General features: G+C 37.8%; 2 protein-coding genes across 3 annotated transcripts; both read left to right on the top strand.

The window, feature by feature from the left end:
• Positions 1–3,019: 3,019 nt before the first annotated feature.
• On the top strand, positions 3,020–71,970 carry timeless (timeless circadian clock; the record flags this gene model as incomplete). Its single annotated transcript, XM_052610364.1, is given in 26 exon segments — positions 3,020–3,082; positions 3,166–3,267; positions 17,922–18,077; positions 22,630–22,763; positions 28,809–28,896; positions 29,016–29,192; positions 29,281–29,498; positions 29,801–29,904; positions 30,088–30,257; positions 34,853–34,972; positions 43,617–43,768; positions 45,341–45,438; positions 52,987–53,107; positions 53,956–54,157; positions 54,431–54,570; positions 54,693–54,772; positions 54,867–54,987; positions 56,316–56,398; positions 56,955–57,103; positions 58,911–59,127; positions 59,205–59,273; positions 61,949–62,067; positions 68,171–68,384; positions 68,769–68,811; positions 69,169–69,254; positions 71,494–71,970. Coding segments are annotated over 26 exon segments (3,357 nt in total), but the record flags the coding sequence as incomplete, so codon positions are not given.
• A 9,676-nt stretch (positions 71,971–81,646) lies between these two features.
• On the top strand, positions 81,647–94,652 carry LOC128022641 (melanocyte protein PMEL-like). Of its 2 annotated transcripts, none has more exons than XM_052610382.1 (12): positions 81,647–81,768; positions 85,988–86,083; positions 86,248–86,394; positions 86,739–86,879; positions 87,494–87,655; positions 87,878–88,198; positions 88,313–88,852; positions 88,951–89,127; positions 93,501–93,603; positions 93,772–93,980; positions 94,089–94,176; positions 94,311–94,652. In XM_052610382.1, the coding sequence occupies exons 1-12, from the start codon at positions 81,699–81,701 to the stop codon at positions 94,447–94,449; spliced, it is 2,193 nt and encodes a 730-aa protein (XP_052466342.1). In that variant the 5' UTR covers positions 81,647–81,698; the 3' UTR covers positions 94,450–94,652. The 2 variants fall into 2 exon arrangements, with proteins under 2 accessions (XP_052466342.1, XP_052466343.1); XM_052610383.1 differs by having other exon boundaries at positions 88,316–88,852.
• The last annotated feature ends 31,148 nt before the right edge of the window (positions 94,653–125,800 follow it).

Below are 125,800 nucleotides of genomic sequence, written 5' to 3' on the forward strand. Positions count from 1 at the left end.
ACAGAAGGTTCCAGCACCTATAAGCTTCCTGAATTTCTGAAATGTTCTATTTCTAAATTGTTTCTAAATATGCTATTGCTACACTTCATGGCAAAAATTGCACTTGTCTGCTAAACTTGGGTGAACAATAATAAACAATATTTTGTTGCTTAAGCTTATGTATTCAGTCATTATTCAATGGTATACTATAAATCCATGTGAAAAAAAATGACTTCTCACTGTTCTCAGGTCAAATATTTATATGCGATTAAAATGCGATTAATTTCGATTAATTAATTACAAAGCCTCTAATTAATTAGATTAATTTTTTTAATCGAGTCCCGGCCCTATTTTAAACAATTACTGTCCTTTCTAGACTTGGATGGTTTGCAATAAATTTATCAATCTGGTTTTAAATCACTTCACAGCACAGAAACGGCCCTGTTAAAAATGTATAATTATTTATTATTGGCCACTGACACAGGTAACTATGCTGTTAGATCTTACTGCTGCTTTTGACACCATAGATCACAATATACTGATCTCTCGTCTTGAGCATTGTGTTGGTGTAAAGGGTGCCGCGTAACAAAGGTTTAGATCTTATCTGGGTGAAAGAACTTTCTCTGTACGTCTTGGGGAATTTGTGTATTCTACTGCATCTCTTGTATGTGGAGTCCCTCAGGGTTCCATTCTTGGACCAATTTTATTTTCTTTATATATATTATCTTTAGGGTCCATATTTACGAAACATGGCATCTCGTTTCACTGTTATGCAGATGACTCGCAACTCTATCTGCCTTTGAAACGAAACAATACAAACTCTATAGCCCCTTTGTTGAGATGTCTTGATTATTGAGATGTTGAGAAGCCTAGATTGCCTCCAATTTCTTAAAGTTCAATGAAGATAAAACTGAAATCATTTTGTTTCGACCTGGTGGTACCATCAATAGTGTTTTTATCAGTTTAGGCAATTATCTAAAGTCAGTGTCATTTGTATCTTTTACTGATTTTGAGAAGGTCATCCATGCTTTTATATCAACCCGCCTAGACTATTGTAATAGTCTCTATGTAGTCATTTGTGAGGCATCTCTAACACGTTTGAAGAGGGTACAAAACGCGGCTGCAAGTTTATTAACAGGGACACGCAAACAAGACCACATTACACCTATATTAGCTTCCCTTCACTAGTTACCAGTTCGTTTTAAAATTGATTTCAAGATTTTACTTTTAGTTTATAATTCATTTAAATAACACTGCTCCTAAATACCTCTCAGATCTATTACAGCCATATGCTCCATTCAGAGCACTTAGGTCTGCTTGGCAACTGCTTTTAGTCTCCCCCAATGCAAGATTAAAGCGCAGAGGTGACCGTGCCTTTGCAGTAGCGGCCCTGAAACTCTGGAATAATTTACCTTTGTACATTAGGCTGGCACCTTCACTTGCTGTTTTTAAATTACATTTAAAAACATATTTGTATAGTACAGCATATAACAAAGTATGAGAGTTACCTGTTAGGAGTTCTCTTTAAGTGTGTGTTATAAATCATTATTGTATGTATTGCATATTTTATTGTGGTGTGATTTTTTTTTTTAAGATTTACTGTTTATTTTATATTGTATGTGCATCACTTTGGTGAACACCTGCTGTTTTAAAAAGGTGCTCTATAAATAAACTTTGACTTGACTTGAATATATTGATTTAAATGTTCTAAGACACTTTTTGTTGGTAAAAGTCATATGCGAGTAGGCGTCAACTATCATGAATAAAGGCCTGCATAATGAGCTGCATAATGAGCCTTTAAGTCAGCTTGTGTCACTGAGAGGGAAGAGTTGTCATTCATTCGCTGTAAAAGAATTGACCTCAACTAAGCAAGCCAGAGGCGACAGCGGCAAGGAACCAGAACCTCATCTGTGACAGAATGGAGAAAAAAACCTTGGGAGAAACCAGGCTCAGTCGGGGGGCAAGTTCTCCTCTGACCAGGCAAAATCAGCAGTTCAATTTCAGGCTGCAGCAAAGTCAGATTGTGCAGAAGAATCGTCTGTTTCCTGTGGTCGTCTGAGACAAGGTCTTTACAGGGGATCTGTATCTGGGGCTCTAGTTGTCCTGGTCTATCTGTCTGTCTTTCAGGGCTGTAGAGGTCCTTGCAATATTTTGTAACAAGAGCTCATTCAAATACTGAGGTGCTAAACCATTCAGGGCTTCATAAGTAATAGCAAAATTTTAAAATCTGTACGATGTTTGATAGGGAGTTAGTGCAGTGTTGAAAGGACCGGGCTAATATGGTCATACTTTCTGGTTCTAGTAACAACTCTTGCTGCTGCATTTTGGACTAGCTGTAGTTTTTTTTATTAAGCATGCAGAACAACCACCCAATTAAGCATTACAGTAATCTAACCTTGAGGTCATAAATGCATGGATTAACATTTCTGCATTCGACATGGCCGTAATTTAGATATATTTTTGAGATGTAAAAATGCAGTTTTACAAATGCTAGAAACGTGGCTTTCTAAGGAAAGATTGCAATCAAATAGCACACCTAGGTTCCTAACTGATGATGAAGAATTGACAGAGCAGCCATCACGTCTTAGACCGTGTTCTAGGTTATTACAAGCAGAGTTTTTAGGTCCTATAATTAACACCTGTTTTTTTCCAGAATTTGGCAGTAAGAAATTACTCCTCATCCAGTTTTTTTATATTGACTATGCGTTCCATTTCATCAAATTGGTGTGTTTCACTGAGCCGCAAAGAAATGGAGATAATGCACTTCCATTAATACCAACAAAGTGTTCAAGTCTATGCAAAAGAATGCTGTGGTCAATCGTGTCAAACGCAGCACTAAGATCCAATAGAACTAATATAGAGATACAACCACGATCAGATGATAAGAGCAGGTCATTTGTAACTCTAAGGAGGGCAGTCTCAGTACTATGATACGGTCCAAATCCTGACTGGAAATCCTCACATATACCAATATATATATATTTTTTTACTGTGTTTACCCTATATATTTTTAAACATCAAAGTTATTTTGTGTTTTCAGGCATTTGCAGATGAGAAGATCTTTACTGTGCTGAGTGAAACGCTCTACAACCTTCTACAGCTGGTGAGGATCAAATCTATGTGAGATGGTATGATTTATTAGAAATATGTTTTGAGATTCTTCCTGTTTTTTTTTTTCTTTCTTAGGACTGGGAGCAAAGAGCCGAGGAGGATAATTTACTGATCGAGAGAATTTTGCTGCTGGTCAGAAATGTGTTGCATGTCCCTGCAGACCCATATGAGGAAAAGGTAAGAGTTTTAAGACTAAAATATTCATGGGTAGGCATGGGCCAGTTACCGGTTTCAAGGCATATCGCAATTTGAAAATTTTGCGGTTTCAAAACCACTAATATTTTCCATTTGTACCATTCCTGCGGTAGGGTTCTGCCAATAGGGCGATAGAATCGTGTATCGACGATAGGCAGAGATATCGACGATAGCAGATGTCTCTGTTGATAGTCAAGGTGATATTAGGCTCATTCTCCTATTAATATACTCAATTATGATAATACCTATTTTTTTTTTTTTTTATTAGGCAACCTATTATAATTCGGCTATCAAACTGCCCAACTATTTCACTTCAGCACTGCATTTCACACACACACACACACACACACACACACACACACACACACACACACACACACACACACACACACACAAAAGAGGATTAGAGCCTGTAGTTGTAATTGATAGACAAGGGTCAATTTTCACAAAATCAGAACCCCGAAGGAATTTTGTGATTATTTATATTGTACAACATTTCTAGGGGTATTAAGGTGTGCTGAATCCAAATCTGCTGTATATGAAGCTCAAAAGTGTCCCAAAATACCTCAAAATTAAGAAATTCAAAATGGCCGCCACCACCAGGCTGAAGTCTATGTTTCTGTGTATCTTTTTGACTAAACAAGGTACAAACATGAAATAAATGTGCTTTTGTAAGTTTTCCTACATGGGCAATTCAATGCCATATTCAGATTTAAGATAACTTAGCAGATTTAACTGCTTAGATATTGCAAAAATGTTTGTTTTTAACTATGGACTATTATTAACTAATTCATAATTAAGTTATTATTATTATTATTATTATTATTATTACTATTATTGTTGATATTACCAGGCTACATTTACTTTGTATTTTGTTTTCAGGTCAAAAGTACAAACAAATAAAGTTACAAAAATTTACAACCTTTAATTAAATGTTCATAGGTTTTCACACATGGGGAATTTAACATCCTGTCCTGATCAAGATCAAGTATCAATAATCAGCTTGAAAATCACACAAGTATAGAGAAAAAGGTGGTCATTAGTGATGAAGTTGTCGACCAAATAAGATAGAAAAGCAGGAAGATCCATGGGTCATGGTGATATTTATTGACCTATATGCCAGTAGAAGTTACAGTGACAGCTTATTCGCAGTCCTCTTCAATGTTCTGGCAAGTGTTGTCAAGTTTTCTGCAGTTACATGTGTCTATACATTCCAAGCGACTCTTTTTGAATAATAGAAGATTAGAATGGATAGATTACAACCAGTACAAGAACAGGTAAATTGGAATACTCTACCAGTCTATCATATTTGTACATTCTTGTACACAATTATCAACATTAGCCAATTCCCTATACACATACCTGCAGCTGCAGCGTTGGCTGAGGCATCTCTTGGTACACCCACATGAAGTGAACTCCCTGCAGGCTTTAGGCATAGGTGGCAGAGACATTAGCTGTGGCACTAATTGACCTTCCTTGTGCATCCATCCCATTTCATCCACTGGAGGAAGATCAGGATGTGGCAGAAGAGCTTGGTTCCAGATAGTCGCTTGATAGTGTGAACGCATGATATGACCTTTGCAAAACAACTTCACTCTTGCTTTGTTGCATGTATCAACCTCGGGCACACCATACATCTTACAGATTAATTTCTCTGTTGAATTCAGAATATCTTCTGTGAGAGGGCCATTCCCAAGGCCAGTAAGATCTGTGTGATATTGCTCAAACACCTGCCAGGCTGTTTTCTTTCCATGACCGCTAAACTGAGACACACTATCACAGCCAGTGATGGCATGGAAGGCAATGCGTGTGTCCAATTGATCATCACAAAGTAACTTGCGAATGTCATGTACTGGAAAATACTTTGGATCCTTTGATGTCCCAGCTTTCATGTAGAGATGGGTACATCAAATTCTGTCATGATGTGCTAGAAGTAGAAGACGCTCGTCTGTGTCATGCACTGACTCCACTATTGTGTCCATTGGAGCCTGAATGCAGTGCAAAATCAGTCGTGTATCAGCCTCCTCATGGTCAGCACTCAGAGAGGAGATTTCAAGTTCTGGATCTGATGACTTGACAGTGGTTGCTTCAGCAAACCCACCTGATACTACAACCACTGGCTCATATTCTGGGCTGTGTTCTATCAGATGGTTTGAGAGTAGTTGAGCGAGATCTGCTTTGTTCTCTTCCAGTGCCATGAAGCTTGACCAGTCTGCTGGAAGTGGAACAGAGTAATTCACTATCTCGCTGTATACTGGTCGGTGGCGCTGTTTACGTTTCTTTCTTGTGCCTGTTTTGATGGATTCGTCATGGTACCTGTCGAAGACTACATCAACCCTATTGTACTTCTCCACCATCTTCAACACTGTGTCAGCAAACCTGTTGGTATAGTGGCCGAATGTTGTGATGTTAGGTGGCTTCCCAAGTCCCATTACAAGTGCTTGGCCATCAATAATAAAGCAGCTGGGTTCCTGAAGGGGCACATCTGCAGGGGTTTGGATATGTTTTGTCAGTATATTTGCTAAAACAGATTTGTTGGTGGAATGTAGACTGCTGTTAGTTGCAGCCAGAGATGGCGGGATGGGCATGAGTTCATGCTGGAGAATATTTTCCAGGTCTACCTTTCGACCTGCTCTGTAAAGCTGTGATGAGCCTTTGTAGAATCTGCCTGTCCACTTTGATGGTTTTGCTTGTTCTTGGAAAGTTGCACGCCTTCATACAAAGAGGCAAACGTTTTGGCTTTGTTCTTTCGAATGGGTGACTTCAGATCCAAGTGCTGGTCACTATCTGGAGTATCACACAGACGTTTGTCCACAAACACTTTCATTTGTGCCTGTCCAAGGTGTTCTGCACCAAGCAGAGATTGTTGAATCTGGGGTGTGACCATGTCCTTGTTGATTATGTTCTTGAGTGTGTCACCACCATCTTGAAATACACTGTGCTCTTTTAATGATTGACATATTCAGCTTTCATCCAAATCATCTCTTTCCATTCTACTCTTTGTGCACTCTGTGTGTGTGTACTCATAGTCTTCATCATCTGTTGTCAGTCTCAGCATCACTGTTGTCTGAGAAGCTATGACTGTTCTCAGATTATACGACAGTGTCCATCTACTGAGGGATGTTGGTATCCTGGTGATACCTTCTAGGCCTGCACTCTTTTTTCCTGTAGCGTTTAGCCACTCTGTACTTTGATCCGCTGAAACCTGATTGAAGCGTCGATCACTGCGTTTTACTACAAAGTTGCCTGCCTTAAACTCAAGGAGGATTTCCTTTGGGAGAGCAGACATCTCAGCCAGGTACACAGTACCCCATCTGGCGTAGTTGATATGATTGTACCTGAAGAAGAAGGGCAGCATACGTTTGAAAGCATACTGGTGGAGTTCCAACAATCCATCACGTTGCGCTCTTGTGAAACAGAGTAGGATGCTGACCATAGTCATATAGTCCCACCAGAATGCAGCATTCGGGTCATCTACTCCAAGTGGTGCAGAAAACTCTTTCATGGGCTGCTGGAATCGGTCTTTGGTCAGTTTGTTGACCATTTGTGGGATGTGATCAGCATCTATGGACTGGCAGAGATCTGCGAGTTCAACTCTGTTTAACATCAACCTCATCCAGATATGTGTAAAGCTGTGGGAGTAGTAGTTGCCAAAGAGCCTGCAGGGTAAGCTTGTGGGTCCTCATAGAACGTGCATACCCCTTTCCTGCCATGACATGCTGAGCAGCATTTGCTCCCAGAAGATCACACTTGACCAATAGCGCCCTCAGGCCAGAATCAACCATGTGTTGTCCTATCACACCCAGGGAGTTCATGGCAATGTGAAGGCCTCCAAGGCAAGGTATAAGCACGTCCTTGTATTCTTCTACTGACCACTTCAGTTCTAGCAACTTCGGAAAAAAAGCCTCATCCACTGTCAGAATGACATGCTGTTGTTCCATTGATTTGGAGACATGGAGCTCTTGCTTGATGACTGTGTTCAGTGTATAAAGTTCAGATGCAGAAGCCTGGATGATAGGTAGGTACCCTACTGTAGTTTTCTTTGGGTTGACTGTACTTGCCTTTTGATTATACAATGTCCAGGAAGACTTTGTTTTTGAGATGTCCTGGACATGAAAAAGGCCATATCTGTAGCTTGTGCTTTCTGTGCTGCGGGACATTATTCAGATGACTGTGTGAAACAGTCTTCTGCTAATACACCACTGATTGGCGGCTCTGTAATTCCTCTCTTTGGTGCAGGTATGATATCAGTCATTGCCTTGGAAATGTTGAGAGTGTCTGACCTGGAGTAAAGATCAACTCCTTCAAGGAGATCCCCTTCAGGTAGACACGTTGCCAGGCAGCCACTTGAGTGGCATGGAATGTCCCTTTTCCATCCAGAGTGTATTCGTTGATGTCAAGAAGCCTGGATGATAGGTAGGTACCCTACTGTAGTTTTCTTTGGGTTGACTGTACTTGCCTTTTGATTATACAATGTCCAGGAAGACTTTGTTTTTGATATGTCCTGGACATGAAAAAGGCCATATCTGTAGCTTGTGCTTTCTGTGCTGCGGGACATTATTCAGATGACTGTGTGAAACAGTCTTCTGCTAATACACCACTGATTGGCGGCTCTGTAATTCCTCTCTTTGGTGCAGGTATGATATCAGTCATTGCCTTGGAAATGTTGAGAGTGTCTGACCTGGAGTAAAGATCAACTCCTTCAAGGAGATCCCCTTCAGGTAGACCACGTTGCCAGGCAGCCACTTGAGTGGCATGGAATGTCCCTTTTCCATCCAGAGTGTATTCGTTGATGTCAACATTGTCCGCTGAAAAATGAACAAAGCGACCCTTTACCAGATTTTGTAGAACAACGGCACCATCATCCCCCATGGTCTCCAAGGTCGTCTTAGTTCAGTGTCAAGTTTTATTACCTCACGGTAACTCGTAACATGACCTGCCTGGTGAAACATGTTCACCAACTCCTTCGAACGTGTAGCTTGATGAAGGGTACAGGCCAGTCCAATGTGCTTCGGAGTGAGGAACTTGTCTCCACTAGCTGTGTACATAAGATCCTTTGCAATGCTGAGGACTCTAAGCTGTTGTTTGGCTGTGTTCTTATCATAATCTTCAATGTCATCCTCCAGCAGGCACTGACCACCTAGTAACCATTCTAATCACACCGGTGTGATCGTACACTCCAGGGACCAGCCTAGACTGATCACACCGGTGTGATCGTACGTGCGAAAGGGTTAAATTAAATAAATTTTAAGTCTTTCCTCCAATCAGTCAGTGTAAAAGCAAGTGTGTTAAGTTTACTGACTTTTACCTCAAAACAAAATACAAACTAAGTAAAAGTAGCCTGATAATATTAATAATAATAAATTAATAGTTCATAGTTAAAACAACAATTTTTGCAATATCTAAGCCGTTTCTTCACATGACACCTCCAATCTGAATATGGCATTGAATTGCCCATGTAGGAAACTTACAAAAACACATTTATTTCATGTTTGTACCTTGTTTAGTCAAAAAGTACAATGAAAAATAAATTTCAGCCTGGTGGCGGCGGCCATTTTGAATTTCTTAATTTTGAGGCATTTTGGGACACTTTTGAGCTTCATATACAGCAGATTTGGATTCAGCACCCCTTAATACTCCTAGAAATGTTGTATAATATAAATAATCACAAAATGCCTCCAGCACTTTAAATAAGCACTTTTTCAGAAATTCTGCCTAGACTATGAGAAAGGAATAGATTTTACCTGAGCCTGTTCCTCCATTAATTTCTTTAGTTCGTCTGAAAAGTCATGATTATCAAAACGTGAAAAAAAGGTGATCAATGCTTCAGATAACTCACTATCATTTGTATACATTGGCAATTGGACTGATTTTTTTGTGTTTTTTGCAACCCTATGATTCTTTTCACCCCATCACATGCTACCTTCAGGTTGTTACTGCCCAGTCTTTCCTCTATCTTATTTTTATATTGCAATTTAGCCTTCTTGATTTCTGCTCGGACCTCCTTTGTTGCCTCCCTAATTTCATGCTCATTCCCGTTATGAAAGCACTATGATTTTTCATTAATACTTGTTTCAATGAGCTAGTGACCCATGGCTTATTATTTGCATACACTTTGACAAGTTTTTTGGGAATAATAGAATCCACACAAAAAGAAATATAGCAACATACAGCATCAACAACCTCATCAATATCCGAAGCAGAGTCAATGAAAACAGACCAATCGATGCAGTCAAAACAACCTTGTAATTTCAGAACAGACTCTTCGTCCCAGATCTCAATCTCTCTAGTTTTAACTTCCCCCCTTTTGAGTATAGGTCTGTACACCGGGATGAGATTTAATAGTACAGTGATCCGAAGATCCTATGGGAGCCAGAGGGGAGACCTTGTATGCCTCCTTAATTGAACCATAGCATTTGTCCAGTTTTATTTTTTCTAGTTGAACATGTGACATATTGATAAAAATTGAGGGATTTACTCAGTTTGCATTTATTAAAATCCCCCATAAGCAGACATGGGGCATCCGGGGAAAGAGATTGAAGTCTTTGAGTCACTTTACGAATTATATCGGCAGCAGTTTGTGTTTTTGTTTGGGGTGAATATATATTACAGTCACAGATATCTGGGGAAATTCTCTCGTGAGATAGAACAGACGAACGGAGATGGAAAGCAGTTCGATGTCAGGAGTGCATATCTTTTCCCTGACGGTGATGTTGCTACGCCACCGCTGGTTTATATACACACTCCCCCCCCACCCTGAGATTTCCCCGTAACTTCAGAGTCTCTATCTATCCTAACAGGCGCCCCAAAGCCGCCGATCGATAAGTCCGTGTCGCTGTCTTTAGACGACAGCCACGTCTCACTGAAGGCCATAATACAGGCATTCCTGTATTCCTGTAGATAGTTGGAATTTGCTTGTAGTTCATCGATCTTATTTCTGAGTGACTGAGCATTTGCAAATATTATTGAAGGGAGAGGAATACGTCGTATTTTTTGTTGTTTTAACCGGAGTCGTACGCCACCTCTCTTTCCTCGCTTCCTCTCTTTATGAGAGTTTTTGCAACCATTTCCAGGAGACCTACGCCTAGAGATCTTGGCTAGAATATCTTCAGATACAAGCGGGTCCCAGTATATATGTCCCATAAGCGGATTGTCCCATCGCATCAAACATTCCCGAGAGTATGTCCTTACCGGCTCACGTTGCTGGCTGTGTTCGCCTTGGACATAATAAATCCATAAAGTCCATAAGATGACAACGTAGTATATCTCCATGGCGACTGCTTAAATGAACAATCGTATCTAGTCCATTTCCATCAAACAACGTCAAAAACAGAAAACTTGAGCACTTTTTGACAAACAAACGCAGACAACAACACACCTGCTGCTGGTCGCTACAAGAGCAGCGCCCCCTCCTCCAGATAGAAACACAGATGATACATGGCTGTGGATACACAGTCCAGGAAGATGCAGGTGAGTGAAGGATCCGAAGTGCGTGATGAGTTGCCAGCAGGAGAGGGTGACACAGGAACTGAGGTAGAGCGAGCCGAGAGGTAAGTGATGATCCGATTGTGATATGCGATTAATGGACGGGGTTCCGGGGAGACACGGACATCCAAAACGCAGAAACACACAAGAGAGCAAAACATCAGACGAGTAAAAGGAAACAACGCTCTGACAAACTCAAGACCCTAGACAGGATTAATGAGTGACAGCTATTGCTGATGACAATTAGCGGTGACACCCACAAGAAACAATCAGTGCTGACGAGTAACACCGACTTCACCCACATAGTGAAAAACCCCGAGATCACGGTTTACCAGCCGTGACAGTACCCCCCCCCCCCCCTTCCTAGGAACGCCTCCTGGAGTTCCCAGAAGGGCCTACCTGCTGATTGTAATCATCATTAAGGGAGTGATCCAGTATGTCCCTAGCAGGTACCAACTCCTCTCCTCCGGACCTTAACCTTCCCAGTCCACCGAGTACTGGAATCCTTGTCCCCTCTGTCTCGAGTCCAGAATCTGATTTACCGAATAAGTTGGCTCCCTATCTACGAGATGTGGTGGTGGGGGAACTGGGGTAGGCGGATTAATATGTGAATAAAACACGGGTGTAATTTTGGACACATGGAAGGCGGGATGAATCCTCCTGTACGCAGGAGGTAGTTTGAGGTGGACTGTCACCGGACTGATGATCTTGGTTACAGGAAACGAGCAAAAACATTTTGGAGCTAATTTATTAGAAACGGAGCGGAGCGGAAGGATGTCAGTAGATAGCCACACTTTTTGACCCACGACGTATACGGGAGGCTTTGACCTGTGGCCATCAGCCTTGGCCTTATTGCGCTCCCTCATCTGGAGCAGAGTCTCACGGGCTCTGTTCCTGGTGCGGTGTCACCTCTGGACAAATGTGTGATTGGAGAAGACCGCGCCTTCAGACTCCAGACTAGGAAAAACATGTGGCTGGTAACCTGAGCTACACTGAAACGGAGAGAGGCCTGTGGCTGACACTGGTAATGAGCTGTGAGCGTACTCCACCATAGAGAGTTGTTGGCTCCAGGAAGAAGGATTCTTAGAGACTAAACATCGCAATGTTCTCTTTAAATCCTGGTTGGCTCGCTCAGATTGCCCGTTACTCTGAGGGTGATAACCCAAAGACAAAAATTTGGATTCAAATTGGGATCCCCTGTCAGAAACCACGTCTACCTGGAGGCCAGTACAAACATCACAAGGGATTTATCATTAACATTTGTTTCTCTGGATAATGTTCTATGAAGTACCATTACTTCAAACGAGTTATACTTGAAGCCTGCCTTCTGAGAAATCCTGAGAACGTTGTTATAAATTGAAGCAACACCAGCTTTGGATTTTGGACACTGCTCATGATTATAACAGTAATCTTGGGGGGTAGACACATTTAAAATAATGTAATCATCAGGTTTTAGCCAGGTTTCTTTCGTAGAAAGGGACCTGATATTTAATAAGCCAAGCTTTATCATTTGTTTATCCGTATTGCATCTGTTTTTTATTTTTTGAACCTCAATTAAATTGTTACTCTTAAATTGGTTTGGATATTTTTTTGTGTTTTCTAGTTTGGGGAACAGACACTGTTCTCTATAGTGTGATATCTAGATTAAAGATTCTCCATGTGCTGGAAATTAACTTATGTGACGTGAGGCGTCTAGCAGCTGGTCGGTTTAGCCAGTCTGTCTGCTTCCTGACCTGGGCCCCAGTTATTCAAGTATAAACTCTAAGACTACGTGCCAGATTTCTAGAGAGTAGAGTGGCACCAGCCCAGGAGGGATGAAGACCATCTCTTTTCAACAGGTCAGGTCTGCCCCAAAAGCTCATCCAATTGTCTATGAAACCTATGTTATTCTTCGGGGACCACTTAGACATCCAGCCACTGAGTAATGACAATCTGCTATGTAGGGCTGAAACGATTCCTCGAGTAACTCGATTACAAAAAATCATCGAGGCAAATTCCTCTGCCTCGAAGCCTCTTTTAATTTATTTTAAATCTCAAATCAGGTTCTTTGGCAATGATTTTTTTAATGTGACAACGCGTTTAAGTCACCCACAAAGCAGAAGGAGACACAAGCTCTGCGTCCGAAGTCGCATACTTCAAGGAGTCAGCAGTGTTTTGATTTGAGGGCGCGGGCAAACGTAAAGAGAACGTCGTGGCATGTGTCCATTGCAAGATAGAGCTGGCATACCACAACTAGGGCCCTATGATTTCCGCGATGCAGAAAACACGGAGGGAATCGCGGAATCTAGTCATAAAAACGGAATTTACAGTTTAACGCGGAATGGCAAGGAATTTGCCAAATTTTAAATGAATTCATCAAAAATAGCTCATTGCACTTACATCAAATCACGATATGGACCGGTTAAAGACTGTTGTTCAGCAGAATGTACATAGACTACTACTAAAAAAAAAATCTTACTTTTTTTTTTTTAAGCTTTAATCACGCAACATTTCTTCCATGTTTTATTTTTTATAGTAAATCCCCTTTGTTTACCAAAAAGTTAAGTATATTTTAAATAATTAAAAGATAAATTAATGTTTTATGTGTTTAATGTGCATCTCAGAAAATGCTTTATTTAAAACCCCAACTGAATGGCACTTAAATGTACTTAATTCATCTGTCAACTTTATTGTCATTGTTCACAGTACAAGTAAAGACAGAGAAACAATGGTTAATAATTAAATGCTTATTTTTGATAATTTAAAATTAAAAAAATAAAAAATAAAATAAAAAATCTAAAAGAGGAAACTTAGTTGTTCATTTTAAGAGACCCAGGAATCTTATTTTCTCTTGCATAATTAATATTGCACTTTAAGCAAAAACAAATTTTATCTGATTACTCGATTAATCGATGGAGTTTTTGGTAGAATACTCGATTACTAAAATATTCGGTAGCTACAGCCCTACTGCTATGCATCTCGTCACCACGGTAAGCAGGGAGGGGACCAGAGCATATTACAGTGTCTGACATCATGCTTGCAAGTTCACACACCTCTTTAATATTATTTTTAGTGATCTCCGACTGGCGAAGTCGAACATCATTAGCACCGGCATGAATAACAATCTTACTGTATATACGTTTAGAGTTAGCCAGCACTTTTACATTTGCCAAGATGTCAAGCACTCTGGCTCCCATCAAACATTTGTATATGGTGGCTGGTGTCTCTATATTCATGTTCCATACAATAGAATCGCCAATAACTAAAGCACTTTCATCAGGTTTCTCAGTGGGTGCATCACTGTGTGGGGAGAACCTGTTTAATGTTTTGATCGGAACAGAAGAGTGGTGTTTTGACCCATGACTATGCTGGCTCACTGTCACCCAGCTGCCCTGCTGCAGGGGCTCTGTTGCCGGAACCATGTACAGGAATCCCTGAGCTACACGCATCCAAAGCCGTATCTAGAGCCCTCACATTCTTACTGTCCTCAATTAAAGTTTGGATGCGTGTCTCTAATTCTGAAATCTTCTCTGTCAACCTATTTCCCTGCATTTATCACATGTGAATCCCTCATCACCGAAAGAGATAGATAAACTATACATGTGGCAAGCGGTGCAAATAACAATAGCAGGAGAAGTCACAGTTCTTGTTGAAATATTCTTACCACAGTTGTTTGATGAACTTGTGAAAAACCGGAGAGCGAGAGAGTAGCGAGAGAGAGTGCAGAGGAGAAAAGAAAACCGCTATAGGCACGAATGGAAATGCTACTGACAAGCTAACAAGTGCTAGTACGATGCAATAAAATAAAAGTGAATAATAAAATTAATCGGATTAGATTGATTAATAATATCAGAAATATGGTAGGAATTAAGTTATTGAAACAATTTAAGTTAAGTTATATTTTATCACTAAATAACAGAGAGTGATAAACATTCTACAAAAAAAAGCTACACGGAGCTACAATTACAAAAAAACGATTGTACGATCACAGGAGTGCGAAAGCCACGCATCAGCTGCTAATAGACTTATTGTAGTTTTTTCCTATTCCTTGTAATTATTATTATTATTTTTTTCATCACTGACTGTATGTACCTCCAGTGATTATATTTTCTTGTATTAGTTTGATATTGGAATTGGTGAAAAGCATTATGAAAATTCTATGGTATCATATTTTAATATCAGAAAAAAAACTGACTATCAAGAAATATTACGTTATTGAGATATAAAATTTATTTATATCGTGATAAGATTTTGGTCCTATCGCCCACCCCTACGTTCATGTAAACACTACATTCAGATTCATCAATCTGAATGAATTCAGTCCGACTGAACCAAAAATTGTGCATGTAAATGTTTCCTTTGCCACCTTTCTCTCAAGTAGGCCACTGACACTCCTAATTGAGATTGTAGATGGTGTTAATGGTCAGTTTGAGAGATAAGGTAATGCACTTATAAGTCTGTGATTTGCCTTAAATCATAATTTGTGTCTTTACACATCAATGTATCATCAAGAGCCGTAGGGTTTAATTTGGTTTTGTTTGTTCATTTTAGACATGATTCCCAACCACTTGCATTATTTGACTAACAGATGGTTTGTGTTCTACTGAAGAAAGTCACCTACATCTTGGATGCCCTTAGAGTAAACATCAACATAAAACTTATTTTTTTGAGTGAACTATTCCTTTAACTGCAGTTTGTGTACTGTAAATACGTGTAAATTCATCTGTTTGGTAACTTTTTTCAGGTGTTCTCCGATGATCACTGTCTGTCATGTGCTGTGATTTTGATGTGCAGCATAGTCATAGGAAAACTGTTGGGGGATTGCTTTTATGACAACAGATATAGAAATACTTATCATTACAAATCTAGTGAAATTCTGTATTATTATTCCTTCATTTAACCAGGGGAAATCATATTGAGACGATAGTCTTTTTTTCAAATGGTCCCTGGCCAAGAAAGGCAGCACTTAAAAATGTAAAAAGAAGAAAAAAAAAAAAAAAAAAAAAAAAAACTCATCAAAAACAAAGCATACCAAATTACACAATAACATATCAACACCACAACACATCCTACTACACGGAGTATGACAGCTACATGAAGCTCCATACAAGAATCCAAACAGAACAGCAGTCTATATACAATCACACTTATAGCTGAAGGTTTCTGTGACATATAATTTTAAATCATTAAGTGGGATAATAGTGCTTATCTTCAACTGTTTCTGCAAAGCGTTCCATGTTGAAGGAGCATTGTAACGGATTTTACCAAATTCAGATTTTACAGCAGGTGTAGTAAAAAGAATGCTATTATTAGACCTAAGATTGTATCTATTGTTTTCTACAAAATAGAAAACTGATCAATAAGAAGGCAATAGTCCTAACACTGCTTTATAAATAAAAATAAGCCAGTGATGCTGTCTACGGATTGAGAGTGGAGGCCAACCTGATAAACTATACAAACTACAATGATGTGTAAAATACTCTGCTTCAGTGACAAAGCGTGGAGCAGAATGGTATACAGAATCCAATGACCGTAAAACAGACTTTGCTGCATGCATGTAAAGAACATCTCCATAGTCTATAACAGATAAAAAGGTAGCAGCAACAAGTTCCTTTCTTGCATTTAAATTAAAACAAGCCTTATTTCCATAAAAAAATCTTTATTTAAAATCTAAATTTAACTCTCAGCTTTTTTACCAATTTATCTACATGGGGATTAAAAGTGAGCTTTTCATCTAATAAAAAACCCAGATAATTATAACATGACACACTTTCAATTTTCTGGTCATATAGAGTAATAATTTGAGGCAAATCCTGTACATTCCTAGAATGAGTAAATAACATAAATTTGGTCTTTTAGAGTTTAGTACCAATTTTAATTTAAGTAGATTTTTTTGTAAAACTGTAAAAGCATCCAGCAATTTATTTAATGCCTCATACGGAGATCTAGCAGTACTGTATATAATAGTATCGTCCGCATAGAGATGTGCAGCTACATCTACATTTGTACAAATATCATTTATGTAGATCGTAAACAACAAATGCCCTAATGGTATGGAACCTTGAGGGACTCCAACCATTAATTCTGCCTCCCCTGATATAATGCCTTCACAAGTGACACACTGATATCTACTAGACCAATAGTTTTTAAACCATTCAATAGCATTATCAGACATCCCAATTTTAGACAGACGTTTTAACAAAATAGCATGATCAACCGTATCAAAAGCTTTTGAAAGCTCAATAAATAATGCTGCACAAGATTCTTTACAGTCAATAGCACTAACAATATCATCAACTACCTTTGTGGCTGCTGTGATGGTGCTATACCCTTTCCTAAAACCTGATTGAAAAGGAATAAGAATATTATTTACTATTAAGAAGTCCTTCAACTGATCACTAACCAACGACTCAAAAATTTTAGCTAAAACTGAGAGTTTTGAAATAGGACGATAATTGTCCGTAATAGTTGAATCCCCATTTTTTAAAAGTGGTCTTACATGCGCTGTCTTCCAAGACTGGGGTATAATGTTTTGTTCCAAAGATAAATTAAAAATATAAGTTATTGGTTCAACAATAATATTAGCCACTGTAAACATCTGTTCAACGCATACAGTTGGAGATGGAATTGTTTATGCAGATGAAATTTCTGATGCAGATGGTGTTTGCTGCATTAACTGCTAACTGAGCTGGAAAAGCTTCAGCCTGAGCCAATTTTAATTTTGTAGTAAAATGCTGTATCCAGTGCTTGAAAAGTTGAAAAATGTAGGAGCTGGATATATATTAGGCATGTGACAATATACATTTTTCAAATCATGATAATTGCTGTATCTTTTATCATGGTATTATCACATTGATTTAGGTTAGGGGAAAAAAGTGTTGTCCTGGTAAAAGGTTTAATAAATTTTTTCTTAAAACAAAAATATTGACCTCAGGTCCTTCAACATTTATGTCATCTAAATTTAAATGTGTGTTGCTGTAACCTGTTTTCGTTAAGTATTTGAAATACAATATATTAAAAAAAAGCAAGACAAGTATACTACTGTACATGTAGTAATGGTATAATTACTATATTAATTTTTATTGGGTTTATTGTTATTATTGTATAAAAATAGTTTAATATTAAATTTAAATTTAATGTAAAAAAATGTTTGTTGAATTCTTTGTTTGCAGAATGTGGATGATGATGCCAGTATTCACGATAAACTGCTGTGGGCCATTCACATGAGTGGGCTGGATGATCTGCTGAAGTTTCTGGCGTGTGCTCAGAGTGAACAGCAATGGAGCTTCCACATCTTGGAAATCATCTCCCTAATGTTTCGAGATCAGGTGACATATATTTGAATAATATTTGACACACAAAGTCTTTGCTTTTTAAAAGAGTAGTTCAACACACAGAAAATCTATCTGCACTGTTGATCCATGTAATGCGAGCTTTAAAAAGAAAAAAAAGAGGCAACTGAAATACATAAAGGGTTCGTACAAAGGGCCGGTTGCACCAGCTAGATGTAAAAAAGCTGGGTGAAAGCCCTATGCTGGGCTTTTCAACTTCCAGCTTTACGATAAATTAGTGCTGGGTGGTTTGACCACTGATAGTCGAACATTTGAATATTCATTCTGCTCTAATTATTCAATTAATAAAAATGATATTCAAATTTCGCTATATTTTTGCTTGCCATAAAAAAAAAAAAAATAAATATCCACAATAAACCCTAATTCGGTAACTTTCTGTGATTCTTCACGGCATATTTGAAGATGTATGCAAGCAAAATATTATTGATGAATGAATAAGAAAGGTCCCCAACCTTTTTAGCACCTTTTTAGGTTTAATGTCAGACAATATTTTCACGGACCGGGCTTTAAGGTGTGACAGATAAATACAACAAAATAAAATGATACGACTGGCATAAAAACTGTGATATATTATAAATATAGTAATAAACATGAATCCATTGTGTATTCTTATGCAACTTTATTAGCAGCGTCCTCATAACATCACACCAACATAACATGAATAACATCCTCTCTGCCCCTAACGCTCACTGACTGACATTTAAACATGCCTTAAAAATATAATCCACCGCGCCCGGCTCTACTGGTCCAATCAGCGCAGGGTTGTGCCAGTGTTGTTTTGTGTCGAAAATGTAAAAAATATATATAATGAGCGAGTACATCATGAATCTATTTTCCCAAACCGTGTTTTTGTATTTTCCTGAATCACTACGGTACCCTTATAATAAGTGTTTATATTCGGACTATTTTAGTCTGGTTGTGGTTGGCAACGCTGCAGAGTAGCACAGTACCTGCTTGACTCGCCATAGATGTAAACGGAGAGAAGTAGCTCCAGCTACAATGTTCTTCTGCCAGTTACTGACTGCAGCTTTAATTTAAGTTATTTATTCTTTCTTGTGTGGCCTGGTACCAAATGACGCACGGACCGGTACCGGTCCGCTGCCCGGGGGTTGGGGACCGCTGTTCTACAGTACTTCAAATATGCCATGGAGAATCACAGAAAGTGACTGAATTCAAGAACATTGTTGCAGCATTTCTCAAGCAATGAATAAACGGCGCTAACTTAGAGAATGCTGTGAAAACTCCTCTTCTCGCATCCGCCCTAGGCCCTCAGCCCAAACATCTAAGGTTTCTCGATGAAAACATGAGAAGAAAAAAAAACGCATTGAACATTATCAGAACATTTTCCTCGATGCTAGTGGTGCAGATGCAGCTAAGTCAAGTCACCTTTATTTATATAGCGCTTTAAACAAAATACATTGCGTCAAAGCAACTGAACAACATTCATTAGGAAAACAGTGTTTCAATGATGCGAAATGATAGTTAAAGGCAGTTCATCATTGAATTCAGTGATGTCATTTCTGTTCAGTTAAATAGTGTCTGTGCTTTTATTTGCAATCAAGTCAACGATATCGCTGTAGATGAAGTGACCCTAACAAAGCAAGCCAGAGGCGACAGCGGCAAGGAACTGAAGCTCCATCGGTGACAGAATGGAGAAAAAAACCTTGGGAGAAACCAGGCTCAGTTGGGGGGCCAGTTCTCCTCTGACCAGAAGAAACCAGTAGTTCAATTCCAGGCTTCAATTACCAGATTTCAGAATAAAAAGTTCAAACCCAATTTTAGAGTATGCATGTGGCCAAATATTTAAAATTACATTGATTTAAATGTTGCATCACCAGGCCGTCGGCGTTGTCTGCAGATATTTGTTGTAATGCATAATGTACATAAGGAGGTTATGTTTATAATATTTTTTTATATGCATATTACAAATTTTAACAGTGATGTTCAATATAACGCCTGTTTTTTACTTTGATGTATTTTTATTAATAAAAAGAAAAATCACATTACTCTGTCAAAAATTATCAGCAGATTTTGATTTCTTGATAATCATTAGTTACAGCTCTAAATAAGGTAAATGTTTCAAGATACAACTACATTGTTTTGCTTTTTGCAATTAAAAGACAAATTTTGTCATTGAAAATTTTTTTAAAATAATATTAAGATATTAAGTGGTAGGCAACGTCCGTCCTGGATTGCCGATGTCTTGCAGAGTTTAGCTCCAACCCTGAAAAAAACTCACTTGTCTGTAGCCTTAGTAATTCTGAAGGCCTTGATTAGCTTGTTCAGGTCTGTTTGATTAGGGTTAGAACCTAAACTCTACAGGACAGCAGCACTCCAGGACCGACGTTGCCTATACTCGTTCTACTGAAGCAATTATCTGTATTTTGTCTCATCTCATGAGCTAAGTATATTGTCACACCCCTAGTTCTACGCTCATGATATAGCTCATAATTTTCCAAAGCCCCTTTCACACTGCCATTCTGGCAAATACACAGGTAAAGTGTTCCTGCAATTGTTCCCTGGTCGCTAGATTTTGCACTTTCACACTGCTAGTGATGACCCAGTATATGTGCGTGCTTTCACACACAACCCTTGAAGATCCTGTAACGACACGTGACATCAGCGCGTGATGTGTAATGTACGAGTCGAAAACGCTAGGGGTAACACTTTAGAATAAGGTTCCATTAGTTAATGTTAGTTAACTACTTTTCTTAACATGAACTAAGCAAGAACAATCCTTCTACAGCATTTATAAGTCTTAGTTCATGTTAATTTCAACATTTACTAATGCATTATTTAAATCAAAAGTTGTGCTTGTTAACATTAGTTAATGCACTGTGAATTACCATGAACGAACAATGAATAACTGTATTTTCATTAACTAACATTAACGAAGATGAATAAATACAGTAATAAATGTGTTATTCATTGTTTGTTCATGTTAATTAATACATTAACTAACATTAACTAATGGAACCTTATTCTAAAGTGTTACCACGCTAGGCACGTTATACTTTCACTGAAGCAAGCAAACGATCTCTGCGTCAGTGCGGAAAGTGAGGAACTAACTGATCTCTGCTTCATTACAGTTTGCACATATGTTTGATATATATATGTTGATCTTCCTTCAAAACAGCCGGTAAATTAGTTGCGCAATAACGTGCGTCATCACTTCGACACTGAATTAGATCTGGCTTTTGTTCTCACAGCTCTCGTCCCGGGTCAAGCCCCGCAATGTTACTGGGTCCCCGACGCGGGTTCAATGCGGTAATCAATCCCGGGACATGGTTGCTTTCACACAGAAGGCGACCCGGCAATGTTCCAGAAATATTGCGGGTCCGACCGGCAGTGTGAAAGTGGCTCAAGTGTATGATGAAGCTTTTACTCTTCAGTTCATTATATTTATTTAAACAATCACTTTGAATAAGGAAAGCGATAACTTTGCCATAGTTTCAAGATACCACAACCATTACATGCTTTGCTTGTGCTGCACTTCATTTGTACCATTTAGTTTTATTAATTTATTAGAATTTTAAAGATAATAACTATATTGTGATCTCTGAAAAAGTAGTGCTTAACCTGTTACTTTTTATCAACCAGATTTGATAATACTCAAAAATATTAAAAGTTATAGACCCTGAAGTGCCTTGAACTTTTTTTTTTACCACACTTACATATAATTAATACATATTACAACGTTATTGCTTCGTTGGACCAAACGTGCTCCATGAGATCTCATTCAGTGGACCCTTACCTTTCTAACTAAACCGGGATTTACAGCTGTGAATGTTTATGATTCATTATTACGACGAATCTGGTATGTAATGCGTTTCCATTATTCATGTTTTGATGTGTACTGCTTACACAAATGTAGCAAATAAAGTCTTTATAAGCTTTCCATTGAAAAACAGTGATCTGTCGTCGATGCTTGAGGCTTCGATCTTTATAGTGATATATAGTTTGTCAAGATTAAATTTGTCCCGTTTCAAATAATCTATTCGTAAACACTGACACATGCGAGTTGAGGGGTGTTGAGGACGCGGGCATTCTGGTGCAGGCTAACAGGTTAAAGTCCTAAAGTCCTGAAATTAAATTTTGCTGTTTCTGTACGAACCCTGTACATACGACTCAAGTGGCTTCTGAAGAACTCCTTTTTCACTGTAGCTCCTTTTTCTTTTTTTCGGTGTATCCTTTATGCACAGTGATTTCAAAATACACATTCTAGGGTTTGACTCGTGCAGATGGTGCTAGGAAGTGTTTTTTAGGAAAGGTTGGTAACCATTCACTTGCATTTTATGGACCTACAAAGCTGAAATATTATTCTAAAAATGTGTGTTGCTGAAGAAAGTCAGTGATAAAGTCATCTGTGTTGGGATGAGAGTGAATAAATTTAAATTTTTGGGTGAACTGTTCCTTTATGATTGCAAGTTTAATACATTTTAAAGAATTACAAAAAAAAAAAATCAGGAAGTGTGAAACTTTTCATCTGATAATCAACTGTATGTTGTTTTTGACATGACTCTTTCAGACTTCTGAGCTTTTGGTGAATGCAGGACAGATGCGTTCAGCCCAGGAGAAACAGAAAGACGTTCAGGAGCTGGAGTTACTTAGACAGAAAGAACTGGCAGAAAAACGCAGCCGCACGCTATTGAGAGGTGCCAGGTGAGAGTAATCATGTAATCAAAAATGTAATCATGTTGGGTATGGTTCAAGATCGTGGATTAAGTTACATATCAGTTGCTACTAGGGATGCAACGATACCACTTTTTCCAGTGCTCACCCAGACTGATTCTTTTATTTTATTGGTACTTGCCGATACGGAGTACCGATACCTATATTTTTATTGCATTTTTTATATTGGGAAAAGTAACCAAAAGAGTATGTATAATTTTAGCTGGTTGACTTCATTTATTAAATCGATACAAACAAACCAAAATTTATTCAGACACCTTCAACTAGTGTTGTCACGATACTGGAATTTCAAACTTTGATACGATACCTCGAAAGATATCGATTTTCGATACCACAGAGAAAAAAAAACTGCCACAATATATATATTTTTTAAGATATATATATATATATATATATATATATATAACAACATATAAATATATAGTATAAATGTTTTTAAAATGGCACAGCTTTTTAAATACCTGAAAGTACACTGTTGACATCAGTCAGTCAAGCATTATAATATGATATCTGGTTAATCAAGTATTACTTAATGATAGAACTTTAGTAATTATAATTGCAAATTGGTAACCATGCATAGACATTTTAACTGAATTAGGACTGGTGGTGATACTTTGTTGATCATTCAGTGTTTCTGTAAAAAAAAAGGGAAAAACTAACATTAATACCGTTTGATGATGATGATATAATAATAATAATAATAACAGTAATAATAATACGAATTCTACTAATAAGAAAAGTAATGGATTAAAGAATATTAATCAGGTTGTTTGCGTTCGGTCAAACTGATTAGCTCAGTAGCTGAGTACCAGCCAAGGAGATTGCCGTTTGCACATTAGTTCCGCCCACTACTAAGGAACTCCGTCATTACGGGAAAATAAGGAAAATACAACAAAGGATATCATTTAGCGCGTACATGTAGCGTGTCAATTGTGCATGTACACTCACCTAAAGGATTATTAGGAACACCTGTTCAATTTCTCATTAATGCAATTATCTAATCAACCAATCACATGGCAGTTGCTTCAAAGGGAAAAACATCCAGTATGCGGCAGTCCTGTGGGCGAAAATGCCTTGTTGATGCTAGAGGTCAGAGGAGAATGGGCCGACTGATTCAAGCTGTTGGAAGAGCAACGTGACTGAAATAACCACTCGTTACAACCAAGGTATGCAGCAAAGCATTTGTGAAGCCACAACACGCCCAACCTTGAAGCGGATGGGCTACAAAAGCAGAAGACCCCACTGGGTACCACTCATCTCCACTACAAATAGGAAAAAGAGGCTACAATGCCTTGTTACCACTGTGCAGGCTGGTGGTGTAATGGTGTGGGGGATGTTTTCTTGGCACACTTTAGGCCCGTTCGTTACCAAATGGGCATAGTTTAAATGCCACGGCCTACCTGAGCATTGTTTCTGACCATGCCCTTCCCTTTATGACCACCATGTACTCATCCTCTGATGGCTACTTCCAGCAGGATAAAGCACCATGTCACAAAGCTCAAATCATTTCAAATTGGTTTCTTGAACATGACAATGAGTTCACTGAATTAAAATGGCCCCCACAGTCATCAGATCTCAACCCAATAGAGCATCTTTGGGATGTGGTGGAACGGGAGCTTCGTGCCCTGGATGTGCATCGCACAAATGTCCATTAACTGCAAGATGCTATCCTATCAATATGGACCAACATTTCTAAAGAATGCTTTCAGCACCTTGTTGAATCAATGCCACATAGAAGGCAGTTCTGAAGGCAAAAGGGGGTCAAACACAGTATTAGTATGGTGTTCCTAATAATCCTTTAGGTGAGTGTGTATTAGGCTCGCTCGCTCTCTTTCTCTCTCACTCTCTCATACTTTGCGCGTGTGAGAGAAAGTGACAGCGAGTCGTGCGCCTTCACACTAGAGCTCACGGTACATCAAGCACAGGTGCACTGCGCGTCCATTGAGAACTGCTTTGTTCTTTATCAACCAAAGCTGGTCACGGGAGTGATGCACTCACTATCTTTCTATTCACTTTTGCTGTTAAACCAGCGCAAATGAGGAGGAGACAGGCACTGCGGGCACGTGTGGTGTTTGTCAAGGCGCCTTTGGAAAGAAGTGAAAGTGACAGCTCGGCTAGAATCGATACTTAGAGAAATTAGTATTGATATTGTTCAGATATTTGAGTATCGATATTTTTGACCAGTACCTTCAACACTTCACATTATCACTGTATATTCTGTATACCATATTTTCTGCACTATAAGAGGCACGGGATTATAAGGCGCACCTTCAGTGAATGGCCTATTTTAGAACTGTTTTCATATATAGGGCATACCGGAATATAAGGTGTATAGAATAGAAGATATTGCTGTCAAACGTTTGACTGTGTTTGCGTTATGCATCCAATAGAAGGAGCTGTGCTAAAGGGAATGTCAACATTTTGACAGAGCGCCTTGATCCATATATAAGGATTATAAGGCGCACTGTCTTTTTTTGAGAAAATTAAAGGCTTTTAAGTGTGCCTTATAGTGCGGAAAATACGGTAGTTTAGAAGATGGTAATAAAATATAACAAGAGCAAATTAATATTGATAATGTTAGATAACTTTGATAGAAAGGTATGTAATGGATTACAATTAACCAAAAATTATTCAGACAGCTAGTAGTTTGACAGTATTTACTATCAATAACTATCAATACTTAATCGGGCAACCCTTAGCCTTAATGACTGCCTGTAGTCCTCCTAGGCATGCTGTCTTCCAGGTTCATGCAAACCTGAACTTCAATTTATTCCCCAGACTTGGTCTAAATAATCTTTGGTCCCAAATTTGTATCAGTTTTACTGATAGTCTAGAGTTTGAAAAATTGTGTGGTATAATTTGTCATAGTTTACTTTATTTTGCTATTCTCACTTACGTAAATGAACTATAGTGTCCTGCAGTCAGTGAAAAAAGTAAAAAAAAAAAAAAAAAAGATATATATTTGCAACAATATTACTCCATAATCATCAGGAAGAAGGAGGCGGGAACCGGCGCACAATCAAAACATAATTTTAATATTCAAAATAAACACAAAACAGCGCACCAGCCCCTCGCGGACGACTGGTGCGCGCAAATAAAAACCAAAACATAAAATAATGTCCCAGGCCTGGTCCTCTCTCGTCCTTCACGGTCGTCGCTCCAGTTTTATATCCTTCCATCTCCTACGTGGGACTCGATACTGGCGGTGGGGCGCAGGTGTAGCTCATCTCCAATCACTACACCTGGCCTCACTCCTCGTTCCCACACCTCTCGGCCCCGCCCCACTCGCCACAATATAAAAAAAAAAACATATCTGGTCTTTGAATAATTGTTGGTTTAACTGTATATCCTTATTTTCACACTAAATTATGCCCATTAACATATATTTTACAAGTTTTTGTTACTTTGTTCGTGTGTTTGCTCTATGGTTCATAATCTTAATTTAATAGCATTAGAGCTGGTCCATTGCAGCAACTTAGTACTGTAATGATGTGCTGTGCGTTCTAAGATTTCTATTCAAAAGCCACTCATATAATGCAGAAACACTCAAGCAAGCAAAACACGTGCAACGCATCCATGTGTTTTTATGGTCACTGTGATTTTGCTAAGTAAGACATGTTCCTTGATCAACATCATCTGATGATCCTCGATCAACATTAATGTTAAAAAATATAGACTTAACCCAATCCCTAAAGCTAAACCTAACCTTACCCATAATTTATTCCTAAAATCACTGGAAAATTAAAGCTGATTAACAAGGGTTTAGAAGCAACTAACTCCGATTGTAAGCCTAAAACGGATATTTTCTGAAAATCTCAATTCTGATTGGTTGAATGGAATGTTGTTCCAGGATCAACAAGGATGTTGATCCAGGAACATGTTGTACTTGGTGAAATCAAACTCGCCTTGTTTTTACTGGTGTAGAACGAGAGGGTCAGTAGTAACGTACTGCCTAGTGCATTTCACACAGGCTGCTAGATTCACTTTCTCCAGAAAGTCATGTATAACTAAGGTTGAAAGTAAATATTTTTTAGTGAATGCCGCTATAATTTTTTTTTACGATTTAGTTTTAATACAAATGTGTGTTCTAAGTGAGAAAACATCAAATATCAAACAACCGAAGTGTGTGAGCGTGCTCCCTCTCCCTCCCTCCCTCCCTTCTTACCATTAAGTAACTTGTGCATTGTTTTACTTTTTGACATCCGACGAACTACAAACTACAGACATTAAAATTAATGTTCAAATTAGTGTTTAAGCATGTAATGTGTTTTAAGCCTAATATTCATGTCTGAATTAATCTGTTATAATCTTAATCTATAAACTTAAAAAAAAAAGTTATGAATGTTCATGCTCATTTTAAAAATAGAAATGTCATAGGCTCCTACAGCCTTGTGAGCAGTTGATAATAGATGGACTGTTGATAAATGTCATCATTCGGTTATGTTATATTAATGTTTAATCAATCAAACAACCATCAATTAGCTTGGGTTTCTCTAATATATTAAACAGTTTATTGTTATACAGATTGAAAGCCTGAATAGTCTCTCTTCCTCTCTCTCTTTTTATGGGTATGTGTTTATGCGTGTGTGAGTGCGGAGGCTCAGCATTGTGTTAGCAATGCAGAAGGTTATGGGTTTGATTCCCAGGGAACACGTTAGGTAAGAAAAAAAAAAAAAAATGAATGCACAAGAAGTCGCCAAGTGTCTGCTAAAAGCATATATATATAAATGGTGCTTAAATTATAAATTTAGCATGCAATATTTTACTTGAAAATGGTAATGCTAGTAAACATTTGTTCGATCTCGGAGAGTCTAAAATAGATGTTGCTCAAGCATGGCATTAAAAATGTGCATATCATAATTTATTCAGAGAAAGAACTGAATACATACAGTATGGACATTAATCTTTATTTCAAGATGGTAAGTTAAGCTTTTCATTTCAGTATAGAGCAGTATACTAATAGAGGACATTGTGTACATAATTATTTTGAAATTAGTAAACAAATATATAACTGTCAAAAATTGATTTGAATATACAATGAATACAGAAAAATAGGTTTTATTTTGTTGGATCAGTTACTGGTGTTGGAAATGCACAGCAGACACACCCATCCACCTAAATATTTTAAATGTATCACTGCCCAAAAAGCCCATAAACATTAGAGATGACATCCAGAGTAAAAATTGATTTACTTACACATAACATAAACTAATCCCATTTTGACTGATTTGGGTGATCGGGTGATGACAGCAGATTCCTGGTGATTCAGCGGTGCTCTCTGCCGGTAGGGAATAGTAGGATGGCAGATCAAATACTTCTGGTGGCTTCACTGCCTGTTGGCAGTTTAGAACCCAATGAGTGATAGTCAAATATAGATCAGTTATTGCATGTGCATGAATGGTCATGTGACCTGCATTTTCAGGTTTGTAGTGTGGACTGAGAACGTTTCTGAAATGCAGTAAAAATTAATGTGTAGATAAAAATCATTTTCATTTTAAAATGAAAATACAGCAGCAACCATTTTTTTTTTTCATCAATTAGAGATATCATCCTGAAAAGCTTTCATCAGTCATTATCGGGATTTGATTTCTTATTTTTGCAATGGCTAATTTTATTTTCATTTGATGTTATTTCTACATCACATAAAATTCAGTTTTAGCAAATCAATGATTGTTGCTAGTTTTTTACAATGTTTCCATGGGTCCTTAAAAAGTCTTTTTAAGCTGTATTAAGGCCATAAAAAGTTTTAATGATACAAGTCTTGATTATGATTTCAAGAGATTGTAAATTTGTGGACAGAATGACTAGAATTGCTATACAGCTTTATTATTAAACTTCAGAGGGCATTGATTTCATTAAATAAACCTTGAGCACAACACTTTTTAAGAAAGATGCGTTCCATTCGATCGTAAGTAGATTGCGAATTTGACTTCACAGGCTATTCAGCCATCTTTAGAGCTGGCTATAGTTCCACACATAAACCAACTAGACAATAATTTTGTCTCTTGTTGCCAGGCACTCTCGTTTCCGTGGCTCTTATGTCATTCAAGGACTGAAGGCCATTGGGGAGAAAGATGTGATTTTTCACCAAGGACTTCACAATGTAAGTATCACTTTAAAACTTGAAAACTTTTTCAAATTATAATGTTCTTAAATTTTTTTTTTTTTTTTTTACCACAGTTTTATTAACATGTTTTTTTTTTTAATATCCTGAATCTGAAGTTTAAGAACTATTCTCATGATGTGGGTAAGCCCGTGAGGCGTGTACCTAAACGCAAACAGATGGCTCAAGACTCCGAGAACCAACGACGCTCAGCATTGAACGTACGGCTCTTCCTGCGTGAATTTTGTATCGACTTTTTGGAGAACTGCTATAATCGACTTATGTACCTTGTGAAGGTGAATAAGACCACATCTATATCACTGAAACTCAAATATATCTGTCTGGAAGAGTTTTCTCCATCATATACCTTGTTTTTTTGAGCAGGAGGGGTTGATCCGTGAACGGGCCCAGCAGCATGATGAGACATACTATCTGTGGGCTATAACATTCTTCATGGCCTTTAATCGTCATCAGAACTTCAGACCAGATGTGGTGTCTGAGACGATATCCACCCGTACCTTTCATTTCATTGAGAAGAACATCACCAACTACTATGAGATGATGCTCACTGACCGGAAAGATGCCACATCATGGTCTCGCAGGTTGGATTTGTAATTTATGTTGGTTAAAGCTTTTTCGGAGAACTGTCAACTCTTGTTGCTTACATTTAAAAAAGTGAACTGAACTGAGCAATAGGAAACTGTCATTTGCAATTTAAAAAGTACTTTAAAAAAAATGTTCTTCCTTTTTTTTTTTTTTTTTTTTTTACATAATTTCCGTGTAAGAAACTTAAGTCTTGTTGAACCATAAGAACCAAAATCTGCATATGACCATTTAAAAAAAGTAAATATAGCTTAGTGAAGCAAAGCCCACTTAATATTAATTGGTTATTTTCTGTCTCCAGGATGCACTTGGCTCTGAAGGCATATCAGGAACTGCTGCTGACAGTAAATGAAATGGATCACTCAAAGGATGTAAACATCAAACACAGTTCCAATGTCATAAAGAGTACGTTTTTTTTTCCCACTTTCTTATTTTTAACTTATCTCTCTCTGCTTATTTTAAAATAATAGATTTGATCATTGACAGTTAGAAATGTTTATTTTTCCTCTAAGTTTCATTTTAATATTAAGGTAGTACACCCATATTTCTGTTCCTCATCTGTCACTTGTTTGCTTTTGGTTGGTGCAGGTAATATCTTTTATCTGATGGAGTTCAGGGAGATTTTTCTGACTCTCCTACGTAAATATGATGAGCGAATGCAGCCTCGCTCATTTCTGAGAGATCTAGTGGAGTCCACACATCTGTTTTTGAAGATGCTGGAGAGGTTCTGCAAGGGTCGAAACAGTCTGGTAGTACAGGTGAGAACTGCGACTGATTTAGAAAAGAAGAAACAAAGTACATTGTGACATTTGCCAAGTATGTTAAACCCATCCAAGTGCATACAAACAGCAGTGAGCAGGGAAAACACACCATGAACACACACTCGGAGGTTTGGGCAGCCATCTTGCTCCAGTGACCGGGGAGGAATTGGGGGTTCTTTGTCCTGCTCAAGGAAGAGAGTGCTGTTCATTCACTTTCCTCACTGTTCTCCAGTACAACTCCTGCCTAGACTGAGACTCGAACCTACGACCTTCGGGTTACAAGTCTGACTCTCTAACCATTAGGCTACATATGAATGTACATAAAAATGTACATATATTGACATTTATGACAAAACGGCTCGCAAATTGCCCCGTCAGGTGCTCGTGACAGAAAGGCTGCATGTGAGGCTGACAAAGATTTGCTGTTTAATGTGTTTGAGATGTGCTGTTTTCCTTCATGCATAACTTACATTTCACAGATATATTCTCTATCTGTAAATGTTAAAAAGCCATGGAAAATTTAAATTTTGCTGTCAGAAGTGCATGAGCTTTTGCTTTGCTTTTCTCCACTAAACTCCACAGACTTCATTCAGAATGTGCGCCGCTGCACACATATGAAATAGGAGCGCAAGAATTTTATACCTACAAATAAGTGTATTTGTATGATAGCACTTAATGTAAAGTGTAATGTGGTATTAAAAATAGTTTAGTAACTTCAACTTCTGTTTTAAATAAATACATTGTTTTTTTTTGCACTTTATTTGTTTAATCCAAATACATGATACAGAGATATAGGCTACAGTATAATGCAAATCAACCCAAAAATACTGTGTCCTCAATGGAATATAAACAATTGCAAGAAAAAGCGCATATGAAACCGTATATTGGATCTGGACTTCAGTCTTAAAGGGGAAGTGGTCTAATATTTGTCCTATCTGTCATTCATATAAAGAACAGTGGTTGAAATTCTCCCACTGCTCTTGACTAAATCACTTTTGTAACTAGAGTAAGAAGAAAATAAATAATGATAGTGCTAATGATATGTGTTTAGGTAGGTAGATAGATAGATAGATAGATAGATAGATAGACATAGATAGATAGATAGATAGATAGATAGATAGATAGATAGATAGATATCTTACACAGGGAAGACTTCTTGTAGTTTTGTCCTAAAGCTTGTAATTAATTTCATCACTGACACAAACTTTATTGCCACTTAGTTTTTTTTTTCTTTTCTTGTTTTAGTTTAATATAGGGCTGTGCGATATGGACAAAAAAAACATATGACAACTTTTTGATCAATTTTGCGATTTCGATTTTGCAGTCATAAATGCATTCAGTATAAATTTGAAACCTATTTTCAAAAGAAAACCAATGAGAGCTTTATCAGAACAGACTTATGTCAAAATAATCACTAAGTTAAGATGTAAAACAAAATCTAGACATATGGCAAAAAATTATAATAAAAAATGAAATCCTGTATTCAGGGATGTGGTTTTGGCCATGCATTGGTCATAAAGCTCACTGTAGCGCTGCCTCAGGTGTTGTATGTTTTGCCCAATATATTTATTGGCCAAGGTTCACACGTACTCAGTCTGCAGTGCGTATACAGTAAGTTACGTGTTTGTGGTTCAGAAGCAGTAACGATAGCGCATTATTGTAACGCGAAAGCACATTAAAATAATGCACGAGCACGAATCTACCCGCTCGCATGCAGCTTTCCTTTGCTCTGTTAACAGATTTTCTTCCAATGGTTTGTGAATCATGAACAGTGATCTGCCTGCTACAGTATTTTTCTCTGTGCATCTGTTTTCAGCGTTTCTGGCCCGTGTTAACAGGCATTAACAGACTTCATATTTTCACATAAATTACATTTGTGGAAGTCCAGAACGTAGAGTTGCAATAAGGCAAAAAACGGCCGGTTGTCGATCGCATAAAGGCCAAAGTATTTTCGTCATTAAGAGTGCTTGCGCGAGACTGAAAAGAACGCTGATTGTGCAGTGTATCCGGGCCTTAAGTTCAGTCATCCAACATACACGTGAGTGACCACTCGCTCTAACCAAAAGAAGGAGGAGGGGTCAGGGTTACTCTCTACACTGCACTCAGTCTGAGGGATTTCTACTATTTCAGTCTTTGAGGAGACATGTATAGGGAGCATGTCAATGGGAACAGTTCATGCACAGAGCTCACTTCTAACGACATGATGATCTAAATCAGGTGTGTTATTATTGTTACATTATAACAATACCACGATAATACTGATAACTGTAATAATATTGGTCACTATAATTGTGATAAGAAATTTTCATAACGTTACATCCCTAATTGAGAGACTGTGCAGAGGAACTAATTTATGTCTTCACAGACATTTTCAATATCACGCTTAGTCAGGCTGTTGTTCCAACATGCTTCAAAGTTACCACCATCATTCCAATCCTGAAGAAGCCGTCTCCATCCTGCTTTAATGACTACCATCCAGTTGCACTTACCTTTATTCTCATGAAGTTCTTTGAATGGCTAGTCATGCACCACATCATGTCTGTCCCCCTCCCTGGACCCGTTCCAGTTTGCCTATCGATCCAACCTCTCAACTGATGATGCCATCAGTCTTCCCTCCACTCAGCACTCGCTCATCTGGACAAATAAAAGACTCGTACATCAGAATGCGGTTCATCGACTTCAATTCAGTATTTAACACAATCATCCCTCAACAGCTCATTTACAAACTGGTCCAGCTGGTGCTCAACAATTCGCTGTGCGGCTGTTGGACTTTCTGATCAGAAGACCTCAGGCAGTACGGGTTGGCAGCAACACATCCAGCACCATCACACTGAACACTGGGGCCTCACAAGGATGTGTGTCAGCCATATATCTTAAAACTGCATATTCATTTGCTGAAGGAATTAATGAATTAATTGTCCAGCGTACACAGCACCATACACAGCGTTTCCTTTAGATTGGCAGGTTTCAGCGCAGGAAAATCTTTTATATATCGCTGTCTGGCCAAATACAAAAGAGACAGCGATATATAAAAGATGTTAATTAGAAATACAGCAATGATTCCTATTTCAAAGAGAGCATGCAGATGAGAAGTTAATGAGCTTGCTTGGTGGGGGAAAAATAAACCATACACAACACCGCCGCATTGCAACCGGTTTAGTCTGTCTAGTGTCTACACAGGACATTTGAACTCTGTGTCAATACCTCATAGACTGGACGGGGGATTTATCATGTCGTGTCATGCTGCATCCAGTGTAGAATCACTGATTACCGAATTTTCTGGACTATAAGTCACTTTTTTCATAGTTTGGCTGGTCCTGCGACTTATAGTTAGGTGCAACGTATTTATCAAAATTAATTTGACATGAACCAAGTGAAAACATTATCGTCTACAGTCGCAAGAGGGCTCTCTATGCTGCTCAGTTCTCCTGTAGCCTCTCCCTGAAAACATAGAGCGCCCTCTCGCGGTTGTAGATGGTAATGTTTTCTTATTGGTTCTTGGTTCTAAATAAATCCGACTTATAGTCCAGTGTGACTTATATATGTTTTTTTCCTCATCATGACGTATTTTTGGACTGATGCGACTTGTACTTAGGTGCGACTTAGTCCAAAAAATAAGGTATAATGAATATTTTGTCGTACTGCGTCGCTCGCATATGTTAGACAGGGTGTATTTAACTTCCTTATTTAGGCTACTGTCTTGTTTAACTGTATTATTTATTTGATATTTTAGTCTTTTGGAGGTGGCGTTCACTGACGGAAGTGCTGAAATAAACACAGGCTGATTTCAGAGACATGTGTTTAAACATATATATATATGTTTACATGCATGCACCCTTTAAGTCAGCTTTAATCACCTTTTTGGTAGTTCCATGACTTAACTGTCCATAACACCATGGTTCGATATGAAATATGCACAAAGGAAGCGCGCACCAGCGCCTTTGAGCACAGGATCGTTTCCACGCTCGCTTAACTTGCACCTAGCGCTAAAGTGAAGTGTTCTCAGTCATTCTGTGACTGAATAAATTCACTTTGTTTTGTCTTACTCATTTAAGATTTTAGTTTTGTTTTGTTTGACATATTTGTTCCACAAAGAAGTGTGCTTCATTTTGGCCAAGTAATAATAAAAGGAAACCTTTCATTTCAAATTTGTATTGAATATAATTTTGTAAAAAAATAAAACAAAAAAACTGTGAAATCAGTATAATGAACATAGGAATAGTATAGATAGGAGGCATGGGTGCAAATATGGAGGAAATGCCAGTTGGTTTAACCCAATTGTGATCATAATTAGTCCCAATTAGCTTGATGTTGAGAAAGGTAAAAAATAGTTTTGATGTCATTTTAGCTGTGAATAGCTAAGGTTAATGATCCAATACAAAGCCATTTGGTTTTTATGAGAGGGTGAAGGCAGATTAGTAGAAAAATTCCTGCAACAACCATAGTACTTGAGTGAATTGTTAAAAAACAACAACAATAGATGCTTACATATCTCTCTATCTGTTATTTATTTATTGTTTTGGTAGTAGTGTTGAAATTTGAAATTTTACTTTCAAGGATCGTACAAATAAATTTGTTTTTGTGATGTATAGAAAAAAAGAGTGAAAAGAAGGAAACGTAACCAGAAGACCCTTCACACAGAACCCACAGCTGAAGACCTGGAACAGACATGGCAGATAGTGTCTCAAGAACTCAGAGCATCTGGCTTTCAGGTAAGTGATAGAAAATCAGTAACAGAAAGAAACAGAATGAGATTTAAAGTTTTAGTTAAGTAAAATCAAACATACACACACACACACACACACAATCAGAATCTTTCAGGCCTGTGGGTGTGGGAAGCTGATTATCCTCTCCAGTACCAATTATCCCAAAACACCCTATAAATGTATTATACATTAAAAGACTGCTGATTCTTGTGCCCCCTTCAATTACTTACTCTTTATCTGCATATGCGGTGAGCAAGGCTGGGGAGTAACGAAATATATGTAACGGCGTAATGTATTTTAAAAACAAAATATGAGTGACCGTATTTCATTATAATAACATTTGAAATAAGGGGTAATCAGCTTACAGTTACATCTGAAAAGTATTTTACATTACCAGTGATTACTTTTAATTTTGATGTCGTACATTAATATTAAAGTAAACAGTTTGGGGATTTTAAGCAATACAGATTCTGCGTTGAAACAAAAAAAACTGCGTGCAGCTATCTTGTTTATTTAGTAACTCGTAAACGTGCATATATGCTCATCACGAAACAAAAAAATCTCCTAGAGGTCACACTTTGCATTCAGTTAACACATCCATATGAATCGTGCATGAAATAAAGGTTTATAAAGTCAAACGATAGCTTTGTGCTTTACAGATTAACTTGAAGTCTTTATTCATTCAAAATTTTCAATAAATAGATCATATTTGCTCAGTAATGCAAGTTCATGATCCGATTCATGAATAGATGAATCTTTTGATTCAATCTTTTAAAATAATATATATATTTTTTTTAACGAAGCAAGTGTGGAAACCAGTGGTTCACAAACTGGATAGATCTTAGGTGCAGGGCTTACAAAATCGCTATCCCAACGTCCCGGGGCTATTGTGTTTTCCAGTCGGGGTCCAAAATTTATATCCGCCCTGACCAACAGGCTATCTTGAACACTGATGTAAAATTCCTAACTCGATTTGCGTTGTTCACTCACCTGAAGTGGTGAAAATGATGGTAGTTGATCGTTTGCCGATTCAAGGATTTTGTGCGCATTAGGAGGTTGAGCGCACTAATTCAAAGCATGCGCTTAGAGCAGCGTTTCAGACAGTGTGCTTTAAACAGAACTGATTCCTCTTTCACGTATCCTTGCTTCTGAATGAACACATAGACACAAAATTATTTCAAAGTAATTGTCTCTTGCAAGTGAACGTATACAGTGGAGAAAGAAATTTCCTGTGCATTATTATACTGGATCCGTGCACTCGATCTTAAAGGGGCAGTAGCCTTTAAATACCAGGCATTCCATTAGTGGCACCTGCTGTCACAGAGTGACATTTGAGTCTCATTCACAAAGGTAAAATCGGACCAATTTTTTTTAAATTATACAATCCAAATAACATGTATTTAGTGTCTATTTTGGATCATAATTCAAATGGTTTCTTCTGATTTAAAATAGAGAAGATACAAATTTTGTTTAAATTTGGATATTTCTTTTAGTTGTATGATTATTATTTTATTTTATTTATTTTTTAGGATTTGTTTTAAAATAACAATACCATAATATATATATATATATATATATATATATATATATATATATATATATATATATATATAGTAAGAAAATTGTATGGTGTAATCTGTATTGCGAATGTTTTTGCATCGATAAGTTTATTGAATCTTTACATCACTACCAGGGATTTTGAAGTATTGCGAGCCCTGAGGTATGTTTCTCAAAAGCATCATTAATTATGACATTGCTTGCGACCATATGAAACGAGGCCTGTCAGTTTCTTTTGTGCCAATCGCTTCTCCATAGGTAGGATTATCTTATATATTACTTAAAGTTTGGTCCATTCATTAAACAAATCTGTTGTATAACTTAGACAACTGTGACAGTTGTTTTGGCTACTTTTAGTATGTGTTTGGTTTGTCTGGGTTGGTTTTGAAGCTTGGAATGCAGCATGAAACGGGACAGAATCCCATTGATTATATTCAAATTGAATTTATATTAATTGGAAGATTTAAATTACATTAATTTTTTTTGTTGTTCATAGAAATTCTGTGGAAAATTTATTAAAAATAAAATGCAAAGAAAACAAAAATCTTATAGCTAGTAGATATTGGAAAACTTAAAAACAAGACATCAAGTTAATATGTTCCTTTGTGTTACAAAGCTTAAGTATTTCAAAGTAGGGCTGGACGATTAATTGAAAAGTAATCAAAACCGAAATTCAGAACCTCTAACAGACATGATTTTCCCATGTCGGTTATTTAGTTTTTTTAATCTTGTTAATACTTCCCCCTGAAAAGCATACTACCGTGTGTGTAGCCACATGACTCTGCCCAGTCCAGTCAGTGGCATAAAAGCAAAACACTGAGGTGAATGCTGGTTCAACAAGCAACTAGATGCAGCGCTGCTATGATGTTCATTCAAAATATCGAGAATGTGGAGAAGATCTTGTTTACGTCAAAACTGAAACCAAGCCATTCACACAGAACACATTTCACGCATTTTCTAGAGAGGGATGTCTTCTATTACCCTTGCACTTGCGTCTCACACAATAGAGCCGCATGTTTAGAAAGCCATGTAAAATGAAGGTGGGTTCAGTTTTTTTCAAAAACATATCTTGAGACTATGGGTTTTCCCCATCCTACTTAAATCTTGTGTTTATTGGCTTTCACCCCTTTGAATTAAACTATGAATGCACACATGGTGCTGTTTTGTTTATAGTTCTTCAAGCTACTTAATTATAATTGGTTTATAAACATTATTTTAAATATTATGCACTTTTTTCAGAGTCATATTTTCTTATGCTTTAAATAAACGTTAGTAATATTAGTAATATTTTGCCCAATGTGCTCTCTTGTGGCGTAAGAAGCCAAAAGCTTTTCTTCACCCTAACTAAAATTATGCATTTTAGATAATATTTAATTGCAAATTTGAAATTAGTTTTTCAGCCATTTTGACAGCCCTATTTCGCGCAGCTGCATTTAGGGATGGGCATTTTGGGAAATTTCTCATTTCGATCATCGATAGGTTTCAAAAACGATTAATCGATTAATCGGGGGTGGGGCTTAATGTGGGGGGTGGGGCATGGCCATAATGTATATAATGAAAACATCTGAAGATTGTTATGAAAATGAAAAAATAAAAAAATAAAAATCTGACATGAAAATCTGTCTATGAAAACATGAACACATGATTAGTACAGGTTAGATTATGATTATGATGAAGCAATGTTATTAATAAAGGAGCACGAAATATCTGCCTGAGGTGAAGAGTATACCAATAAACGGAAGCTAATTCTGTGACACATTCATAAATCAGATAACTGAGATACATATCAGACGTAACATTACAACTTGTATCAGCCCAATAGGATGCTAAGTAATGCGTTAGACAGAGAGAGAGAGAGAGAGAGCGCGCTAGCTCCCGCTGATGCGTTTTCATGACAGCGCGGTGAAAGATGGGCAAGGACGGATTTTACTATAGATTCCTATAAAGTTCTCATTATAAATGTATGGCAGTTTTGTGCTATATTTTCATCTACGTTATTAAGTGTAATAGTTGTAATAAAGCTGTATTTTTAAGTTAAGTTTTATTTTCCATAAACCACCTGCGCGTTTTCGAAGACATACAGTATTGTTCAAAATAATAGCAGTACAATGTGACTAACCAGAATAATCAAGGTTTTTAGTATATTTTTTATTGCTACGTGGCAAACAAGTTACCAGTAGGTTCAGTAGATTGTCAGAAAACAAACAAGACCCAGCATTCATGATATGCACGCTCTTAAGGCTGTGCAATTGGGCAATTAGTTGAAAGGGGTGTGTTCAAAAAAATAGCAGTGTCTACCTTTGACTGTACAAACTCAAAACTATTTTGTACAAACATTTTTTTTTTTCTGGGATTTAGCAATCCTGTGAATCACTAAACTAATATTTAGTTGTATGACCACAGTTTTTTAAAACTGCTTGACATCTGTGTGGCATGGAGTCAACCAACTTGTGACACCTCTCAGCTGTTATTCCACTCCATGATTCTTTAACAACATTCCACAATTCATTCACATTTCTTGGTTTTGCTTCAGAAACAGCATTTTTGATATCACCCCACAAGTTCTCAATTGGATTAAGGTCTGGAGATTGGGCTGGCCACTCCATAACATTAATTTTGTTGGTTTGGAACCAAGACTTTGCCCGTTTACTAGTGTGTTTTGGGTCATTGTCTTGTTGAAACAACCATTTCAAGGGCATGTCCTCTTCAGCATAGGGCAACATGACCTCTTCAAGTATTTTAACATATGCAAACTGATCCATGATCCCTGGTATGCGATAAATAGGCCCAACACCATAGTAGGAGAAACATGCCCATATCATGATGCTTGCACCTCCATGCTTCACTGTCTTCACTGTGTACTGTGGCTTGAATTCAGAGTTTGGGGGTCGTCTCACAAACTGCCTGTGGCCCTTGGACCCAAAAAGAAAAATTTTACTCTCATCAGTCCACAAAATGTTCCTCCATTTCTCTTTAGGCCAGTTGATGTGTTCTTTGGCAAATTGTAACCTCTTCTGCACATGCCTTTTTTTTAACAGAGGGACTTTGCGGGGGATTCTTGAAAATAGATTAGCTTCACACAGACGTCTTCTAACTGTCACAGTACTTACAGGTAACTCCAGACTGTCTTTGATCATCCTGGAGGTGATCATTGGCTGAGCCTTTGCCATTCTGGTTATTCTTCTATCCATTTTGATGGTTGTCTTCCGTTTTCTTCCACGTCTCTCTGGTTTTGCTCTCCATTTTAAGGCATTGGAGATCATTTTAGCTGAACAGCCTATCATTTTTTGCACCTCTTTATAGGTTTTCCCCTCTCTAATCAACTTTTTAATCAAAGTACGCTGTTCTTCTGAACAATGTCTTGAACGACCCATTTTCCTCAGCTTTCAAATGCATGTTCAACAAGTGTTGGCTTCATCCTTAAATAGGGGCCACCTGATTCACACCTGTTTCTTCACAAAATTGATGACCTCAGTGATTGAATGCCACACTACTATTTTTTTTAACACACCCCTTTCAACTAATTCAACTAATTGCCCAATTGCACAGCCTTAAGAGCGTGCATATCATGAATGCTGGGTCTCATTTGTTTTCTGAGAATCTACTGAACCTACTGGTAACTTGTTTGCCACGTAGCAATAAAAAAATATACGAAAAACCTTGATTATTCTGGTTAGTCACATTGTACTGCTATTATTTTGAACAATACTGTATGAATTTAATTATACCCAGAAATATGACGGGAAAAAAGCTTGGCTGCATTATCACATCAGTAATAAAATAATAACAGTAATAATAGAAAAATAAAACATTTAAGAGCAATATCATTATCGTGCATTGCTTATATGAGCATGAAACGAATCGATGATATGCATCGATTTCAGCATAATTGTTCATGTTAATTAATCAGATATAGACTAGCTCTTGCAACTTTTATCTGGAAAAAATAAAAATAAAAAAAATTAAAAATCGCCGATGCAGATGTGAAATTGACCGAAAGTGTAACTCGGATTGCGCTTTACAAACACGAAAGTACAATAAATTCACATTAGTGTCACTATCGTTATTTCTTATGTAGTATTCTAATATTAATATTTTGTATTAAATTTGCACTTTCTGATCAACCAAAATATTATTTAAATATTATTTAACAGCATGGAAATCACTGATTATTGCTAAATAATTGAATAAGATTTAAAATATATTTAAGATAAAAACTATTACAAACAAATAATTTTCGTCATCTCTACGAATGTTTAATAGGCTACAAATATATCCAGTGCATTTTTATTTTATAAAGACCATTTCATTATTTGTCTGCGATTTTAAAAATTAACACACAAAGATACTTTTTCTTTTTTTGCTACTTTATTCAACTGCATTTTTTTTACAAAACATTCTCTTCCAGTATAACTTTGGCAGCATATTTGATCCAGCGGTGAAACGTAGTTTTTAAAAAATAAAGAAAAAAGTTCACAAAGTTTAACCAAACAATTATTATAAGGTATAAAACAGAGACCAATAGCGTAGATATTTTAACTATGGCTAAAGCTCAAAACTAAAATAAAAATATTATTTAAAAAAATGGATATTATATTTACCACGACCGGTCAAACATTCAAATGTCTATTCAAAAAGAAAAGTCGGTCTACGTGCTCAGATGAGAGCCGCGTGCGCAGCCTGTTCACATTTAGAGGAATAAATTCGCTCCGCTGGAACAGATGTTGCAGGAACAGCCAGGTACCACTGGACAAGTAACACTTCTCTGTCTGTCCCTGAAACTAATGGGCAGCAAATCTTTCACCACCATTTCAGCGAACAGCTTTGTCGTCTTCTCGGTTCTGCCTGCAATGCACTTAGGTCTTACGGCAAGTGATTCAGTGCTCGTCTGAGTTGCCGCTCTGTTATCGCCAAATATTTAATGTACACATTTTAGATGATAGCGCATTGTATTTGTTGTAGATTTGTGTGACAGCTTGGCGCTGCACAGCTTACCCTGAACTGTATTTTCATCATTCTTCTCAAAGGGAAACCAGCCATCACTTACGTGACTTTGACACCATGATTATCTGTCTTCTAACGTCTTTTGAGGTATCAAGTGGGAAGCTAACCAATCAGAGATCAGGGTGCCGCCCAACGTGCTGCCATAACCAATAAAAAAAAAATAATAATAATTTCGATTATCGTTTACTCGATCGATCATCGCTGTCGCGGTCGAGTACTCGAGTACTCGATCACTGTTGCACATCCCTAGCTGCATTGTGGCACGAACATTCATATAAACAGTAGCTGTGAAGATCGCGGACACGGAGGAACGCAGAAACTAGTTGTCAGCGCTGTCCTGTGATTTATCACTAAAGTAACTTAGAATCTCAAAATTGTATAGTTTTATAGCATAATTTTCTACTTTTGAAGGAACTACGCTATTTACAACCCACAGCTTCTAAAATAATATAGAGACGGTATGACTAATTAACACACGCAATCACTCGTACTGGTACTTTGCTATTTTATCTTTATCTGATCTTTATTTATCTCTTACACTGAGCAATAATCTTTAAGAAATGTTACGAACATAGATAAAAAAACTGCTTATAGTGATGTATGATGTCAGATCGCTCTTTCAATAGGATAAAATATCTCACCTTTAATAGTCAATCATATTTACAATGTACAAACCTTGTCAGTGAACTATGAGTGCCAAAAAACAAAACAAACAAAATAATCGTTCATTAATCATAATCAAGGTAAAATGTTCAATTAATCGAGGTTTTGATTTTAGGTCATAATCGTCCAGCCATATTTCAAAGTATTCTAAAGAATTTAGATTGTTACTAAACTTGAGTATTCTAACAAAATGCGTAATTGATTACTTTCTAAAGCATGTATTTTGTAATCTGTAGTGAAATACATTTTAAAAGTAACCTTCCTGATAAAATTTAAAAAAAAACTTATTTTCCCCTTAAAACTATACATTTTCTCAGTTTAAACATTTGATGTTATCTATGTTGTATTCTGAATAAAATATTGAAATTTGAACTTCCACATCATTGCATTCTGTTTTTTATTCACAATTTGTACATTGTCCCAACTTTTTTGGAATCGGGTTTGTATACAAAACACTATATTCTTGCACATCTGGTTAAATGTTAACTGCATTTCATTAGCTCTGTACTTGTACTCTGTACTCTTGTACTTAGGTCACCAAAGGCTAAAAGTGGGTTGCCATCCTAAGTAAAAAAAAAAAAAGGTGCTTAAATAATTCCTAAAGAACCAAATCAATTGTAAAACAATAAAATAAATATAGATGTCGAACCTACCCGCTTGGATTTCACAGGTTTTTAATTTTGTTTTTATGTTCTGTGTGGAATTGCTGAAACGCGACGCAAGCACCACCCCATAAATGAGACAAAGCTGCAGCAGCGCTGCAAACCCTACTGCCCACCTAGGCCCGCCCGGCGCAAGTCCCTCTTCACAAGGAACACGGGGGGGACCGAGGCATTGCCCTTGCCACGGTACCACGGTGGACGTTACCACAAAAGGCCAAAAAATGGCACACTTCAGCTTTGTACACCAAACTAGGAACAGGGAAAATTCTTTCATCCTCCATTAATAGTAGCGAATAGTGATATTAATACTAACATTAGTGGCGTGCCCAAATGCTAGTATTACATGTTACTCTCACTATCGTTCAGAGATGAAGACTGCCATCTGGCGGTCAGGATGTTAACTCAAAACTAAACAATTTGCATGAACCTTTTTTGAGAATCGATACAGTATGGCCAAACAAAATATTGCAATACTCACATTAATCGATATTGTCTTAAACCATTGATTTTTTTTTTGTTTGAACTTTTTGTTCTTCACTAAAAAAAAAAAAAAAAAATGCATTGCAGTATCAATTTTTGCATTTTATTTTAGGCCGAAATTCAAAATGGTTTTGTATTAAAACTATTAATATTTCAATTGGAAACTTTTCTTACACAATTTTGTTAATAAAAATTTATGAAGATCAAAGTGATTCTTAAATAGTGTGTTATATGCAAAACAAGCAAAGACTAGGTTGTGTGATGCTTTTCTTGTTGGCTTGCAGTTGTCAGAGAGTTTGACAGAGGGTGCTGTGCCCTTTGATGCCACGTCTGAGACTCCAGTAGATGAGCAGAAGACAGAAGCATTGGGCAGGATTCAAGACTGTATTATGTCTTGCACAGGACCTGAAGCTTTGAGTTTACTTCGTGCTGCACGGTAAGGGAACCAAACTAAAACACATGGTATAGTTTGTTTCACCCCATTTTTTTTAAACACCTAACTCTGGCACATCATCACTGTTCTCCACACAGATTTTTGATGAACTGATTGATTCACCTGGTCTCTGAAAGATGTAAATTATTACCAGTTTATTAAAGGGTTCAGAATAGATCTGTCATTAAATTAAAGTTATAACAATTAATATAATTAACATTTTAATGTAATAAATTCAAAGAAAACCAAATATTTGTTATGGAGGACCGATTTAGGCATCCATACTTGTTTCGCCGATATATAAAAAAGAGAGAGAGGTTCACTATTTTTCCTAAATGCATTAAAACTTTGTATTGGAAATGTACACACTATTATATTAAATATAACTGGGGTTGGAGAAATTATTATTTTTTGATTCTCTGATGTATTATTGCCTTTTGAGATTAAATTGATTCTGAAAATTGCAATGGTAAGGTCTGTGTGGGAGCAAATTTGATGGTAGTCAGATTCCCTATGATGAACCTAGTCCACAATTGAAAGCCCTAGAATGGGTGTGCAGGTGACAGAACTGGACCTTGTCTGTAAATTCCATAAACTAATTAAGAAAAATGTAGCTCAGGAAACATTTTTTTTAATCTGATTGGGATTCTGAGAATCTAAGTTAGATCACTTAAAGGAATATTGTGTAGGTTTTGAAATTTCTAACCGTTAGAGGAACTGCAGCCAGTCTCATGCTCGTTCTCAGTGCGCACGCTCATACGAGCATGACCACATCAACCACTTTTTTACTTACGAGGAGTGTCCGTGGGTGTCTGAATTGTGCTGCCGGAGGCTGGTCGCTTCTTTTCATCCACAGAGTCCATCTGAAAACACTATTGCCGCTGCTTACTATAATGGCTGGCGTGCCATACGGTTGTAAGCCCAAGTAGAAGAGAATGCGCATGACGTCACATTTTGTGAATTTTCGCGCCAATTTGGGCCCGACTCCTCCACACACAATTGAGCCTACAGGCTGATAAAGGTAACAGTGGTGGACAGTCGAGGTGTCATTCTTTTTTGTACATCATGGTTGGCTCATACATGTACAAATGAAAACTCTATCTTAAAGATTTTTTTTAAGTAAAAACCTCCACATAGCTCCTTTAATAATGTGAGTTGCCTAAATATTCCCACCCGTAATTATAAGTATATTAAAACTTTCTTGACACATGGTGTTAATCATATGTATAAAGATGCTTCTTATTTCTACATTTCTATTTCTATCTCTTATACAAAGCATGCAAGTAACTTTAGTTAAACATGCTATCTGGGTTTTATTTTTTAGAAATGACTTATTTTAAGATGATTTTCTCCATTTATTGATGAGCTGTATCGACTGTATATGTGTCTAGTGGTGGGCGTAATAAACAAAATCTTATCTTGTGGTGTGACCAGGTTTATTTCATGATAATGATTGTGAGTCTGTATAACTTACAGAATTCAGTAAACGAGTACCAAACTTGCATTATGATTGTTTTTTGAATTGTAGAAAGAAAATGTTACTCATTCTCTTGCAAAACTGTTGTTTTAAATCAGGGCAGTGTGGCCTGAAGGAGACACATTTGGATCTATTGAGGTGGAACCTGAGGAGGAGCTTGAGCTTCTGAAGCAGATACTTTTCACTAAACTCCCTAGTAAGCTCACATTACATATATATCTGTACCTGATACTGTCACACATTACATTATACTTCTTTACTAGGGCTGTGAAAAAAACAAAGGCGATTATCATGCGCAAGAGAAAACTACAGTATACTTCCATTTAGGGCTGGATGATTAATCGAAAAGTAATCGAAACCGAAATTCAGAACCCGTATTAATTTTCCCATGTCGGTTATTTAGTTTTTTTTAATCCTGTTAATACTTCCCCCTTAAAAAAAAGCTTAGAATCTCAAAACTTATCATAGCATATTTTTCTACTTTTGAAGGATTTCTAAGGAAATATTGCGATCAAGTAGCACACCTAGGTTCCTAACTGATGATGAAGAATTGACAGAGCAACCATCAAGTCTTAGACAGTGTTCTAGGTTATTACAAGCAGAGTTTTTAGGCCTTATAATTAACACCTCTGTTTTTTCTGAATTTAGCAGTAAGAAATTACTCATCATCCAATTTTTTATATCGACTATGCATTCCATTAGTTTTTCAAATTGGTGTGTTTCACCGGGCTGCGAGGAAATATAGAGCTGAGTATCATCAGCATAACAGTGAAAGCTAACACCATGTTTCCTGATGATATCTCCCAAGGGTAACATATAAAGCGTGAAGAGTAGCGGCCCTAGTACTGAGCCTTGAGTTAGTCCATACTGCACTTGTGATCGATACGATACATCTTTATTCACTGCTACGAACTGATGGCGGTCATATAAGTATGATTTAAACCATGCTAATGCACTTCAACTGATGCCAAAAAAGTGTTCAAGTCTATGCAAAAGAATGATGTGGTCAATTGTGTCAAACACAGCACTAAGATCCAATAAAACTAATAGAGAGATACATCTACGATCAGATGATAAGAGCAGATCATTTGTAACTCTAAGGAGAGCAGTCTCAGTACTATGATACGGTCTAAATCCTGACTGGAAATCCTCACATATACCATTTTTCTCTAAGAAGGAATATAATTGTGAGGATACCACCTTTTCTAGTATCTTGGACAGAAAAGGGAGATTCGAGATTGGTCTATAATTAACAAGTTCTTTGGGGTCAAGTTGTGTTTTTTTTATGAGAGGCTTAATAACAGCCAGTTTGACGTTTTTGGGGACATATCCTAATGTCAATGATAAATTAATAAAAGTCAGAAGAGGACTTCTGGAAGCACCTCTTTTAGGAGCTTAGATGGTATAGGGTCTAACAAACATTTTGTTGGTTTAGATGATTTAACAAGTTTATACAATTCTTCCTCTCCTATAGTAGAGAATGAGTGGAACTGTTTTAATTGAATTAATTGATCGTTCATTTAAACGACGATAGATCATGGAAATTACTGAATATTGACATCCCTAAATGCAAATGAGTTAAATGGAAACCTGGCTATTGTCTGAATCAAACCATGCTTCTGAACAAATGTGATTCATGGTTCTGGGCAGCTCCAGGACAGCTGTCTCTCCGAGCACAGTGCTGTCTGTGAGCGGGGTGGAGTAACGTAGCCCTCAATCACACTGCAGTGTTTGTGAGAGCTGACAAATTCTCCACCCCATTTACAGAGTGAAATTCTCTGACTAGCTTTATCTGCCAGGACTGTTGTTGAATCTTCCAAAAGTTTTGGCTTGGGGTCCTTCACATGCGGCAGCAGCACTTTCCACCGCTTCAATAAGGGCCTGCCCGCCGACGTGCCTGACTTTAAATCGGCGCTAATAAACACGGATATCGGCCGATGCCGATATATTAAAAAAATTAAATATATCGGCCCACTGATATATCGGTTGACCTATAGCTGTGGTCATACAGTAATAGCAAGCTGAATTGGGCTGATTTGCACTCAAACAGATGGGAATCTTGCAGATACATTCACATTCACTCTCACATAAATAAAAACAAATAACGAAAAAGGCGATCGCTATAAGTTCCACCTCCATCAGCTGAAAGGTGCGTCAGAGAGCGTCATGAGTCTTCACGAGGGAGTGCCAAAATTCAAATATACTATCACCTTTTAATCATTATTTTTTCCGGTGGATCGTCTCATTCTGTTTGTGACACTGTAAGCTGCAAAACCTTGCAGTTTCTTTACTACCAAGACCCAGTTTTCGACCGTGAGTTATTCCATAACGGAGGCAAACAGTTCTGTCAATGAAGAACTGAAACGTGAACAAAGGAATAATGATCCATATTACAACCTTATTGCTTCGTTGGAATAAACGTGCTTCATGAGATGTCGTTCAGTGGACCCTTACCTTCCTAATAGTGCTGCAACAACGCGTCGATGTCATCGATTACGTCGACTACAAAAATACGTTGACGTGCGTGAAATGCGTCAACGCATCACACTGTTTGTTTTCATCTCACGTAATGGCATACTGGGAATGGAGAAAGTTGCATTCTATCACAAAAACAGAGACCATTGTTATCAAAAGTATGTGAATACTTTAAACACAGGACAAATAAAATGGCCCTTTGTTGCCTTTGTAAAACCGATATGGTGAACCACGGCAGCACAACTGCGATGTGCGAGCACCTCAGAGGAAAACATCTTGGCGCTCTCCGGTGTTACGGTTTAACTGGTTACCGTGTGATCTGGTGACCAACTTCCTGGTTCAGGTCTGATATTCTTGCTCTTGCGGCATTCTGAAAAGTTGAGATGTTTTTAACTCAATGCGGTGCGGACGCGCCTGGAAAAAACAAGCGCGTCGCACCCCGTGCGCGTCGCGACCGGGTCGCTTCCATTATGAGCGCACTTATCGCGCGCCTACACTGGAAATTACGAACTTGAGCGCGCAATAGATGTGATATGCGAACGGCCCCTTAAAAGACAGCGCGACAGTCACAAACCACCGAGCTACCCCGAATCAGCTCCAGATCTCTGGAAACCATGCTAAACCATAGCAGAACCCTGACTACATTTTATGGTTTGTGATGCTAAAGAACATTTCATGACATCTCAGACTGTAAATTTATGGCTACTGTGGTTTAATTATAAATGCTATCATAAGCTCATATTTACCATAATAAAATAATTTTCTTTGCCTCTTATTTATTTTATACTGTAAAAACTTCAAAAACATAAGTTGAAAATGAATAAAGGTTGAAATATTATATTAGAAGTTATACTTATATTTTTTTTTTTGGTAAAGTTATCCAAAGGATTCATTAGCTAATTAAAAAAAGAACATTAGATTAATTATTTATTGTAATAAAAATAATCGTTAGATTAGTCGACTAATCGAAAAAAATAATCGTTAGATTAGTCGACAGAAAAAATAGTTGTAGTTAGTTGCAGCTCTACTTCCTAACTAAACCGGGATTTACAGCTGTGGATGTGTTTATGACTCATTATTACGACGGATCTGGTATGTACAGCGTTTTCATTGCTTATGTTTTTATTTGTACTGCTTAAATGTAGCAAATACAGTCTTTATAAGCTTTCTATTGAAAAACAGCAATCTGTCGTCGATGCTTGAGGCTTAGATCTTTATAATTATACATAGTTTGTCAAGATTAAAATTGTCCCGTTTCATTTAATCTATTCATAAACACTGACACCTGCAAGATGAGGGCCGTTCAGGACGAGGGCGTCGGGGTGCAGGCTAAGAGGTTAAGGCGGTCTTTGCGGTAAATTGACAAAATTACCAAGAAAAGATTTACAAGGTTTTCACTGACCAACCTAAAATGTATTTTGAAAATATTAAAGGGGGGGTGAAATGCTATTTCATGCATACCGAGTTTTTTACACTGTTAAAGAGTTGGATTCCCATGCTAAACATGGACAAAGTTTCAAAAATTAAGTTGTACGTTTGAATGAGTATTTCTGTTCCAAAAATACTCCTTCCGGTTTGTCACAAGTTTCGGAAAGTTTTTTTTCGAGTATGCCTCTGTGTGACGTTAGATGGCTTCCACAGCTTCCAAACGCGCTCAACGCAAAAGCCTACTCGCGCTCGTGATTCTTTAGCTCCGCCTCCAGGCGCTCGTGTTTTTCCGTGAAAAATCGGTACAGACTATCTTTCTCTTATGAATATAATAAAACTAAATACTTTTTGGAGTTATGAAGGATGCAGTACTACTCTATAGGTACTCAAGATTAACAGGATGTTGAGTGAAAACGAGCATTTCACCCCCCCTTTAAGGAATATGTTAAGGAATAAATAATAGAATATGCCAGTTAAACTCTTGAAAACATCCACAAAAAATGTGTGAATTGGTAATAGGTTTAACAAGGTTTCCGCAGGGCCATGAAAAGTGATACATTTAACAATAAGAATTTAAGGCCATAAAAAGTCATAAAAACTTCCAGATTTTCCATACAAAGTCATAAAAAAAACATTTACATTTAAATATGCTTGTCCATTAATTTGTTCTTCCATCAAAATGCGCTCGCAGCAGCAAATGTCATTCATTTGTTTTGCCTGTTGTAGTTCTGTATGAGGAATCTGGGTGGTATCACACTGGTATCACAGCGTTCCAGAACTACAATGTCCATGCGGCAGCATACAGACTTGTCAGAAGGACTTTCTCAGAAACCCGCGCGAACTCAAAACATACTGTATCATACTGAGTCACTGCTTAGCTTAATTGAAATCATCCTGGCTATCACAATGGGAAAATGTACCTTTAACGATCTATAGCTCGAAGATGGTGCGTTTAGTAGCTGGCTCAAGCCCTTCGCTAACAATCGGTATCAAGCATCCGAACTCAAGAGGCGAAAAAACTGAAATGAGTAACTGGTTACTCGCGCGCTGTGTTCGGTGCGGAGAGAGAGCCGCGTATCACGGACAGTCCTTCCTGCACATGAACGAACAAATACTAATCACAGTTTTGAACAAACAAAAGGATGTGAAAGAGCCCAATTCAGTACCACGGTATTCAGGTGTTCAGGACTCACACAGAGAAAGGCATCTCAAAAGGCTTGTACACTGAATTTGTGCTGACAAATACATAGAAAATATATAAAAATAACCGCCTTGGAAAGTATGCTCGAAAAAAACTTTTTTTTTTTCAGTTATTTTTCAGTTATTTCTTAAGTGAAAGTAAACAGTTGAGGAAAAAGATGTGTTCATCGTCTCTTAAAGGGACCGCCCCTAATTTAGCTACTAGCTGCTGTAATGTTAATCCAAGGAAATGAAAGCAAAATCACTCACTGCTCTTGACTGCATTACTTTTTAGTTTTAACAATAATTTATGCAGTCAAACGAAAATTTATCCAGACTAATATATAGAGATAAGATATAAAATTATATAAAATATATATTTTTATACACACATTTTACTAGTAGGTACAGGACACCAATACATTTATGTAAGTGAGTATAAGCAACTGTGACATATTATACCCAAAGAATCTTCATACAGTGAACTACTAGTGAAATAGATAGATATAAATGTTTTATCTATCTATAAATAAAATTGGGAACAACAATTATTCAGCACCTTATAAAGCACCATGCATTGCTTATGTGTTTTTTTTGTTTGTTTGTTTTTTTCCTGAATTGCTAATGCAACGTTTTCACACCACAGTCTGAACAAAAGGAAGCATTGCTTGGTAATTGGTTAACAAAGTATTGATAGTTGTGTAAATATTGTCATAATAACAGTTGTCTGTAGTTTTGGTTGATTGTAATCCATTACGTACATTTCTATCAAAGTTATCTGACATTATCAAGACAAATTTGTTCTGACACGGTTTAACTCTTAAGTTCTTGTCTTATTTTATAACCATTTTAAAAGCAATAGCAAATAAACTGTAATAATGTGAGAAATGTTGAAGGTGTCTGAGTAAATTTTGGTTTGATTTTATATTTAATTTTTACATTGAAGACTATCCAGTGCTATTTACATTTAATTATTTGGTTTCTGTACCTGGACACCTACAAATTAAAAAAAAAAAAAAAAAAAAACTTAAACATTGTGTAAAAAGCAAAAATAAATAAAGATTAATGAACATACAAATTAAATAATTTCAGACAGGGCCCACTGGTATAACCTTCAGCGGGGCCCCCCTGACCCCAGCTACGGCCCTGCCTGTGGGTGTCGAATACTGTGACCAAACACCAATAACACTTGTTATTTTGGAAAGTAATGCCATAAAATAATTGTTAACTTACAATGTTACTTTACAATGTTACAATGTTACAATTGTTAAGTGTACCTGTGTTCTTGATACTCAAGAAAAAGAAGGCGAAGGCTTCAGTTTCTTAATCTTAAGAAATAATAGAATAACTCTTTAAATGTTAAAACTTGTTACTTTCAATGAAAGTCAATAATAAAAAAGACTTTTTGAAAGGAATTTTAATGAATGAAGTAATTTATCGTAATTCGTGTAGGTCATAAATTCAAATCCTAATAGTTATAAAAAGGTCTTAAAAAGTCTTAAATTTGACTGATTAAACCCTGCAGAAACCCTGGTTAAAGTATGGTGATTGTAAAAGCACCATCTCCTCATTTATTCAACACGATATTATAAAACAAATGCCATTTAAGGCTTGCACATTCAACTGTGAGTAAGGAACAAATTGTATACCCAAATTGTATATAAAATACTTTTTACTATGTTTTTTTACTTCTTACAGCTGTCGAGATTAACAAATCGTGGACGTGTTGATTAAAGCATGATTTTTTCGATCTTTTCCCATCACATGAAAGGTTGCAGTGATGAGCATTAAGTAGAAAGAGTCTGTTTATCATGTGAATACAGTAATCTCGTCAGTGAACCGCATTTTCTCTCACAAAATGCTTTCACCACAACTAACAGCAAACACAATATTGACATGAATACAGTAAGAGCTTCGATAACAGTTTGGGCAAGTGTGCAGATATACTCGCAATGTGTAATTGACAGCTCCGAACAATATAAAGGGAGCTTCTTTAATCGCTCTCTATAGTTTAATCACAATTTAAATAACAGATTTATTTCATGCTATGCTACTAAGAGAATGTGTAATGTGAACTTGATCGTTTAGTCACTGGCTTATTCACTGATGCATAAACAGTATTAAACGATTTAGAAAGAAATCTGTGTGAACTTGAATAATAAGCTACACATCAGAAATCACTGATCACAGATCATGCATTAATGAACACCATTGCTCACTGTTTGAGGCGGTGCTGTCAAATGCATATCTAAAAGTCTGTTTGTAACGCCTGTGCTGACATTGCGACTGAATTAAATGTAAATGTTGTGCCGTTTGCTTATTCTAAGTCTACAATCAAACCATGTGAGTTGATGTTCTCTTGATTTGTGCTTTTGTGAAAATGCAATAATTCTAATACAAAAATTTAAAAAATGATTGTGATTAATAATCATGGTTATATTTTTTGACCAAAATAATCATGATTTGACTGTATATACATTATTGTACAGCCCTGTATTCCAGAATGAATAGTTTTTAGTGTCAAAATTGTTAAAGGTGACAATACCTGACATGTATTCTAACAATTCTAATTGATATCATTATTAACAATACTACACTTTACTGTTCTACCCAATACTGGAGTGGTATGGTGATGTATTGCCTTTGTCTTTTTGACATGTAGAGTCGGTTCCTGTAGATTCTGTACTTGAGGAAGAGGATGGAGTTGAGTTGGAGGAAGAGGAAGAGCTGGAGTCTGTTGCTGTATCTGAGACGGAGTTCAACTTCTTAGATTTCATCAAGAGGTGTGTTGAGAATTAATTATACTTAAAGTCTGTGTAAATGGATTTAATTTTTCCTGCTAAAAACTAAACTTCCAGTCTTATATTTTCTGTCTTGATAATTTATACCAATATGCCAATAATATGGATTGTTTTAGCCCTCTGGGGTCTGAGGGGGGTTTTGGGCCCTGGAGAAATGTTGGCATGTTCTGACATTTGTGCCTTTTCAGTTTATTGTAAAACCGAAATGCATCAATACTGTCTAGATTAAAAGTTATTCAGTACTAAATTTTAGCAACATCACACAATTGATCTCCTTGATACTCCAAGCTTGGTCTATCTCCTTGTTACTCCAAGCTGTCATTGCTAGTTCTAAAGTGACTATTTCTTATTATGCCAATGGCTCATCCTGAATCCATGGGTTAAGAAAGTAGTTCCACACAAAAGCATATCTTTGGAACACTTCTTGGTTTTTTCCTTACTCCTATACATGCTTGTTTCTTGAACTGTTGTAAATGGAATTGTGCACTACCAGTGGTAGTGTAGATGGCATACAGTTTAGTGTAGCTGGCATAAAATTGTCTGAATAAAACTTTCTTAAATTGTTATAGAAACATATAACCTTAAAAAGCAAAGTGTGGTCTATACACTTTATCGCTGTAAGATAGTCACATGGTAAATTTTTTTTCTAAAAAGTAGCTTTTCACAAAATGTATCAGTGATGGTGGTAATGAAATTTTTTTTATTTATAATTTACCTGTATTTTTTACCGCAACTGCTAATTTGCGGTTTAATTATTTTGTATTAAGCTGAAACCACTATTATAAAAATCAGTTCAGTAATACTCTATAATTAAAATTTTTGATTGACAGGTTTGCCAATCCAGGGGTTGTTCGTCCATACATTATCCTGTTGCGCTCATACTCCCAGAACTCTGTTCACACCAACCACTGCATCACACGCATGCTGCACAGACTGGCTGTGGATCTAAAGATGGAGGCATTACTGTATCAGTTGTCCATCTTTTCCTCGTTTAATAAGATCTTGGAAGACCCAGCGGCGGCTGCCTATCAGGTAACATACACTGATGCTTTCCATTAATAATTCCAATTAATTATTACGGTGTAGTTCTTTCTGTAGTTCTTTTGTAACTGTATGGTGTCTGTAGCTTGACTGGTAGAGCATAGCACTAATGATGCCAAAGTCATTGGTTTTGATGTTTGAAAGAAAGTCTTTGCAGTTCTTAATCTAACACCTCTGCATCTAAATTCTAAAATAAAATACAACGATCAGTTATTTTAAGTTTTTTATTAATTAATTCCTCATGTTTTTTTTTTGTCCTTACAGGAGCTTGTTACATTTGCAAAATATGTTCTGAATCGGTTCTTTGTGTTTACTACTAAAAACAACAAAGCGTTTGTGGAGCTGCTGTTCTGGAAGAATGTAGGTGCTGTAAGAGAAATGACAGAGGGATATAATAAAGACGGGTAATTGCACGTTTTGACCTTGTTTCATATTATGGTTGATGAGAGCTCAGATCTTTGAACTTCATTCATTACAGTGCTCAAAAGTTAGTGATATGTTTTATTCACATTTTCATATATTTTAGGGAAGGCAAGAAAAGCAAATGGACTCCAGAGGAAGAAGAACAGCTTCAGCACTTGTATGAAGAGTACAAAGAATCTGGAGGTGGAGTTCCAGTCATTCACAGTGTCTGTTGTTTGTTTTTTAGTTTTGACCAGTTTTCTAAATCATCTTTGTTATTTTTGTTTTTGTTCTTCAGTGCCAGATATTGTTGAGACGATATTACCATTGCTGAGCATCAGTCGCACTAGACGTGAGGTGGTGTCTCGCATGGTGTCCATGGGTTTAGTGGACAGTGCGAAGGATTTGAAGAAAGAGAGGTATGGTTCTTTTGTAAAACCTGTAGTTAGAAAGTAAAGACTGGTAACAAAGTAGAGACATTTTGCTCTGTTTAAAATCCATTAAAATTAATAAATACAGTAGGTGGACAACCAAAATGCCTAATACCGCCACGTGTACTGCTGCCAGGTCAGTAAGTCAGTTGCGTGTTAAACTTTTGAAAAAAATTTTTTTGCGAAACTACCACCAGGTGGCGCAAAGTGATGGGTTGCGACTGACTGTAACTGTAACATTTTTGTTTGAAATCGGAGATGACACAACAAAGTAAAACAACAATAACATTATAATATAACATTGTAACATACAAAAAAAAGTACAGTGCGTTAATTTCAAAACGTGGGATAGTCTTAGGCTACAGTCTACACATCAAACATTAAAAGAGAGACCTTTGCACATAGGCTCTTACTGCATTCTATTGTTATTAAACCGTCATTACACGGTGCAGCTGTGCCATTCGGCCTGGGCAGTGGTCAACTTTTTTTTTTTTTTTTTTCTCCATTGTGATTTTTTTCTGTCTGTGACATCTGTTACGGTTACATTTATTTGTTACATTTATATGTTTTACATCAAGCTTTTGAATTGTATAGTATTGTTATTGAAACTTCATAATATTTCACTTGATTATACATTTAGTCAGGAATTATAGTTTGGAAAGAGTTTTACTATTAAAAAGTTTTCACGTTATGTGAAAACTTAATAAAAGTATATAAATAAATAAAAAGAGAATTAAGCCCTATTCGGACTGGACTAGTTTTACAGGGGGTCGTTAGAGAAATCTGCGTTTCACAGACCTACTTTGTGATTTTAATCCCGTCCGAATCTGCCACGTCTGTGTTTTTCTAACACAACCTCTGTGATAATTCCAGAGCAAATTACCTACCGTTTTTCAGCAAACTCAGTGATCCTCTGAGAAAACTAATCCCGTCCGAATGCGAATGTCGGGTGATTGTCGGTGATATTTTATTTCACAACGCATTTCCTTGTGTATTTTGGCCAACGTGAATTACCGTAGATGCTCTTACCGCGCGCATGTGATATATTTGCTTACCGGCAAAGAAATAATAATAATAAAACAATACAAATAAAAAAATCAAGAGCAAGATCGCGTAAACCGTTAATACCGGCTATTGTAATATCAACATCAGGTAAGATTACTCACGTTCATTTATGCACTCAGTTACATAATGTTTTAATTACATTTAATAATAAATGTGATTGCCATTACTTTATATGGGTCATTACTTGCTCATTATTTAAACACTTGGTGAATTTTTTTGTTTGTTTTGTTTTTACCCCCTCGTTTGATCAGGAAAGGTACTCGTATCGTGCTCTGGACTGAAGAACAGGAACAAGAACTCCAGATGCTCTTTGAGGAGTTTAAAGACTCTGATGGTTAGTGTAAATTGTGTATTTTAATTCAATGAAATAATCATTTTCATAATCAAGTAAAAATACCATGATTTAATTTTTGTTGATTTAATTGCCCTTACTGTTAAAGTCTTTTTAATCACCTTTATATAGCGTTTTAACAATAGAGATTGTAACAAAGAAACTGAACAGCATTAAAAAGCAATTTTATTTGTGTACATAATGCAAAATGAGTTATTATTGTGCAAAACACAATAATTTTAATATCTAATAAATCTTTCACAACTGAACTCACTAAATAATAAAGTTGTTCCTGAATTAAGATTTGATTATTACTGAAACATCTGAAGTTATCACTGTTTTCAGTTATGTCCATTTTGAAATAAAGCATGTTTGAACATTAAATTTAATTCATGAAATCAGTGTAAATGCTCGCTGGTTTTGTTTCTTCAACATAAGTGCAAAGAATAATAATGATAAATAATAATAAAAAAGAAAATAATCATCACATCCACTTAACTCTGTTTCTTGACTTGAAGCCAAAGTCCTTTATTAATTGTTTTCACTATTATTTTCACAGATGTGCTTGGAAATATTCTAAAGCAGATCACAGCCAAGCGTTCAAGGGCTCGAATAGTCGACAAGATCCTCAGCATGGGTCTAGTGTCCGATCGCAGAGATCTTTACAAGAAGAGAAAACGCGGTGCTCCTGGGAAGGGTACTGGAATGGTGCGTCCATCAACATATGTTCCACAAAACCAAGTGTCAAAACCAAATCTTAAGTGTCAATTTTTAGAATTTGTGATTTATGCTTCATATGTAAGCTGAACAAATAAGTTCTCCATTGATGTATGGTTTGTTAGGATAGGACAATATTTGGCCAAAAAACTATTTGAATATCTGGAATCTGAGGGGGCAAAAAAAATTGGATGTAGTCCAAACTGGTTGTTAGATTTAGGCACATTCTGTTAAATAAAATATTGCTTGGCATTGAACTTTGAGCTTTAGAATTTTACAGATATTATTTATACTCTAATAACAACATTACACACTAACTAAAGTTTAAAACATGGGACCTTTTGAGAGCATAGGTCGTAATTTAGATATATTTTTTAAATGGAAAAATGCAGTTTTACAAATGCTAGAACTTTGGGTTTCTAAGGAAAGATGAGTCCTGTTTTACACTCTGATTGATGCAAATAAGCAAACATACACTTGTACCTATTTGTTACCATACTTTATTTTTCTCCTATAATAGATTGCGTGTCTCCAAGCACCTAAGCATTGCAGGTGTGTCACATATCTCACTGTGCACGCCAAGCAGAGTATGTGAGTGGAGCGGTGTTATTTTGACTGCAGTGTATATTTTAAAAGAGGGTGCGTCGTGGTTTTCAGTCGCTCCAAGAACACTCCACCACTGCTTCTTCACGAGTACAATTCATGCCAACAGCCTGTAATTTAACTGCTTATTTAGCGAGAATTCATGTTAAACACATTTAGCTATAGCTTGATCCAGATACACATTCGATCTCTCAAATAAGAAGGTTATAATGACGGCAATAGAAGAGTGGGAAGCTATAGTTCTCAAGGAGTTTGTCTGTTCCTTTTACTGAATATTTTCAGGTACAGCACATTCACATGCAGTCACTTTTACAATAATGTATTCAAACAAATGTAATCTTACAGTGCTGCTTCATCTTTAGCTGATTTTGAATGAGCAGAAATCTGTGTAATAGATGAATATAATATACAAATTTCACTTTTTTAATGGGATTAGTGAAATACAGTAAATCAACTTTTTGATGATATTCTAAAGATATGATCAGCACCTGTAGTGTAGAACTGCACTGTCTGTTTGCTTATGTGCATTAATCGGAGTATAAAGCAGTGAGAGATGTTGCACCATTTTGCTGCACATTTGGCTCAGAAAGCATTTTAAATTCACACTGCATTTTGCTACAATTATCATGTGGTATCATGATGAAAATGCAATCTTAAGGGTCCTACCCATAAGTCGAAATGCATGTAGGAAAAATGGCATTTAAATGATAATTTTGCTACAGTTTTTACTTTGACATGTTAAACGTATCTAATCCATTTGAGGTATGCAATTTGATTTTAATTTAGCAACTTATAAAGCATTAAAATGTTTTTAATTTACATATTAAAACTAGTGTAGAAAATGACAAATGTAAAACCATTTTCATTTTGCAGTAAATGTTGTACATGTATAGGATAAATTAAATTTTGCACTAATTGTTGCATATATGTATCGGAAAATATAAACGGAAACGGAAATACATTTACATATGCTTATTTACTTATTGTATTGTCATTTTGCATGTTACATTTTAAAATGAATTTTTCTACCGATATGTTTCCTTTAAACTTGCATTTACCTGTGCCATCATCATAGTAAAATGATTAAGGTATCTGTAATTCAGAATTCTTTAATAACTCCCAACCAGTCAACATACAGTAACTGCTGTTCTTTTAGCAGATAATACATTTATATTTGTGTTTTTATACATTTCAGACAGAGGAAGAGTTCTTTGATCTGACTGGAGAGCTGCAGGAGAAGGAACTGGAGATAGAGGATGAAGAAGATAAATCTGATCAAGATGAAGATGAACAAGACTATGAAGAGCTTGTTGACAACTCACCCAAAGAAAGACAAAAGAACACGAGTAGAGATAATTCTTTGAAGAAAATTCATAGTCTGAGAAACATGGTCCAAACTTTACAGCAACAAGGTAGGTATTATCAGGCATCATTTTGAGATTCTTTCTAAGTGAAGGCTGAGAACATTCCTAATATTTTGTGTTAACAGGTCTGTCAGGGCCTGTCATGTGGCTACAGAATTCACTTAACCGAACTGCTGATGACCGCGAGGAGGATGGTGAGTTACTTGCCTCTCTGTTACTCCTGCTTGCAGTTAGAGTGAAAGTATTCACATATCTCCAGAAATATATCTGTGGTTTGAGAGTGTACAGTAGGAGATTACTCAACATGCATCCCTCAAAGTATTTATTTTGGTCTGCATGAGCAAAAACAAGCATATGAATAGTGAGATATCCATTTTCAGAAGTATTTATAGTATTTATCTTCCTTTTTTATTTGTAGCATTTCATTGTTCTTTGAGGTTCTCCTTGTGTAAGAAAAAAATATGGGTTTATTAACACAAGCACTCTTTTTTTTTTTTTTTTTGCATGTAAAAGTGTTTTGAAAACAAATGCAAAGCCTTCTTTTACAGCATTATAAAAAATATTTACTGTGATGTTACAGCTGTCAGATTTAATACAGTTGGCACTGCATCATCTTTTAAAAAAAAAAAAAAAATTTTTTTTTTTTCCAAACTCCTAGTTTACAAAGCGGTTTCAAAATAGAGAGCTTTGTCCAATGTCCTGCAAGGGATAAATGGTGTCCCACATTACCGATTACCGGTTTCAAGGTATACAGCTATTTGAAAATGTTACGGTTTCAAGACCACTAATATTTTCCATTATACATTTCCTGCGGTATGGCTGTTTTCCATGTCTCCTCAATGACTGAAAGAGTAGGAATCCCTCAGACTGAGTTCAGTGTAGAGAGTAACACTGACCCCTTCTCCTCCTGTTGGTGCGAGCGAGATGTGTGTGTAGGATGGCTGAACTTAAGGCCTGGGTACTGTTCACATTCAGCGTTCCTTTCTGTCTTGCACAGAGCCATGTCCTCACAGCTTTTAAAAGTATACTCAACCACAGATGAGCAAGTATGGATGAGCTAGTTTGCACAATGTGTAAGCCCTCTTGATGACGATCAATAAAAGAAAAAGAAATTAATAATTCTACAGTTTCTAATGTTCTGTACATTGCTCAGAAACAAAAAATATTGTGGTCCAGTGGGAAGAATTATTTTTTTTTTACCCAGACATTTAATAACACTTTTAAGAACTGTAAAAACAATACTGTGAAACCGTGATATAATAAACAATACAGCAACATATTTCCTGCTAATTAAAAAGAAAGTGGAAATAAATAAATCGTCATGAAAATAAACAGTATATAGCCAAAAGTTTGTAGACACCAATTTTAAGTAATGGTTTTGCCATTTCAGTAATTGTTGTGAAGTAAAAATTGTGCAAAATGTACCGATAATAGATATTGAAGATACCAAAAGCTCTGGAAAATCTGGCTGTAGCATTGATTTGCCAATAGTTTTCAAAATCAATAATATAAATAAAATTTTTCCACTTAATGTAAAAAGTGTTATATTTTATTAGAAAATTAAAAAAGGTGAGTGTTTTGTAATTAAAAGTTTTACTTTATAACATACATTTGGTATTGAAGAATGTTATATGTTCACCAATAAAATAATGCTTTTGATTAGGGAACATTATTCACTATTATCTACAAACTGTTTGCGAAATAGAAACAGGCAAAATGATTTCAGTGTTTGCATAACTGTAATAGAGCCTGTTTGCCTAAACCTTCTAATGAAAGCAGTGAGGCTGATCACACAGGAAGAAGCTCAAACTATAAATGAACCTATAGATACATAATATTCATAATGTATTTATATATTCATATAACATGACACAACAGATAAATTTAAAAGGGAATTCCACCATATGCTTATAAATTTTAGTCTGTTGCAAAACGACACAGACACCTGCGCTTTGCATTAGTGGAAGTTGGCACTGTCTATTTCATGCTTCGTTTTCTTTCCCCCCAAAAAAAATTATCCATATGCTTCGTTACAACTTAGTTTAACCATGTCAGAAATGCATACTGCACCAAGTGAGTATTTTTTTTTTATAAAAGAAAATGTATAAAGGAGAACCCTCAATAATTTCTGACCCACTTTTTTGTCATATGAAATGTAAATGATGTCCAAGAAAAGGAAGAGAAGTCGTGAGTCTTATCTTTTTAAATGTCATTTTCAAATATCATGGTGTAAATTATATATTTATGTGCTATCAGATGAATGTTGTGCGTACTGTTTCTGGGTCCAAGCTCCTACTGCATTTAAGTGAGAATACGTCACAACAGCTGTTGATAAGCACTTCATTTAAAGCACACATTATAAAACTCGGAGTGTACAATACTGTCTTCAAGCTCAAAGAGTCTCAGGCACCAATAATAGCAATTGAGAAACAACAAATCATTGTCCGGCCAACTTGAATTTGGCTATTGAGCATTTAAGTAGTGCAACCGCACACTGTGAGTATGAATATACAGTATATGGTTCTAACCTTTGTCTTGAATGAACTCCATAAACTGAATCTCATCTAACACAACTAGAGTTCTATTTGGTGTGTCCCACAAAAGAGAAATACAATATGTGCAGTGGTTTGGGATCTCCAGGACAGGGTTGAGAAGATATTAGCAAATGAAACAAAGAAAACATGACAGCCTCATATCATGTCTTTTTTTGACTTGACTTGACTAAACAGTGACTGTATTTGTAGAAATGCCTAGAAACCACCCTAACAACCTAACCTCATTCTGGAAGGTTTTGCACAGGCAAATCCACTCACAGGTTTTGGCAGATGCAAAAATATTTACATTTAAAATATGGCGCCTCTTTCTCCAGGTGTTTCTCATCCTGTGGCACTGGTTCCTCTGACAGAGGAGAATGAAGATGCCATGGAGAACAAGACTTTCCAAAAACTTCTACGCACAGTCGGTATCCGTGAACCCACAGATGGACAGGTTGGTTTGAGCTTCAGCAGCTTCCGTATTGCTATAATAGTGATTACTTGAAGACACTTTACAATAAACCATTGGTTCTAGGGCTGCACGTTTTCAAGTTTTTCATTAACCGTTAACCGAGGCCCTTAGCGGTTAATAATCGGTTAACCATAGTGTGCGCCAGGGTTTCCGTTGTCCGGTAATTTCCAGACATTGGCCAAAAAAAAAAAAAAATGTCCGACAAAATTTAATCTCACCGGTCAAACTGTCCTATTAAAACTACCTAATAATCCCGCCCACTAACACAATCTGTATTTGAGAATAAGCCTAAAATGTATAAAGCAAATATACACCGACCTTTGGCTATGTTATAAAGGAACAGGCTCTAGTAATGGTTATGTAACTTTCCGTGTTTCGGCGAAGGTAACAAGCAGGCTCCGCGGCCGCCTCGCTAAGGCTATGACTATGATATGTTTGACAGGTACAATATTTGAAAATCGATAATTATTTTTTTTTAATTACATTTATATCTGAATTTATGTCAACCTATAGACTTTCAAATATCAAAATGTCATGAATTAATATGTATTTGTGTACAAAATGACATATAAACATATTTTCCTATTATATTTTGCCTGGAAACGCTTCCAACAAGGCGTCAGTTCTATTTCTAGCATGCACGCGTCGAGCCGCGCCTGAGCCGCGCGTCTCACGCAGGCAGTCGGCAAGCTCTAACCTGTTAACATGGGAGCCGAATTAAAAACAGACACGCCACGCAGCTGAGATGCTTTCGCTCATCGCCACGCATCCAGTGAGTCCTGACCGGCCTAATGATGCCCGGGTGTTGGCTGTTGAGATTACAACAACGAGGTTGTACTTGAAGTATATCTAAGCACTGTATTGCAATACTTGCATTTTGCCCCGTCACTCTCAATTTTAAAGTGCTCCAACGCTGTACTTTTTTTTGCCCGCTTCATATTAGAAAAATGACTTCTTCTTGTGGACATTACAAATGTCTGGGAGCGCTCTGGCGGTCTCTGGTGGTGCAAAAATGTATTACAACTAAATTCAATGCACGCCATTGACGTCACTTAACCGAGCAAAATGTTTCACTCGGTTACGCAATTTTTAACGGTTAATCGGTTAACCGGTTAACCATGGACACCCCTAATTGGTTCTCAACCTTTTTTTAGTACTGGACCCCCATAATATCTCAAACAATCCTCATGGACCCCACCCACCATTAATATTGATATGTTTTTGTGTTGTCCATTTTTCTTAGCTTTTCTGTAGTGTCAGGTCCACTGGTAGATGGCCCATCAAGTTTTTTAAGCCACTTGTCTATATGCCAGTCTTGATAAAAATATTTTTATTTGGCAATATACCGCCCCAGAAATAATTGCAAAAAAACATAATTATTGTCATTTAAAGACCATTTTATGCCATTGACTATATAGTGATGTTTCAGTATCATTGCTGGGCTGTCAGTCATTGATTGTTATGCCAGCAGGTGGTGGCAATGGATTGACTTTACAAGGGAGTCATCATTAAAAACCATTATAGGGTTAGTTCATCGAAAAATCTAAATTAATTATGTTATTAATAACTCACCCTCATGTTGTCCCAAAACAGTGAGACCTTGTTTATCTTTGGAACACTGTTTAAGATATTTTAGATTTAGTCAGAGAGCTCTCAGCCCCTCCATTGAAACTGTGTGTACGGTATACTGTCAATGTCCAGAAAGGTAACATCATCAAAGTAGTCCATGTGACATCAGAGGGTCAGTTAGAATGTTTTGATGCAGCAAAAATAAATTTTGGTCCAAAAATAGCAAAAACTACAGATTTATTAATCATTGTCTTCTCTTCCGTGTCTGTTGTGAGAGAGTTCAAAACAAAGCAGTTTGTGATATCTCGTGAATGAGTAATTATCTGGATCGGCTCTGTGTTCATCTTCAGTTCTCTCTTCACAGCAGTTCAGTTGTCCTCCTCAGCCACCTAGAGTACCTGGGGCTCAGGGTCATAAGGTTTTTTTGCCAAGAGCTCATTGCTCCCCTGCCAATGAAAATCATTACAGTGAGCAGTTTTCGACTCAGCCCAAATGAGAGCTGTAGTTGCACCGGAATAGGTTCTGGCCATATGGAGACTGGCGACTTCCTTCAAGATTGGTACCACTCACCACATCAATGTATCAAAAATCAAAGGATGCTGGGCCTAATGGCAGTAACATCAACAGTGCTAAAGTTGGGTCTGCTTCGTATGCGCCTACTTCAGTGCTGGCTGAAACCAAAATTTCCATCCTATGTGTGGCGTCACAGGCGCCTGCAGATCAGGGTGAGTCAGGCCTGTGTAAAAGCCTTGGCCCCCTGGAAGAAATCTTGTTTGATGGAACAGAGCGTGGACATGGGGATGGTTTGCAGAAGAAAAGTTGTCACAACAGATGCCACCAACTCAGGTCGGGGGGCACTGCGAGAGCACAACGACTGTGGAAAGTGGAAGAAAGCGTCCACATCAAGTGCCTGGAAATGCTAGCAGTATGTCTGGCCTGTCGGTTCTTCCTGCCAGTCCTAAAAGAACATCATGTGTTAATCAGATCGGATAACATCTCTGTGTTATCCTAAATAAATAACCAGGGAGGCCTCGCCTCAAAGCATTTCTTCACACTTGTAGAGAACTTCTGGAATGGGTTCAACTCAACCTGCGCTCGCTGAAACAGCACACATACCGGGCAAACTGAACCAAGGAACGGACACCTTAGGATAGTGGACGCTCCATCTGCAGACAGTTCAGAGGCTCTGGTAGATCTTCTTTGAGGCCAAGGTAGACCTCTTCCCCTCAGATGCATTGCCCCAGATTGGCCCAACCTCCTCCTCTATGCTTTCCCCCTGTTTGCTCTGATCCCACAGGTAATCAGGCGAGTAAGAGAACAAAATCACAAGGTTCTCCTGGTAGCCCCACTTTGGCGAACCAGCTGTTTTTGTCAATGCTAACTTAGATTTCGATAGTGGCCCCTTGGCCCATTCCACTGAGACTGGATCTCCTCTCTTAGTCAAATGGAACAATATGGCATCCTCTGCCCCACCTATGGGCCTTGCATCTCTGGCCGCTTGATAGGAGCCTTAAAGCCCCCCGGGGCGGTTCTTTAACACAATTTCATGTGCTGGATCCTCATCTACGAGACGCCTCTAGACTTAAAGTGATCTTTTTTCTCCAAATGATGTCTAAACCGTGGCAAAGTCACTTATACTTCCGATTTGATAGAGGTGCTGTCATTTCTGCAAGAGCTGCTGGATTTGGGATGCTCCCCATCCATGCTCAAAGTCTATGTGGCGGCTATAGTGGCCTCTCATGAGAATCCTGTGGCGAGCGCCCACTTACAGTGGGGCTCGAAAGTTTTGGCACCCTTTGCAAAATCTGTGAAAATGCGAGTAATTTTCAAAAAATAAGATAATCATACTAAATGCATGTTATATTTTATTTAGTACTGTCCTGAGTAAGATATTGGACATAAAATATATTAACATTTAGTCCACAAGACAAAAAAAAAATAATAATGCATCTTGTTTCCTTCTGGAGCATCAGTGAATGTTTGAATCTTTTGAAATAGTCGTGTTTGAGTCCCTCAAATGTCCTCAGTCTGAAAAGATGCAACTCAAAATCATAAAGTCACTGCTGGAAAGTATTCAAATATGCAAAGATGCTGGAAAACTGAAGAATCTGCAGGACCTTAAAGATTTTTCTGAAGAACGCTGCTCAGTTTAACTGTTCAGAACAAACAAGTGACTCGTGCACAACCATCACAAAACAGAAAGACAGTCGAGGATCATCAGGTAACAGAACACAGTACTAAGAACCAAGGGTTCCCAAACTTTTGAGTGGGGTTCATTTAATAATTTCAGCAATTTTTTTGTCTTGTGGACTAAATGTTAAGATCTTTTATGTACAATATCTTACTCAGGACAGTACTAAATGAAAAATAACATGCATTTAGTATGATCTCTCTTATTTTTTGAAAATTACTCGCATTTTCACAGATTCTGCAAAGGGTGCCCAAACTTTCGAGCCCCACTGTATATAGCCAGATGCCCTGCCCATTTTATTTACTTTTTGTAATCTCTGTTTGATGCTGTGCACAACAATGACTTTCAATTATCTTTTCAGAGTAATATCTCCAAATTTGATTTGCGATTAGATTAATCACCACATCATGTAATTAATTTGATTTTTAAAAAATCAATTACCAGCCCTAATATAAACACAATGGGCAACATACCAAAACTTATCATGATCATGTCCATATATCATGTGATAAGTTGTAGTAATTATCATAACAGGCCAACCAGTTCCCTGTGGCTGCATTTTTTTGGACAAAGAGCTGTTATGAGCTGTTAACGCAAATGTTTTAAAAATGGTGGCAAATATAAAACGCACTTATAGTAACTTGAACTTTAACCCAGGGTATCCGCGGGGTCTTAAAGTATTAAAAGGTGATAAATCAATTTTGGGAAAATTAAGACCCATAAAAAGTATTTTAAAGTCTTATCACGGCTTTATAAAGTCTTAAACTGTTGGACCGCTAATTCAGAAAAAAATATTTTCAAAATTTGAGTCAATGTGCGCTGAATATACGCAATGGCCGGATCAACATTCTGTCCAACGCTACATAACCAATCCAGGGGTTTTTCTGCATTGATCTTTTTTTTGGTGGCTGTCAAAGCCTTATTTGTGCCTGACAGGGCGCGTACGAGAGAGCCCCGGCTGTGTGCGCGCACTCACAGTCTTCAAACTACACGAGCGCTGTCTTGCGCTCTCTCTCTCTCTCCCTCTCTCTCTCTCTTTCTCTCCCTCTCTCTCTCTCTCTCTCTCCCTCTCTCTCTCTCTCTCTCTCTCTCTCCCTCCAAAATCATTAGAAATGATAGAAAAAGGGCGGAACGCCAACGTTTCATGTGGAGCATTCAGAGATTTTTTTTTTTCTCCATGACAGGCTGCTGGCTCCCACTGTTAATTTTTTTTTTTTTTTTTTTTTTTGGAAAAGCACTCTCTGTATTAGCTTAAAGCCCTCAAGTTTACATTGGTTACTGTATTCTTTAAATTGCTCTAAACAAGTATTTTGGGTCATCTTTTTTAATGAATGCTAGACATCAAGTTGTTGTTACTTTCATCTGAAAGAAGAACTTTTTTTCAGTAAGCTAGGCCCTATGTGTTCAGTAATCTTGTTTCAGTAAGCTATGTGTTTCCAAGGCTTCAAGGTTTTATTGAATGCGATCTCTATACAAGTGATGCATTCTTAGTCAGTCTTTTATTTTGTAATTTTAAGAGCAATAAACATATATTGCAATGTTAAGGAATTCATGTTTTTTTCATTCAGATATGTAAATAAACATGTATATAAATTGTTAGTAGTCAATTAATGGGGAGATAATCGAAATCGAATCGGTCTGAAAAAATTAATCGTTAGATTAATCGATGCATAAAAAAAAATAATCGCTAGATTAATCGTTTAAAAAATAATTGTTTATCCCAGCCCTAACAGGTACATAAACTAGGCTATTGTGGGTGTGTTCGTAAATTGCCTCTGAGATCACCAGTTCAAAACCACAAAGTATGCTCTGGCGTTCCCAGTGCGTATTACAATGCACCGAGCTGCTGGGAACAAAATCAGAAGAACTGAGGCACATGTCAGCATGATTGTTGTTGAGGGTGGAGCAAAGGTTTTTTTATTTTTTATATTTTTTTTTATTTTTTTATTATAAACTTTGCTTTGATTTACTATCCCAGCCTATTTGATTTTTTTGTATCAGAGTGGTCTATAGTCTTTATCACAAACTAAAACTGTTAAGTTTAATGTATCACTGATGTAAATGGTTACAGCTTGAAGTGGCGGTGAGGTATTAAAAAAATATTGAGAAGGTCTTGGAAAAAGTCTTGAAAAGGTATTAAAATGAACTTCAAGATTCATGCATATACCCTGTAAACTAAAATTTACAGGGTTTGATAATTATATTAGTGTATATATACAATACAATAAAATGTCAGTTTGTGGTAATACAAAAAATATGACAAACATATTTGTCATGATTCAGTGGACCCCCTGCGATCATCTCATCCAATGTGTCATTCATCAGGAATCTTTCTGGAGAATTTCTTCCAGTCTGAGCGTGCATCAGCTGAGGTCAGTAGCAGCATCTCTTGACCTTGTTGAGGAGGCTGCAGCTGAAGAGGACTCTGAGGGAAACAAGGAGAGCAGTCTGACTGTTGAGATGGAGGATAATGATAATCAAGAGATGAGAGCTCAAGCACTGAGAGCTTTGCTGTTGTCACGCCAACGGAAATCAAAGGGTAAGCAACATATTTGGTGATGTCTGTGTTGATCATTTTATTAGACGCCAAGTACTGGAGGTGTTAAATGTATTTATCTATTAGTTTATTATTTGTCTTTGTCACTCTTGAAGTCTGTGGCAGCCCGTAGAAGCTCTATATGTTAGCATAAAGATAGAGTACAGTCAGAGCATATAGAATAGCAAATACTTATAAACCCCTAGCGCCACAAAGTAATTTTTTTTGAGTGCTATATTTTTATTAAATGTTATGGCATTGTTGTGCTTGGCCTCATAATTGCTGCTTGTACCTATATTATTGAAAATATATATTGACCATGTGAATAACTACATATTATTTGGTAATTACCAATTAAGTGATTTAAGTTGTCTTTGTCTTTATAAGATTCTCCATCATGTGAGGGCAGTTCTGATACTGTGGAACAAAGGTTAGTACTAGTAGAAATGTTAGGGTTGTGCAATTGATCGCATTCGATTGCCATGCACATCTCGTCAATAAAGCTGATCCTGTTATTAGTAAAAAATCATCACCTGCTTTCAGATTGAGCGGCATACACTACACACAGCCGTAGTTCACTGACAAGCTAGGCGTTTGAAATCGAATGCGATACATTTGCGAGAAGGTGATGATAATTTACTACTTATCGGGGGACCGGCTTTACGTGAATGTGATTAATTGCAAAGCCCTAATTAATGTACTACTTCACTGACTAAAATTTTTGATGGTTAAACATGACTTTCTTGACATTTATATTAATTGTGATTTTGATTTTTTTGTGTGTCAGTGACCCTATAGAGAAGAAAATATCTAAGAAGAGAAGAAGAGTGTTGGATGATGATGATGATGATGCTGATGATGATGATCAGAGAGGTAATGAACATTATCTTAAAAGCTCATATAGAATTTTTGAACTTGTAGAACTTTATTACCACTTCCATCAATTAAGTTGGTTCAGTACGATAGTCACTGAGATTCATGTATATTACAATGATAATAGTGAGTAGAGACCGGCAGAGGTTAAACACCATGCAAACCGTGCGGTTGGTTTTAACTCAATTGATGACTTAGTTTGACCTCATTTACTACCGGTGTTAGTACCGTATTTTCCAGACTATAAGTCACACTTTTTTTCATAGTTTGGCTGATCCTGCGACTTATAGTCAGGTGCGACTTATTTATCAAGATTAATTTGACATGAACCAAGAGAAATTAACCAAGAGAAAACATTACCGTCTACAGCTGCGAGAGGGCGCTGTTTGCTGCTCAGTGCTCCTGTAGCCTACACTAAGTAGCATATAGCGCCATCTCGCGGCTGTAGACGGTAATGTTTTTTATTGGTTCTTGGGTCTAAATAAATGCGACTTATATATGTTTTTTTTCTCATCATGACGTATTTTTGGACTGATGCGACTTATACTCAGGTGCGACTTATAGACTGAAAAATACGGGGTAGGTAGAAAGGAAACCATGAAGTGCATATATCCAAGCAGCGCTAAATAAAAAAGAAGAGGAAATGACAGAGGAAATGCAATACTTGAAAGTTTGCCAAAGCTTAAAGGGGTCATACGATGTTGCTGTAAGGAATGTTATTTTGTGTATTTGGTTTAATAAATTGGTTTCAGAATACAGAAAGACATCCTTATTGACATCCTTATTGAAATTAGACAACATACAAATACTGTTTAACCACAAAACTACATCAACACCAAGGTTATTTACACTAACTATGCTCAACAAATTGATCTTTATTCTTTATTTTATTCTATATACAGGGCTTGGATTGAGGGGGAATGGAAAAATTAAACATTTAAAAAAGAATTCCCTTGGTAAAACCACCATCCCCCCTTACTGTCCCCTTTAGATTAATGATGTGTATTATGTAAAATTTATCAAGCAAAATTAAATTCTTTACTTATGATAATTCACAAACGAAACACTTGAATCAGTACTGTAACAAGCTGCTCACAAGCGAAGCAGGGTTTCATAGTGTTTTGAGGAAAATGGTTTGAAAAAGTTCTTTAAAAAGAAGACAACAGAAAACGTGTTTTTTTTTTTTTTTTTTTTTTTTCTGATTATATTTTAAAGACATTCCCCGACATTGTTATTGTGCTGTATGTGTGACTCTTGGGGATTGAGAGACGATAGTAGAGCTGACATTATCCAGTCACTGACTTTGCAAAAACCAAACTAGTGAGTCCAAAAGCATTCACTGCATGATGAAGCCTTTAGAATACAGTTAGTAAGTTTAAGTTACCTTGTCTTAAGTTTTAAAATCATTGGTGTACCTGTAAGCCAATCACATAACGTTTGGTTGTGACGGGTGTTATACGGAGGCTCAGCCGCCTCCCACTTCCACTGTAAACACTGTAAAGTCATCTTTATTTATATAGCGCTTTAAACAAAATACATTGCGTCAAAGCAACCGAACAATATTCATTAGGAAATAATGCAAAAACAAAACTATTGCATCTTTAACCTTATCCTGCATGAGAGCAACCAAGGGAAACAATCACAATTATCGCCTTGCCGGACTTTGGCCTCCCCAGTTTCGACGATCGGTAACAGTTGTTAAATTAAACTTTTCCCAAAACCTGTCGGGAGTAGGGCCACAACATCACCTCCATTCAAAATGTGAAACAAACACTCATTGTTCGGGCTTTAGTTGGCAAATGCAGGGGATATTCTCCACAACAGAGCGAATAGCATCCCATGTCTCCGTGTTTGCTGTCATTTTTGTTTTCCCTAACCTTAACTACTATATCGTGGCTCTCAGCCCACCCTCTGTTCGTTGATTGGCTGGCTGGTTTGGAGCCTGCGGAAAACTGGGAGATACAGTAACAGAAGCGAACTGAAATTGAGCGGAAGTACGAAGTTTCATGTAGTCAGGCTATACATGACATGCCCAAACCAGAAAAACTTTTAAACAATTTATTATGAGTCATTTAGGGTCTTTGTGAATAAAAAAAAATGTTGATTGGTATCTGATATGTTATTATTAAGATATGTTTTAAAATCAATTATTATAAAACGATGCTGAAGGATATAGATTAAAGTGCTTTGAATTCCTAAATTTATGTAGATTGCTTTTTTTTTCTTGTCTCTCCCACAGATATTTCAGATGTGGATCCTTTATCCAGGAATAACTTTGAAAGAAGCATCGATTCAGACCATGAGAGTCCTGCTGCCCCAGCTAAGCGCAGATATAAGAGAGTGTTAAGTGATGAAGAAGAAGATAACTAGAAATATTAATGCAGCACAATACAATAATAAAGTCTGCAATCTACCTTTTTTTCTGAACTTTTGTAGTTACCCAGGAAATAACTGTTGGCCATGTTTGTGATATTTTACTATTTTGGAAAATCTTTGTGAATGTAATTTCAAAATGCTTTTTGGTTTAGAAACTTGTTGATACACCAGCATTCTCAATTAAGTGTCAGCAAAACAATAGTTGCTTTTTGTTTTCACATTTCTATAGGTTTTGGCACAGTGTTCACTATATAATTCTTTAACAGAGAAATCTTTTGCTCTTATGAGTTAACTGACTGTGCTCTTTTTTTATGTTAATAAAGTTTACTGTATGAAACTATCCGCTTTGTTGTAATATATTTAACAGAAAAAAGTTTGTATTTGGTGGTCATAATTGTGTTGCAGTGAGCCAATTTTAGCTAGTATAATGTATTGTGACCATTTGAACTATACGACTGTTGCAACTGCTGATTGGTCAGTTAAGGTACATGGCTTAGATATGATGTCAATAAATTGATTTTACAACCATTTCAACTAAAATAAGGTTATTTAATTTCAGTTTCTGCAATTGTCAACTTGGAATGTCCCCCTTTTTAAGCATCATTATTAGGCTACTGTAGCAAGCATTCGGTTTAACTAACTAAATTTTAGCTAAATATACATTGCCTCATGAATTCAAATGCAAATTGTTTACACTGTGGTTATTACAGTATTAGCCTTTCTAATATTGTCCTACTCCAAGCATAAAGAAAATGGAACCACCAGGGGCTATTGGTAAGTTTGCTACTTTGTTATAAGTAGCCCAAATTATGTTGTAATTGTCTGCAAAATTATATTGTTAAACCCATAGTCATAACTAACCTCCCAGAGAGGGCTCTCTTCAGTTTAGTGGAGCTGTTCATTTGGTCCTTTTCATGTTCAGTCACTTCAATCAACGTGTGACGAGTCTTGATCTCTAACGCTTTTTTTTTTTAAATAACAGTAAAAAAAGAAATGCATGGTGAGAATTAGGGGGATCATAGTAAGTAGCCTGTTCAAGAAGCTTTACCTGTAAATTTCTATAGCACTTTCAGGGCTGGCCCTAAGCATATTTTCTAAAATCCCTGTTTCTAATTTCGTCTAACCACCCCTCAACACACATTTTTTAAGATTTAAAATTGTATAGACTGCTGTTCAAATGTTTGGGATCAGTAAGATTTTTTTTTATTTTTATATAAAAGTCTCTTCTGCTCATCATGGCTGCATTTATTTGATCAGAAATACAAAATAAATAAAATTATATATTGTGAAATATTATTGCGATTAAAAATAATGTTTTAATATGCGTTAAAATATTAATTTATTCCTGTGATGCAAAGCTGAATTACTCCAGTCTTCAGTGTCCCATGTTCCTTCAGAAATCCTTCTAATATGCTTATATTCAATTATCAATATTTGAAACAGTTGTGATGCTTAATATTTTTGGAACCAGTGATATTTTTCTCAGGATTATTTGATGAATAAGGTTACAAAAAGAAGAAGAAAAAAAAAACATTTATTAAAAATATAATTTTTTGTGATACTGAAGACTAGAGTAATGATGAAAAATCAGCTTTGTATTAGAAGTAACTTAAAACATTTTTATAAGTGTTTACATTAGCTGTATGCTGTATTTTTGGTCAAATAAATGCAGCCTTGATGAACAGAATAGACTTAGAGGTGCATCTCAATACATTAGAATGTTGTCGAAAAGTTAATTTATTTCAGTAATTTAACTCAAATTATGAAACTCTTGTTTTAAATGAATTCAATGCACACAGACTGAAGTAGTTTAAGTCTTTGGTTCTTCAAACCCCAACAATTCACATCTCAACAAACAGAATACTGTGACATGCTCATTAACTCAAAAACACCTGCAAAGGATTCCTGAGCCTTCAAAATGGTTTTTCATCAAAATCGATTCAAGAATTTGAGTGAACTTAACCACACACAGTTGTGTCAAGGAATTTGCTGAACCACAGGCAACGTCAGAGGCGTCTTACCTGGGCTGAGGAGAGGAAGAACTGGACTGTTAACCAGTGGTCCAAAGTCCTCTTTTCAGATGAGAGCAAGTTTTGTATTTCATTTGGAAACCAAGGTCCTAGAGTCTGGAGGAAGGGTGGAGAAGCTCATAGCACAAGTTGCTTGAAGACCTTTCTCAGTCTGATGATTTGAGGTGCAATGTCATCTGTTGGTGTTGGTCCATTTAGTTTTTTGAAAAGTCACTGCACACGTTTATTGAGAAATTTTGGAGCACTTCATGCTTCCTTCTGCTGAGCAACTTTTTGTAAATGCTGATTTCATTTTTGTTGTGCTTGACTGGCCAGCAAACTCACCATACCTTATTGTCATGAAGAAAATGAGAAACGAGACAAAAATGTGCTGAAGGGCACTGTCAAAGAAACCTGGGCTTCCAGACCACCTCAGCAGTGCCACAAACTGATCACCTACATGCCACGCTGAACTGAGACAGTAATTAAAACAGAATGAGCCCCTATCAAGTATTGAGTACATGTACAGTAAATTAACATATACCTTCCAGAAGGCCAATAATTCACTAACTTATTTTTTTTTTTTTTTTTTTTTGGTCTTATGAAGTATTCAAATTTGTTGAGAGAGTGAATTGGTGGGTTTTTGTTAAGCCAAAATCATCACAATTAAAAGAACCAAAGACTTAAACTACTTCAGTCTGTTTGCATTGAATTTGCTTAATTTCTTATTTAATTTTTGTTTCACAATTTGAGTTAAATTACTGCAATAAATTACTGGAATGAACTTTTCCACAACATTCTAATTTATTGAGATGCACCTGTATTTAAAACATTACAAATCCTAATGATCCCAAACTTTGAACAGCAAAAATAAGTTTAACCATTGCTTTCAGAGAAATTTGTAATATCTTATATACTAAGAAAGGCTCATTAAACAGTCTAAATCTTGATGGTGTTTTTAATAATGAAACCTCTCATCAGCAATCAACATACATACACAAGTGCCATACACTGCAAACTAGCTTTTCTCTGCCTGCATCAGTGCTACAGATCTGCTCACCTCTATGCATCACTGACATCTATTGAGCACTCTAGGTTTTAGAATGCATATGCAATATCCCCCCACTTTAAATGCTATTTCATGCATACTGAGTTTTTTACACTGTTAAAGAGTTGGATTCCCATGCTAAACATGGACAAAGTTTCAAAAATTAAGTTGTACGTTTGAAGGAGTATTTTTTTTTTTTCAAAAATACTCCTTCCAGTTTGTCACAAGTTTCAGAAAGTTTTTTTCGAGTATGGCTCTGTGTGACGTTAGATGGAGCGGAATTTCCTTATATGGGTCCTAAGGGCACTTCTGCCTGCATTTCGAAGATGCTTGTTTTACAAACAAGGCCCAATTTGACGCCGGATTTGCATAGCGTTTATTTCTTAAGGATAATGCAGTCCCAACGAAAAAGGGTCACAATCGTGTGTTGGAACCGCAGGCGGTGAGTAAAACTTCTTCAAATTTCTCTGTGTTGTTAACTTAGCTATCGGCGCGTAAGCACACTGTAATAATAAAACCTTTGTAATCATCGGGAAGAAGGAGGCGGGAACCGGCGCACAATCAAACGTCATTTTAATAATTCAAAATAAACATAAAACAGCGCACCAGCCCCTCACGGACGACTGATGTGCATAAATAAAAAGCAAAACGTAAACTAAGATCCCAGGCCTGGTTCTCTCTCGCCCTTCACGGTCGTCGCTCCAGTTTTATATCCTTCCATCTCCTACGTGGGACTCGAAAGCGGTGGTGGGTCGCAGGTGTAGCTTATCTCCAATCACTACACCTGGCCTCACTCCTCGTTCCCACGTCTCTCGGCCCCGCCCCACTCGTTACATACCCCCATCGCCCCTCGCAGGTCGGGGGGTACCCTCGAGACTGCGCTCTACTCAACCCCACCCCCGCCCCCTTGCCTCCGGGGGGGACCGCTCACAGGAACCTGGGGGTAGGACAGACAAGGCGAGAGAAAAGGAGATGGAAGGAGGAGCGACAGGGACGAGAGAGGGGAGAGAAAAAAAAAAAAAAAAAATCCGGTTCCCAGACGCACTGCTGCTCGGCCCTCCACCAGCTGGGTGATCTCCTCCGCAGTGCCTGGCAGTGGCACTGGACGGCCCTCGGCGGACAGCACGACACTCCTCCGCCGCCCGGTGGACGGCGACGGCTCCTACGCTTTTGGGCAGCCGGCAGGAGTCCCCCCTTCCCTGTGTTACCCCCCCATTCAGGCGGACGGCAGTAGGCTCCGGCTCTCTGGCGAATGGCAACCGCCCCTCCACATCGCCCCCGACATCTCAGTCACAAGAGGATACCGGCCTGCTGGATCCTGTTGTGGCGAAGTCTTCTGTTACGTGGAGTCAGAGACGTTTGGATCCAATTGCAGATGCAGGTGTGAAATCAGATGCGGGTGTGTGTGTGCATTCAGTCCAAGGACTGAGGTAGGAAGGGAAATGTGGTTTGAATGAGTCCTGAGTGGAGTGCCCTCTACTGAAGCTCACAGGTGGATGATTGACATTACACAGTTCACTGTTGTTTTGAAACGTGAATGCTAGCTTAAGTAACACTATTGCTTGTGTGAACAGCACATTTGTGTATTTACCTGTAGTTCTGGTAATTTTTTCGGCAAACTAATGTGTTGTAGATGCGCACATCTGAATTGTAATGTGCTGATCTAACTGCAGGAAAAATCATCTCTGTTTCATGTTCGACAGACTCGGACAATAGTGGTTCAGACTGATACGGAGCAGTTCGGAATAAGGGAATAACCTTTTTGACAGGTCAGTGCTTAAGAAATAGTGCTGATGAACTATATATAAAATATACAATGTTTACTTTACAATGCTTAGTTGTAAGAATGCAATTTTTATCTTCCTAAGATACATTATTTCACATTATTGTAAGAACATTATTTCACATATTATTCAATAAATAGATTTTACTAGTATTAGGGTTCATATATTTAACTAGTACCATAAAAAGTATGTATTAGGCCCTGATGAGTACTGAATTGAGCTCTATTTTCTGTCTTTTTGCACTTAAATGGTCAAAAACACAGTTATGACAAGATTTCAGTTTTGACATGTATTCAAATAACAGTTGTGTGATACTTAAATGCTTAATGCATTACAATTTAACCAATCGAGTGTATATTTAGTGAACTAAAATCTCATATCAGTCTTCATCAGATGATTAAAGGTCCAACAAGGATCACACGAGCGAGTAAAACTATGATCGATCTGATAGTTACTAACAGACCACAGAGAATCATTAGAACTTATAATTTACTAACAGGGCTCTCTGATCACAATATGACCATGGTTGTACGGAAACTCACTAAACAGCGTTTACCCAAATTTACGAACGAAAGTAAACAAGAGAACCTGGGTATCCCCAAAACTAAGTTGACACAAGTTAAAAATGATTTAGATAATTTAGATTGGAATAATGTTTTACAATCAAATGATTTAGAAAATTGTTGTAACTCTCTGATGAAAAACCTCACAAATCTGATTGGGAAATATAGTAAGACATTCAAAGGCATGCAACGAAAAGCCTCCTTACCATGGCTGAATAATGACATTCGTCAGCTAATGAAAAAGAGAGACTATGCATTGAAAAAAGCGCTGCTCTCCAAAACAAATACCGATTTTCTCATCTTTAAAGGATTGAGAAATGCAGTAGTTAGAGAATTGCGTAAAGCAAAGACAGCCTATTTTATGCAATTGATTGAGGATTCGGAAGGAAATAGTACATCCCTTTGGAAGCACCTCAATAGCCTTACTAAACTTAAGCCTAGTCAACAAAAAACAATAGCTGAATTGGAAGTGAATGGAGTTATCAGCACTAACAATTCAGCTATTGCAAATGAACTTAATAATTTTTTTATTCAGTCTGTTGAGGAGCTTGCTAAGACATTTGAACCAGCAACCCTATCACAGACTACAAAGTCTGACCAATCAGATCTTTTTCAAATTAAAGAGGTTAGTCAGGAAAAAGTACATACAATTATTAATAAATTAAAAAAATCTAAGGCAAAGGATGTATTTGGGTTGGACACTGCCTTTATTACAACTCACTGCTCTGCTTTAATTAAACCTGTAACCCACCTTGTAAACCTTTCCATCAGAGTGGGCAAATTCCCACAAAGTTGGAAACAAGCCATTATTACACCGATTTTCAAGGCTGGCGCAAAGAATCAAGCAAGCAACTACAGGCCAATCTCAATACTGCCGGCTTTCTCCAAAATTTTAGAGAAAATTATCATAGAACAGTTAGTAGAACATCTTGAAGGTAACAAACTTATCAATTCTAAACAGTTTGGATTCAGAGCAGGGTATTCTACAGAAATGGCTAATTGCTACCTTACCGAGAACATTAAGAGTAAATTGGACAAGGGTAATGTTGTGGGAGCTGTGTTTATAGACCTAAAAAAGGCCTTTGACACCGTGAACCACAACATACTATTGAATAAACTTACCACCTTCAACTTCTCTGAACATGCTATCGGCTGGTTTGCATCATATTTGGAGCATAGAGAGCAACGTGTTAAAATAAACACCGAACTCTCAACATCATTAAAATCCACAATGGGTATTCCACAGGGCTCCATTTTGGGGCCTCTGCTCTTTAGTCTATATATAAACGACTTACCTACATGCTGTCAGTCAGCCAATTGCCAAATGTATGCTGACGATACAGTAATTTATGCTTCAGCTAGGACACCAACTATAGTAGCAGAGACCCTCACTAAGGAAATGGAGGGTATATCCCAGTGGCTTAAAGAAAATCATCTGACGCTTAACTTCAAAAAGACGGTATCTATGTGCTTCTCAATTAGAGGAAAAATTAAATGTACAATTAAAATAGATCAAGAAGCCATAGAGGAAGTTGAGGAATTAAAATTTTTAGGTATTATTCTGGATCCCCAACTCAAATTCAATACACACATTAACAAACTCTGTAAGACTGTGCGGACAAACCTAAACTGTTTTAGAATGATTAGGCATCATATACCTGTCAAAGCAGCTTTGCTGTTTTTTCATGCTATGATACTTTCTCATTTATCTTATTGTGTTACTGTATGGGGCCAAGCCTCCCAGACAACAGTCAAACCTATCATGTCATTATACAAACAAGCACTGAAAATAATGGATCAGAAACCAATTATGTGGCATCACTGTTTGATTGTACAGAAATACAAGCTTTTAAATTTTGAGAGTTTTATTAAGTTCTCCTTTCTTAAGCTGATTTTTAAATGTATAAATAATCAAGCTCCAGCCGTACTCTGTCCTTTTGTGACAAAAATAAACACAAGGGGAGTTGCCACTAGGAGAGCAGCGGGTGGCAACTGCATAGCAGAGGGGCGCAAAACCACTTTTGGCCACTCAAGTTTTTCAGTGATAGGGACCCATTTTTGGAATGATTTACCAACGGAAATAAAAACAGAAACCAACCTGAAAACATTTAATAGAAAGGTGAAACACTGGCTGAAAGAAAATCAAATATGTGGACATTGACTCATTTTTTGTTGCAATGTATTGTGTGTGCTGGATATGATGTGTTGTGTTGTGTAGTGTAATGTAGTCGGGATTGTGTAAAATGTTAATGTTAATGTTTATAAGGTATTTGTTGCATGATTGTGTAGTTTACACTACGTAGTTTTTTATGTTTTTAGAAAGGCCTGACCAGGGACTGGGGTTGCAAATTAGCCTATTGGCTAGAAACCTTTTATGCAACACATTTACACATTTTGTTATGGCTTTGTCTATGATAATTATGTATGTAACAATGTGCGCTGCATTGTCCCTGATAAATAAATAAACTAAAAAAAAAAAAAAAAAAAAAAAAAAAAAAATGTAGTTCAGTAAAACTAAACAATTCAAATGAATAAAATATGTCTAAAACTATATTGCAGTGTATTCGTCAGACTAAGACTGAATAAAAATTTCCTGTCAAAATTAACAAAGGTTAAATGTCTAACATTATGGAAATCAGGATGTGTACACCAAATTATTTGTATTGTTCGGAATATGCTATTGCCAAAATTTTGTAGTTCAACAAAGTATTGGAAAAATTAAGGCAAAGCATTGAAAGTCATTCAAGCTATTGCTCTATTAACAATATAATTAGCTGTGTTATTTTTCATTAAGTACTAAGTTTAATTAAATAAATTTCAAGTTTCATTCAGTATATTCAAAATTTCATTCCATATATTCTAGTTTCACTCAATATATTCAGACTTTTATTCCAAATATTCAAGTTTCCTTCCATAGATTCGAGTTTCACTCAATATATTCAGACTTTCTTTCCATATATTCAAGCTTTAATTCCATATATTCAGAATTTAATTTCATATATTTAATAATTTCCTGAACGGAAGGCCATAATATATATATTTTAACACAAATAGTGGTGTTTTTTATTCAAAATGGCAAATTAAGACAAAATTCAAATAGTTTTCCATAACTGACATTTTAACATGTTGTAACCATTTGCACAGGTAATGTTCCCAGTTCCCAGGAATAAGTCATAAAACTAATTAATTGTCTAAAAGACTTGAATTATTGTAGCATACTATACAGTACTGCTGGTGAAGAAGCACTCATGCTGGGAATTACAGAATATCAAATCCCAACATCTGATATCGAACCAGACATGATCACTTCTTATATCTTTTATATTTCTACAGCAAAGTTATTACATTTAACTGCAATCAAATTTCTAACTCAATTAAAATCAGAGCTTCCCTTGATAAGACACCTCTATGGAATAACAATACATAGATTGTTACTGTAACACTAATATCAACCCAATAATTCTAAGAATGAGAAAATAAAATACATGAAGGTAAAGACATTAGGAGAAAGAACAATGATGAAAGAACATCATTGACTGGACTGTGCTTATACTCTCATCTTGTGACTCTCCTTCACTGCAGCTCTGGGTCATATTAACAGATATGACCCAATAAGCATGATTCTCAGACAGAAAAGCTGAAAGAATATCTCCCTCTTTCTTGTTCTAATTTGTAGATAATGAATAGACACTTATTCTCACAGGATCCACATGTGATCACAAGATGAGGAACTGGAGAGACAGGATACAAATTTACAGATCCATTATTATGAATAAATTTTTTTTATGTAAAACTTGATAGTGATGTTGACTGAAGAGACTAAACGAATCCAAGGAAAACAAAAGAAAAATCAAAGACTTAAAATATTGTGGTTGCACAAGCATACCCCTTCGTAGAACAAAAACATTTTGTTTAATAAAGCAGACAGCATTTTTTTTTTTTTTTTTTTTTTTTTTACTGCTTTTCCTTTTTAAAGAGCTTCAGATTGGTCACATTGTCTGGGGGATCTTCTGAAGATCTTTATGCCCTCTTCATGTAAATCCAAAAGGTTTCAATTTATGTATTTAAATTGTTTATTTGGGTCTGGGCTCTGACTGGGCTTTTCTAAAATTATGTTCTTATGAAGTAATTCCTTGGTTAATTTGTGTTTGAGAATATAATTACGCTGAAAATTATTATTATTATTATTATTTTACCCTTTTTTGGTCTCCCCTTGTTTATGATGGCTTGCATGAAATCAGTGGCACATATAATGTTTTTGGGAAAGCTTTTGTATTCTTCTTATTGAGATCTTTTCACAATGTGATCCCAACATACTTTTAAGATTTTGAATTGTATTAGTTAATTTTTCAGTGTATCATCCCCCATAATAGAATAGTGTGCACACTTAGGCTACCAGGTAATCCCCCCCCCCACCCACCCAAAAAAGCAGTTTTTTTCTTGCAAGAGATGGTGCCTAACAGTGATGCATTGTAACAATTTATTCGTAAAACATTCCTAAACTGCAACCCTGTATAGGATTACTTCAGGGTGTGGGAGGAACCTGTCATGCACATCTATGAGGTAATACACTGGGGGTTTGGTTTGGGGTGCTGGTATTGAAGCAAGACGCCTCATGGGTCTCAAAGAAAAGCTGGATCAGTGACTGTAGTGTTGTTGTAGTCATGCATACCCTAATGATGTGGACGGCTCTTGTCTTTCTAATTCTTACATTCTCATCAGTAGCAGTTTCACGTGAGTATTTCTGTACTTTATATACTTTATATACAGAAAAAGTATATAATTATTAATTAATAGTAATATTAATATTTTAAATACAAAAATAGATACATTAAAGAAATACCTCTCAGTAAATAAGTAAATAATTAAGATTTGTAAAAATGTATATCTTCTTTTAGAATATTTGGATTAATCCCACAGCTGAAAAAAACAGTTGCATTATTTTAAATACCAATATTTTAAACAGCTAAATTTATTACAAATTTTATTCCAATGAATAACCACAAGGCAGTCCAACTTGAAGAGATGTAGATAAGCAGTTGAACAACCTTTAAAACTTTATACTACTGCCCTCCAATGTATCCTTTTATTAATGAGCAATCTTGGCAAACTTTGATATTAGAACTAGTAGTTGTATGGCCAGGATGATTAATGCTATTATTAAGAGGAATAAGGCTAACTATTCAAGGATAATTGGCCTGTGATTTTATTTTGAATAATGTTTGGTGCATGATGTCAAATGTTAAAGAACACCTTTGATTTCCTGGAAATGTATAGCTTTGAATAAAAAATATTTGCCAAATTAATAAAATGTGAATTTAATGCATCTTAAAATTTAAAAATAAACCACATATAATTGCTTCTAAATTGCAATCAGATTAAAAAAAAATATGAATGAAAGTTTGACTATGTAAGAACTATGTGGGAGCTTGATTCATTCCAGCAGTGGGGATTACAGTGGTACCCTCAGCTGAAAGTCACATGAAAAGGATTAAGTGGGATTGTGGAGGTCGTGTGACTCTGTTTGCCAACCCTCACATTCTCTTGCTTTTTTTCATTGTAGACCTTTTCTTTTTGTTCACTTGTAAACTTAAGCCAACCTCTAGCAACTGAACTACCCTATTACTTCAACTACCTTATGAAATTACATTAAATATTTATTATACTATATATATATAATTTAGAGTCTATATATATATACAGTCATGCCCACAAATATTGGCACCCTTGGCAAATATGATCAAAAAAGGCTGTGAAAATTCATCTGCATTGTTAATCCTTTTGATTTTTTATTTAAAACATTCACAAGAATGTATCCTTTCATTGGATAATAAGAATTTAAAACGGAGGGGAAATATCATTATGAAATTAATGTTTTTCTCAAATACTCGTTGGACACAATTATTGGCACCCCTAGAAATTCTTATGAGTAAAATATCTCTGAAGTATATTCCCATTCATATTCACAATTTTGAGCACTCCAGCATGATTATAAACATGAAATTATACAGCCATTGCTTTCTGTTTCACAGAAATATAAAGCGGAGGGAAAACAAAGCCCAAATGCCCTTAATCATCCATCACAATCAGAAAAACCAAAGAATATATTTCTGATGTGCAGCAAAAGATGATTGAGCTTCACAAATTGGTGAAGTGGCTTTAAGAAAAGAGCTAGAGCAGTGACAATTCCCATTTCCACCATCAGGACAATAATTAAGAATTGCCAATCAACAGAAAATGGTAGAAAACTGCCTGGAAGAGGTCGTGTGTCTATATCATTCTAATGCATGGTGAGGAGGTCAGTTTGAGTGGCTAAAGACTCTCCAAGGATCAGCTGGAGAATTGCAGAAAATAGTTGAGTTTCTGGTTCAGAAAAACTTTAAAAAAAAAATTGTCAAACAGAACCTACATCAACACATGTTGTTTGGGAGGGTTTCAAGAAAAGTTCTCCTAGCTCATCCAAAAACAAACTAAAGCATATTCAATTATCAGACACAACTGGAACTTCAAATGGGACTGGCTTCTATGATCAGATGAAACTAAAAATTAGCTTTTTAGCAGTAAACACTCAAGATGGGTTTGGTGAAAACAGGGATAAAAAGTAACCCATGTATACAATGAAATATACAGCTGTATTTTTGATGTTGTGGGCCTATATTTCTGCTGGAGGTCCTGGACATCTTGTTAAGATACATGGCATCATGGATTCGATCAAATACCAACAGATAAAAAATCAAAAAGTGACTGACTCTGTTAGAAATCTTATAATGGGCCATGTTTGGATCATTCAACCGTACAATAATCCAAACACAAACCTCAAAAACAACACAGAAATGGGTCACTGAGCTTAAAACCAAGTTTCTGCTATAGCCATTCCAGTCCTCTGACCTGAACCCTACAGAAAAGGAGAGGAGTGAACTGAAGAGGAGAAGCTGGGAATCTGAAGGGTCTGGAGTGATTCTGGATGAAGGAATGGTCTCTGATCTCTTGTCAGGTGTTCTCTAACCTCATCAGGCATTATAGGAGACAGTTTTGAGCTGTTAAACTGGCAAATGGAGGTTTAAAAAATAATTCAATAAAAGTGTGACCTTAATTGTGGACAATGTGTATTAGAGAAAAACATTTATTTCATTATGATATTTCCCCCCATTTTAAATTCTTATTATCCAATGAAAGGATACATTTTTGTGAATTTTTCAAATAAAACATCAAAAGGATTAACAATGCAGATTAATTTTCACAGCCTTATTTGATCATATTTGCCAAGGGTGCCAATATTTGTGGGTATGACTGTGTGTATATATATATATATGTATATATATATATATATATATATATATATATATATATATATATATATATATATATATATATATATATATATATATATATACAGTGGGGATCGAACGTTTGGGCACCCCTTGCAGAATCTGTGAAAATATAGTAATTTTTTGAGTAATTTTCAAAAAATAAGAGAGATCATACTAAATGCATGTTATTTTTTATTCAGTACTGTCCTGAGTAGGATATTGTACATAAAATATATTAACATTTAGTCCACAAGACAAAAAAAATGCTGAAATTATTAAAATAACCCCACTCAAAAGTTTGGGAACCCTTGGTTCTTAATACTGTGTGCTGTTACATGATGATCCTCGACTGTCTTTCTGTTTTGTGATGGTTGTGCATGAGTCCCTTGTTTGTTCTGAACAGTTAAACTGAGCAGCGTTCTTCAGAAAAACCTTTAAGGTCCTGCAGATTCTTCAGTTTTCCAGCATCTTTGCATATTTGAACACTTTCCAGCAGTGACTGTATGATTTTGAGATGCATCTTATCAGACTGAGGATGTTTGAGGGACTCAAACACAACTATTTAAAAAGATTCAAACATTCACTGATGCTCCAGAAGGAAACAAGATGCATTAAGAGCTGGGGGGTGAAAACTTTTGGAATTTGAAGATCAAGGTAAATTTTACTTAATTTGTGTACCGGGAAACATACAAGTATCTTCTGTTGCTTACGAAGGGCAGAACTAAATGGAAAAAAATATATATTTCAACAAGATAAGAAAAATTTGGCCATCTTCATTGTGTTCACCCCCCCCCCCCCCCCCCCAGCTCTTAATGCATCTTGTTTCCTTCTGGAGCATCAGTGAATGTTTGAATCTTTTTAAATAGTTTTGTTTGAGTCCCTCAAATGTCCTCAGTGTGATAAGGTGTATCTCAAAATCATACAGTCACTGCTGGAAAGGGTTCAAATATACAAAGATGCTGGAAAACTGAAGAATCTGCAGGACCTTAAAGATTTTTCTGAAGAACGCTGCTCAGTTTAACTGTTCAGAACAAACAAGGGACTCATGCACAACCATCACAAAACAGAAAGACAGTCGAGGATCATCAGGTAACAGAACACAGTATTAAGAACCAAGGGTTCCCAAACTTTTGAGTGGGGTTATTTTAATAATTTCAGCATTTATTTTGTCTTGTGGACTACATTTTAATATCTTTTATGTACAATATCTTACTCAGGACAGTACTAAATGAAAAATAACATGCATTTAGTATGATCTCTCTTATTTTTTGAAAATTACTCGCATTTTCACAGAACCTGCAAAGGGTGCCCAAACTTTCGATCCCCACTGTATATATATGTATTATACCATTAATCTTTCATCTCATGTAGTCATATATATTAATAATAGATATTAGGTAGGGTTGATTATAGTGTTGAAGCAAGGGAATTAAATCAAGATAAATATGAATTTTACACATCTAAAGATTTCTAATAACTGGGCCTGTTGGCTGTTTGAAAAATGATGATATCGATAATTTCCCGTAGATGGGGTTTTAAAGAAGACATGTGAAATTTTAAGAAAAGCTGACTTTATTAATTTCTCATTACTGAAAACTTATTTTAATTCTCTTTCACAAATGCTCTTTTCATCTTTCTTGTAGAATCCAGAACACGCTTTGCACATTATCGTTCATGGAACTCACAAATGTATCCAGTTTGGAGGGATGGAGATCCTAGATACAGAGACTGTTGGAAAGGTATTTGAGCACATACAAGCATTCATGGACACTTTTACATTTAAATTATTATTATTTGATGTATTTTTTTTTGATTTTGCACCTGTCCAAGTCACTTTGCATATCTGTACCTTGATCTTTTTTATTGTTTTTTTTTTTAATGGGGAAATACTTTTTTGCCATAGGTGGAGAGTTGACATTTGAAGTCAGAAGTGATTCTCCTACACTGACAGGAGCCAAAGCCACTTTCAACATTGATGTTCACTTCCCTCAGAACCAGACAGTCCTTCCTGATGGACAGGTGGTGTGGGCACGAAACTGTACAATTAATGGTTAGTTATATACACTTCCATAATACAATACATTTGCAATATATATGTTTTTATTTTTGCACTACCATCAATCAAAAATGTGTAATATATAAAAAATAAAAATAAGCTTTTATACATTATTTATATTTTGTTTTAATATTTTTTTATGTATGCGTCACTTGTTTTTCCCTGAAATAAGCATTATTATTAAATATGTTATGAATTTGAATGTTAATATCGGCAAATAAAAGAATTTATATATATATATATATATATATATATATATATATATATATATATATATATATATATATATATATATATATATGTATTTGTGTGTGTGTGTGTGTGTGTGTGTCTTTTAGGAACATCATATAATATGGGCCAGACTGTATACGCTGATTCCAATATCCCTCAAAAATGGACAGGTGTCTTTCCTGACAGGACACCATTCCCTAAGATCTCCAACAAAAAGCCTCGCTTTGTCTATGTATGGAAAACATGGGGTAAGAGCAAGTTTGAACCTGTTGAATTATTCTTAGTCTAATATAGGTTAGAGCGGGGTAAATTGAGTCAGTTTTTACTTTGTGTTTAATGTGTGAACATGACAGTAATGGGTCCAACTTAAATATTTACATATTTAATATGGTACTGTAGTGCATCCTTGGGAATAACATCTTTTAATCTAAAATAAACTGCTTTCGGAATATGGCTTTCCAAAAAAAAAAGAAAAAAGTGGTCTCTTGGCGCAACTTGCCCCCAATGATTCGTAATTTGAGACTAGAGAAAGGATAAATCGAGCCACATGGAGTAAAAGTGAACTGAACATTCTATATCAAAGGAAGATAAATTCAATAAAAATGAAATGACTGGAGCCTTGTTGATGACAAGGGTTATTTTTATATCAAACACTGTACCAACAGGGTTACATTATCTAATAATAATATCATAAGGCATGCATAAAGTATTATACAATGCAAAATACATTATTTACAGATCATTAACTATTTATTTTACATTTTTTATTTTTTTTATTTTAGGTGTAGCTTGATGTTAGGGTGATGGTTAGGGCAACTGGTTGCTGAATTTTAGTTACTCTTGCATTGTTTCTCTCTTTCAGGAAAATATTGGCAGGTGGCCGATGGTCCCTCCTCTCAACTGACAATTGAAACAGATAATATGCCTCTTGGTTCTTACACCATGGATTTGGTGGTTTATCACTGCCGTGGAAAAGACAAATTTGTTCCCCTTGGTTATGCATCTACCCAGTTCTCCATCACTGGTGAGTAGTTTGATAACTGCACATATGTCTAGATATCCCTTATCCCTTGTCAACTCATCATAATTTCTTTAAAAAAAAAAAAACATTAAGCCTCTTTTGTTTAACTTACGTTGAGCTGAATTGGAGAGTAATCAATGTAACTGGAGAGTAAACCAATGTTGTCGTTTACTGTGTACTGTATATTCCTACAAGAATCTAATTAAACTTCCTCTTCTTCTCTAGACCAGATTCCTTTTGCAGTGATGATATCTCAGGTTGGTGACATCAATCAGGGTGACCAAAGCTTTATCCAGAACAGAGCTGTGTCCTTCAGCATTAATTTGCATGACCCTAGCCAATATCTCATTGGGTCAGACACCACCTTCAACTGGGATTTTGGTGACAATAGTGGAGCTCTGATTTCTCGGGAAACCACTGTTACCCACACATACCTTACAACTGGTTCCTTCAGGCCACAGGTGGTTTTGATGGCAGCTATCTCAACTGGTTGTCAGCTCAATCCAACTCCAGCAGCCACTGGTGTACCCTCTGTTCTTTTGACAGGTAGAATTTTCATATTGTATTTAAAGCTCATGTTTCATGGAATTTAAAAGATAATTCTCAGTTCAAAGAGTTTTTTGAAGAGCTATTTATCAGTCAGTGCCTTCTCTTTGACAGAAGAAACAACAGCAGTGGGAAATGTTGTGCTGACTGTTTCTCCTCAATCGGTTGAAATTGTTCCCATGGCAGAGGAAGGAGTTGCACCTGATCTCACTGTAGTTGCCAGTGACTTGGCAGTGTCAGCAACTGATGCAGTGGCAGAATTAGATAATACTGTTCAGGAGGTACCCACTGCTGCTGAAGACACTGCTGTGGCAGATGATGACAATACTGCTGTAGTTATTTTAGCCATGCCTACACCTGTTGAGGCTGGACCTGCGACAGATGTTCCTGCAGCTGGCACAGTCCCAGAAGGAGGCGAGATTATAATCAATCTGGCGGCCACAGATCTCACAGAACCTCCTGCTGCTGTAGTTGAAACAACCTCTGTTCAGACACTTATAGAAAGTGTGGCACTGACTGGAGATGCAATAATCATTAACACACCTGAGGCAGTGGTCATAGATGTCATAGCATCTGTTATACCTGTAGCAGAAAACATTGAAGCAGTTAATGAAGTTGCTGCTGGAGTCAACATGGCAACCGAAGCCAACAGTGGTGAAAAAAATTTACATAGACATCCATAAATTCAAAAATTAAAAACCAGTTAATTGTATCATATATTTAATGTATTTGCATTGGTGCTTAAATTGCAGGCATAACTAGCATACCTTTGGCAACAGTGAGTGAATTAGAAGCTGAACTGGTGGCAGGAACTGAAGCAACCCAGGCTGCTCTAGTCATTGCAAAGCGGCAAGCACCAGAAATGCCAGCAGAAGAAAATTGTATGATTTATCGCTATGGCTCCTTCTCTACAACTCTTACAGTAGTCCGTGAGTATTTTATTAATTATTTTATACACATATACATTTAAACAATAATACTAGACCTGAATATTGATCTTTTGTGCATCATTGTTTTTAAAGAGAAGCAAAAAGAAAAAGAAAGATTTTCTTCGTCTTCTTCATCTTTTTCGTCTTCTATGGCCGTCAATTGAACCGTATAGTAAAAAGTTGTGAAATTTGGCACAAAGACTGAGGACAGTCTGTATATTAACCACATCAAATTTTTAGTCTCTTACTCAAACCTACTAGCGCCATCACTTGTCCAAATTTGGTCATGTATGCATGAACTAGCTTTTCTGCATCAGAAACAGGTCATATATTTCGTAGCTTGGCAATGTTTCTAAGATGGAAGAATGCTGTTTTTGTAAGATGGGAAATATGGTTTTCAAAAGACAAGTTGCTGTTTAATATAACACCCAGATTTTTGACTGTAGAGGAAATAACAGTACATCCGTCTAGTTGCAAAGTGTAGTCTACTAGATTCGGTGTACTGTTTTTTGGTCCAATAAGTAATATCTCTGTCTTATCCGAAATTAATAGGAGAAAATTATTGGTCATCCAACATTTTAACACACTCTGTTAGCTTAAATAAATAAGAAGTATCATATGGTCTCACTGATATATTTAGATGAGTATCATCAGCATAACTTTTTAAACATTAACAATTTTTGTGTTGATTGTGATGGTCATTTTAGATCACTGTCCTGATGAAAGATCCAAACAAGGACCATTATAAGATTTCTACTAGAGACAATCAGCTTTTGAATTTTTAACCGTTAGTATTTGCTAGAATCTTTGATCTGTATGAACAAGATGTCCCCTAGGCAGAAATGTAGGCCAACAACATTAAAGATACAGCAGTAATTAGAATGTCATGGAAAAGTTAATTTATTTCAGTAATTCAACTCATTAATTGTGAAACTTATGCATTAACCCTCTGGATTCGATTCACGCATATAAGTGTGATGAGGCATTTTCTCCTGATAACCCAAAAATAACTTAAATTACACTTTCAGTTTTGATCGTAAAGATAAGAGCAATATATCAATTGAATCTGTAAAGGGTCTACCTTTATTTGTATACAGACATAATAACAACAAAACTTTGTGCATTTATAAATTAAAGATGAGAAACGATGCACTGTCTGCAGCCTTGGTCTGCGGTGATCTTCATGTAGAAACGCATCATTAAAATGAACTGTAACTCAGTGACTACTCAACGAAAAGACATGAGAGATATATCTATAGAAAGCTTGGAATTTGTACTTTTATTGTCTACTTTGGGCATTTGTTTGCTACCGAAAACAAATATTCTGTCATAAAGTTTAACACTTGCTGACTTGGTGGCAGTGCACAGCATTTTGGTTGTCCACCTACTGTATGTAGACAACAAGCAGCTCACTAGGATTTTAACCCTCTGAGGTCTAAGGGTATTTTGGGGGTGCATGAATAGTCACAGTCAGTGATAATTTGGGGTGCAATGTCATCTGCTGGTGTTGGTCCATTGTGTTTTTTGAAAACCAAAGGACTGCACACGTTTACCAAGAAATTTTGGAGCACTTTCTGCTTCTTTCTGCTGACTAGCTTTTTGAAGATGCTGATTTCATTTTTCAGCAGGATTTGGCACCTGCCCACACTGACAAAAGCATCAAAAGTTGGTTAAATTACCAAGGTGTTGGTGTGTTTGACTGGCCAGCAAACTCACCAGACCTGAACCCCATAGAGATTTTTTTATTATTATTTATTGGTATTATGAAGTATTCTAATTTGTTGAGATAGTGAATTGGTGTCTTTTTATGTAAGCCAAAATCATCACAATTTTCTCTCATAAGGCTGCAGTTCTCTCGGTTGGTTGTGCATCTTTTTCTTCCACACTTTTTCATTCCACTCAACTTTCTGTTAACATGCTTGTATACAGCCTCTGTGAACAGCCAGCTTATTTGGCATTGAATGTTTGTGGCTTACCCTCCTTGTGAAGGGTGTCCATGATTGTTTTCTGGACAACTGTCAGATCAGCAGTCTTCCCCATGATTATGTAGCCTAGCCTAGTGAACCAAACTGAGTGGTTTTCCTCAGATTTATACTGATCTGAAACAGGAAATCATGGCTGGTTAATTTCATGTTCCTAGTGGTGTGCTAACAAATGTAAATATAAATGTAAATCTAAATCTTCAGAGATTTTACTCATAATTATTTCTAGTGGTACAAATAATGGTGGCCAATGTGTGTTAGAGAAAGTTAGATTTATGTAATTAAATTTGTGTGTGTGTGTATATATATATATATATTATATATAATAGTAGTATTATTGTACAAATATAATTTTTTTACACTGTATTTAATCAGAATTGTTTCAAAAAAGCAAATTTTCAAAGGCATGATTAACTATTCTAAATAATTCTAAGCCTACTCCAGACTTAGTTTAAATACTGTCTGGGAAACCACCCCAGTAAGTACTACATTACAGTGTGCATTCCAAGATAATATTTTATGTATGTAGAGTCTGGCCATCAAGGTTAGAGTGAACCACCCTCAGTCTGGACACTAAACTTCTGTCATAAGTATTCTGCATTTGTCTTTTAAATGTAAAACTTAGGCTACCAGTTAATCATAGGTTAGTAATTGAGTCTATGATGCATCCCAGAATCTGACCTACCAAAATTTATGGTAAGAAGCCAATACTGCTTTCACAAACATTGGGAAAGTCATGGCCTAATGGTTAGAGATTTGGACTTGTAATCCAAAGGTTAGAAGTTCGAGTCTCGGGCTGGCAGGAATTGTAGGTGGGGGTAGTGAATGCACAGCACTTTCTCCATCCTCAATACCACGACTGAGGTGCCCTTGAGCAAGGCACCCCAACTGCTCCCCAGGGGCCGCAGCATAAATGGCTCCCCACTGCTCTGGGTGTGTGTTCACAGTGTGTGTGTGTGTGTGTTCACTGCTGTGTGTGGGCACCTTGGGTGAGTTAAATGCAGAGCACAAAGTCTGAGTATGGGTCACCATACTTGGCTGTATGTCACTTTCATTTTTATATTATGATGTCTAAATGATACCTGTAAGCAGATCACATCTACTTAAGAATTAAGAATTGTGCTATTATAATACCTAAATACAACTCAAGTGTATTATATACACTATGAAGTTTAAAAAAGGCAGACATGTATATTCTTGTGAAAGATGTTTTCTCTGTTTGGGGGGGAATGGACATATTTAATGCATAATTTGTTTTTAAATACTTTACTATAGGTTAGGGGTGGATAATTTTAACATTGGTTTATTATTCATGCAATAATATATATTACTGTAATTACTATTAATACTACTATTAATAGTTTTCAGTAGCAGTTATTGCTACATGATAAAAACTTCATGGAAATGTGTATTCTATAATATATATTTTTCCTAATGTAGAGCAGTATACCCATTCATTCCCTAATTACAATATTAATGCTTTATATTCTACAAACATGTTCCCCATTGTTATCACAGAATAAGGCAGAATAGTGCTATAGTGTAATAAATGCTGTCAACTAGCACTGCACTATTCACATACTGTATTTATTACCTGGGTGTGTTCATTATATTCACATTTCATCAGTAAGAATGTTTCTGCTTTTTATTCAGCTGAGCTACAGCAATAGCTGGATGCCTCTGTCCATATTCGGGATTTCTTGTCTGGAATGTTATTAGTTATTACTTCTAAGAGTACATTTTGGACTTTCTGCATTAGAGCGCCATCTGGCATTGAGTATGAATGAAGTAGACCCTGCAGGAGAGTATTTGTGGAGCTTTGTATTGTTTGTAGCATCTTTTTGAATACAAATATAGACTACCTTGTCTCTTTGCATTTAATTCTAGGTTTATAATATTGTGTTCAGTTATGACAGTCAAGATGATAAAACTCTCTCCAAGATGATCCAGTGTTTCTATCACTATACTTGATTTGTAGATAAATATCAATGGTTTTGCATAAAAGGCCTTTATCTTGCTGGAGTTCAGTGCTGTTACTAAAACTGTTTTAAACTGTTAAAAGGAGAGACTCTATCACACAATAAACTATGCATAAATATTTATTTCCTTTGAACTTTTATATGTAGACAGTGACTCCATATTCAAGCATGCCATTCTGTGCACGAGATGCGCATAAGCACTTTGTGCTACACTGTAATGTGCCACACTTTCATGTTATGTCCCATTTATCATATGTTGCTGCCTTATTACTGTGCTATATGTCTTTTATGTCTTTTATAATTTTATATTATATATTTATATGTAAAAATATGTACTAGTTCTGAGAAAAATGGCATCAGTGCCTGTCTTCATGTGTTTAATATTCTCTACATATATGTTTTCTGACTTCAGAGGGGATAGAGAGTGTTGAGATTGTGGAGGTGAATAATGTGGTGATTCTGGCCACAGAGCTGGAGCAGAATGCTGTAGATCTTACAGTCACATGTCAGGGAAGGTAAATATTCCTTTGATTTGATTTATTTTATAGACTGTATATAGTCCTTACTGTTCTTAGCTGTAGCTGTTTTATAATAATCTTACATTGGTAATAATGATGACTGTGGTTGAACAAGAATTACCAAAGTTATTTTTATTGAATATTTTTTTTATATTTACTTGCCAGCCTGCCCAATCAAGTGTGCACCGTGATATCCGATGCAGACTGCACAAGCCCTGTTCAGGACCTACAGTGTAATGCTGTGACTCCAAACTCTGAGTGTCAGATGGTGCTGCGACAATTTTTCAACAACTCGGGCACCTTCTGTATCAACGTGTCTCTGACCAATGATGTCAGCTTGGCTGTAACCAGTGCAAAGCTCAGTGTGGCTATAGGCAAGTATTATAAATTCAAAGCATATCTAAAATAATAAAATGTTTTTATTTTTTGTCTGAACACACCCTATAAGCTCACAGCTTCACAATTTATCTTGTTAAAACTAGACACAAATTCAGCAAGGAACACAGCTGGAGCAACACTGGGAGTCCTTGTTTTTATTTGTGCTTTGGGGGCCATTGCTTTTTCATACAAGTAAGGCACCAATACACGTGGGTTTCATCAAAATAAATATTAAGTATATGTTATTGTATGCTGTCTAGTTAAATGTTAACAAAGTTTAAGTACATTAAAGTAACCCTCTATTTGTATTTTTTTTTTTTATCCAGGCGGTTGAAGGAATACCATGTAATGAGAGAAGATAATACAAGCAACAGTTTCAGCTCAGTGCCTTTAATGCTGTGGAACCTTCTGAGCCGGAGGTCCACTGCAGAGAGCCGCCCACTACTACTTGGGCGAGTGGTGTGAAAAGCTGTCCACTTCTGCTTTAAGTCATATTGCAAACTCTGTAAAATCTCTCAATAAGAGAATTAAATATGAACAATGAGGGCGTCATTGTATTGTTATGCCCCTGTATGCCTCACATTATCTAAACGATGTTTTATTGTATGTGGCAGTTACTGAATAATTACAGTGTATTTGTGTGTCGTCATAAAAAAAAGTTGCACATATTTCCTGTTCATGTTTAGCTTTTCTTGGGTTGCAATCATCTGACTTATTCCCCTTCAGTATTTGTTATATCCATAAGTGTCAGTCAAGAAATATAGAGTTGTAATTTTATCTATTAAAAATATAGTGCAAAATAGTGACAAACCAAATAGTTTACTTAAATTATTCACAGCACTCACCCCTTAACTATCAGTTATATGGATAATAGGGATTGTGGCTGGGAACACCTTTGGTTAATTATAATGTAAATGTAATCATTCTATAAGCAACACAAGTAACCTGCTTGATAGGAATACCAAACAACATCCTAGTAATCTCTAATGTCTTACTAGAGCCACATAGTAACATACTAGGAATGTTACAGTAGCATACTTTAATATTTCCCTTTCAAGTGAGGAAATTCCACAGATCTGATTTTCAGCATTTGTAGTTCCTTTGCTAAAATGGGGCAACTCTTTTTAATTAGATAATTATATACCTATTTACAAGCTTTTTTTTTTTTTTTTTTTTACTTTTGGAAAGTCTTATTAGTGAATTGATACAGTATATAAATACTCATACTCAAGTTTGAGTATGTCTGTCAGCCAATCAGGAATCTGAAAAAAGCACAGCACCACTACAACTTAAAATTACATAAAAGTTTAAATGATCTTGAGGAAATGAAAACATTATTGTCTATGTTATACTTTTAGTTAGACTTAGAAGTGATGGATTATTAGATAGTGTTGTTTCATGGTTTAACACCTTGGATGCTGTATATCGCAATGCTTAAAACACCAGTGGTTTTCAACCTGTGGGCCGCGAAGGTATTGCAGGTGTGCTGCAAATTACTAGTCAAGTCAGCTTTATTCATATAGTGCTTTAAACAAAATACATTGTGTCGAAGCAACTAAACAACAGTGTCTCAATAATGCAAAATGATAGTTAAAGGCAGTCATCATTGAATTCAGTGATGTCATCTCTGTTCAGTTTAAATAGTGTCTGTGCATTAATTTGCAATCAAGTCAATGATATCGCTGTAAATGACGTGACCCCAACTAAGCAAGCCAGAGGTGTCAGCGGCAGGGAACCAAAAGTCCATCGGTGACAGAACGGAGAAAAAAACCTTGGGAGAAACCAGGCTCAATTCAATTCCGGGCTGCAGCAATTTAAAGTTGTGCAGAAGAATCATCTGTTTCCTGTGGTCTTGTCTTGGTGGTTGTGTGAGACAAGGTTTTTAAAGGGGATCTGTATCTGGGGTTCTAGTTGTCCTGGTCTCCGCTGCCTTTCAGGGATGTAGAGGTCCTTTCTAGGTCCTGATCCACCATCTGGTCTGGATACGTACTGGATCCGGGCGACTGCAGTGACCCTCTGATGTGGATACAGGCTGAATCTGGTGGCTTCGGTGACCTCGGAATGAGAGAGAAACAGACTAATATTAGAGTAGATGCCATTCTTCTAATGATGTAGCAAATACATTGGGTGTTATGGGAAGTGTTCCCGGTTCCGGTTTACCTAATTAATGCAGTTTAAAAATAATTTAAGGGATTTGGATATTAGAAGCATATATTAGTGTGTTATGTGTAAGCCAGGTTAAAGAGATGGGTCTGCAAGACTGCAAGAGCGTGTCTGCCTCCCGAACAATGTTAGGTAGGTTATTCCAGAGTTTAGGCGCAATATAGGAAAAGGATCTGTCACCCACAGTTAAGCAAGGCAAGGCAAATGGTAATTCAAAGTGCTTTACATAAAAGAAAGTAAAATAATCATGAAGAAAAAAACAAAAATAAAACAAGCAATTTTAAAACTTTTAAAATGATTAAAACATTTAAAAACAGTTAGAAAATGATAAAAAAAAAAAAAAAATCAAACAGTGAAAATATAGTGCAATCTGTACGGACATTGCACAATGCTCATTCAATAAATGCACAGCTAAACAGATGGGTTTTGAGTCTAGATTTAAATGTGACTAGTGTTTTAGCACATCTGATCTCTTCTGGAAGCTGATTCCAACTGCGGGCAGCATAGTAACTAAAGGAGGACTCCCCTTGTTTTGTGTAAACCCTTGGTATTTCTAACTGACTTGATCCTAGTGATCTGAGTGGTCTGTTAGGTTTATATTCAGTGAACATATCTGCAATATATTTCGGTCCTAGGTCATTTAGTGACTTATATACGAGTAAAAGTACTTTAAAATCAATCCTAAATGTAACTGGAAGCAAGTGTAAGGACCTGAGGACTGGTGTGATATGCTCAGATTTTCTGGTTCTAGTCAGAATCCTGGCAGCAGCGTTCTGGATGAGCTGCAGCTGTCTAATGGTCTTTTTGGGAAGGCCAGTGAGGAGCCCATTACAATAGTCCACCCTGCTGGTGATAAAGGCATGAACAAGTTTCTCCAAGTCTTGACTGGAAACAAAATATCTAATTCTTGCGATGTTTTTTAAATGATAGTATGCTGATTTAGTTACTGCTTTGACATGACTACTGAAACTAAGGTCTGTCTCCAGAATCACACCAAGATTCCTGACTTGATTTTTAGTTGTTTGACCCCTAGAGTCAAGGTATGCATTCACCTAGAACACTTCATGTTCTGGGGAAGTCGTGGCCTCTCTCCACCTTCAATACCATGACTTAGGTGCCCTTGATCAAGGCATCGAACCCCCAACTGCTCCCCGGGCGCCGCAGCATAAACGGCTGCCCACTGCTCTGGGTGTGTGTTCACAGTGTGTGTGTGTTCACTGCTCTGTGTATGTGCACTTCGGATGGGTTAAATGCAGAGCACAAATTCTGAGTATGGGTCACCATACTTGGCTGAATGTCACATCACTTTCACTTTCCCTTTCATCATTTTTTCCAAATGCAATGACTTCAGTTTTTTCCTTATTTAACTGAAGATAGTTCTGGCACATCCAACTATTAATTTCATCAATGCATTGGCAGAGGGAGCAAATGGGGCTGTAGTCATTTGGAGATAAGGCTAGGTAAATCTGGGTATCATCAGCATTGCTGTGGTTGGCAATTTGGTTCTTTATCATTAACAGTGTCAAACGCAGCACTGAGATCTAGCAATACCAGCACCAATATTTTGCCAGAGTCACAACTTAAGCGAATATCATTTATTATCTTAATGAGTGCTGTCTCTGTGCTGTGATGTGGTCGGAAACCAGATTGAAAATTGTCCAGGTATCCATTTGAGTTTAAGTATTTGTTCAGCTGATTAAAAACTACCTTTCCTATAATTTTGCCTATAAAAAGAAGATTAGATATTGGTCTGAAATTGCTCAAAATTGTGTTATCAAGATTAGTCTTTTTCAGGAGGGGCTTAACAACTGCAGTTTTTAGGGAGTTTGGAAATGTCCCAGAAAGAAGTGAGGCATTCACCACTTCTAAGAGATCTGCTTTTAAGCAGTCAAGCACAAGTCAAGTCCATAGTTTTTGTTACATCATCAATACAAGTTGTTCTGAGGTTTTGGATATGCTAAGACATTCGGATACATCAGGAAGATAACTTACAAAGCAGTCTTTTGTGGCAGAAGTGATGGTTCTATCATACTTGTAACAAGAGGTAGAATTGACAATTTTGACTATGTGAAGTTTGTACAAAACTAAATAATGATCTGAGATATCATCACTTTGCTGCATAATTTCAATACCATCAACATCAATTCCATGTGACAGTATTAAATTCAGAGTATGATTTCGACAATGAGTAGGTCCTGAAACATGTTGTTTAACCCCAATAGAGTTCAGAATGTCTACAAATGCTGATCCCAATGCATCTTTTTCATTATCAACATGGATATTAAAATCACAAACTATGTGATATCTAGGTGAAAGAGTCTCTATATGCTGAGAATTAACTGACCTCTGTGACGGGAGGCAGCTATCAGACGGTCAGTTTAGCCAGTCTGTCTGCTTCCTGACCTGGGCCCCAGTTAGTCCAGTATAAACTCTAAGACTATGTGCTATATTTCTAGAGAGAAGAGCAGCGCCACCCCAGGAGGAATGAAGACAATCTCTTTTCAACAGGTCAGGTCTGCCCCAAAAGCTCATCCAATTGTCTATGAAGCCTATGTTATTCTGCGGGCACCACTTAGGCCTCCAGCCACTGAGTGATGACAGTCTGCTATGCATCTCGTCCTCATTTAAAGTTTGGATTCGTGTCTCTAATTCAGAAAATCTTCTCTGTCAGCCTAACTATTTCCCTGCATTTATCACATGTGAATACATGTGGCAAACTGTATATGTGGCAAGCGGTGCAAATAACAATAACAGGAGAAGCCATTACTCACCGTGCTTGATGAAATATTCTTACCACAGTTGTTTGATGAACTTGTGAAAAACTGGAGCCAAAAAGAAATAAAATAAATAATAATATTGTTCATATATGTAAAAATGTCTAAGTCATAACATAAAACATAATTTCATATATATAATTAAATAATAAAAAATAAGTATTACAAATTATATAAACTGTAACTATGCTTCCACTATTCGAGCTCACTGATTGGTTTAAGGAATTTATTTTTATATAATTATTATTTAGATAAACATTTATCTTAGATGTTTTAGCAGTTGTGCCATGTGGTGCCAGCCCAATTTATTTTCTGTTCATTGCCAGTTCATTCAATAAAGACAGTTAACAATCTAGCTTCTGAGTACTAAGTTATTAACCCAACAATAGCGGGGTCAGTGAATTTTTTTGCAGTAGGGTGTGCAAACATATGTGTTTGTGTGGGCCATGAGTTGAAAAAGGTTGGGAACCACTTCTCTACACATAATTGGGCATGTGACAGCTGTTTAGTCTTCTCTACCCACCCAAGGGACAATCCATTGCTACTTAATGATATACAAAGCATGATATACAATATATTAGGTCTCTGTCTCTGAGGCCTATGTCTCTCTATGTCTGTTGTTTTATTCAACAAAAAGCTTTTTGACTTTCTCACTTTGTGAAAATATGATTTCTAGCTTAGGACCCCCAAAACTCTAAACAAGCCCTTGGATCTGAAGATAGGAATAGCTGAGTATCAGTTCACAAAATACTATACATGATTATGGTATTCTTCTACTTACTATTTTGGAATAAATGTGTAAAAAAAAGAAGAAGAAAAAAACAGCTTAAAAATACATATTGATAAGATATATTCTTTGTTTTGGGAAACCTGTACAATCAGTTTTTGGTACTTCATAAGGTTGCATTCTTTCCCCGCTGCAGGACCTGTACATCTCCAGAATGATGAAAAGGGCAGGTAACATCATCAGAGACCCGTCTCCCACAACCTGTTGGCACTTCTACCCTCAGACAGCTATAGATCTCTGGGACTCAAACCCTCAACCTTCGGGATGCAAGTCTTACTCTCTAACCATTAGGCCAAGACTGCCCCCATACATATCTGTATTGTTGTGGTTTCCAGGAACTCTGGGTACATACATATACATATTGACATAGAGAAATTGACATCATGGTGCCAGGACAACTGTCTCTCTCTCTGAATGTGAGCAAAACTAAAGAACTGATTGTGGACGTCAGGAAGAGACTGCAGCAGCCCTATATTCCTCTTATGATCAGCGGGACCCCTGTGGAGAGGGTGAGCAGCTTCAAGTACCTTGGTGTAAACATCTCGGAGGACCTGACTTGGAATACTCACATTCATACACAGGTTAATAAAGCCAGGCAAAGACTGTACCATCTGCGACAGCTGAGGAAATTTAGGGTCTCACCAGCAATCCTGAAAACTTTCTATTCTGGAGCTATAGAAAGTGTATTGACTCAGTGTATCTCAGTGTGGTTTGGGAACAGCTCCAGTCAAGACTGCAAAGCCCTGCAGAGAGTTGTGCGCTTAGCTGAGCGCATTTCAGGGTCTGCTCTCCCCTCTCTGCAGGACATCTACCTCAAACGCTGCAGAAGTAGAGCTGCAAAAATCATCAAAGACTCCACCCACCCCAGTAATCATATTTTCACTTTGCTGCCATCTGGTAAGCGCTTCTGTAGCCTGATGGCAAAAACTGAGAGACTCAGGAGGAGTTTCTTCCCCCAGGCCATCAGGCTCTTAAACTCTAAACCAGCTTCTTAACATCCTCATGCCTCCACTTAATGTTCACTTTATCTTTTTACTATATTCACTACCTCACATAGACACACTGACAGTGTCGTCCTGTTTTGCACATTTGCTTCTTGTACATTCCTGGGTATCTTAATATTTAAGACTACAGTAAAATGCATATATGCACATTGTACATCCCTGTACATCTTAATATTTATGACTACAGTTTACATTCATGCACATTATTTTGCGTTCTATATTTAATTCTACAATATACATTTTTTATATTTTATTCTTATATTTGTATTGTTTACTTTTATTTCATTCCTACATAGCTTTATTTATGTATATTTTCATCTGTGTTGTTTTCTTTAATAATTGCACTGTCCATGGAGCGGACCTGACTCACATTTCACTGCTGGTTATATATGCTATATATAATTTTGTATGTGACGAAGATCTTGAATCTTGAATCTTGAATCTTGAGCTCCTGGAAACCACAACAAATTCCTTGTGCGTTTGTGCACTCTTGGCAAATAAAGTTCATTCTGATTCTGATTTTAATAATTACTTAATTCATTACATTGATAATGTATTTATTTTTTATTAATTTTTTTAAGTCTAAGTAATGTTTATTTAACCTTAAACATTACAATAAGTATAACTTACATTAAGTTACCATTAAGTATAACTAACTTTTACATACAAATTAATAGTCTATTCAAAACTATTAAATTGATATTTTACCCAAAAATTATTCTGTCATCTATATTTAGTTCTCTCTCTGTTTTTTTCAGATTACAGTTAGGGTTTTTCCAAATCGGAAGGCTACATCCTATAAAACAGCCTTCAGTGGTGTTTGATGACATGGCAGCTGTGGTATGCAGCCTTTCAATTTTCCTTCATAAAATAAACTTCAAACATTTGCCAACCTGCAGTGATGCAAGTGTCGAAGTCAAGGTAAACAAGTAATGACGTTGCTCTCATAGGAGCACTGTCTTCTCCTTTCAAGGCAAAACTGGAGTTTTTATTGCGCTATCTCTGCATAAAACCTCAAGATTGTCAGGCTGATCCAATTCTGCAAAGCTGGATTATGCCATACCATGCTTTTGCCACGATAACATAAACTGTGGCTCAGAAACCCACACATCCAACATATGGAAGTAATTTACCTATGACATATTCAGAAGATTTAGTTTGTTTAATTACTGTTTTGATTTAAACAGGTTTTGTAAATACATGGTTCCTAATATTACAACTCCCTACCCAGGACTGAAAGTATCTGATGGTCTTCATTGAAATAACTGCCTTAAACCTTTAAGTCAAATAAGTGACTCGAGGGTTAATGGTCAGTCTCTCTTTGCCTGACTGAAACAAAATAAATGTGTGGACCTTTTACATTGGCAGAGCACAAAGCTTTCCATTATCCACAGTCATAACATGTGGACAGACTTTAACAAAATCCTCCTTGCATTGGCATTCAGCAGCATTTGCTGAAATGTCCTGCCTTGCCAGGACATCCCTGTGCTAAATATAAGAATGAGATTAATGAAGATTGTTTTATATGAAACCATGGTCCTTGTGATTCAAGTTATAGATCATTTTCAGTTTCTTGCTCAGAATGTTGACAGATCGTTTCGGTTCATAAGACATCAATATATTGTCAGAAGCCACAGGTATTCATTTTGTATTGCTTTTTTGTATTGACTTGCATTTTATGAATCACCAAAGACCTTTTTTAGCTAAAAATCTTTACAGTTCTACTAAAGATAAAAAATCACCTACACCTTGAATGGTCCGAGGTGTTTTTTGGTTGAACTGTTCAGTGTGCTTTTACAGTTTGTGCCTCAGTTACTAAGGCAGCAAAAAATAAATCTTTATTATCATCTCTATCACGCTCACGTGGCGTTGATCTTTATGAAATTCTGTGTGTGTGTGTGCATTTATAAACTCTTGTTACTTTAAACTTCTGATATATGGCTTTCTGAAGGCAAAGACATAAAGTGCATCCACAGAAAGACAACGGTCAAACACACAGGTGTGTTCACTTGGGAAGGAATTATTTTAAATGAGGGATATTGTGACATTCCTGGAAGAAAACTGTGTTCGTTTGAAATAAGAAACAGTGCTGACTGATATCCCTTTGGAGTGGAAATTGTGCTTTGTATCTTTGTAGAGATTTTCAAAGCACTTTACGCACTGTAGAAAGATGAAAGTCACAATTTTGCTTTTATTCATTGCAGTAGCAACGTATCCTGCTAATGTTAGATCGTCATTTTGCACAGTTGCCAAGTACTCATGTCCACATCAGGTACAGCCAAATTAATCTGACAGATTCACCATGTCAGTAAACTTACAAACTTGTGCTCACATTATTACACATGTAGGGAAAACCACTTTAAATCTGAAAGAAACATCACTACTAATCCCTTCCGGGTTTCCGACACTAGACTAGGTAAAACTCTTCACCACCAGCCAAGGGTATTTCCTATGATGAATTAATCTCCATCCACCGGGAGTTGTGTGCACACTGCCACATCCATGTACCCTGTCTGACCTAAAAAAAAGTCTGTGTAGAGCAGGGGCTGGCAAACCACAGCTCCAAAGCTGCATTGGGCTCATTCATCCCTCTGCAGTGGCTCTCTGTAGCATCGGCATAGAATATGCAAGGGACTGTCCCCCAACTTTTAATAAAATTTAAACTCTTCTCCTTTACTTTTCGGGTTTTCAAGGGCCAGTGTTAATAAATCTAGATTTAAGTTAAAAGAGACGAGAACATTTTATTCACATCCTAAATGATGTGAACATTACAGAGCACTAAACTCACTCCTCCAGTATCAGTTTCATTAATACTCGAAGCTGAAGAGCACTTTTGCGCAGTAAGTCCAAGATGAACTCATAGTAGTAACTGGCATGCCAGGAAATCCCTAATATGGACAAATGCATCCAGCTATCACTGTAGCTAAGCTGAATAACAAGCATTAGCCATAACTGATGAAACGTGATACACAAGGGAAAACACAACTTAATATAACGGTGACTGAACAACGAGTGCAATCATTTGCAATCATCTCAGTGATATCGCTGTAGATGAAGTGACCCCAACTAAGCAAGCCAGAGGCGACAGCGGCAAGGAACCAAAACACCATCAGTGACAGAAAGGAGAAAAAACCTTGAGAGAAACCAGGCTAAGTTGGGTGGCTAAGTCTCCTCTGGCCAGATGAAATCAGCAGTTCAATTCCAGGTTGCAGCAAAGTCACATTGTGCAGAGGACTCAACTTGTTCCTGTGGTCTTGTCCTGGTGGCCGTCTGAGACGAGGTCTTTACAGGTGATCTGTATCTGGGGCTCATCTATTTGTCCTGGTCTCAGCTGTCTTTCAGGGTGGTAGAGGCTCTCTCTAGGTGCTGATCCACCATCTGGTCTGGATATGTACTGGATCCAGGTGACTGCAGTCACCTTGTGATCTGGATACAGGCTGGATCTGGTGGGAACGGTAACCTTGGAATAAGAGAGAAACAGACTAATATTAGCGTAGATGCTATTCTTCTAATAAAATAGCAAGTACATCGGGTGTTATGGGAAGTGTTCCCGGTTCCGGTTTACCTAATTAATACAGCCTAAAAATAATTTAATGGATTTTAATATGACATGCTTGTTAGTGTGTTATGTGTAGGCCAGGTTAATGAGATGGGTCTTTAATTTAGATTTAAAGACTCATTATACCATGGTCAGTTTTCCTTAATCATCCTTAAGCATAAAGGAGCAACTGTATTTAAAATGCTAGAAAAAAGAGAGTCCATAGTTTCTGTTACATCATCAAGTTGTTTTGAGATTTTGGATATGCTAAGGAATTGGGATACATCAGGAAGATTACTTACAAAGCAGTCTTTTGTGGTAGAAGTGATGGTTCTACCATACTTGTAACAAGAAGTAGAATGTACAGTTTTAGCTATATGAAGTTTGCACAAAACTAAATAATGATCTGAGATATCATCCCCTGGCTGCATAATTTCAACACCATCAACATAAATTCCATGTAATAGTATTAAATCTAGAGTATGATTTCAACAATGAGTAGGTCCTGAGATGTGTCATCTAACCCCAAAAGAGTACAGAATGTCAATAAATGCTGATCCTAATGCATCTTTTATTATCAACATGGATATTAAAATAACAATTGACCAACAATTGACCTAGCCCGAACTTTATCTGCAGCCAGCAATAACTCTGATAAAATCAGCAAACTCTTTAATAAACTCTGTATGGTGCCCTGGTATACGGTAGCCAGTACAAACATCACACTCATTTACACTTGTTTCTCCGGATAATGTTATATAAAGCACCATTACTTCAAACGAGTTATACCTGAAGCCTGCCTGCTGGGAAATACTGAAAATATTGTTATAAATTGAAGCAACACCTCCCCCTTTACCTTTAGGACGAAGCTAATTTTTATAACTGTAATCTTGAGGGGTAGACTCATATAAAATAATGTAATTATCAAGTTTTAGCCAGGTTTCTGTCAAAAAGAGCACATCTAGGTTATGATCAGTGATCATATCATTTACAAAAAGTTGTGAATTGTACATTCCATCTATTCATGCCCGGTAAAAGAGCCAGCCCGGTAGTAAGTTTGAGGCTACTATCGGGTGGGATCTCCGCCGGGAAGTCCTCAACCACATCATCGACTCTCCTTCCGGTGAAACTGCGGTGGGAGAATCACACTCACGACTGTCATGCCCTTCTGGATTTGGGGCCGAAGGTAATTTCATTGACTTTCTCATTGCACCTCACTTGAACCTTCCTGTCCTTCCTGTGTCTCATCCCATCCATGTCACCGCACTCAATGTCCAGGAACTGCCACACGTCACCCACTACACTGAACCCATCACTCTGCTCACCTCAGGCAACCACAGTGAAACCATATCCTTTTACCTCATGGACTCCCCTGTAGCTCCCATTGTTTTAGGTCACCCCTGGTTAATCAAACATAATCCACGAGTGGATTGGGGTTCCAACACTGTCATATTGTGAAGTGAAAGTTGTCATGAGTCTTGTCTGGTTTCTGCTTGTCCTGTTGTGCCTGTTTCTGTCTTTCAGAAAGAAAACATGGTGTTATCAAACATGCCCGCAGAGTACTTGGTAACACCCCTTGAGGGCCCTTTGAATATTTGGTGATGCCGTTCGGGCTCTCCAACTTGTTTTGAGAGACATGGTATATCAGTTTATATATTTTACCTGGATGACATACTGATTTTTTTCTTCATCTCTCCAGGAACATGTTCAATACGTCAGACGAGTGCTCCAGAGATTACTCAAGAATGGGCTTTTTGTCAAGGCGGAGAAATACATATTCCATGCACAGTCTCTTCCCTTGCTAGGGTATATCGTCTCATCCAAGGAAATATATTTGGATCCTGACAAGGTTAAGGCTGTGATATATTGGCCGTCTCCAGATTCACGTAAGGCCCTACAGCGGTTTCTGGGGTTCGCCAATTTCTATCGATCTTTCATTCATAATTTCAGCCAACTAGTCTCACTTCTGACGGCCTTGACCTCCCCCAGTACTCCGTTCAGGTGGTCAGATGCAGCCGAATCTGCATTTACCAACCTCAAGAGCCGCTTTGTTTCGGCTCCCATCCTTGTAGCCCCTGATCCCACACGGCAGTTCGCAGTGGAGGTCGATGCATCAGAGGTGGGGGTAGGAGCAGTTCCTGCCCAACGAGCTGCTTCCGACGATAAGATGCATCCCTGCGCGTTACTGGTCACAAATCGCACTAGATTTTGTTACCAAGAATCTTTCTTCCTGGAGCCAATAACTCTCTATGGTGGAGTACGCTCACAATTCGTTACCAGTGTCAGTCACGGTCCTCTCTCCGTTTCAGTGCAGCTTAGGTTACCAGCCACCAGCCTTTCCTAATCTGTACTCTGAAGTTGCGGTCCCCTCCGCTCACGCATTTGTCCAGAGGTGCCACCGCACCTGGACCAGAGCCCGCGAGACTCTGCTCCAGGTGAGGGAGCGCACTAAGGCCAAGGCCGATCACCACCTGTCAAAGCCTCCCGTTTACTTCATGGGTCAAAAAGTGTGGCTTTCTATGAACAATATTCCTCTCCATTCCATCTCTAACAAATTAGCTCCCAAATTCATTGGCCCGTTTACTATCACCAAGATCATTAGTCCAGTGACAGTCTGTGACGGTGGATTAAGGAAAGTCTGGAAGCAGATGCGAATTAACAGTTTTAATGGGCTGAGATGAATACAAAGACACAAATAAACAAAGAAGCTGAGAAGACGACACTGTGGTGGTGAGGAGGTGAGGAATCCGGATGATGGCGGAGAGAAGGTGAGTAGTCCGGATGATGACGGTGAGTAGGCAGCAGGAGAGGATGCCACAGGAACTGCGGGGAATATAGCCGAAGGTAAGTGTCCGTGGCTGAGTGAACGTGTGGAGAGTGGATGAGGTTCTGGGGAAAACACAGACATCCAACACAGACAAAACTAAAGCTAGACGAACAGGGAAACCACATCAAACATGTAACAACGATCTTACAAACACAAGACGTGAGACAAGCCAATATATAGTGGATGAGTAATGAGTGGCAGCTGTTGCTGATGACAATTAACAGACACGCCCACAAGCTAATCAGTGCAGACGTGAAACACACAGATTTCACCACAAAGTGCAAACACCCCGAGATCACGGTTTACCAACCGTGACAGTACCCCCCCCCCCCCCTCTAAAGAACTCCTCCTGGAGTTCCCAGAAGGGTCTACCTGCTGATTGTAGTCATCAATAAGGGAATGATCCAATATGTCCCTAGTAGGTAACCAACTCCTCTCCTCCGGACCGTAACCTTCCCAGTCCACCAGATACTGGAATCATCGTCCTCTCCGTCTCGAGTCCAGAATACGATTAACCGAATATGTCGGTTGCCCATCTACAAGATGCAGCGGCGGGGGAACCGGGGTAGGCGGATTAATACGTGCATAAAACAGGGTTTAATTTTGGACACATTACAGGTGGGGTGTATCCTCTTGTACGCAGGAGGTAGTTTGAGGCGGACTGTCACCGGACTAATGATCTTGGTGATAGTGAATGGGCCGATAAATTTGGGAGCTAATTTATTCGAAACGGAATGCAGAGGAATGTTACTAGTAGAAAGCCACACCTTTTGACCTACGACATAAACGGGAGGCTTTGACGGTGGCGATCAGCCTTGGCCTTAGTGCGCTTCCTCACCCGAAGCAGAGTCTCGCGAGGGGGCCGCAACTTCAGGTTCCAGACTGGGAAAGGCTGGTGGCTGGTACCCTACACTACACTGAAACGGAGAGAGGCCCGAAGCTGACACTGGCAATGAATTGTGGGCATACTCCACCATAGAGAGTTGTTGACTCCAGGAAGAAGGATTCTTGGAGACCAAACATCGCAACCTCCTCTCTAAATCTTGGTTGGCTCACTCAGATTGTCCATTGCTTTGGTTATGATAAGAAGACAAGCTAACTGACGCTCCCAAAAATTTGCAAAACTCTTTCCAAAATTTGGATATAAACTGAGATCCCCTGTCCGAAACCACGTCTACCGGGAGGCCATGAAGCCGAAAGACGTGATCTAGAACACTGTCTCCTTGGCTGTCGGTAATTTGGGCAAGGGAATGAAATGTGCCGCCTCCGAGAGCCGGTCCACTACGGTCAAAACGACCATCATGTCATTAGAGGGCGGGAGGGCGGTTACAAAATCTAGAGTGATTTGGGACCAGGGTCTCGAAGGGACAGAGGCGGTTGAAAAAGCCAATCAGGAGGTCGGTTAGATGACTTACCACTGGCACAAACTGAGCAAGCCAAAACAAAATCACGGACGTTGCGAGCCATACGTGGCCACCAGAATCGTTGTCTAACTAACCCATTAGTTCTACTTACCCCTGGGTTACAAGCCACATTAGAACAATGACCCCACTGGACAACTTCAGACCTTAACCCTCTGGAGTCTAAGGGTATTTCTGGGGCCTGGAGAAGTTTTGTCATGCCCTGATATTTGTGCTTTTTTCCGTTTCTTATAAATATCTAAATGGGTAAAGTCTAATATCACTGTAATCAGCACAAACTGGGCTATAATAATATGTGAAATGCATGTATGTTCATGATTGTATTTTTGAGAAAAAAAAAATGGTTAGTTATTATGCATGGTTAGTGAAAAACTAAAAATGTTAAATCACTTGAATAAGGCCATAAAACACATACATAACATTGGTTCCTGGGATTGTTGAGAACTGGAGCTTGTAGCCTAGAATTTTTCTTTCTAAATTATGTGAAAATCATCTTGTTTACTCATTCACAGAAAACAATATATTGATTTCAATTTTCTAAGACACTTTTTGTTGGTAAAAGTCATATGTGAGTAAGGCGTCAACTATCATGAATATCATTGTGATTTAATAGATGAGAAGACAAAGCCCTGCATAATGAGCTGCATAATGAGGTGCATAATGAGCCTCTCATTCAGCTGTGCCACTGAGTGAGGAGTTACAAGAAAGAATGTGAGAATAAAATAAATCTATATAATTTTATGTTTGTAGTTTATTAAGAAAATATTTATTATATATCCACTTGGGGAAGCAGTTAAACAGTTTATCAGGGACAATCAAAGCTTACTTTCAAACAAATTTTTTGGCATCCTTACTTCAGTCACACAATCCTCCAGAAATCCTTCTAACAATCTTATTTTCTACCAAAAAAAAAAAAAAACATTTATTATCATCATCACCATTATTATTATTATTAATCTTGAAAAGAGCTGAGAATATTTTTCAGGTTTTTTTAGGGGGACTAAATTGAAAGAACTGCATTGTTTTTACATTTGTTAGAGTTATCTCTATTTGTCACATTTATATTATTTACATCAAGCTTTTGAATGGTATACTATTGTATATTGTTATTGAAACTTCATAATGTTTCACTTGATTATACATTTAGTTTTCTCTTATCTGTACGATTAAAAGTGAGAGTGTAATCTAAGTTCTTTTCGGGGTTATCCGGAGAAAATGACTCAAAACGCATATATGCGTTAATCGACTTCAAAGGGTTAACTCCTCCGGCACAAAGGCCGTCTTGACCTTCGACTCGACCTCCCATACGAGTGCTGAGACCACTAATTTCTCAGGCAAAATACACTCGGGAGTCACCGGACGGGCAGAGGGATCAAAAAGACGTGATGAGTCGGGTTTGACATTTTTGGAACCCGGGCGGTACGATAGGGTAAATTCAAAACGACCGAAAAAAAGTGCCCACCGAGCCTGCCTGGAATTGAGTCTTTTGGCAGTTCTAATGTATTCTAAGTTCTTATGATCGGTCCAAACAATAAAGGGAACCCCTGAACCCTCCAACCAGTGACGCCATTCCTCTAATGCTAATTTGACAGCCAACAACTCTCTATTGCCAATGTCATAATTACGTTCGGCAGGAGATAGTCGATGTGAGAAAAATGTGCAAGGATGGACCTTATCGTGCGAAGCCTCAGCTGCGTCCGACCACCTGAACGGAGTACTGGGGGAGGTCAAGGCTGTCAGAGGTGAGGCTAGTTGGCTGAAATTACGTATGAAGTGCGTATAGAAAATGTCGAACCCCAGAAACCGCTGTAGGGCCTTACGGGGATCTGGAGATGGCCAATCTATCACAGCCTTAACCTTGTCAGGATCCATACGTATTCCCTCGGACGAGATGATATATCCTAGGAAGGAAACAGACTGTGCATGGAATACGCATTTCTCCACCTTGACAAAAAGCCCATTCTCAAGTAACCTCTGGAACACTCGTCTGACATGTTGAACGTGTTCCTGGAGAGATGAAGAAAAAATCAGTATGTCATCCAGGTAAACATATATAAACTGATCTACCATATCTCTCAACACGTCATTCACGAGTGCTTGGAAAATCCCGGGCGAGTTGGAGAGCCCGAACGGCATCACCAGGTATTCAAAGTGCCCTCTAGGGGTATTAAAGGCGGTTTTCCATTCATCCCCCTTCCTGATGAGGAACAAATGATAAGCATTGCGTAAATCCAATTTTGTGAATATGGATGCTCCCTGCAACCTCTGGAAAGCTGAAGACTTGAGTGGTAAAGGATAGGTATTCTTTATAGTGATTTACAGCTCTCGGTAATCAATGCAAGGTCGCAGAGAACCATCCTTCTTACCCACAAAAAAGAACCCCGCCCTCGATGGAGAAGAGGAAGGATGAATGAACCCAGAGGCTAAGGAATCAGAAATGTATTTCTCCATGGCCTCCCTCTCAGGAATAGAAAGGTCCAGGTCCAGATACTCAACGGGCACGTTTGGCAAAACCATGTTCTCCTTCTGAAAGACAGAAACAGGGACAACAGAACAAGCAGAAACCAGACAAGACTCATGACATCTTTCACTCCAAAATGTGACAGTGTTAGAACCCCATTTCACTCGTGGATTATGCTTGGACAACCAGGGGTGACCTAAAACAATGGGATCAACAGGGGAGTCCATGAGGAAAAAGGATATGGTTTCTTGATGGTTTCCAGACGTGAGCAGAGTGATGGGTTCAGTATGGTGGGTGACATGAGGCAGTTCCTGGCCGTTGAGTGCGGTGACATGGATGGGGAGAGACACAGGAAGGACAGGAATGTTCAAGTGATGTGCAAGTGAAGAATCAATTAAATTACCTTCGGCTCTGGAGTCCAGAAGGGCGTGACATTCGTGATGTTGATTCGTCCACCGCAGTTTCACCGGAAGGAGAGTCGATGATGTAGATGAGGACTTCTCAGCGGAGATCCCACCCGATAGTAGCCTCAAGTTTACTACTGAGCTGGCTCTTTTAACCGGGCATGAGTCGATGTTATGATCAGAGCCTCCACAGTACAGACAAGTGGTCGTCGATGGCACCGACCGTGTTCCCTCGACTCAAGCGCCCACTAGCAGGAGAGATGGTAGGGCAAGAAGGACTGGGTTGGCGACCCAGGCGATTAATCCGTGCGTCGACCCGTAGAACCAACTCTATGAGTCCGTCGAGAGTGGGGGGGCAGCTCGAGAAGGTAGATCTCTTTCTGAACACGGTCGGATAACCCATGCAGGAATCGATCCCACCAAGGAAGAGCCTTGATGGAGTTCCTAGAGCTGATGAGCGGCTTCCCTGCCGGTCGCGGCACGGTCAAATACTCTCCTCATCTCCTCAGAGAGGGAGTGGAACGAGGCACAACACGGATGTTGGTTCTCCCACACCGCGGTCCCCCATAAGGCAGCCTTGCCGGATAGCAATGTGAGCGTGAATGCTACTCTTGAATCCTCAGTAGCGAAGGTGCAGGGCTGTAGGGTGAAATGCATTGAGCACTTAGTTCAGAAAGTTCTGTAAAACACTCACCCGCATAATTCAATGATTCAAACGCAAGTTTTGAGAAATGTAGAGTATCCCTTGTCGTTTCTCTGATCACAAATGCAGACATGGTTTTATGTTTACTCAGCGCAGCGTGATGCAATGCAACATGTAAAAAGACAGCATAAGTCATTAAAATCCGTAATTATGTCCCCACCGGACATTTGACATTTCTGCCCCCCTCACTACTAAAGTGATAGCTATACAACTTCAGCTAAATGCTGTGTAATCTTAATTTTAGGAATCAAATAGGTTTTGTGGCTTCACATGGAATTTTATTCAGTGGGAAGTGGGCCAAAATGGCTCTTTTAATGTTGAAAGCTTAAGGGCTTAAAATTTAACATCTCATGGCTCAATGTCTTATGGACTATCATCCATTGCAATCACATGCCCCTTGGATGGCCAACTCCTGTAAGTTTGGCCTTCTTGATCTTTGGCCTTGGTTAAACCAGCTGGCCACACTCTCTAGCATCAAAATCTTCTAGACTTAGCCCTTCAACACTGATTCTTGTCAGATCTTCCACTGTGTCTGAAAGGATGCTCTAGTGTCTGATTTGAACACCTAAACAGTCTCTTATATTTTGTTTAGTTTTTTTATTAAGTTAATTTAGAAAAATATTTGGAGCATTTTTTTGTTTGTTACATTTAAGGTTTAGGTTTTTTTTAGTTGCTTTGATCACCAGTCTGATTTAGTTTTTACTTTTCTTTGTTGGTAATCCAGTATATACTTTGGTCTTACCTGAACAGCTTTCACTGCAATAGCAGATCCCAAATCTCTTTATGCGTTCAAAAGCCGTAAAGTAACAATCTACCACCGATTCTTGAAAGTGAAGCACCAAATTAATTTTTGCTCTCATCTATTTGGGGAATAAATTAAGTGTAACCTAAAGAAATGGGCACAGGGCCCGAATGTAGCCAAATGAACAAAGTAAAAACGGGTAACAATCTGGTGAGCTTACAACCGTTGTTGCTGTGAAACTCACAACGTTTTGTTTCCTTTTCGACTCTAGTTCTTTTTCAGCTCTAGTTCTTTCAGCCAGAGCTTCTCAGTCACTCTCTCCAATTCTTGTGAATGATGATGTCAATGGGGTGCTTTGAGGCACAGAATCAGTTCACTGGGGCATACAGGAAAAAGCAAAACATTGTCATGTTGGAAAATGCAAGGTCTTCCCTGAAAGAGATGACGTCTGGATGGGAGCAAATGTTGTTCTAGATGTGCCTTTCAGCATTGATGGTGCCTTTCCAGATGTATAAGCTGCCCATGCCACATGCACTCATGCAACCTTATACCATCAGAGATGCAGGCTTCTGAACTGAGCGCCGATAACAACTTTCCAAAAATAACTTAAAATTTTGATTTGTCTGACCACAGAACCGTTTTCCGCTTTGCCACAGTCCATTTTAAATAAGCCTTGGCCCAGAGAAAATGCCTGCGCTTCTGCATCATGTTTAGATATGTTTTTTTTTTTTTTTGACCTATAGAGATTTAGCCAGCAGCGGCGAATGGCACACTTTTTTGGAATGTATAGCTCTCATGAAATCCAAAATGAGCCAATATTTGGCATGACATTTCAAAATGTCTCACTTTCAACATCTAATCTATATTCTATTGTGAATAAAATGTAAGTTTTTGAGATTTGTAAATTATTCCATTCCTTTTTTACTGAAAATTGGTACAGTGTCCCAACTTTTTTGGAATCGGGTTTGTAGTAATCCTGACTCATTAGGTAAAATTTGTTGCCGCACCAATTGTTTACGCAATAACACTTCTTAGATGCATAATGAGGATTTTAAAGAAATCAGCAATTTTTATTAAATCGTACTTCCTGCAGGAATTTAACTGTTCTTTGGGGGACCACCTTGGCATGGCAACCATCTGTGTATCCTGCTTGTAGCACATACAAATATCATGCATCTGAAGCTGAAAATAAAATACTGAGCAACAGTGCTTATTATATGTTATTGTTTTAAATGCCACTTACTCTTTTATGAGAAGGATCCAAGTGCAGGATGCTGATGCAGTCACTTTTTTGGTTGATATAATCCTTTGGTTTGTAAATGTCCAATTTACTTATTTACTTATTATTATTATTATTATTATTATTATTATACACCATGGCTATTTCTGCCATTCCAAATGTGTCTCCTACTGGCAGAGAATGAATATGTATTTTCATTGCACCAGTTTGAAGTTTTTGTTCAGACCAATACGAAAATCCACCTACATAACCCCGTTTTAAATGAATAAAATATTTTATACATCTTACAAATCCCTTTTCTTAAAAATAAAATCTTTAAAGGCTCAATTGTGAGGTTTATTAAAAATCCTTTAACAAATTTAAATATTAGAAATGTGTTAGTGTGTTATGTGTAAGCCGGGTTAAAGAGATGGATCTTTAATCTATATTTAAACTGACAGAGTATATCTGACTCCCAAAACAATTCAGGGCTTTATAAGTAATAAGTAAGATTTAAAAATCTATACAGTGATTGATAGGGAGCCAGTGCAGTAAGGACAAAACTGGGATAATATCGTCATACTTCCTGGTTCTAGTAAGAACTCTAGCTACTGCATTTTGGACTTTGCACTTCCTTGGAAAAGGAAGATTCGAGATCGATCTGTAATTGACTAGTAATTTGGGGTCTATTTGATGATTTAACAAGTTTATACAATTATTCCTCTCCTATGGTAGAGAATGATTGGAACTGTTCCTCAGAGGATCTATAGTGCACTGTCCGATGCAATGCTGTAGCTGATGGCTGCATGGTTACAGTTTTACCTCTAATAGCATCGCTCTTGGAAGTAAAGTAGTTCATAGTCATTACTGCTGTGCTGTTGGGAAATGTCAACCCCTGTTAATGCTTTATTTTTCGTTAATTTAGCCACTGTATTGAATAAATACCTGGGGTTAAGTTTGTTTTCTTCTAAAAGAGACAAAAAATAATCAGATCTAGCAGTTTTTTAATGCTTTTCTTTAGGATAATGTACTTACTAGCAATACAAAAAGCAATATGAAATACCTCTAGTTTTGTTCTTCTCCAGCTGCGCTCCATTTTCCAGGCTGATCTTTTTTAGGGTGCAAGTGTGCTCATTTCACCACAGTGTCAGACTGTTTTCCTTAATCTTCCTTGTAAAGGGGCTACCATATCCAAATCAAGTTGTTGTCTAACCCTAATAGAGTTCAAAATGTCTAAGAATGCTGATCCCATTGGATATTTTTTATTATAAACATGGATATTAAAATCACCAGTAATTAAAACTTTATCTGCAGCCAGCACTAACTTGGATATAAAATCAGCAAATGCTTTAATAAGTTCTGTATGCTGCCCTGGTGGCCTGTATGAAGTAGCCAGTACAAACATCACAGGGGATTTATCATTAAAACTTGTTTCTCTGGATAATATTATATGAAGCACCATTACATCAAACAAGTTATACCTGAAGCTCGTCCTCTGAGAAATACTGAAATTATTTTTAGAAACTGTAGCCACACCTCCCCCTTTACCTATTGGACATGGCTCATATTTATAAAAAATATTTGGGGGGGGTAGACTCTTTTAAAATAATGTAATTATCTTGTTTTAGCCAGGTTTATATCAAACCAAATCTAGGTTATGTTCATTAAATTATATAAATTACAAAAATAACTTTCATAGAAAGGGACCAGACGTTCAATAAGCTTTATAATTTGTTTATCCGTATTACATCTGTTTTTTCTTGCTGTTCTTGTTGTATTTATTTATTTATTTATTTATTTATTTATTTTTTACATCAATTGCATTGTTACTCTTAAATTGGTTTGGACGTCTTTGTATTTTCTAGTTCGGGGAACAGACACAGTCTCAATAGTGTGATATCTAGGTGGAGAGTCTCTATGTGCTGAGAATCAACTGAATTCTGGGGCATAAGGCGGCTAGCAGACTGTCGGTTTAGCCAGTCAGTCTGCTTCCTGACCTGGGCCCCAGTTAGTCAAGTGCAAACTCTCAGACTATGTGCCATATTTCTAGAGAGAAGAGCAGCGCCACCCCAGGAGGGAGAAAGACCAACTCTTTTCACCAGGTCAGGTCTGCCCAAAAACTTGTCTAGTTGTCTATTAAATGTTATTCAGCAGGCTCCACTTAGACATCCTGCCACTGAGTGATGACAGTCTGCAATGTATCTCATCAAAACGGTAATCAGGGAGGGGACCAGAAAATTTAAGTGTCTGACATCATATTTGCAAGCTCACACACACCCCTTTAATGTTATTTTTAGTGATATTCGACTGGTGAACTTTTAGCACTTTTAAATTTGCCAAGATGTGACTCACATAGCAAGCAGACTTGGCCCAAATGTGGCCTCAAGCTGGCACTGCTGGCCTCCTATCGGCAATAGCATGTGCCCTTTCAGTCAGAACTGGGCCATTTGTGGCAGTGATGGCACAGCGTTGATCATGGAAAACAATACGAGGGCTGATTGCTGGTGGGAGAACTGTGGCCCAGATCAGTCCAGTGAACATCAGGCTATGATCTGGCAGCATATTATGTGACCCATGATAAACAAGTAACAGATAATCTTAGAATCCTTACATGAGAGAGAGAGAGAGAGAATTTAACCATTATCATGTAATATTTATTTGGTTTACCATGGAGCATATCATTTTATTAGTATGCTGTCATGCACAAGCATTAAATAAATCTTATTTATAGACTGACGCAGCTTCCTATCAAATACAAGTAAACTTTTGACACACTTAAATTACCATTATTTTATAACTTATTTAATTATTTTACAGCATTATTAAATATAACATCATTTATTATGCCAAAAATAATGCTCATATAAATTTTTAATTAAAAAAATCTATATATATTTTTTGAAGTACAGTAGTTCGCCAAATGCAACATGCCACGTGGCAAATCCAATGATTTTTCAACTATAGGTTAAAAAATGATAGGATTTTTTTCCCGGATAACATTAACTAGCTGCATAACAAGAATGTAACCAATTTAAACTTATACAACAACTAAAATATTGATTTCAACACAAATTTAACATCAACAACAGACGCTGCATCCATCGATTCCACCATGTTTTTTCTTGACACGCCCCCAACTCGGAAACACTTTGTGGTTTGTGTCATTCTTTCATCACGTGACTGCCCCATAAGCTTTAACCTATGCAGGCTGAGCTGGAAAGAGAATTGGTTAGTTCATCTCATGAGTCATCAGGTTTGAGTCATTCCTTCATCATGTGACAGCCCCATAAGCTTTGACCATAGACTGTATAAAAGGAGTAACCCGGCAACGAATCAGCGTGTATACTCAGTTTTTCTTTTATGATTTTAAGTTCACTGCCTTAGTGTTTTAATGTTTGTATTGTTTAATAATAATAAAAAAGACTGTATAAAAGACTTTAACCTATTGTTCCTTTACCTAACATGATATGACAGCATTGGATAGAGAAATTAATTTACAAGCTTCCTTAAAAATGGGTGCATATAGTCATTATTATTATCATCATCATCATAATTATTATAATTATTATTTTATTACTTTTACAGTTACTGCGTTTCGGGACTCAAATTGTAGCTTTTTACTTCTTACAGTTTAGAAATGTTTGAATTTCTGTCATGATAGTTATTTTCCATACACTGAATGTTGTAACAAAGGTAATAAAGAGTTGGTTATTATTATTATTATTAAGTCTCTTTCTGGCTCAGACTGCATAGCTTAAATCTTATGGTTCTGTCACATGATGAATGAACGACTCAAACATAAGACCATTGTGATGAACTAATGAATTTTCTTTCTGTCTCAGACTGCACACAGACTGCACAGGTGAACTACTAGACTAATTCCAGTACAGAACCTATAGGTGCTGGTCATATAATTAGAATATCATCAAAAAGTTGATTTATTTTACTAATTCCATTCAAAAAGTGAAACTTGTATATTATATTCATTCATTACACACATACTGATATATTTCAAATGTTTATTTCTTTTAATTTTGATGATTATAACTGACAACTAAGGAAAACGTCTCAGGTTACGAATGTAACCATGGTTCCCTGAGAGGGAACGAGACACTGCGTCCTCTGAAGGGACACTATGGGGAACACCTCGTCGTGACCCGTGTCTGAAGCATACTTTGAAAAACGCCAATGTGTTGGCCGGCGACAGCCTCTGACGTCGCTACCGGCGCGACTATAAATACGCGCCCGTAGGACCCGTCAGTTATCTTCTTCGTGAAGCTTGCGTCCGAAGCATGGCAGGGAGCTAGAGGACGCAGTGTCTCGTTCCCTCTCAGGGAACCATGGTTACATTCGTAACCTGAGACGTTCCCTGTCAAGGGAACTTCGAACTGCGTCCTCTGAAGGGACACTATGGGGAACAGTATACCCACGCCGCCATGCTGAGGGGAGTGCAGGCCAGAATCATGGCAAACACTAAGTACCAACTCTACCATTTCACCGGGAGTCGCCCCTGGGACGGTTCGACGGCTGTCCATGACATTATCCCTTATGGCCAAAGGCCTAAGCTACATACCCAACTTACCTGAAGGGCCTCGGCCCGGGGTAGAGCTGAAGGCTTGGAATCACGAAAGATTCCTTTAAAGGGATACGGCTAAGAACTTAGCACTGTTTATTACCAAGTCTTGCCTGTCATAAAGGAGGGGCTCTCGTGGCACTCTGATAGAGCAGCTCGTAGATGGAATGGCCCGGGAGCAGAGCAATTGGAGGACGGAACGTACAGATGAAGCCTCGGCCACGCCTGTACCATGGCGTCCAGCCCCAATGGAGCTGGATGAGTCAGAGGAAGCCAGAGGGGATAGTGCGACGCTCTCTTGAGCCGCAAAGCCGATCCACCCAGGTCTGGCCAACCTCTCTAACTCTACTTCAACACCTTGGTGCGAAGGCGCCATTCCCCGAGCCTCAGCCCCTGCCTCAGCAGGATGTCTGCTCTCACAGTGCGTCTCAAAACAGTATGTAGTACTGGAGCGCTCTGATGAAAAAACCGAGAATTCAGTCTCCCATGAGAGGAGGACTCCGAGCTCCGAGCAGCATGCTCATAGGCGACCCTTTTAGAAAAGGGGAGCGCTGCCAAACTACCGCGAGAATTGCCCACACAGCCCCCCATGTTAAGGGGCGGTGCTTGAGGTGTATAACAAATACACACTGGTTGGATGAAGCCCAAGGAACCCCGGGGCTAATCATCTTAAGAAAGGGAACGAAGCGGAGCGTGTAACCCTTACCGCACAGGATTTTAGAAAGTGCGCAGAGCCTTGCGTGCACACTTACCACTTACGTGGATTTGAGACAGTGCGCAAAGTGTTCACGTGCACACTGACCACCATGTGGTTTTGAGAAAGTACACAGGCTTAGCGTGTGTACAGGAAAGTTACCTGACAACCACTGTATGTGGGAGCTCACCTTCAGAGAGACCTGTGAAGCCTACTATCTGATAACCACAATATGTGGGAGTTCACCTACAGATAGGCCTAGAGAGGCCTACTACCTTGTTACCAGATAACCACCTCAGTGGAAGGTAATATGGAACTCGACTCCAGGGAGGCCTGGTGAGGCCTACTACCTGACAACCACAAACCGTGGGAGCTTGTTTTTTTTTTTTTTTTTAGTGGAAACGCACAGCATGTGGGAGCTAAATCTCCAGGGAGGCCTGGTGAAGCCTACTACCTGACAACCACAGTATGTCGGAGCTCGCCTTCAGAGAGACCTGGTGAAGCCTACTATCTGAAAACCACAATATGCTATTTAGTGGAAACGCACAGTATGTGGGAGCTAAATCTCCAGGGAGGCCTGGTTAGGCCTACTACCTGGCAACCACAGTATGTGGGAGCTCACCATTAGAGAGGCCTGGTGAAGCCTACTATCTGAAAAAACCACAATATGCGGGAGTCCACACACCCCCTCATGTTGAGGGAAGCGATGCTTGGGGTGTATAACAAATACACACTGGTTGAATGAAGCCCAAGAAACCTCGGGGCTAATCATCTTAAGAAAGGGAACGAAGCGGAGCGCGTAACCCTTACCGTACAGGATTTTAGAAAGTGCGCAGAGCCTTGCGTGCACACTTACCACTTACGTGGATTTGAGACAGTGCGCAAAGTGTTCACGTGCACACTGACCACCATGTGGTTTTGAGACAGTACACAGGCTTAGCGTGTGTACAGAAAGGTTCCTAAGCATCGCAGAGGCGCTGGATCGCACGGGAGAGGCGAGCTCCAACCCTCAAGCAAGGGGAGCATCACCTGAGGCAGTACATACAGAAGGACTCCGTAACTACCACCTCCCCGGATGCGCCAAGCGGCCAGGCGGCCCCTCAGGGTGACCTGGCCGGATATCCATGAAATTCCCTGCAGTGCTGTGCCAGCTCTGACCATCAGCCAGGCTCCTCGGGAGGGGTGTGGGACGAGCAACCGCAGAGCGCTTGCTTCCCGCACGTGGAACTCGCTCCGCGGTGGGTGTCGCGCCCTGGGGGGAGAACCCACGCTGCACGGCCGCCTGCCGAAAGCGTGTGATCGTGGCCAGAGCACTAGGCTGGAACTGAGCACTGTAAAAGAAACTCACAGAGTCTGTTAGAAGACATAACCACCAGCAACATAACACCCATAAGCAGAAAGGGTTACATACTCACCCACCCTCCTGTACTGGAGTCCCGCTTTACGGGGCGCCCCCTTTTGGTCCGGACCGTCAGTAAGGTGGTCACTATGAAAATAGGACCAACCAAAAACATAACAGGTCCAGGATAGGAGACCGTTATGTGAGAAACTTTCCACCTAACCACGATCAGGTGGAGCGCTGGTGGCTACAGGGGAATTAGGCAGGGGAGAAATGAAACAGAATTTAAAAACATCCAAAAAGGAAGTGATGAACTCCTAGGTATCGCTCTGATCCGGACGAGAACGCTGCCCCGTCTGAATCACATCCCTCAGACCCTGCTTACCTCTTCGTGACACGCGATTCCTCTTGCCCCTGCCCTCAGGCGGGGGAGGAGCGCGAGCCGCGACACTAGCCTTCTGCGCCCGTCTTCGATCCTCAGATCGAGATGGGCCAGGACCCCTTTGTTGTTCGGGCTCTGCTGCTGCGTATGATTTACCATTTAAGCGGGATGTATCCTGGAAGGGCTTAGATGGCAAAGAGGGAGATTTTAGAGAGGATGTTCCCCCCTGAGAGATAGCAAGCCAGCATCTCTTCTACAGGGGGCATCCTCTCATAGCCGTCCTCGTGCATGCCATCGATATCAGCATAACTCGTATGCTGAAACCGATGGATGCGAGAGAAAAACGGCCTCTTCCATTCCTTTTCGACTTCTGCATGTAAGTCAGGCAAGAATGGGAGGCTCACCTGGGCTGGCAGCTATGGTCAGAAAAATAACACTCTTCGAGGCTACCTCGCGACGTTACCTTTCTGGCACACGTCCATGGCAAGTTTATTTATTTTAATTTAATTTAATTTAATTTAATTTAATTTAATTTAATTTAATTTAATTTAATTTAATTTAATTATTTATTTATTTATTTATTTTTATTTTGCCGCGGCGTGATCCATAACCTCTAACAGCTCCCCATACGCAGAGCAGGAGAAATGAGCGGCTCAGCCTCAGCTTCTTCACCACTCTCAAATATCTCCTGCTCTTTCTGGGTAGAACCCAGCAGAGCACTAACTTCAGTGTCAGAAAGGGTTAATGACAACGCATCTTCCTCTCGAAGTTCGCTCTCGTTTGCCGCCGGAGAGTGTGAGAGGAAAAGTCCCTCTCTAAACTCCTCAGCGAGATCCACCTGTGATCCCCACGAGCTCATTCTCCTCCGTGCCTCGGCAACGGCGGGTCCTGAGCCGCGAGATCCAGATGACAAACGAGAGCGGAGCTTTTCCACAGAAAAACGCTCGCAGTGCGCGCAGATTGCCCCCTCAAGGACATCGCGCGCGTGCTCTTCGCCCAAACAAGAGACGCAAAGACTGTGTGTGTCATCAGGTGTCAAATAACGCTGACATGGATGCACACACTGTTTAAACGCCTTGCTAGTGGATGCCATGATAACGACAATAGATCGCTCTTACCATTCTGGTCGTTTCTCAGATGCACGCTTCAAACAAAACAGTCAATGAAGACGAAGAAGATAAGTGACGGGTCCTACGGGCGCGTATTTATAGTCGCGCCGGTAGCGACGTCAGAGGCTGTCGCCGGCCAACACATTGGCGTTTTTCAAAGTATGCTTCAGACACGGGTCACGACGAGGTGTTCCCCATAGTGTCCCTTCAGAGGACGCAGTTCGAAGTTCCCTTGACAGGGAACCCCAAATTCATTATCTCAGAAGGTTAGAACATTGTGAAGATTCAATATTGAAGACACCTGGTGCCACAGTCCAATTAGCTAATTAACTCAAAACACCTGCAAAGGCCTTTAAATGGTCTCTAAGTCTAGTTCTGTAGGCTACACAATCATGGGGAAGACTGCTGACTTGACAGATGTCCAAAAGACGACCATTGACACCTTGCACAAGAAGGGCAAGACACAAAAGGTCATTGCAAAAGAGGCTGGCTGTTCACAGAGCTCTGTGTCCAAGCACATTATAGGAGAGGCATTCCTTGTGTCAAGCCACTCTTGAACAACAGACAGCGTCAGAAGCGTCTCACTTCAAGAAGGACTGGACTGCTGCTGAGTGGTCCACAGTTATTTTCTCTGATGAAAGTAAATTTAGCATTTCCTTTGGAAATCAGGGTCCCAGAGTCTTGAGGAAGAGAGGAGAGGTACGCAATCAGTAAAGTTTCACAGTCAGTGATGGTTTGGGGTGCCATGTCATCTCCTGCTGTTGGTCCACTGTGTTTTCTGAGGTCCAAGGTCAACACAGCCGTATACCAGGTAGTTTTAGAGCATTTCATGCTTCCTGCTGCTGACCAACTTTATGGAGATGCAGACTGCATTTTCCAACAGGACTTGCAGGACCTGCACACAGTGCCAAAGCTACCAGTACCTGGTTTAAGGACCATTGTATCCCTGTTCTTAATTGGCCAGCAAACTCACCTGACCTTAAGCTTTTTGAAAATCTATGGGGTATTGTGAAGAGGAAGATGCGATATGCCAGACCCAAGAATGCAGAAGAGCTGAAGACTACTTATCAGAGCAACCTGGGCTCTCATAACACCTGAGCAGTGCCACAGACTGATCGACTCCATGCCATGCCGCACTGCTGCAGTAATTCAGGCAAAAGGAGCCCCAACTAAGTATTGAGTGCTGTACATGCTCATACTTTTCTTTCTTTTTTTTTCTTTTTTTTTTTTTACAAAATTTCTAAAAGTCCTTTCTTTGTATTGGTCTTAAGTTAGATTCTAATTTTCTGAGATACTGAATTTGGAATTTTCCTTAGTTGTCAGTTATAATCATCAAAATTAAAAGAAATAAACATTTAAAATATAGCAGTCTGTGAGAAACGAATGAAAATAACATACAAGTTTAACTTTTGAAATGATATTAGTAAAATCTAATTTTTGGTGATATTCTAATTGTATCAATCAATCAATCAATCACCTTTATTTATATAGCGCTTTAAACAAAATACACTGCGTCAAATCACTGAACAACATTCATTTGGAAAACAGTGTCTCAATAATGCAAAATAATAGTTAAAGGCAGTTTATCATTGAAATTAGTTATGTCATCTCTGTTCGGTTTAAATAGTGTTTGTGCATTTATTTGCAATCAAGGCAATGATAATACTGTAGATGAAGTGACCCCAACTAAGCAAGCCAGAGGCGACAGAGGCAAGGAACCGAAACTCCATCGGTGACAGAATGGAGAAAAAACCTTGGGAGAAACCAGGCTCAGTTGGGGGGCCAGTTCTCCTCTGACCAGACGAAACCAATAGTTCAATTCCAGGCTGCAGCAAAGTCAGATTGTGCAGAAGAATCATCTGTTTCCTGTGGTCTTGTCCTGGTAGTCCTCTGAGACAAGGTCTTTACAGGGGATCTGTATCTGGGGCTCTAGTTGTCCTGGTCTCTGCTGTCTTTCAGGGCAGTAGATGTCCTTTCTAGGTGCTGATCCACCATCTGGTCTGGATACGTACTGGATCCGGGTGACTGCAGTGACCCTCTGGTCTGGATACAGACTGGATCTGGTGGCCACGGTGACCTCAGAACAAGAGAGAAACAGACAAACATTAGCATAGACGCCATTCTTCTAATGATGTAGCAAGTACATAGGGTGTTATGGCAAGTGTTCCCGGTTCCGGTTTACCTAATTAATGCAGCCTAAAAATCCCTTAACGGAATTGGATATTAAAAGTATATTAGTATGTTATGTGTATGCCAGGTTAAAGAGATGGGTCTTTAATCTAGATTTAAACTGCAAGAGTGTGTCTGCCTTCCGGACAATGTTAGGTAGGTTATTCCAGAGTTTAGGCGCCAAATAGGAAAAGGATCTGCCGCCCGCAGTTGATTTTGATATTCTAGGTATTATCAAATTGCCTGAATTTTGAGAATGTAGCGGACGTAGAGGAGTATAATGTAAAAGGAGCTCATTCATATACTGAGGTGCTAAACATTTCAGGGCTTTATAAGTAATAAGCAATATTTTAAAATCTATACGATGTTTGATAGGGAGCCAGTGCAGTGTGGACAGGACCGGGCTAATATGGTCATACTTCCTGGTTCTAGTAAGAACTCTTGCTGCTGCATTTTGGACTAGCTGTAGTTTGTTTACTAAGCGAGCAGAACAACCACCCAATAAAGCATTACAATAATCTAACCTTGAAGTCATAAATGCATGGATTTACATTTCTGCATTTAACATTGAGAGCATAGGCCGTAATTTAGATATATTTTTGAGATGGAAAAATGCAGTTCTACAAATGCTAGAAACGTGGCTTTCTAAGGAAAGATTGCGATCAAGTAGCAAATCTAGGTTCCTAACTAATGACGAAGAATTGACAGAGCAACCATCAAGTCTTAGACAGTGTTCTAGGTTATTACAAGCAGAGTTTTTAGGTCCTATAATTAACAGCTCAGTTTTTTCTGAATTTAGCAGTAAGAAATTACTTGTCATCCAATTTTTTATATTGACTATGCATTCCATTAGTTTTTCAAATTGGTGTGTTTCACCGGGCCGCGAAGAAATATATAGAGCTGAGTATCATCAGCATAACAGTGAAAGCTAACACCATGTTTCCTGATGATATCTCCAAAGGGTAACATATAAAGTGTGAAGAGTAGCGGCCCTAGTACTGAGCCTTGAGGTACTCCATACTGCACTTGTGATCGATATGATACATCTTCATTCACTGCTACGAACTGATGGCGGTCATATAAGTACGATTTAAACCATGCTAATGCACTTCCACTGATGCCAAAAAAGTGTTCAAGTCTATGCAAAAGAATGCTGTGGTCAATTGTGTCAAACGCAGCACTAAGATCCAATAAAACTAATAGAGAGATACACCCACGATCAGATGATAAGAGCAGATCATTTGTAACTCTAAGGAGAGCAGTCTCAGTACTATGATATGGTCTAAATCATGACTGGAAATCCTCGCATATACAATTTTTCTCTAAAAGGAATATGATTGTGAGGATACCACCTTTTCTAGTATCTTGGACAGAAAAGGGAGATTCGAGATTGGTCTATAATTAACTAGTTCTTTGGGGTCAAGTTGTGTTTTTTTTTTTTTTTTTTATGAGAGGCTTAATAACAGCCAGTTTGAAGGTTTTGGGGACATATCCTAATGACAATGAG

This window comes from Carassius gibelio, chromosome A11 (assembly GCF_023724105.1).
Source record: "Carassius gibelio isolate Cgi1373 ecotype wild population from Czech Republic chromosome A11, carGib1.2-hapl.c, whole genome shotgun sequence".
Classification (NCBI taxonomy): Eukaryota; Metazoa; Chordata; class Actinopteri; order Cypriniformes; family Cyprinidae; genus Carassius; species Carassius gibelio.

Coding starts and splice junctions, on each gene's coding strand:
- LOC128022641 (XM_052610382.1), top strand. CDS start 81,699: ATGCATACCCTAATGATGTGGACGGCTCTTGTCTTTCTAATTCTTACA. Junction 87,656..87,877: donor TACCCAGTTCTCCATCACTG/GTGAGTAGTTTG, acceptor CTTCTTCTCTAG/ACCAGATTCCTTTTGCAGTG. Junction 93,604..93,771: donor ACAGTCACATGTCAGGGAAG/GTAAATATTCCT, acceptor TTTACTTGCCAG/CCTGCCCAATCAAGTGTGCA.